Source organism: Lissotriton vulgaris, chromosome 4_1, assembly GCF_964263255.1.
Source record: "Lissotriton vulgaris chromosome 4_1, aLisVul1.2, whole genome shotgun sequence".
NCBI lineage: Eukaryota > Metazoa > Chordata > Amphibia > Caudata > Salamandridae > Lissotriton > Lissotriton vulgaris.
The window spans coordinates 775,685,059-775,829,237 of NC_141691.1; the positions used below are offsets into that span (position 1 = coordinate 775,685,059).

Below are 144,179 nucleotides of genomic sequence, written 5' to 3' on the forward strand. Positions count from 1 at the left end.
ACAAAGCACCCTGCGCAATCGGGCCCGTTTCTGATGACGACAACTCTCCCAATTTTGGGTCAATTTTAAGCAACAAGGATCGTCGACGCTCCGCTGAAAGAGCACAGTTGGCATTGCCAAGAAGGCACATAGCCCTTTGCGACCAACCAGCAATGTCATCAACCGAAAGAGGCATGCCTGACTCTTTAGAACGTTGGGCTAATTCAATTATTTTCGTCAGAGGACCAACGGCATCCAACAGTTTATCTTGACAGGCTTTCCAAGACCTATCTATACCCTTCTTAGGGTCTTTGCTATACTTGGCAAAGAAGGTGCACAATTTTGGATCAATTTCAGGGGTGCACGCCACCTTAAAGGGAAGAGAAGGGCGTGGGCACTCAGAACGCAGGCGTAAACGTACATCCTGAGGTAAAGGCTTTCAAAGCTTAGCAGCGACATAATCAGCAGTAGACTGTTCAGGAAACCATTCTGATGACCTGGGTCTAAAAATAGTAGATGGGTCAAACATATCAGGAGGCACAAGTTCACCCTCTGAACAACCAGAAACACTAGGTTTTGGGCACCAAGACCTGCTCACATCCTAAAAATCCTCTGAGGAAGCATCCTCATCCTCATCTACATAATCGTCCTCCTCATCATCTCCCTCATTGGGAAACCCTTCCTCCGGGTCAAGGTCCTGGGTGGCAAAACCACCAGTCTCTCCGGGTGAGTCATCCCCCCGGTAGGGTGCGCTTCTTACCGTGCGCGCACTCTTATGAAAGACTTCAGTTAATTTGTTGAAGCCCTCCAGATGCCCCGTGTCACGCTTCCTGGCCGTACGTGGTGGAACACAACGAACACCACTGGGCCTTGCCCCGCTGTCCCCAAATACACCCGAACCAGTCTTGAACACATGGGCTGACAGCTTATTGACACTGTCCTGCAGAGGTGCCAGAGCTTGAGCTATCGCAGAAGAGAGAAGCCTGTCCACCTCTGCAGGAGGGTGTAAAAGGGGCAGTTGTGGCTGTTCATTTGAATTCGCCACCTCAACATGGGAAGGACCGGACTGCATTTCAGCAGAAAAACTGGTACCCATAAAACAAACACCCCAGCTATATACCAGGGGAAGCCCCTCACACAGGTACCACAACAGGCTAAAACGTTACACAAAGCCTGGAAGCTTAAATGACTGACTGAAAATAAAGAAATAATTTATTTAAAATTTTTAGTCAGAAAATATTGTGTCGTCAAAAACCACAGCGTCAGTGTGAGGGACGAGGCAGAAATAAGCAGAAGCGCAATGCCTCAGCGCGTTTCTACACAAGTGCGAAGAGCGCTGAGGAGGAAAGCCGGTCAGCGTCAGAAGCCGAGACCAAGACCGCGCACACGCGTAGGAGAAACGCTCGGGCTAAAAGCCTACCGCGTTAAATAAACAACAATAAAACAGCCTACAACAAAGGCGAAGTCAAAAACTAATCATACAAAACTGAAACAAAGCTGTCTACAATCAATTTCTAAACTGCCACGACAAAGATCAAGCTGAGGAAAAAACGGTGACTTATCTTGCCGAGGCAGCAATGGAGAAAGAGGAAGGACTACCGGATGGGTATCCCTATATGCTGCTTGATGGAGTCTTATTGGTTGATGTGCTACCATGACTACCGCTGCCATGTTGGTTAGGGTAGTCCATGGTTTTAATGTTTTCCTTACTTTTAACTTGCTGTCCAATAAAATGGAGAAAGGACTAGCAAAATCCTCGCCTCCGCTTCCTGACGTAGAATCACGCTTTGGTGGTCATCTTGAATTCGCCGGATATGTCTTCGGATTAATCTCCTGTCATCGGAACGATTCAACATATTCGTTGGTCGCATTTGTGCACATTAAAACGTCTGTCTGCTTCATCCTTCATGCTTTTCCTTCCGTGATGAGCACATGACACTAATCTTTGATGCGGTGACATATATATATATATATATATATATATATATATATATATATATATATATATATATATATATATATATATATATATATATATTAATTTATTTATATTTATGTATTAATTTATTTATATTACATTCACTGCAGCTATAATAATGTTTTTTACCATTACTTGGTACATTATTTGGTGAGTTTGATTTACTATATACACTTCCATTGACAATACATGTGCTGTTAGTTTCTCAAGTCTACCTTTGCTATACTATATTTTGCATTATGTCTTCTTCGTCAAACAATGCCATGCAACCTCCTCCATTTTTGCAGAACCCAGGTAAGCCTTTAGTGCTGTGGCACAAATGGTTTAGAATTTTTGATAACTATAAGCCATAGATGCCACAGAATATTCTGCTTCAAGTAAAAAAGCACTTTTATTGAATCATTTAGGGAGTGCTGGACAAGATGTGTTTGATCATTTACCTTTGGTTACAGCACCATCTGGTGACGAAACATGGAATGTATATGCTGAGGCTCTAGCTAGACTGGGTAAAAACTATGTTGATGAACCATCTGTTATGGTGGAAAGGCATGTTTTTTTAAAAAGAAAACCAACACGGGATGAATCAATTGAAGATTACTTAGCTGTTTTGCGTGTTTTAGCAGCAAAGTGTCAATTTGGTTCATTTTTGGACACAGCGTTGCGAGATCAGTTAGTTTTCAACTGTTTCAATAAAAAAATACAAGAATATATTTTAACTTGCAAGAATCCGTCACTTGATGAGGTGATGGACATTGCTAGAAGCATCGAACGATCTGTTATTTCTTCAAAAATTCTGACTCAAGATTCTGCTGGAAAACATATCAACGCAGAAACTTCTTCAAGTATAAAAAGTAATGAACATGTTGTGAGAGTGGTTTCCACCAAGTCCGAAAATACAAATATGCATGTTTATAACAGAAATGCTTGTTACAGATGTGGTTCGAAGTACCACATGGGCAACAATTTAAGTTGTCCCACACGTCGTAAAAGATGCAATATTTGTAAGAAAATTGGGCATTTTAATACTGTATGTAGATTAGCTAAACATAAAAAGAAAGTGAATGCTCTTGATGTTGATGAGGACGAACTATGCCATGCTGTGAGTAACACTCTATCTACTATTGAAATTAACACTTTGAATGGGATGTCAAAAAATGTAAAGGTCCCTTGTGCAACATGTTAATATGAGTTATTGACATCTGTGTTATGGCTGACTCAGGGTCTCCAATCACTATTTTGGATGTTAAAACATTTGAAACATGTTGGTCCAAAATTTTACTTAAACCTACTGATGTTAATCCCAAGGCTTTTGGGGAGTTTGATATTACTATGTGTGGATACTTTTCTGATTCCATCAATTTTAAAGGGAGAGAAATTTATACTAAGAAATACGTTGCTGTGAATGGTCGTGACATCTTAGGCTAGCAAGATCAAGCACAGTTAGGAATTGTTTTAAAACCAGGTCATCCTGAACCTGTTGTTTTGGGTGATTTACCTATATTATCTGTAGCAGATGATACTATCCATATGTCTGATAATCTAGTCTTAACACATTTATTTACTAAATATGCCAATGTATTCTCTGAAAAGGTTGGCTTAGTCAATTGTTTCCAACATAACATTGTACTAAAACAAATGCAATTCCAGTGGTTCAAAAATGCAGACCGATTCCATTATCTGCCAGGGAAGATTTAAAAAAAATGCTACATGATTTATGTACTCAGGATATTATCACACCTGTTGAATCTCCTGAGTGGGTTTCTGCCAGTGTTGTCGCTTGCAAAAGCTCTGGAGAGATTCGTCTCTGTGCGGATTTGAGAGCATTGAACCGCAATATTCTCATTGACTGTCACCCCTTACCCCGAATTCAGGAAATGTTAGCTAATCTGGGTGGTAGTAGGTATTTTACAACAATAGACTTAAAATATGCCTACCACCAGATTCCACTCTCAAAAGAATACCAGCCTTTGATGACTTTTGTAACTCCTTTTGGAGTTTATATGTACAAACGCTTACCTTTTGGACTAGCTTCCGCAGCTAGCGTTTTTCAACGTCTTATGGATCAGTTATTCTCACATATTGAGGGTATTCAAGCGTTCCAAGATGATATTTTAATTCATTCAGTGACGTTGAAATCACATCACAGTCTGCTTGAAACTGTTTTGCAATAGTTAGAAAGTGTAGGGATGACTATTAATAGAAACAAATGCAAATTTATCACCAAAGTCGTAGATTATTTAGGTTACAACATTTCTGCTAGTGGCATAAAACCAAGGTTATCATTAATTAATGCTATAAAGGATGCTCCAAGACCACAAGATAAAGATGCTTTTAGAGCATTTTTAGGTCTTAGCGAGTACTACACTCGTTTTGTTCAAAGTTATGCCATAATTGTTCAACCTCTCGAAATGTATTGAAGAAAAATGCAAAATATATATGGTCTGAGGAAACACAAGCGTCGTTTGAATCAGTTAAGAAATTAATTTTGGAAGCACCAGCTATTAGAGCATTTTCTCATGGGCAACCTACTATTGTGACAGTAGATGCTAGCTCAAAAGGCTTAGGAGCTGTGTTGAGCCAAATGATCAATGGTCAAGAGTATACAATAGCCTTTGCTTCCAGAGTTCTAAGTGGTGCAGAATCTAACTATAGCACAATTAAAAGGGAGGCTTTGGCGTGCTGTTGGGCCATTGAAAAATTCTGAATGTATATTTGGGGTTCTAGGTTCCAACTTTTTACAGACCACAAACCTTTGATATACATGCTTGGGGACAGCTGCTCTAACAGAGCTTCTTCTAGGTTGGTTAGACTATTGGATAGATTCCAGGAAATTAATTTTGAAATTAAATACATACCAGGAGGGAAGAATTTCAGGGCTGACTGTTTGTTATGCATTCCATTGGATAATGCTGATTTGGATTTAGTCGTCAAGGAGAATGTTTCTGATGTGGTTTTCACCATCAGCGATTTAACACAGTGTACTGAATTATCTCAGGAAGAGTGGGTTACTTGTGAGAAGGGTGATCTCTGTCTTCAGAGAGTAAAACATTTTTTAGTGCAAGGTTGGCCTTGTGATAGGAGCTTATCTATGCAAGACAAATGCTACTCGCAGGTTGCGGCAGAATTATCCATTGTGAATAATGTGAACTATCGGTTAAGCACGTGTTAGTTCCTTTGCATAGTCCAGCTTCTGATGGGCCTGTGGAAACTGCAAACAGATTATTGAAAGAAGGTGTGAAAACAGCTGTGGGTAACAATCTTGATGTTTGTAAGTTTCTGTGTGATAAGGTCTGGAGTTACAACACAACACCCCATTCAACCACTGATGTTTCTCCTTAGATGGCTGGAATGCCAGAAACCGGTCCTCGGAAGCTTGTTTCCGGTCCAGGGAAGGCATGGCTTGGCAGTTCGGGCTGGACTGTTCCCATGAGACACAGGGTCAGACTGATTTGCATATGGCCATGTCTTAACTGGGGTGGTGTGGAGTGCAAAAAAACGATGGATTTGGGCCCAGATCTCTGTACTGGGGTGAATGTATGACATTGTTCTGCATTCTGTCCATCAACTGTGGTTTTTGCATTAAAGACTATTAAGGCAGCAGGGATTGTTGGAAGGTTGGATTATGCTAATAGTATATATATTGGCCTCCCCAAATGCGACATTGCTGGACCACAACTGATTCAGAATGCAGCGGAAAGATTGGTCTTTAAGGGCCCACGCAAAACGCACACAACACCTCCCCTAAAACAGCTTTGCTCTCTCCCTATCGAACAGCGTGTACAATTTAAAACTTGCTGCTTAGTTTTGGAAGACCTTCACGGGCTGCCTCCGAAATATATAGCCAAAAGAGTCTCAAGATAGGCCCCTGCAAGAGAACTTCATTAATATACAGCAAATCTCCTGACCGTGCAGAGATTATACAAAACATTGTAGGCCGTAGACTCTCTGTGCTGTCACCTATTAAATGGAATTCCCTTCCACCGGACATTTGGTCATTTACTCACTTAAGTACTTTCAGGAAAGCTTTTGAGTCCTGGCTATTCAATAAAGATTTTGACCATCATACCTATGCACTGTTCTCCTTGACATGATAACATTCAGGTGCACGCCCTTGCCAAGAAATTCCCAAGTGATTGTGGGCTATATAAGAACAATGAACATTAATGCTAGGCCAGTGCTGGTTTCAAACTGGCATCCAGAGACTAAAAGGACCAGTCCCACGTCAACATTTTCAGAATGATCAGAACAGTGGAATAAATTCACTAAAATCTTTTATTTTGTAGTGAAAAAGCAATGCACTAAGGCAAACAGTTTGTATGCCAATATGACAGTATTTATTGCGGAAAAGGTATCAAATGATGTGCAAGTAAAAATTAACGACATCATGTAGTACATCAACAGTGACTTGCTTTGTCCTACTAATCTACCACTACAACTTCTACCAAATTATTAAACCCATACACCGAAGCTTATTATAACCGTATGTATCATGGTTTTCTATCTCGTGTTTTTCTTGTTGCAATGCTACAATTTAATTCATGTAAATTTATACATTCAATAAATTATTTGCCACTAAATCAATTCGACCTAAAATAATGTACTGCTTCTCTATATATCCACTTCCAAAAACGGCAAAAATGTTAGTATGAACACTATTTTCCACATCACTGACAGTCCCACCTATCCTAAGAATGGTGCCAAACCTTGTAGAAATGTATGTATATGGTAATTCTATATGGCAAATCTAGCCAAGAGGCAGTGGAGGGATGTACGTGGTAAAGTTGGTGAGTAGCTGGAGAAGAAGCTGAGTTGATGCATTGCATTGTAGTGTTCTTTAAATAGATGAGTCATAAACTCTTTCCTAAATCGGGCAGCATAGGAGCGGTCATAATAGATTTAGGCATGTTGTCCTAGATCCCGGATGCATTCTTGGAAAGGGCATGTTGTCTTTGATATCCTGGAAGATCTAGATTTGCATTATATATAGGGTGTACTGTCCCTGTTTGGGCCGCGGTGCATCTTTAAATCCTACGCAGCGGGGGTAATTCCCCCGCTGTGCTTGGGGGCGGGGCGTGCACAGTGCCCCTGTGCTCATGACGAGCTCAGCTCGTCATGAGGCACAGTGCTCGTGTGCTCATGACGAGCTGAGCTCGTCACAGCCACACCCGTTTTCCTGGAACGTTCAGCACAGCAGGGGAATTATCCCCGCGTGTGAGCATTCCACGGCTCATGACGAGCTCAGCTCGTCATGAGCACACGTGCACCGTGCCTCATGACGAGATGAGCTCATCATGAGCACGGAAGGAGTTAAACGGGTGTGCTAGTTGCGGATTGGTTCAATGCTCCCTATTACAATAAAGGCACTACCCTAAGTGCCGCAGCAAACAGCAGTCGGTCCTGGGTCAGTTCATTAATGAAAGGTGGACTGACTGTTTGAAGGAGTCATTCTGCAATTTTCTGTGCAGGCAACAAGCAGGCCTTCTTCTGAAAGGGTGGCAGAGATACCTCTGCAAGCGGTTGCAGTGAGTGAATACACCTGCCTGTAGGGAGATGTTTTAGGGGTCCAGGCATCACGCTATTTCCCCTTTCAAAGGTCAGTCCCAGGGATGGCACACCGACTGCGCAACACAGTCTCTCCGCCACGTTTATAATGTGATGTGGATGCATAGGCAATGGGCTTCTTCATTTGCAAGGTGCCATGCCCTCATACAAGTAACGGGGAAAAAAACCTGAGATAGCGCCAGTAAACATGTAGCGCCAGAATGAACGGTTTAACAGAAGAAGCCAGGCAGGAGTCTATGGCCCTTTCTGTAATAGCAAACTGTTCCGAGGAGTGCAGAAAGTGGGCGTAAAGGCACAATTCACTCTGGGACAGTTAATGTAATACAGCTCCTTATGTCTGATTCTGGATGGAAGGCATCTTAGGAAGAATTGTGGACAACTGTATATTTGTACATTTAAATTATTAGGCTCAATTGTTGTCGAGAAGGAACAGGGCAAAACATTCCTAATGTGTGGAATTCTCAAGCAAATAAAATGAAACAATCACCATATAGCAGTGTAAGCTGCCATCTTGCTCATCTGTAGAGAGCAGCAGAGAACTAATAGAGCAGTACAGGTTTTGAGTTTTAGGCTACTGGACATTTTATTGTTTCTGCTGATGTACTGCTATGATGTAATTAATTATATATTTCATGGCAATCCAGTTATATGTCACCACTAGCTAAAGACTGTTGAAGAAGAATGGTGGAAACGTGGATTGCATCAGTGGGAACCCTGTTTTCTTTGTGTTTTTCTGACAGGGATACTTTAGGGTAGAAATGCCACAATGCAATTTAATACCCACTGCTGGATAATAATGATATGTTTAGTGCACTGCTATATATGAGGTCTCTTTTTGAAAATATTGGTTCACCATAAATGTCAAAAAGACCTTCTAAGGCATGACCCACGTTTTTTTTAATAAAATGTTGCTTCAATCAGAGGAGACATTTGTAATATCTTGTTCAAAAGTGTCTTATTTCCTGTATATGCGGTGTACTCCTGGCTCATCATGTAGCCATTTTAAATGATTGAAAACCATTGAATTATACTTTCTGTAGTTTATAGTCCAGACCTGGGCAATATTGTGGTTCTTCTCTTCTCAAATTCATACAATTGTGACTTATTTGGTAGTCCACTTGACAATGCAGCAAAAACAGAGACACTTGAGCATGTTTAGTAATGGACTAATATTTTATCTACGTGAGCGGAAAGAAAAAACCTGCAGTAATTGCAAGGTAATGAAGCATGCAGCTATATGAAGAAACTCAGGTGCTGTCCTGTACCAATATGCTGATAGCACCCAACTTTATCTAAAAACCCAAACAATCAACATTAACACCCTGAAACCCGGCCCCTCCCAACTGCCAACCTGAATAAACCTGTACACCGCTCCATTGCCTTTGGCTATGTTTGCACAATAGAAATACCCTATATACACACACACACACACATACACACTCACACACACATATGCATGAAAGACAGCTTTCTTCTCCTGAACCCTCAAAAAATAGACTTTGTACTTTATAATATCCAAGAGTAAACGTAATATCTCCATCCTGGATTCCTTGGAAACAGACAGAATAGAACCTACTCTCACTCCCATGGTTAATCCCAAGATCCCCGTTACCCGTTATAAACCATTCTCTGAAACCGCCGGGAAACCCTTTTTGGGTAGCTGTTGCGCCTTATAAATCAAAATTAACATTACATAACAAAGCCGCCACCTCAGTATGGAATCTGCTACTCAACATAAAACATCAACATTGCTTGTCATTTTTCAAAAACATGCCAAGACTCAGCACTTCAGACACATTCTGGACTAACCATCACCCCATAAAGGACCGTGGAAGCTACAGACACTTTCTCAGGCCCAATACCCATGCACCCCGACTAGGGTTTGATACCCCATACAATGTAACCTGCTTTCAGTTAAAGTTTTGTTCTACGGAAGGAGCCTTATTACCTACATATCCAGACACACTATTAAAATGTTTATGATAAGGTAATTCTCCAAAGAACTGATCTGTTCCAACTCCGCTATTTAGCTATCATTCCAAGTGCTTCAGAATTCCAACCAATCACAGTAAAGATTGTTGAGCCAATTGAATCACACTTTTACACTGGCTGATGTATCTTTTAACCCCTTCGAGGCTGATGACGAGCTGGGCTCGTCTTGGCGTAGCCTCCTCGCACGCTGATGACGTGCCCAGCTCGTCACGTAAAGTGCGATTTAAAAAATCTCAGCGCAGGAGCGGAATTCCGCTAGCGCGCATGAGGTTAAAAGAGCGTCACCAACAGCAAGTAAACAAGATCTATTTCAGTATGACTCCTACATTTTCTTTCCAACAACATCAAAGATGTCTTCAACTCTACCAAATATAAAACCAATCAGGTGTTAAATGATTCACACGAGTGACGTCACAAAACACTTTTAGGCACTTATGGGTTCTGCTAAAACAAATTAAAATTATTAAATAATATTTTTGGGTGTGCCAATCACACAAAGAACGCACGAAGTACTGAACTGCTCATCTGATTTATTTAAACCCTGCCACTGTGCCACTGGACAGTGCCCATTGACGATATATGAAGCTAAATACTTTAATAAAAATGCCATTGGGAGTGCAAACCTTGGAAGGCACGTGGAATGTGGAGAGGATTGGCAAAATGTGGCTCAGAGAAAAGTGTTAAAGTGCAAGTACATATAAACATTATGTTATGCTTATTCGAAAATGTCACTGGCTGAGTCAGCTGCACCGACATTTTGATGATTAAAGGTTTCATCGGCCTCCAGCACACCTAGATCATCAACGTCCTCAAAATGACTCCTCCTTTCTTCTTGCTCCAGGGCGGTCTCTAAAAAAGATATGTGTTTCTGCGCTTCCAGCTCTTCATCCATATTCAAGACGGTGGGCTGGCTTTGTGCTGAGGGTCCTTGCTCGTCCTCCGCCATTGAATCGCCTTCTCCTCTGTGTTCTGGAATTGGTCGAAGGGCAAGCGCTGTGAAAGGTCTTTCTGTTCGTAATCTTTTCTTGAGCTCCTCCTCTTTGGTCTGAAAAATAATATACCACATGAAAAATGTAAAGTACATCCTTCTGTGGTTGTCATCAGAGGAGATAACTTATGCATTTGTATTCATGCAGTAGCTACAATGAGAATTAGCCTTAAACAAAGCAACCCCTATTGGACACTGTGTTTTCATTTTTTATTTGGAATTGTTTAGTATTATCTAAAACTTCACAATTCAAACTCTTATGTTATTAAAAATGCAAAATTCAAATCTACACAACCCATAGGATCTAAAACCTTAACTTTAAAATGTCTATAGTCATGACAATGCAAATTCAGCTCGCACAAAATGTCCTACTAACAATTAATTTCTTCTAAAACTATTCTATAGTCTGTCCAGTTTTATAATATCAAGTCCGCTCAGTCCTTGAAATGTATGTGTAGTATTGAAAACAGGCTTAGTCCCTGGGGCATACCATGTCCCATGGTAGCCATGGTAATGGAGGGGGGCGTCACTCTGAAGGAGCCTGCTCAGCTAAAGATCTTTCTAGATTATTAAGTTGGCCATTCTAAGTGAGATTTTGGCCCATGCACCTGGTGAAGGAGAACCAAGGACGACAAATTACTCATTGCAAGGACTCATTCCTTGAACTGTAATCCATATTGGAAAAGCTAGTATGTTACATCAATTTAATTTTGGTGGATAATTAATGTGGTGTGCCTCAATTTTGTTTCTAAACTATTGAATTGCACCAGTCACTAAAATATTATGCATAATATCCAGGAAAAATATCAGTAAAAGGTTTGGTTCCAAAAATTGTCAGTAGAATGCTTGGGGGCTATGTTGCTGCAGTGCTCATTGGACAAGTCTGGTGGTAGCTGAGTTTGAGTGTTTCTTGCCTTTATAATAGACGGTCTACTGAAGTCATGGTCTATGTATCGGACAGAATGTGACCAGTGGAATGAGCAGAGCTTCCCCTTTTGAATGGTGAATGCTAATATATTTTTAATTGAAAAACTCTTCACCCTCGCTGAGGGCCTTATTTATGAAGGCCTGTGTCACGTTTGTGCCACTGTTGCGTCACTTTTAGTGATGCAGTGGTGGCGTAAATAATGTGCCATGTTGCGCCATATTTACGAAGTGACTCATCTAGGCAAATGCGTCTCTTCGCAAACCCCTGGCGTACATTATACCTGCGTCAGGAATAATGTATGCAGGGTGGGCGTTCCCCCAATATCAAGAGACGTAGGAGTGGCGCAGCGAAATCTAATAGACTTTGCTGCGCCACTTCTAGGACACCAATGTGTCAAAACCTTACGCTTGGCTCAGGGCAGGCATAAGGGTGACGCAGGCCCTTTCAGATGGGGCTTGCCCCATGTGAAAGGAACATTGCTGGAGTTGTGTCAGGTTTCCGACACAACTCCAGCACTGAGCCCCTTTTTGTGCAGACATATACGTCAGTAATACTAAGGTATCTGGCATTCCTTGCGACATGATGCGTCATACTGTAAATATGATGCATCATCGGTGTCGCAAGGAGGGCGCAGTGATAAGTGGAGCATCGCTGCTTTCATGCAGCAATGTCCCACTTGTCATTAATGAGGTCCTGAATGTCTCTGGGGCTGGCCCAGCACAGGAATAGGTACATTCTGGTTTGGCGTGCATCAGATTAACGCCTTAACCGTGGCGGCAATTCCGCCGCGGCGCGAGCGTTCTAATGAGTGGGCGGGGCTGCGGCGGCCGTTCGCAGCACTGGGGAGGGAGTTCTCCCGTCGGCCGTTGGCTGACAGGAGCACGGAAGGGGTTAACACCTATGACACCAATTTGATCTAAGTCATTGTAGACCTGGATTTTTCATTAAGGTACTCACAACACCTGAAGTCAGTCACTGACTGCCCTAGTCGAAGCCTGAGGTGGCCCAGACAGACCCTGTCAGCATCACCTCTTCTACAGCAACTGTGAAGTTTAGGAAAAACGCTACATTGCGAATCAGCCTAATTCACACCCCTGTTCTCAAACTAATTACATGCACCACTACTGACAAAGCCACCGACTAGCATCAAGTATGTAGGCACTGCTTGAGAGCAGGTTTGTTTTCAGCAAATATCAGCTGAAATATATTGATGCAAATGTGGGTTACCTTTCGCCTCTCCTCCGCAGCTCTTATTTTACTGTCAATGTCTTCTTTTGTTAACTCCTTCTTCTTTTTCTTTTTGGTCTTCAGTTTTTCTAATTTTGCGGGCGGTCGCTTCAATGGTTTTCGGTTCCCCTCCACCTAAGGAAGAAAGTACACAAATGTTGTATTTGCTTATGAGAGTAGATGTGCAAAATATGCAGAAAAAATTAAAGTGGCACATGACCACTTCATGACGTCTTCACCGCCTCCCTACATGTGAGAGAATGAGAGTGCCAGATGGCATGATCTCATGAGGGACACATTTGTCAGACCCTAGTGGCCCTATAAGCTAACTGGGGTGGGGTTCAGTACACAATGTGCATAGACTGTGTCTAGAGTGATTGACAACATGTTCAGGAATCTAACTGGGTATGTGAGTCTGGGAAGTCAATTCCCTTGTACCCTTAGATGAGCTGTGGGGCAGGCAGATGAGCTGCTGGGCTTTGGCAAAGTCCCTCCCAAGTGGTGCAGGAGAGCGACTCATTCAGGAGACCCCAGAATGTGATTGCCTTCCCATGCAAATGGACAGGACCACGGTAGACATAAGGGCTGAACTGGTCGGCATTGGGTTGGACTAAGCCACTGGGGCAGATTTTTCATGGATTTCTGGGATTCAGATCATCTTCGTAGTGTTGGGCGAATACTAGCAAGGAAGAGGCGATGTGTGGAGTCCATAGTGGGCGTGCCTTGGTGTTAATCGTAATAAAGGGTGGCAAAAGAAATACCAACCAGATGCCAACCAGATACTGGCACACAAAAAATCCTATTCACAGAACATAGGGTGGTGGAATGTAAGCTCCACTTCTGTGTGTCCCACGTAAAGGGTACTCCTGAGAGAGCAATGTTTTGGCCATGCTGTGGCTTTTATGCTCTGAATGAGGTGTTTAATGATAAACTGTAAAATAAAAATCTTTTTCAATTCCTTCAGAGCCTTAAACCCCTTTGCGTCAGGAAGACATCCACACATAAGAGGTATTTCTTTGGCAATGGCAATGGCTTCCAGGAGATGATAGCCTGCCAGACCAAATTTGACTTGCTGTCTCCTAGTAGATTTTTTTTTTTACTATCAATATGATGTTTCACAGCTGGGCTCTACTATTCTTTATATTTCTTGACAGATCGCTCACTCTCCTATTTCCTATCTCTTAACTTGAATACTTCCTCCTGCTAATATGTGTCTTATCACTATTCTGGTTCCCCTTTTTCCTTTCTTCAACTTTTTACTCCTCTTTCCCGTTTAAATGATGCCTGTGGTTGTACATGCACTTTCTATCATACATGGTTTTCATGAATTGGACAACAAGGGTGGCTGATATATCAAACTCAGAGATCATCCCTGCTGAGGAGACAGGAGCTCGAGGCAGTGAACAGAAGGAGGTATATTTACAAGGGGATAGCGTCACCAGAAGTCCCTTTTAGCGACCTTCTGGTGGTGCTATGCTCTTCTCCATAATTACAAAGCGGCGTTAAGCCACTTTTTTGGGCCTAACACCGCCTTGTAAATACGGCCCCTTTACACCCATCACTTTGCGTGAAAGGGGCATGCAATGGGTGTTGCTGTGGGTGTTACACTGAAACACCTATTGCTTTTTGACGCTGCCCCAGATTCACATAAATCTGAGGCTGCGCCAAAAACTAACGCCATGAATAGCAGGCATTAGAATGGCGCAACAGGCAGAAATACTTTTATTTCTCCTTATTTTTGCTTTTTCTATGTGTGCTGCAATTTGCAGCACACATAGAAAGAGCAAAACACCATTAATGATTGTTTATGTGCAGGAAGGTGTTCCTTCCTGCACACAAAGAATCATTAAAGGATCACAATTTCCTACTTCCGTGTGTAATGTATTCTGCAGCACACATAGAAGTAACAAATCGCCATTATTGATTGTTTATGTGCAGGAAGGGACAGCTTCCTGCACATAAACAATCATTCCCTGCAACACAGGCACCCTTTGCCCTATGCTACAAAGGTACCTGCGTTAGCGCTAGGCAGTTAAATGTAGTGCCAGCGCTAGGGACAACTCAGGGGGTGACCTATATTCTTGTAAATACGGAGCATCCCTGCATTTTGGAAATGTCGGAGCACGGCGCAGCCAAATCTGACGCTGCTCCGTGCTCCGACATTACAGGCAGTGAGGCTCAGCTAAGGACAGCACATTCAGATAAAGCTGATTGTTATTGGTGTCGTGGTGGATGGGGAAGCCTGATGCTTGTAACAGCTTTTCCCAGTCTCTCTGTCGATATTAACCAGTTTTTGGGCTACACTTGACGGTTGTATGTCAGTACAACGCATGCTTTTACCCCGCATGCCATTACAATGCGGGGATTACAACGCAAGTCGTTACAATGACTTGCGTTGGGGGGCGCTGGATAGTGGAATAGTTTAATTTTCTATTCCAACTCCAATCCCCGTGGATAGTAGGGAAGGTGTTGGATAGAAAATTAAACTATTCCCTATCCAACAGCACCCTCCAGCGAAAGTCGTTGTAACGACTTTCGTTGTAATCCCCGCGTTGTAATGGTAGTGCGGGCTAATAGTTGCGTCGTAAAGGATGTTCCCCCACTTGACTGTGCACCCTCCACATTCCACTTGTGGGTATACTGCAAGTGCTGACAACACAGGCGCACATTACATAAACACACACATCAGCCATAAATCACCATTTGAATCAAAGCTGATCAAGCACCTTCAAGACAATATCAACGCCTCTTCCAAAAATGTAAGACTCTGCTTTTCTGTGTAACTAATCAACCCCTGCTTAGTGCAATAAATAGCCAGGACATCAAGGGGCTGAAGGCCTTGTATGACTCTTATAATGCATTAAGTGAGCAGTTTCGTTGCCAATAGTGTGCAATGGGGTAGGGACTGTAGCGCCTCAAGTCAGTGTTAGGAACGGTAGCGGAAAAGAGAGGACTTTTCGAGTAAAATGATCTCAATAATTTTTTGGGAGTGAACGGAACCATTGCAATTTTCAAAACTTTTCTTGATGTCAAATATTTTGAGAAACAATCAAAAATAGGTAGAACCTGTTTATTGTTCTCATGAATGTTTCTGTCTTTTGTCATACATGCATGTATATTCCTCCTGGATAAAACAAACATTGGGAATGACTTAAGTAAGTGACCCTCTGAAGTTCATTATTTGGTAGCAACAGTACAGAGGACTCTGTTAGTGGAGTTGCCACAACAGACACATTTATCTAATAGAATAAAATTAAATGAAGTGGGAATGTGGTTACCCGGAGTAGCCTTAATAATGTATTTTGCCTCCTGAAACTGCATACACTATGATTGTGAGTGCTTACTTTAGCACTGAGAAAAAGGCAGCTTCTATTGACTTTGTTGTTCTTTACTTCTACTGCAAAAATCAACTTTTTTTCTGCTTCACTTACAGTCAAGCGTCTAGAGCAATGAAATGCGCAACAGCACGTACCATGACATCAAAAGCTTCGCCATTTCTCACAAATCTAGGCTGACTTTGTATTATTCCTTGCATCATGAGCTCCTCTAGGATGTCTGAGGATTTCGCTCTTTCCTGAGGAGGTCCTTGCTGATTGGTCAATCCGCCGCCAAATAATGAGCGCTCTAAAAATAAAAGAGAGACAATTGGTTAGTCTGGACACATTGGGTATGGTTGTTTAACGACTTTCAGCCAGGGTTGGGCATGCCACTTTGAAAATTGTTGGGTTATGGACCACTCTAACATAACTAAATCTCAGACACAAGCATTAAGGTGAATGTTTAAACCAGAAAGGAAAATTAATATAGAATATGGACACCATTGCTCATGTGCACTGAAGGAGCTTTCTTTATGATTCGGACCCATTTAAACTCAGTCAAACTCAGTCCTGAAATTTCAAAAGTTTCTGGGGCCACTGAAGTATGGATAGTAGGATAGTACCACAGGTGTTAGTAGGAAACAATGGTGCTAACTCTACTTTCCTTTATAGAACGTATAGTTAGAGCGCAGGAGAGCGGAATCCGCGTTATCCAACTATGTGGTTTCTTCATAAACTGTGACCCTGATTACAAGGTGTAAGGGCTGTTTCTGATCCTCGTATATAGGATGAAATTTATGAGCAGTCTGATAATTATCACAAAATTTGAAATTTTCTGCAATAGATTTTTGGCTGGTCAAACTTGATGACATTTATCTGGGGAAAATACCAGTAAAAAGGCAAAACATTCGAAATTCAGTATTTTTTATATTGATCCTAAAGGTTATGCCTCATTTCGAAATTTGAAACTCCAAATAGGAGGTATTTACCACACCGGGTAAATACGTCCTTACCCACAGGTAATCAGGAAATGGTATTTACCAGGTGTGGTAAATACCTGAAACTATTTGCACAACTCCTTATCCAGACTCATGATTACACTCCACCTTTGTACTCCACTCCAGAGGTGACATTGCCAATATCCACTAAAACGACTATCCAAGGGAGTGATCTCTTGCAACACTATGGCGACCAGGGCCTTCCATAGACAGCACAGATCAGCTCTGGATTCAGGCAGGCATTTCCAGCTAGTTTGTGAGCTCAGATTCAGAGGGCTAGAGAACCGTATCCTATGTTCAATTAGTTCTCGGTCCCAGTATTCATTCTGGCTGATGAAAATATAGATGTCTTACCTAATAATGTACTATCTCACATGATAATCTGCAAATCATACTCATCTCCCTCCATCCCTCAATTTCTTTTATTTAAAGATTTTGGTTCAGAAATAAGTCAACAGCAGAAGCTATGGGTATGAAGGTTTTCAATGCTGATCATTCATAATGTCAACTTTTAAAGTCAGTGCCACCTTGAAAATAATTACTATGTCAGTGAAAGAAAGACCTTTCTCAAACGTGTTTCACAATCAAGTATCGTCACACTTTTTTTCGGGCAGGGTCGGATTGGGAATTTGGGCATTCAGCCGGCGTCCGAAGGCCATTGCAGGAGAATGCGGTGCTTAATTTTTGCATCCGGTTGCCAATGAACCAGCACTAATTTTTGGGGCCTAAGGCTTCTTTTTCACTAATGAGATTTTGATAAGTTCAAGAGAGAGACTGGTAAAACAGGAGGAAATGAGGAAGAACAAAATATTAGATAAGCAGGGAGAAACGAGAGCTGAAAAGGACATGCTTGAGTGAGATAATAAGGCAGGGTGTGTAGGGTGGTGGATCAAGGAGGCATGAGGTGAAACCATGACTAGGGTCCCTTGTTATTGAGCTGACCTGCAGTTGGCAAAGCCGACCAAGAACTTCTAACAGAAGATTTGTGTTTGTGTGTATGTGTATTAAAGTTTTGCTTGTGTTGGTGTTCCGTATCTGACAACAATGCCAATGATGAAACCATATCTCCTCTATATTTTGTCCAAGTCCCTGGACCGTTTCTTCCATTCACTGCTCACAGTGAAAGTCTGTCTATTCTGTTCCAGAGCACATGAACTGAGTCTGTCTCCTAAACCTTTTGTCTGTGGTAAGAGTCTACATCTTTTTCATTATTAAAATCAGGTAGGTGTTTGAATCTAGAGGGTATCTAGGCATTCTTCTTCAATTCTAATTTCAGTATGGATACCTCTCATCAGTACTTATCTGCTGATGAATGAATCCTACCAATTAAATTTATGCAAATATCTATCATCCCCCCAGTTAGTGAAAGGAAGAGAAACTCTGGTATTACAGCATCTTTATTGTTCTATGTGCAAACATAACCGTGAATATTTAAGTCCGTCTCCGGTTATTTACATTTTCATAATCTAACAAAAACTTTTGGTACATTGCACAGCTATAAAATATTTGCAAAAACTAAAGTAGTGTCTGATGCATCCTTTCTCATTTACACAAATCTACTGAATAAATCCTAGTAAGGGGAGCCAAAAAAACTAAAAGAAATGTGACCATATTTTTTTACTTCATTACAATTCTAAATTCTGTCCAGTAGAAACCACTCCATTCCAGCCGCCTTTTCAACAATTATCAAATTTGTACACCAAATGTTGGCTCATCATTTGTTGCCTTCATTGGCATCTACACAGACTCCTGTTGGTAATAATAAGCATATGATTATTTGGGATTGGATGTGTTGTATATGTATTTGCCACATATTCCATCCCCAAACGGTCCAATGTGGAGAAAAGAAGGGGACGAGCCGACACTCAGTGCAGTAAACAGTGTGCTATTTAAATCTCCATCATTAAAACAGCAAACAGCCGTAAAAAGACGTGAAGTGATTCTCTTCCTTTCCTCTTTGAATAAACAGGTACTTTTGGGCGTAATGGCCAGGAGGGGACTCAGGAATATGAGGGGAGGCATGGGCAAAGGCAGAATCAGGGACCCGAAGTTGAGTGCCGCAGTGGAGTAATGACCGGGTACTCATCGGTAATATTCATTACTCCGAGTCGTAGCCCTCGCCGTCCCAGTCCTAACTACATGAGCATAGCTCCTCCCACCAGAAACTCCCAAGCAACTAAAAACCTATCCCTTCCCTCCAGGCCACACCCACATCCTAAGGCATAAAACCATGTAACCCGCCCATCCACATCCTGTACCACCAAGCACAAGAAGCCGAACAGGGAGGGAGGGATGGGAAACTGGACTGGGACGGGGAGGGCTACGACTCGGAGTCATGAATATTACTGGTGAGTAATAGGTCATTACCTCCTCGTCAGCCCTCCCCGTCCCAGTCCTAACTACATGAGCAGATACCAAAGCAAAAATCGGCCTCACCTAGTAGCAAAAAAAGACTTAATTAGCACAAGCCGAAAATCACACAACCTGGGCAGCGACAGCACCACAGCCCCAAACCCAGGAGACACAGTCCCACTCACCACCCAATGATATGGGACACAAAGAGCGAGGAAAACACCAAGCAGCTTCCATGCAGAACACGGCCAGGGAAGCCCCACGAAAGCAAACCCAGCACGCAGCCACCACAGAGTCGAGCTACCTCGAATCGAACCAGGTGCCAACACACCACAAGCCCAAACGCCGGCCCCACAGCCACAGAACGAGAGCAGCCACAGAAGGCCCTGGACCAGGAACAGCCAGCCCAAAGGAAGCAAAAAGGGAAACCACCCAATGACAAGGCACAGAAGGAAGGAAGCACACCTCCAGAGCCTGCACAACGGCCAAACAGAGCAGCCACACCGAAACCCCCGAAAGAGCATCAGGGAAGAAAACAGGCATAACCAGAAGCTCCAACAAGGAGCAAAGGAACAAAAGACTGGATTCAGGAGGAAACAACTCCACAACCACCTGGACACCAAGGAGCCCACCGGCACAAAGCCCGAATCCCGAAAGGCCCACACAGCCGCCCACAGAGCTCACAGGGAGGACACAGCCAAACCCAAGTCGAAGCCAACCTCCAAGAATCCAAGACACGCACCGGAATCCAACGCAAAACCACCCGGTGACGTACAGCAAATCAGTAAAGAAACCCCTTAACCGACATAGGACAGGAGAGTCAAAGGGCACCCGGACCAATGAATAAACTCAGCCACAGAAGGAGAACACCCCAAAGCCACGAGGAACAGCCATACCACAGCCATCCCGCAAGTGGACCAGACACCCCCGAGACAGAGGGGGAAACAAAAAGGGACCACTGGCAATCACCAGCAAGGCCCCACCCCCAACCTCAACAACAGAGGGAACCAAGGCCACCCAGACTAAACCGGAGCCACCGAAACAAATGAGGCCCGACCCAGTTAGACCCGCAGAAGAACCCGCGGATTCAGTGCAATCGGGGGAAATGCACACAGCAGGCCCCCATATATCAGAAGGACTGGACATCCACCCTCCAGACAGCGCCTGACCGAACCAGAGAACAACCGCATTCCAAGGCAAACTCTGGAGATGCAAATAGGTCCAACAACAGGACCCCAAACCAGGCCGACAGGCCACCAACCACCAGTAAAAGGCCCAACTAGGACAGGGAGGGAAACACCCCGCGCCACCACGAGACCAAAACCCCTGGCAGACGTAAAGTCCAAAGGGATCACAAGGAAGAACCGCCCTCCCTCAGAACAGCTGAGCCGTCAAGGACAGCCAACCACGCATGCCAACGGCAGATGACATAACACACCACCACCGCACAGTCCGACCGGCCCATCACGAACCTCAGGAGGACCCAAGGCTAACTGAATCGACCCAGGGAGACATAGAAGCATAGGCGAGATCCAAACCCCTGTCCAGCGTGAGCCTGTGTCACCAGAGGCACAAGACTTACCAACAAGCTATAGGTCCTTGGCTTGAATGAAAGCACTGCATGAACTATCACCACCATGGGATATAATGAAAGCATAGGCAGGATCCAAACCCTTATCCTGTGTGAGTATGTGCCATCAGAGGCACAAGACACACCATTGAGCAACAGCTCTGTGGTCATTTAACTCGCATCCATACCAAGACAGACTCAGGACAACCACTCCTGGGACACAAAAGGACGGCTCAGCAAGAGGCCTGAACCACCAGCCATCAGGACAACCCGCGGCCAATGGCCATGCGCACTAGAAACAACAGCACACAATCCAGAGATGCCGGAACCCAAAGCCCCAGTACAAGACACAAGGGTACAAGTGCCAACGGTCCCAAGGAACAAACACCATAGCAGTAGACAACAGACCCTTAACACGGAGCCGTCAGTGGAAGACTGAGCCCCCAACAACCCACGCAGTTCGCGCAACAGAGCCAGTCCGCGGGGAACTGACAGGAATACCTCTCCCACTGAGGAGCCGAAACCTCCCAATGAACAGTAGTGCCTGAGTGGTGCAAAGATAGGAAGTCTCTAAGTTTAGAATCCACCCAAACAGATGAAGGAGCCAGCCAACACCCAGTGCAAGGGCCTGAGCCGGAAGGAAAGAAGAGGAAGAATCAACCAACCGTTCAAGGAAGGGAACACCTGGATCCCTTGAGCAGGCAACAAAAACCACCAAGAGCGCTAAAACTCCAGCAAATACCTCAGGAGATGCCGATCCAAAAGGCAACAAAGAAAACCGTAATGAACAACTCCCACACTGAAAAGCAGGAATCACCGTGAAGCCGCATGTATCGGCATATGAAAGAAGGCGTCCCGGAGAACCAGAGAAGCCAGCAAAGCCCCCCCGCCCCCAACAGGAAGGGAAGAAACAATAGAAAAGACACCATCATGAAGGACTGACGAGGGAGACTCAAGTGTACAGCCGTCATAACCAGAACAGGTCGGTAGTCCCCAGATGGTCCCCGGAACAGAAACAGGATCGAGTAAACCCCCAGACCCTGCTGACTCACAGGCACCCACAACACAGCCCCATCGGAACTGAAGACCTGAGCTCAGTGCAATAGAGCCCGACACAGTGCCTGAGAGCTGGGAAAAGGGGCAGCACAGAACACAGCCAGTAGCCCAGCCCAACAAGGAGGGACAAGAAGAAGAGGAAGAACTCCGTACAAAGGGAATCAAAGGACAAATCTGCCAAGAAACGCAACTGCAGTGCCAACATGGAAAAAGAGTTGGAGAGATCCATATCCAGCAAGCATGCACAGAAAAACTGGACAGTCACATGAAGCGACTGAACCCGAAAGCCGGGGCAAGACGCAGCCCGGACTGCAAGACCAGAGGCAGCAAAAGCCCGCTTCAAGGCCCCCTATCCCGCATGACCACAGGAGAAGAAGGAACCGCAACCACGGACACCACCAGGCACAGAGATGCCACACCAGCCAGCAGGGATTCACCAGCACCACAGCCAGGCCACCCCAGCGAACCACCGTAAAGGAAACCCCACCGCCAGAAACCTAGGTAAGGCATGTCTGACAACATCCCTCCACACCCCCTCTAGCACAGTACTCACAGAGATTTAGGAAAAGGGAGGCCTACAAGCCCCAACAACAGGTGAATGGTGAAAAAGTTTACTGACTGTCCACCCACCAAGGGCCTATGGAACCCAAAAGGGTCCCGAACATGGAGCAGAACACCATAAAGGTCTGCCCCCTGGTCTCAACCGAAACCAAGACCGGATCCATGCGGCAGAGGCATCCTGCCCATGCACTAGGGAAGGAGCAGCGGAAGACCCAGCGACCACCACCTCCCCTTTACAGCAGAGCCCACTCACGCCCATACCACACATCTTCATGAGGTGAACAGAACAGAGAAGTTAGTGCCCAGACCAAGCAATGCAAGATCCACAAGGGCCAATCAGGGAATGCCAAACCCCAACAGGACAGTAGGCCAGCCCACCCGGGACCCAAACACAAAAAAGAAACAAACAAAAAGGCCCCAACAGAAAGGAGCCCAGAAGCCCCAGTCACAGCAACCAGCCCACGCAGAGCACGGACAAAAAGAAATAAATAAACACCAGGTTTTTAAGAAAGAGTGCATACACTAGTGATAGAAACACTCAATCAGTGATGCACCGGAATCTGAACCCATAAACTGTGGAGGAAGAGTCAGGGACCATAACCACAAGGCCACAGAGACACATTGTCCAGGAGGGACACATCAGAGAATTGGACTCCAAAGGCCAGAAACGCCCCCCGCCACTAGGGCGCCCCCAATCGTAAGGGCAAACGGAACGCACCTTCAAAAGAACAGGCAGCCCTAAATATGATACAAAGAGAGGGTAGATTCCACCAGCATATGAACCTGCCTCTATACTGAGGCGGGAACACAAACTCCCGGACTTTCCATCGGTAGCATACATATATTTGTAATGTAATGTAATTTGTACTTGTAAAGCGCACTACTACCCATACTGGGGTGTCCTGGTGCTGTAACGCATACCGCTGTGGAACCCTTCCTGGCTTTTCCATGTGAAATGTCCACTCCTGGGCACCCCCAAGGTGAAGCCAGGCATCCCAGCGCTGTTGGGGCCGTTGTGGAGATTAAGCAAGCTATTGCCCAGAGTTGCAGAGTGGGACCCATGATTAGAATAGGCACTGAGGCGAGAATTATCAGGTCCGAGGAAATTGAGCCCAAGACCCGAGGAGGCGGAAATTGAACCCTGGTCCCGGGCCAGACCTGTGCATCAGGGTCTGCCGCTCTAACCATTGAGCCACACTTCTCCACAGTATCTCGTGCTACCACCATGGTCCCCTGCTATAAACAAAAGCAATGCCCCTTAAAAGGGGCAGGGAGCGACCCGTGGCAGGAGAAAGAGGCCAGGGGAGAAACCAAGGCCACGCAGCCTCGGCATACAGAGTCCCGTTCTCCCAAAGCACCGGCTCCAGGCATGAGATACAAGGCGCAGCCCAACACTTTCTGAATTCCAATGAAACCACAAGACATGAAAGCAGGAAAAAATAAAAGGGAAACACGAGTCCGAGACAAGTACCGAGTCTCCAAACACACCTCAGAGGAGGAGCCAAACCGCCACGCCACTGGCAGGCAGAGAAGCCAGCCACGCCCAACACACCTCCCCTCCCTCCCCAGGTGTTCCCGCTAGGGCAGGGAACATACCCGGAAGAGGGGAGGCCGCAGCAGGAAGTCACCACCCCACATCAGGTAGTCCGGAACCCCCAACACTATGGACCCGCTAAAGCTGAGACTCAAATGTACATGAAACAACAGGTACCCAAGGAGATCAAAAATGGCTGCCAAGCAGACCGTCACACACTTACCTGTATGGAGGCCAGGACCGGAACCCCCCACGACGAAATTGCCAGGAAGACAGCACGCAGAAAAAACAAACAGGATCTGGATGGGCGGGTCACATGGTTATATGCCTTAGGGTGTGGCATGGAGGGAAGGGATGGGTTTTTAGTTTCTTGGGAGTTTCTGGTGGGAGGAGCTATGCTCATGTAGTTAGGACTGGGATGGGGAGGGCTGACGAGAAGGTAATGGAATTTTCCGTCCTGTCCTATGTTACTGACTTTACAAGCTATAAAAGGCTTTTTACACTAACATTCTTCCAAAATTATCCCCCTCATACTAACCCTGCAATGCTTCATGAAAGGTATGGATCCACAAATGCGGCGCGCTTTTTTTCTAGGTGTACAGGCCTATTTTTGGTCCCAATCCGACTCTGGTTATAGACTTGTCACTGTCATGCCTTTGACTAACTTTGACATTTACAGAGCTCAGTGATTGTAAACCCATACACAGTCTATGATGTGGTCAATCAGATCACGCTTGGCTTTTCCTTTTCAAGCAGCTATTGCCTTCTGCAAATTTGTTTTAACTGCTACCTCTTTGCTTTCCACCAATCGTCAATGGCAGAGCACATCGAGGCCATTTCCGGTATATTGGACTGAAACGAGGCTATTTTAAGCGCCTCACAATGTAGTGAAATCCAGAAGAATTTGCTGAATGATAAGCACGTATGCAAATAGTCACGAATGAAAGTCACTATATGTAAATATCTCATTCATATTCATTGTGCGCACCTCGAAACACTCACTGACTTGACTGCCCAGTCTGCATCCTTGTTCCACCCTTACTGTTTTCCAATGTTTCTACGAGCTCTAGAACTGAGATTGTTCGTCGAAAATACAGGATTTAAATGAAGACATAAACTAATTCACTTAGTGAAATAAGTCCTAAGGCAGATCAAGCGGGGAAACATTCCTTGCCTGAAAAAAAGTATTTTTTCTCAAATCCATGGAATTGCATTTCTCAAGCTGTATTCAGGTGCATCCTGGTGAAAGCTTTGTTTCCCCACAAGCTTTTTTTACACAATGGCACAGAAAAGAGAAAAAAAACTCCAACCTTTCGCATCCACTCGCAAACAAAACGTGCCTAACAAATATGAATGTGTCCTTGTGTAACACAAATGGTGCTCATGCAGAGCGCTGATACCCGATACTTTCAGGTCAAGTTCGCGCTATGTAAAACTCCGGGGGGGAAAAAAACTTACTTCTAGGCAGAGACAGACGCGTTTTCCTGCGTCTATTGTTCGTTGCAACGAGCCGACGTCACAACAGAATGATCGCCCTGTCATTTGTGTACAATTGCTAGGGCATCGCACGTGCAGGGTAATGGCACCTTCTGTTGTGACAACCGTTGAACCCTTGGCTGTAAATGGATCTTCACTGTCACAATTGGGATGTGAAGTTGTAATTAGAAAGACATTCCTTTGTCAGAGCGCAGGGGCTCTGCACGTTGCAAATAACCAAAAGCTGCTTTGTTGCCCTCCACAGGATCTATTCGTCGATCAGCGCGCAGCCTGTAATTACTGTGGTCCTCATTTATGAAAAGTGACTCATTGCTTTGAGAAAACAGCGATACATCACTTTTCATTGTGCCATTCTTACGACACCAATGATGCCGTGACGCAAGGAGTAACAGATACGTCAGTATTTCTGACGTATCTGTAGGCACAAAATGACGCTTTGCAGGAGTGTGTCACAAAAGTGATGCAACTCCAGCAATGGGTTATTACACATAGGCAATTCCCATGTGAAATGTGCCTGCGTCAGTCTTACGCCTGCCTCATTGATGTTTTTTTGTCCTAGAAGTGGAGCATGGCAATCTTATATATTTCACTTCGTCACTTCTACGACCCCTTTCTTGCGTCGGAACGCCCCCTGCATACATTATACCTGGCGCAGGTATAATGTGGCACAGCGGTTTACAAAGTCACGCATCTACCTTGATGCGTCACTTTGTAAATATGATGCAACAATGCTAATTTTTTACGCCGCTGGTGCGTCACAAAAAGTGACGTACCGGCGGCGTAAAAGGGACGCAAGGGCTCATAAATAAGCCCCATGGTCTGTAAATGGCTGCGCCACGCCAATTCCTGAGCCGTTTTCATCGATCGGACAAGTGAACTCAGGGCCTCATTTACAAAAAATTGGCGTAGGGCAGCGCAGCAAGACTTTTTGCTGCGCTGCAGTACCACAATTTGAAAGGGCAAGAATGCACCGTATTTACAAGATACAGTGTATTCCTGTAATTTCAGCCCTTGCACAATTTGGTGCCTTGTGCCAACAATGCAGGCACCATGCCACAGTTCAAGGGTGTCAATTGTTTTGTGTAGGAAGGGGCACTTTCCTACACAAAAACAATCCAGAGATACATTTTCCTCATTCTATGTGTACTGCAGAATGCAGCACATAAGAAAAGAGGGGAAAAAAGGAGAAATTAAAAATGTCTTCTTGTTATGTCTGCTCTGAGGAGGCATAAGGTTTTGGCGCTACCCCAGGTTTACGTGATTTTGTAAATCTGGGGCAGCGTAAGATAACTTAGCGCTTTGCACTGCCTTGCCTTACTCCATATCTAAGAGGCCATGTAAAGCCATGCAGGGTGGCTTTGCGACGCCTCATAGATATGATTGAGACTACCGGAGTATCAAAAAAGCAATGCTGTGGCAGCACAGACCTCTTGTGAATAAGCCCCCTAATGTTTATGAAATTACCAGAGCCTATGGGTGGGTTGGAGGTGGAGCTGAGTAGACCAACAAGCTTGGCAAGTGATAGAAGACTTTCACCTCTCAAATGCAGACCTACCAACTCATACGGTGCCACCATGTTTCACATGATAAGAGCTCCCTTCACCGGTCACCCATTTAGGAGCCAATATCACACAGAGGCAGACAGGGCTGGCTTTAGCATTGATGGTGCCCCATGCTAGAATCTTTTTGGCTCCCCGTAATGACCTCCTTCTCCACTGATTCCTTCACTACCACCCTACAATAGTGTCCCTCATCTCTCCATAGCCTCTCTTTCACATGCATTTAATTTGTTTTTTAGTGCTACTCATTAGTGTAGGGTGTCGGAGCACTTTACATCACACACACATTCTGCGGAGACAAAGAATCATAAATGTGTAAATTAGTTAATAGGAAATGTTACATGGGACAATGAAGGTTACAAGGTGTATGAATCAAATTATCCATATTAGGCAGTACATTTTAAGAGTGTTTGGTCTGGAGAAACACAACCCAGGATTTAAATAGTACGAAAACATTTATCAACATAGGATAATGAAAGAATGGGGAAAAAACATAGGGGCATATTACCAAGGGCCATTATCGCCGCCTTAGCGGGACTTTTTCCCGGTAAAGCGGCGATAATTTTATCGCCCTATTACTTAGCTGTCGCTAACACCAGTTAGCGACAGCTAGTAGGAGATAGCGATCATTTTGGGGCCTACTTTGCATGTCAGCGATAATTATCGCTAATGACATGTGATGGAGCAAGATGAAGAACAAAATTTTGTGCTGACTTGCAAAATTAACCTCTCCTAATAATGTAATATTATTAATAAGTTTGTGGAGTGATCATTAACCAACTTAGTTTAAAATGCATTCATCATGGGTTTACACACGGGATTAACATGCTTTGTGTTGCAACTGCAAAAAGAATAATAATAAAACTAACCTTGTCTATTGTTCTCGTCAGTATCAATGCGGCATTTTTATAATAATGGCATGTGCTTATTTTATGTTGCTTACATTATGTCTTTTGTGATAAAATGCTCAAAGTGTTCCAGAATCGTTAAGGAAAAGTAAATATAAAACTGACTTTTTGTGCTAAGCTAGGTAACATAACTAACCATGTTAATTAGCAAAAAGGGAGGTTAACAGAATGGGTCTCAATTCTTTAATTAATTGATGTCTTGTGTTTGTTTAATAATTAGTTTCCGAAGTGAGGCCTAAATTGGCTCTGAAAAATGGCTGACAGAGACGCAGACGAGAGAATCCTTGTCCAGAGTGGAGCCTTGCATTACACGATTGTGAAGACATTTGTTGTACAAACATTTAACAATGAATAGAATATGCTTGTGGAGAAAAGGCCCAAGGACAGGAAGAGAAAGTCTCTGCCAAGATTAGGAAGTGATGTTCTGTACTCGTACTAAGTAACATTTTGAAGGAAGCCGAATGTCACGGAAGGAAAGGACAATGGAGCTTATGAAAAAGCTTGAACGTGCTCAGGAGCCGTATGATTTAATGTGGACTGACCTGGATCAACCAATGGGATTTGAGAGTCTTGAGAAGAAAAGTTATAATTTGAAAAGATAAGCTAGTAAAAAGGTATAAAGACTGGCATTGCGTTTATGGAAAAAACTCTTGCTTTCCGATTCCTGAGACGGTGTCATGCTGTCGGACTTTTGGCACACGTAAGGACAACAGAATTATTATTCTTCCTTTAGGAGAATTTTGAGTTAGACAGGAAAATAGATAGAAGGAAATGGAAACAATCTTTTATTAATAATTCATGATTCTGAGCTTTCTTCTGGGAGACTGTTCTAATTTTATTTCTCTAATAATATGATCCTTTCCTATTTGCTTATGAAATAAAAACCTTAAATCATTCTAAATGCTTTTCTTCTATGAGAATAAAGTTAATAAAAATTAGATTTGAAGTGACAAGCTGGTCTTGTTTATTCATGGTCTAGTTACCATTAGTTGATTCATCCACCTTATGTGGCTTGATTTAAACTGCAGTGTGTAAATATAAATGTAAATATTTTGTGAATAGTTTCTTTAAATCAAACCACCTGATTCAGTCGCTCTAATTTGTCTCATTGGTGTTATGGGCCTAGATGTATGTGTTTAGAAAATTATGGTGACTATTGAGGTGACAGATGGTGTTTATGAGACAGTTTTACTATAAGAGCGCTGGATCACATGCAAAGTGGGCGTGCCAAGATGTTAGTGACTGGAAACAGTTGCTAATATCGCTATCTCCAATTATCAACAAAGCCTTACTTTTGGAAAAATTTGCGCTAAGCGCGAATATCTCCAAAAGCTAACGCCTGCCAAGAGCAGTTCTTAGCCATGTTATCCAATGGAAGGTGGATAACATGGCTAAGAGCATTGTCACGATAATGCATGAATATCGCTGATTTTTCAGCGATATTCATGCATTTCGCAGGATTTTTACTGCTTTTGAGATAAACCTTGATAATATCAAGGTATCTCAGCGGTAAAAATCGTCGGAGCGCGGCGATATAATTTTAGCCGCTAACCATGCATAGCGATATTGCTTGGTAATATGCCCCACAACTTCTTAACCTATACCATTCAGTTTGCATGCAACTCTTGGGTGACTGCTCATAAATCACTGTGTTATATTAGGATTGTAACTTCTGAACTGCACGTAACAAAATGATCTCTGTGACAAAAGCAGTAAACCACTGTGCTATCTACATAAAATACAGTTCTGTGAGTTACATATTCTTTACAGCTGGCATATTAACTCTCTGTACTACTTTATGATGAGTCAAAACTGCCACAAGACAAAACTTGATCTCTATCCAGCAGGGACTTTAATCACCAGAGTTATCTTGAAATGTCTACTGCTGGGCACACACGGAACTCTCCAGCATTTATTTTTACATACAGCACCCTCCACGGTCAGCGCCAGCTGCGACTGCACAGGTTGCACCGCCCTACAGCTGTTCCTAGTGGCAGAGAAGACAGATGGAAAGCATTGCACAGGGTGGGTTCCAGCTCGTCTTTGAGGGCTTTGAATGGCAGATGTGCATTAATGTGTGCAAGAACACTCCACAACATCAGCGACAACCCCAGCAACCATTTTCGGGGGAGGGTATGAGCAGTGCTGGAAGTGGAAACACTTTACTCTGAGAACCTATAAATTGAAGGTCCAGGTTGGCAACAAAGAGGGAGTGGAGTCACGAGTGGCAGAGTCATGAAAAGCAATCTGGCAGTCAACCTATTGTTATTTTTTAACTCATTCACAAAGCAGTTGGCACCTATGAGAAACGTGATGATAAATCTGTTCTAGCTTAATTGGTTGCAAAGGCTGCATTTTAAACTATCTCTCATAGGGAGAGCACAGTGTGCCTGGCAAATCGCAGAGAATAATAATAATGGTCAAATAACTTTGGTGGCTAAGGCACTTGCTAGCGGGATCTGAGTTTTGTTTAGTCGGTGTTGACTCATAAAATAGAAAAGAGGGTTAATGTGCCTGCTGCAAAGCTCATTGTCATGGGCAGAGCTTCAGGGGGTTGTTTGGGGTGTTACATCACCCTATTAAATGTGTTTTCTGGTAAATAGTTGGGTACAGGTACTTTCAGTCGGGTATGGTGAATCATATGCCAGTGAGATTGTTGTAAAATCTGAAGCTCACCCCCCCAATCTTATTGACCAAGCTACGCCCCTGCTCATTGTGTAACATGAAGATAACAGATTATGTTATCTAGAAAGGGGAGTGGGTCTCTACCGTAGACACAGTGATCCATATATAACTTCCATTTCAAAAACTGAAATCCTAATATGGTACACTGATTTATATACCGGCATCAAGGACGCGCATGCACTATGCAAGACAAGGGTTAAAAACCTTATTGATTTTTCTCAATCCTTTGTTATACGGTTGCGAAAAAGGGTTTCTCCGAGTAGTACTAAAGTATAACATCAAGCACTGTGTTAAGTTTTAAATCCTGACTTTGTGTTTTTCTCGGCAATTCAATCTTGGTATATAATCTCTAAACGTTTTTAATGAAATGTCACTCCTACACCTTGAAACCCTCTCTGTTTTATGTAACATCGTGAACATTAATTTACACTACACAACTGTATGATTTAATGTCAATGTATAATGTGTGTTTGTGATGTAAAGTGGTCTGACAGTGGGACGAGTAGCACTATGAAGCCTCAAACTTAACACTGATAAAACCAAGGTATTCATCTTTGAGAGCACTGCCTCCTCTTGGACCACACCTGGTGTGCCACTAAACTAGGCCCCCCACCTGAGCCCACAGACCATACAAATAATCTAGGCATTATTGTCAACAGCAATCTATCCATGAAAAAACAGATGAATGAAGTCTCCTAGGAATGTTTCCACATCCTCTGCATGCCGAAGAAAATCATCAAATGGCTCCCCACAGACACCAGAAGCACCATCACGCAGGCACTCATCACCAACCACCTGGACTGCAGCAACACCCTCTGTGAGGAGATCAACACCCAACTCCAAAACAGGCCCCAGACAATACATAACGCAGCAGCCTGGCTCGTTCTCAACCTCCCGAGACAGACCCTCATGACTTCCCACCCCACAGCACTGCACTGGCTCCCTGTCATCAAACGCTGCCATTTCAAACTCCTCACCAACATTTACAAAGCTCTCCACAACAAGGGCCCAGCCTACATCAACCAGAGTGAACTTCTACCAGCCCACAAGACAGCTTTGCTCCTCCTCCCTTTACCTCGCTCTCTCCCCTCTCAAATCATCAGAAGCAGAAGCGGCAGCTGATCAGTGGCGGCCCATGCAGGTAAGTGTGGTGGGCGGGGCAGGAGTTGGGGGGAGAAACACAACCCAGGATTGAAATAGTACGAAAACATTTATCAACATAGGATAATGAAAGACTGGGGAAAAAACATAACTTCTTAACCTATACCATACAGTTTGCATGCATCTCTTGGGTGAAAGCTCATAAATCACTGTGCTATATTAGGATTGTAACTTCTGAACTGCACTTAACAAAAGGATCTCTGTGACAAAAGCAGTAAACCACTGTGCTATCTACATAAAATACAGTTCTGTGAGTTACATATTCTTTGCAGCTGGCATATTAACCCTCTGTACTACTTTATCATGAGTCAAAACTGCCACTAGACAAAACTGGATCTCTATCCAGCAGGGACTTTAATCACCAGAGTTATCTTGGCATTTTTACTGCTGGGCACACAAGGAACTCTCCAGCATTTATTTTTACATACAGCACCCTCCGCGGTCAGCGCCAGCTGCGACTGAACAGGTTGCACCGCCCTACAGCTTTTCCTAGTGGCTGAGAAGACAGATGGAAAGCATTGCACAGGGTGGGTTCCAGCTCGTCTTTGAGGGCTTTGAACAGTAGATGTGCATTAATGTGTGCAAGAACACTCCACAACATCAGTGACAGCCTCAGCAACCATTTTTGGGGGAGCGTATGAGCAGTGATGGAATTAGAAACACTTTACTCTGAGAACCCATAAATTGAAGGTCCAGGTTGGCAACAAAGAGGGAGTGGAGTCACGAGTGGCAGAGTCATGAAAAGCAATCTGGCAGTCAACCTATTGTTATTTTTTAACTCATTCACAAAGCAGTTGGCACCTATGAGAAACGTGATGATAAATCTGTTCTAGCTTAATTGGTTGCAAAGGCTGCATTTTAAACTATCTCTCATAGGGAGAGCACAGTGTGCCTGGCAAATCGCAGAGAATAATAATAATGGTCAAATAACTTTGGTGGCTAAGGCACTTGCTAGCGGGATCTGAGTTTTGTTTAGTCAGTGTTGCCTCATAAAACAGAAAAGAGGGTTAATGTACCTGCTGCAAAGCTCATTGTCATGGGCAGAGCTTCAGGGGGTTGTTTGGGGTGTTACATCACCCTATTAAATGTGTTTTCTGGTAAATAGTTGGGTACAGGTACTTTCAGTCGGGTATGGTGAGGTGTCTATTGGATTTCACGAGTATTCGTTACATGCAACCAGACAAAAATGTACATACACTGTCTGTTTTAAAAGTGTTCATATATGTTGGTTATTTTACAACATATTGTGTTTTCTCACACTTAGTCGCCTACCAATCTGCATTTGTCTCCCTTTCCACTGTACTTCAGCCCCTCTTAAGTGCTCTGCTTGTGGCATATTGTATTTTAACATCATATGCCAGTGAGATTGTTGTAAAATCTGAAGCTCACCCCCCCAATCTTATTGACCAAGCTACGCCCCTGCTCATTGTGTAACATGAAGATAACAGATTATGTTATCTAGAAAGGGGAGTGGGTCTCTACCGTTGACACAGTGATCCATATATAACTTCCATTTCAAAAACTGAAATCCTAATATGGTACACTGATTTATATACCGGCATCAAGGACGCGCATGCACTATGCAAGACAGGGGTTAAAAACCTTATTGATTTTTCTCAATCCTTTGTTATACGGTTGCGAAAAAGGGTTTCTCCGAGTAGTACTAAAGTATAACATCAAGCACTGTGTTAAGTTTTAAATCCTGACTTTGTGTTTTTCTCGGCAATTCAATCTTGGTATATAATCTCTAAACGTTTTTAATGAAATGTCACTCCTACACCTTGAAACCCTCTCTTTTTTATGTAACATCATGAACATTAATTTACACTACACAACTGTATGATTTAATGTCAATGTATAATGTGTGTTTGTGATGTAAAGTGGTCTGACAGTGGGACGAGTAGCACTATGAAGCCTCAAACTTAACACTGATAAAACCAAGGTATTCATCTTTGAGAGCACTGCCTCCTCTTGGACCACACCTGGTGTGCCACTAAACTAGGCCCCCCACCTGAGCCCACAGACCATACAAATAATCTAGGCATTATTGTCAACAGCAATCTATCCATGAAAAAACAGATGAATGAAGTCTCCTAGGAATGTTTCCACATCCTCTGCATGCCGAAGAAAATCATCAAATGGCTCCCCACAGACACCAGAAGCACCATCACGCAGGCACTCATCACCAACCACCTGGACTGCAGCAACACCCTCTGTGAGGAGATCAACACCCAACTCCAAAACAGGCCCCAGACAATACATAACGCAGCAGCCTGGCTCGTTCTCAACCTCCCGAGACAGACCCTCATGACTTCCCACCTCACAGCACTGCACTGGCTCCCTGTCATCAAACGCTGCCATTTCAAACTCCTCACCAACATTTACAAAGCTCTCCACAACAAGGGCCCAGCCTACATCAACCAGAGTGAACTTCTACCAGCCCACAAGACAGCTTTGCTCCTCCTCCCTTTACCTCGCTCTCTCCCCTCTCAAATCATCAGAAGCAGAAGCGGCAGCTGATCAGTGGCGGCCCATGCAGGTAAGTGTGGTGGGCGGGGCAGGAGTTGGGGGGTGAAAGTGACAAACAACGCAATAGGGAAAGTAAAATAAATAAATAACACCACTTACCTTGCCTGTGCCGCATCGCAGAGCCGACGATGCAACAAGTGTAAGGTTAGTGGTTTTATTTATTTCTTTATTTCACATTCCCTATCCCATTATTTGTCACTTTCATTCCCCACCCCATCCCCGCCCACACCACAGTGCTTACCTGCATGAGTCACCACTAAAACCAATCCATCACCCACCTTTCCCTCAAACTCTTGAACGATCAGCACCAACACTACTGGAGTTCAGAAAGAAACCTGGATCATCAACGAATAGCTTGGAGCAGCAAAACATTCCCCCGCCAGTGCCTGGAGACCCTCACGGGTGATAAGTGGCGCTCTATAAATCCTATTTGAGTTGAGTAAAAAAAAGAATAGCAAGTGCTATTAACCCCTTGCACTCTGCACTAATTCTCCCGCTGTGTGGGCGAATTAGCGAGTGGGGGGCATTCGGACGGCCCCCGGCCATCCTCAGCACACGCCCACCGTCACGTGGGACGGCCAGGGGCCGTCCGCAGCACCGAAAGGGTTAACACCATTGCTGCTGATGGTATCCTTCTCCTGTGCTGGGCCCTAATGTAAATGGGTGTGGTCATGACGAGCTCAGCTAGTCATGAGCACTGGAGCACTGTGCCTCATGACGAGCTGAGCTCGTCATGAGCATCGAAGGTGTTAAATTGTTTTTCATGTAAATAGTCATAGATATTGATACATCTGACATTCTTAAAGTGTGTGCATATCTCTTACATATAGGGCTTGTACACAATAAAAAACCTGCTCCAAATGGTAGGTTTGCTTAAGTAGTTGTGAAGTTTTATCAAGCTTTGTACCTTTGTTTCCTCATTGCATTGGAATCTAGGTGTTAAGCTGCAAATAGCTCCAAGCCATGTTTGTACTAAAAAAAAGGAGGGCTGGTGGCCCTTCAAATATGCCTTAATTTTGGGCCCAGAAGAAAGAGAAAATAAAAAAGCCACTTAACTGCTTGCACGTTGCTGCTCCTAACAGACAACGAGCGAGCACTACTGAAGAATTTGTCCCGGTGTTGGCAAATTTCACCTAGACCAATTCAGCACATTCACAGGGGCCAGAGAGATCCCTGATCTGGCTGAATAGCTGCTAAAAAGGGGGATCCAGCTGGGTTCCCCTTCAATCCAGAACTGGGTATGGGGGGACGTTGGTGAGGGGAGGAGGCAGATGTGCCTCTTAGGTAGTTTTCTGCATGGGGCCTACCCCTCCAAGCACTCTTCGCCCTCCTACAATGGTAAAAATATTTTTTAAGTAGGCAGGTCTGCTATTGGCTTCAAGCCATAGAACAAGTGACATGCTGGCGCTCAGAGAATGTCAAGAGGGGCAAAAAAATCTATATAAATGTGCTGAAAGTGCTTTTCTGTCTGTTTGTGTATTTTGATAAAAGTGGTATCATCGCATTAAGAAATGCAATGAAACCACTTCAATTTTGTTCCTGTAAGCACTAGTAAAAGATTGTGTTAACTTCACACCTCTAAACATGAAAAAACTAAGGGACATATTATCAAGAGAATTATCGCCGCTTTCGGCCGAAAAGCGGCGATATTTCTATTGCATTATAAACAAAGACACGCTAGCGCGTGTATCCTTGATTTATCTCCCGTTTCTGTCACCACTCACTACGTATCGATAATGAGATGCAAAGTAGGCGTGGCTGACAGAAACAACATGGGAAAATATCTCGAAAGCAGCTTCGCGCTATAAGCAAGGAGGGGTAGCGATGATAATAATCGCGCTACCTCTGGCCTAACGCAGGAATTTACCGTCTGGTAAATTCCTGTGTTAGGCATACCTAACATGGGAGGTGGATTATGGGGTTAAGGCCACAGGGCCTTATCACCAAGTTCATCGCGTTTTTGGGAGGAATATCGCTGTTTTTTAGGCGATGTTTGGCCATTTGCCCGCTATCGCTGGAATAGTTATAGCCATAGCGCTGAGCGTTGGTAATACAGCGCTAGCTTGGCAAGATATTCCAGCGATAGCCAGCGATAAAGAAAAGCGCGCTCGGTGATAATTATTGCCAACCCTAGAAAATATGCCCCTAAATTTCTATGCAGTCTCAAGACTATGGGCTACAGTAACACAATTACTAGAATTATGTCATCACAGTGAATGAACTAAAACACTTATGGCCACATGCATCAAAGTCAATTGCATTCGCAAACGGTGCGAATTGCAATTTTCGGCCGTTTGCGAATGCAATTGACTAATTTGGAATGCATCATGCATTTCGCAATTTTAGGAATCGCAACCACGTCGCGATTTCTAAAATTGCGATTGCACTTAAGAAATCGCAATTTCAGATTTCTTAAATGCAATGCATGATCATTTTTTAATTGCGAATTCGCAATTTGGAAGTGGTAAATTAGCATGAAGTTGAACTTCATGCTAATTTACCGAAAACTTTCAAAGATGCACAAATTGCATTTTTGAAACTTTTAATTTACACACACACATGCCCTTGGGGCATGTGTGTGTGTAAATTGCATTTAAAGTTACATTTTAGGGGTGCAGGGAGGGGTTCTTTGGACCCCCCCTACACCCTTGAAATTGCATTCACATTTTGCGAATCGCAATTTGAAATTCGCAAAATGTGAATGCCTTCCCATTCATTCCTATGGGCCTTTTGGCCCATAGGAATCAATGGGAAGGGTTTTCCTTAATTGCGATTCGCAAATTGTGAATCGCAATTAAGGAAAAATACCGAATCGCAAAAATAAATGCGAATTGTTCATGCATAGCATTTTGCGATTTCTTAATTGCGATTCCTTAATTTTTGCAATTAAGAAATCGCAAAATGTAACAATGATGTATGTGGGGGTTAGTGAGAGACATGATATGAGGGTCTAAAACTATCAAGAACATTTACTGTCTCTCTCAACAGAAATATTATTGACAGTGAAAGAAGGAATTAAGGACTAATGGCTGCTATAGATCTTCTGCTCCAACATTTCGATGTTTGTATTTCTGTTTCTCCCTTTTTAATTTAGAACGTTTTATCCTTGGCGGGTGGAATGTTCTAATAGTTCTATAAATCTTCTGCCTCATGCTATTGCGGTTATTAAAGCCCCTCACCCTAGTTATCTGTACACATTGGTGCTTGAGCCGATATCTCATGTTTAGGGCATTTATCAATCATTATAGCCCTTAGTAGCAGGCCTATAATGGTATATTCATACATAGCTAAATTGCTTCAAATATCTAGGACCAGAGGATTTAGAATAGATGAGTTTTCATCTATTTTTCATGAAGGCGTGGTGTTTCCAAACCGCAGCTTGATTGGGAGATCTGTAGAAGAGCTTTTATGGAAGTCTTGTGTGGAATGTTGCTGAGTTACACTGTGGACTTTCTGTGGATGTGTTTATGGGTGAGATGAGAGCACTTGCAGGAAGCAAGTGCAGTGATTTCAGTGTTGGAAGATGTAGCACCCTTTGTGCTTCTTTCCACACTCCATCTTGATGTTTTATTCTGGAGTCCTTGAAGGTGGCGGATCAGATTGTATATATGCAGAGGTAAAGTAGAAGCAGGTTAGGTCAAGTGAGTATGGGATGCAAAGTGCCTGCTCTCCTCTGTGGTGCTTGAGGCACTAATGCTTTTGTTTCAGTTCTGTGGATTATGCAATGCAGTGGTCTTTGATCTGTGGGGTACCCCTCAAGCCCAGAAGGAGGGTGGTAGGCGGGAAATGATTGAAAGTAGCCAGTGGCCTTGCTTCTGGCCTAGAAAGCTCATTGATCCAACTTTTCACTTCTTCAATCACATTAAGGCTATTATTACAACTTGCACAGTACTGGTGGGATGGTAAATCTGCGCATGAAAAAAACATTAACATGAGGTAACACCTCACCAATACCGAGTAATTACAAGCTGAATCCCATGGAATGTGGAATTACCATGTGGAACCAGATTTACCGGTCATAAAACTATACAGAATTCTCCATTGCATGGAGTTTAACACACACATTAACAAACAGCTCCTAGCAGGTGGTAAATGTATGTGAAGCCTCTGTTCGGGTATGGGGTGAAGGAATGGAGTTATGGGAAGTAGTGGAAGGAACGGGCAGATAAGGTCTGGTGGGCAGCATTGAATGCCACACTCTCCCCAACAACAAGTGGGGGACGAGGCTCGGCTGCTTGTTCAGCCAGTGACATGCGATTTTAACCGCCTGATGAAATAGGGACCTGTTTTCCAACATCTGGGGATACCGGGTGCGGAAATTCTGGTCAACTCATGATCAGGTAGCACAGAATAAAAATACGGGTGACTGGGGGTTCCTTGGTCACGTTGCAATTGCTTTTGGAAAACGATAGCTTTTTGCCAATGCACTTACCACAATGTCTATTTAACCCGTTGCGTGCTAATGACGAGCTCAGCTCGTCATGAGGCACAGTTGAGCTGCACTCATGACGTCATGACCGTTGGAACGTTCACACGCGGGGATAATTTCCCCGCTGTGCTGAACGTTACAAAAAGGGTGTGGTCATGACAAGCTCCGCTCGTCATGAGTGCAGCTCCACTGTGCCTCATGACGAGCCAAGCTCGTCACAAGCACAGCGGCGCGACGCACGCGCCCCCCACCCCCCTGCACAGCATGTGAAAAACCACTGCAGAGAAGGGGTTAAAAGAGATACATGCGCAGAACCGCAATATTTGAAAAGTTGTATACTATTAATGAAATAAAAGATTACATTGAGCAGCAACACTTTTTTACGAGGAGATGACACCCCTGACTGAGCACGAGGCATATGAGTGGATCACAATCAAGAGAACAATCCCACAATGGAATCAAGTCGCCCTATGGCTACTGCTGTGTCAGCATCCCAGCGCCTGCCTGCCTGCCTGCTTCTTCACCTCTTTTAGCCGCATTCTGAATCCATCACACTCATTCCACCTCTATTTAAAGAGCAACGGGCACTGAGCGATGGCAGCAATGGATAAAATGTCACCCTTTACAAATGCTGTACAAAAACATCACTGTATTTCGTTGGTAACTTTATAAATAGCCATTCACTGAAACGGTGTGTTATTGAGAAACTTGATTTCCAGCCCATTACCTTCACAATGAGGATCTCAGACATTAACCACTAGGCCGCAATCTGAAATGTCCTGCAAAGGCACATGGTGGATTGAAATTTGTGAGCGTGAACAGGTTCCGTGAGGTAGGTAGAGGCATCGATAAGGCCCAGTAGGGCCACCCAAACTTTAGGCATCTCTAGTATGACCCTGCACCTGACAGCCAATAGGCACAGGGCGCTTTTGTGGGCTCCTCTGCATCCCTGAAACTTGAAAAAGCGACAGCAGTGGCCGTTGAACTTTCCTCCCCCTCCAGGAGAAAGTCTACACCGACCTGTAACTAACGTCCACCCTGGTGGCAGCTCTCTCTGGAACAAATTTCTCATTCTGATATTTTTTCGTTAGGAAATGTCGCTTTTAAGATGCACACCACTCCCCTAACAGGTTTGCTTTATTGTAAATTGCTGAATGTATTGTGCCCAATTAAAAAAAGACTAGACAATATTCTCTGGTTAATGTACTCTCTGCAAAAGCCTTTGACGAGTACAAAAGTATGCAATAATATGTGCTAGCATGCAAACACGCGCCTAGTTACGCTATATTTGGATAAGTGACAGTGAGATTATAAATACCGTTCTGCAGAGTGCGCCTTAATTAATCCCATGTGGACTCTACGCACCTGACATTACCTTAATGCAATCCAACGGTCTACAGTAGCTGAAATACTCATGGAAGCGCTAATTGCGCGCCAAGCTTGTCGACAAGTTTGAAAAAAGTCAAACAAACTTGTTCAGCAGCTTCTAGCTATTGCACTTTTTGCTTTGAGGCACATTACCAGTTCCACAGCTGCTCACATCTGCTGCTTCATTTTAAACCAGTGTGGCAGAATGGCTTTACAAATATAGATCCAGGGCAGGCTAAAGCACTATGGGTGCCTGGTGTGACAATCTTTTTTGGCACCCCCTATGCCCAATGACCCCCCTCCTCGGAATTCCCTCACAACCACCTGGCAAAAGTGCCCCTCATCCGTCCACAGCCCCTCTTTCACATACATTTAATTTGTTTTAAAGCATTGTAAATGCTGGCTTTACTAATCCACTCAGCTGTCCACATAAAATACAGATCTGTTCTTTGCAGCAGGCTTATTAACCCTCTGTGCTACTTTATGGGGAGCCAAGACTGCATCTAGACACAACTGCATCTATCACTCTAGCAGAAACATTAATCACAAGAGTCATCTTGACAGTAGCGGTCGGCAGTAGGTGTTTCTATAGGGCGGTGACGTAGGCAGGAGGAGGGGCAGGGTGGGGGGAAATAATGTATGGATTACGGAGTTTTACAGGTAAGTAAACATTTAAATACATAAAACGAATTTCGTTGCGCACACTGCATCACATTTGGTGATGCAGTGTGCGCAACGAAATTCGTTTTATGTATTTAAATGTTTACTTACCTGTAAAACTCCGTAATCCATACATTATTTCCCCCCACCCTGCCCCTCCTCCTGCCCACGTCACCGCCCTATAGAAACACCTACTGCCGACCGCTACTGCATCTTGACATTTTTATTGCTGCTTGAAAGCTGGACGCACAAGTAACTCAGCAGCAGGTGCTTATAAATGGTAGGTTATTGCCTGAGGTCAGTGCCCCCCCTTCCAGGTCAGCACCCAATGCGGCCGCACCAGTCGCACCCCGCCATCTGTGTAGATCTAAGAGGCACGTGAAACTGCCCAAAGTCGATGGTGCGATAATCTGATTCCTATATATGAGCCACTCTGTTCTCCACCTTTGTAGGCACCACATGTGCTATAAAGTAGAACTGGGCGAGCCACTGACGGCTCGAGCCAGGGGGCTCATTAGGATGGCGGACGGACCTGCATCTGTCCACCACCCCAGAGTAGGAGGGACTGTCCGCAGGGGCAGCGGCGGTCCCTCCGTGCAGATTAGGATGTGACCGCCACCCTGGCGGTCACATCCTGAATATTTAACATTGAGGCGGGTGCTGCTTGAAGCAGCACACGCCGCAATGTCAAATAAACCATGTTTTCCTTTGCGTGCACGAAGCTGCAGGCACCGCGTGGTGCCTGCCCCTTCGTGCACCCCCCACCCCCCTTCACCCCTGGGGGCCCACCACGGGCCCCCAAAGAAAAGTCTGTATGCCTTTCCACTGCAGAAATGCCGCCGTGGAAAGGCATAGGACCGCCGCAATCCTAATATGGCTGGCGGTGTCTGATAGACACCGCCAGCCATTTTAGAGCTTTTCCGCCGCGGTCGGAAGGCGACCACGGCGGAAAAGCGGCGGACGGAAAAAAGATCCCCCAGCCATCCTAATCTGGCGGGGGGTCTTTTTTCTGTCCGCAGTGGTTAATCCGCATCCTCCGGGCCGGCGGTGGCTTCCGCCGGCCCATAGGATGCGGATTACCCGCAGTCCTAATGAGCCCCCAGGTTCGAGCCAGAGCCCAGGCTCAGGCTCAGCTAGAGGTCTGCTGGACCCTGGAGCCCAAAGTAAACTGAGCCTTCATGTGTCTTCAGCCTCCAGCTGCCACATTTCTCTCATTGTGTAATCACACAGAACAGAGGCAGTGAAGAGCAATAGAGCTTATCTGCATACAACCCCCCTCCAGCAGGAGTAAATACAAATATAAAAAAATCTTTCACAGTTGGAGCTCTGCCACCACACTTCACTTGCAATGACTGGAAGAGGTGTCGTGGTGTTGGATCTCACACACTGTTTGTTTTGCTAAAAGTCTGATTGCTTTTGTTGAAGTGTAGCAGCACTCCTAAACTTGGCACCTTATTATGGCAGGAGAAGCTGCAATGTCCTGAGGAGTAACTGGCTTTACCTTAACTTCGTATCTCTATCCAGAAAGGCTACTTTTTCCAACTTGATTGAACATGAAATAAGGTACCGTTTTTTTTTTTTTTAAGTGTACTGGTTCAGCTCCTTAAAGAATTAAACATGGATCGCTAACCTTTGAAGTGATACGGGAAATGATGCCATCTATTGGTTGAATTTCACTATTTGGACCAGGAAAAGTGTGATTAATCCCAGCTTCTTCCCTTGATCAAATTCTGTGAGTGTAGTAAATTACTTGAAATCAATTTGGGGCATGCGCTGGACTAAAGTGTTGCACTATTTATAGCGCTATGCTAGGCCAAATAAACAAGCACTGGCGTTGCCAATAGGTCTCGCATTAGGAAAGTTGGAGCTATTGGTTTTGTAAATGACATTTTATATTTATGTTTTGTGACTTACAATGCCAATACTTTTAACTTTATCAAATGTGACACTTTTAGCATTTGTAATGCCACATGTTTTGTATTTGCGTGACTTAGATGTATTGATATTACAAATAACAATGGCTTTTACTTTTTTAAAATAATTAATACTTAAATAAAAGTGATTGTAATTTATAATGGCAATGGTCCGAAGTAGATAAAATAGTGGCAAAATAGAAAAACTGTGGCACAGAAAACAGGGCAGAAATTCATATCTGGCGTTTGCATAACAAACTAAATCTGAGCATAATTGTTATGGAAACTTTTACCCTAACAAATATTTTGAAGGCAGGTTAATAAAACCCACAATAAGTATTGGCGTTTTGATAGAGAACAGTGTTGAAAATCAGGGGCTGACCCCCTATATGCCTTTGCGCTTTCCCTGGAGGGACTTCCCATGGTTGGGGGGGAGGCAACCTTACTGCCCAGCAGCTGGCCGTAGCTTTGCAGACCTGATGCGAGTCACGGCCGCCAGGCCGTGAAGTGTGAAGCAGTGGGCAGGGAAGCAGATCCCTTTGAAGCTCTCGGAGGCAAGGGGAGGAGAAATGCTGCTGGTGGCAATCCTCTACAAAAGCACGAAACACTGAGGGGGTATGTAGGTGGAAGGCCAGCAGGAGGGCCCGGGTAAAAAAAAAAAAAATGGCAATGAAATGTAAACAAATCCGGGCGGCGTTCCAAACCAAAACAGTTAGGTAATCAATTTTTACATTTAATTAAAAACGCAGTTTTTAAATTCAGTTGATATAGCAGAGACTAAAATTGATAACACTTTATACATGTAAGATAATCACGATATTCAATTCCATCATCAAGGAACTAGAGCTCAAATCCAAGGGAAAAGAAATCCAACTTATTGTACCCCGCGCTCTATTAAGGTACTGCCACCCACCAGGAAGTTCGGCGTTTGTTGGCCCCGCAAGAACTATTATCTCAAAACTGTGCTTTAAATACAACGTATTTTAGCCCGTTCGGGTTGAAACAACGAATAGTGTAAGTTTAATGTCAATATGGCTTTAGATCATCTTACCTGTTGGCTCCTAGGAGATGGGTTCTGGGCTCAGCCTGGAGATGTAGCGTCGCCATTCACTCTGTTATTTATTACAGTGCAGCGCTGAGCTGGAGGGGGGGCATTCTCCCCTCCCCCACTGCCCGGACTCTACAATTACAACCCGATTGTAAACAATGTGCAGAGATCCTATGCAGCTGAACTCTTTAACCGCAGAGTCCCCACGGAAGATGAACTAAGGAAGTAATACAATGTTGCATCTCTGCTGACGCCACGCCTCCTCCTGCTTGCCAGCACGTGCATGCACAACCAAATATAACGGGTAGTATATATATGTATATTTTTCTTTGCAGCAAAGCCGTGATTTATCGATGAGAATTCACAGAAGCGGCAAATACCACCCAAATGAGGCAGTTTCGGGTGGAGCTATAAAGCACCCATCACCAGGACTTCGCAGCACTCTATGCAACGCTCTCAGTAAAGTCGAACTGTGGAAGCCTTCCTGAACATACAGTTGCTCTGGGGCACGCCTTCCACACACGGACTGGAGGGGAGGGGCACAGACTTTGTTACAACAATTGTGCAATTTCTCGCATAAATTGGTAAAAAGCGCCGAAGGGCCGGCGGCTGAGGAAGTGACATGCGCTGTGTGTGTGTGTACAGTGAGCTGATACCGGCGGCAGCCGCATTTTTGCAGCCAGCAACAAATGTGAGGGGGCATGACTTCACTGAATAAAAGCGTAAAGATAAGAAGAAAAAATACACCAGTCATATACTACTTGGACGGCAACTGAAGGAAACACCAGACTCAAGTGTCATAAAATAATGAAACAATCGCACGACCCTGAAAGTTACAGGAGGGAATTAGAGTAACATGAGGTAAATTGCACAACAACAGTTCAATTGACGGGAGAAGTAGAGAAATACATGTTTAATATAATAAACGAGGACTAAGATATCCGGAAAAGCACAAGTGTTTTACAGTGTTTCATCAGCTCAAAATGGTAGAAGACGTAGGTGCTCATGAGACGCTAGGTCGCGATGAACGCTGCGCGTCTGCACTTATAAAATAAACAATACACGGAAGACGCATTTAGGAGAGGAAAATACATTTAACCATTCACAAAAAACTGTGCAGTTTTAGTGTTAGGATCTGTAAATTTGTATGCCCAGAAATAATCTATATAACAAGTTGTGAATGAAAGAAGGGACAGAGAGGAGGAAAGGTGGCAGGGAACACGGCCTGGGGGAAGCTGGCTGGGGAGGGGGAGGAGAAATCCAAGTAAGGCTGTGTGCGGGGAGAGAGAGGGGAGGTGCTGGAGCTGGGGAACAGATGGCCGTGAAAGTTTATGGCCCAAAAGCGCGTGCCTGTGGCCACGTGAACTCGAAGAAAACCGCACCAAAAAACCCTTGGTTTGACGAGTATTTTGAGCACTTGAATTCTCTCCATTTTCCATTCCTTTGGAATGGAAAAGGCGAGACCTAAAAAGACACATGACATCTGGCTTGCCTCACATGGTTCGCTAATGGCATCGTCGTCATGGCAGAAGTTCATATTTAGAAATTCACTTCAAATAATTAGTACTTAATGCAATAATATAATGTAATCTACTAAAATGACACAATCCCATAACCTATAGCCTATGTTTACATTTTTTTAAAACATATTTTATTACGTTTTTAGATGTATGTCATATATCGATACAATACATATTTCTCATATTATTTCCGTCTCGTACCACAGTATTCCAATAACATAGATTTATGCATTCTTTACTGCAATTTTAGGTCTAAAGATCTTCGACAGTGTCAACATTATTTATGATCATACATTTCGCCTGTGTTTGGACAGTACATGAAATTAGAAGACTTCTTGATTTCTAACTATCCCCATAACTCTCCCCCACCCCCTTCTCCCCGGTCACAGTTCCTTAGCCTCAGTGTTTTTTGAACCATTGTTACTATAACATATTTTGAATTGTGTGTACCTAGGCGTACAACTTCTCTTTAGTACACAGTGGGTCGAGGTATGTGCATCACATGTTACAATTTTACATAAAACATTTAACCATCGTTATCTATATCAGTTAATTTCAGCTCTTCCAACATAGTTTCCCATTCTAGAGCTATTGGTGTCTTCGGTAGTCCTCTTATTTCTTCTCTGCGCAGTGCTGCACCCTCCGCATCGCCTATGTTTACATGATTTACATGCCAACATTTTCATCAATCAATGAATCAATCAAATAAGCATTTGTATAGCACGCTACTCACCCGGAGGGTCTCAAGGCGCTTGGGGGAGTGGGTCTGCTACTGCTCGAACAGCCAGGTCTTGAGTTGCTTCCTGAAGGAGAGGTGGTCTTGGGTCAGCGGAGGTGGATGGGGAGGGAGTTCCACGTCTTGGCAGCCAGGTAGGAGAAGGATCTTCCTCTCATTGTGGCTCTTCGGATGCGGGGGACGGCGGCGAGGGCGTGGCTGGTCGATCGTAGCTGGCGGGTGGGAGTGTAGAAGGTCATGTGGTCGTTGAGGTATCTTGGGCCTTGGTTGTGGAGAGCTTTGTATGCGTGGGTGAGGAGTCGGAACGTGATTCTCTTGCTGACGGGGAGCCAGTCCAGGTCTCTCAGGTGTTCGGAGATGTGGCTGTGTAGGGGAATGTCCAGGATGAGGCGTGCTGAGGCGTTCTGAATGCGCTGGAGTCTTTTCCTGAGTTTGGCTGTGGTTCCAGCGTAGAGGGAGTTGCCGTAGTCCAGTCGGCTGGTGACGAGGGCCTGGGTGACCTTCTTCCTGGTTTCGGTGGGGATCCACCGGAAGATCTTACGTAGCATGCGTAGGATGTTGAAGCATGACGAGGAGACGGCGTTGACTTGTCTGGTCATGGAGAGGGAGGAGTCCAGGATGAAGCCCAGGTTGCGTGAGTGGTCTGTTGGTTTGGGTGCGCTGCCCAGGGCAGGGGGCCACCAGGAGTCGTCCCAGGCGGAGGGGGAAGATCCCAGGATGAGGACCTCCATCTTATCTGAGTTCAGTTTCAGGCGGCTGTTTATCATCCACTCGGCTACGTCTTTCATCCCTTCGTGTAGGTTGGTTCTGGCGGTGGCTGGATCGTTGGTGAGGGAGAGGATCAGCTGGGTGTCGTTGGCGTAGGAGATGATGTTGAGGTTGTGTTGGCGTGCGATGGCCGCAAGGGGGCTCATGTAGATGTTGAACAGCGTGGGGCTGAGTGACGATCCTTGTGGTACGCTGCAGATGACTTCGGTGGCCTCGGATCTGAACGGGGGAGGTGGACTCTCTGTGTTCTTCCGGCGAGGAAGGAGATGATCCCCTCTAGTGCCTTCTCCTGGATTCCGATGTTGTTGAGGTGCTGCACTAGGGTGCGGTGGCAGACCGTGTCGAACGCCGCAGAGAGGTCCAGGAGGATGAGGGCTGCTGTTTCCCCGTTGTTGAGCAGGGCTGGGATGTCGTCGGTGGCTGCAATGAGGGTGGTCTCGGTGCTGTGGTTGGCCCGGAAGCCGGACTGCGAGTGGTCGAGGGATCCATTCGTCTCAAGGAAGGCGGCCAGCTGTCTGTTGACGGTCTTCTCAATGACTTTGGCAGGAAAAGGAAGGAGCTAGATGGGGCGGTAGTTTTTGAGGTCGGTGGGGTCTGCTGATGGTTTCTTCAGTAGGGCCCTGAGTTCCGCGAGCTTCCAGCTCTCTGGGAAGGTGGCGGTGTCGAAGGAGGCGTTGATGATGTCCCGTAGATGGGGTGCGATGACGGAGTCGGCCTTGTTGAAGACGTGGTGAGGGCAGGGGTCAGTTGGTGATCCGGAGTGGATGGAGTTCATCGTGCGGATGGCGTCTTCGGTGTTGACCGGGGTCCAGGCGCTGAGGGTGGTGGTGGGGGGGCGTTGGTACAGTCGTAGGGTGCGTCGGCTGTGTGCTGAAACTGTTGAGTATGTCTGCGATCTTGCTGTATAAGAACGCGGCGAGCGAGTTGCAGAGGTTTTGCGAGGGAGTGATGTCGTTGTTTCCGGCACTAGGGTTCGAGAGCTCTTTGACGATGTTGAAAAGTTCCTTGCTGTTGTGGGCGTTGTTGTCTAGTCGTTCCTTGAATGCGGTTTTCTTGGTGGTGTGGATCAGCTGGTGATGTTTTCGAGTGGCGAGCTTTAGGGTGGTCATGTTGTCTTTAGTTGGGTCTCTGCGCCAGGCTTTCTCGAGGGCCCGGCAGTTTTTCTTGGAGCTCTTGAGTTCGTCGGTAAACCAGGATGCTTTCTTGGTGCCGGGTCTGGCGTGGGGGGGTCTTCAGTGGAGCTAGGTCGTCTGCGCAGTTGCTGATCCACCTTGTGAGGTTGTTGGCGGCTTGGTTGGGGTTCACTGAGCTGGCGGGAGGGTTCTGGCTCAGGGATGTGGCGAGTTGGTCGGTTGTGGTCTTGTTCCAGCTTCTGCGGGGGACCTGTTGCAGGTGGTGGTGGTAGGTGGTCCTTCTGAAGCTGAAGTGGACGCAGCTGTGGTCTGTCCAGTGGAGTCCGGTGGCGTGGCTGAAGGAGATGTCCTTGCTGGAGGAGAAGACGGGGTCAAGCGTGTGGCCGGCGTAGTGGGTGGGGGTGGTCACCAGTTGCTTGAGTCCGAGGTTGGCGAGGTTGTCCAGCAGGGTGGTGGTGTTGCGGTCGTTGTTGTTCTCCAGGTGGAAGTTGAGGTCCCCGAGGAGGATGTAGTCAGCGGAGGGGAGGGCGTGCGGGCTGATGAAGTCGGCGATGTCTTCGCTGAATTGTGTGCGTGGTCCCGGGGGTCTGTAGATGAGGGTGCCTCTGAGGGTGGTCTTGGGATCTGTGTGTATCTGGAAGTGCAGGTGTTCGGCGGCTGTGAGGGTGTCGTCGGAGTTGGTCGTGATGCGGATGGTGTTCTTGTGGACGATGGCGATTCCTCCTCCAGTCTGGTTGACGTGATCCCTCCGGGTGATATTGTATCCGTCTGGGATGGCGATGGCGATGTCGGGTGCTGAGGAGGCGTTCATCCAGGTTTCCGTGAGGAAGGCGATGTCTGGAGATGTGGTGTCGAGCAGGTTCCGGAGTTCCACGGCGTGTCTGTGGACGGAGCGGGTGTTGAGCAGGATGCACTTGAGGTGGTTGCTGTTGGTGCTCGGCGTGGCGGGTGCGGTGCGGGTCCGGATGCAGGAGAACTTGCAGGATTGGCAGGCAGCTCGTGAACAAGCACAATACATCAAAGTCATCTACATCGGTGACACTCAAATCATCCTCTTCCTGACACACAAGACAAACACCACCAGAACCAACTTCACCAACTGCATCACAATGGTAGCAGACTGGATGTGAACCAACTGCCTGAAGCTCCACTCCGACAAGATGGAAGTACTGGTCTTCAGCAACAAGACCTCTCCTTAGGATTCAACCTTTAGAGCTAGGACCAACACCCACACCCACAGACCACGCAAGAAATCTAGGGCTAATCCTAGATCAGTGGTTCCCAAATTTCTGACTCCTGAGGACCTCCATTGAGTCATTACTAAAATCTGGGAAACCCCAAGCAATTTGTATTATTTAAATGTCAAACATTAAAACAGTAGTTCAAAGAAAATACACAAACAAGTGCACACCAAACAAGTACTCGAATTACTAAAGATTTTATCATTTTATATTGAAAAATTGCATAAATCAAAGCATTTTAATGGTAGGGTTGGTGCTCCATCTCAGCGACTTTTTAATGTTTGGTTTTTTTTCACGGTATGAGGCTCCTGCCAGGGCCAGTCTGGAAACCCAAAGCAGCTCTGACAAATGTTTTCAGACCAGTCCCAGTACGGTGCAAACCAAGTGCAGCAAGTGAGGCTGACCACTACAAAGGGTGCTTTAGGGGACTCTCCCCCAAGAAAGTTTGGGGAAATGGTGCATTCTATAACACAAGTCAATATATATTGAATTGTGTTAGCTTTTAAAGCATAGTAAATGATGATCTTACTGTGCACCTCCAATGATTCCCTCACTATTACCCTCCAACAGTGCCTCTTATCTCTCCATAGCCCTTCTGTCACATGTATTTCATTTGTTTTAGAGCACCTCTCATACCAGTGAGGGGTGTCAGATCGGATGTATGACTTTACAACGCATACTTTCACAACGCATACCATTACAACAAAACTTTTACAACGCAGGATCCATTACAACGCATGCCATTACAACGCATGCCATTACAATGCAGATGCTATTTCAACGCATGCCATTACAACGTAAGTATGGGTAAGTATTTTATTTTTATTTTAATTAATGGGAATGTAATAGTAGTGTAAATGTTGGATAGTGTAGGGGTTAACATTACTATTCTAACTCCAGGGGGGTGTAATAGTAGGGTAAGTGTTGGATAGTGTAGGGGTTAAAATTACTATTCTAACTCCAGGGGGATTAATAGTAGGGTAAGTGTTGGATAGTGTAGGGGTTAAAATGTAATTAAATACTTTCCCATACTTACGTTGTAATGGCATGCGTTGTAATAGCATCTGCGTTGTAATGGCATGTGTTGTAATGGCATGCATTGTAATGGATCCTGCATTGTAAAAGTTTAGTTGTAATGGTAGTGCGTTGTAAAAGTTGCGTGGGAATTGCTGTTTCCCTGTCAGATCACTTCACATCACACACATACAGAGACAATGAATCATAGGTGTGTCAATCAGTCTATAGAAAATGTTACATAGGGCAAAGGGGACAACAGGGTGTAGGATTTACGTTATCCATACTGGTAGGCATTTTTTGCTTGGTCTGGAGAAGCACAAACCCATGATTCAGAACATAACACATTGGTTAGTGTTGAATTTACTATTAAAATGTATTTCTATGTAAACAAATCTATTTTAGCAGCATCTGAATAGTGAAACACTGGGGGAAAAACATAACTTACTAACCTGTACCATGCAGTTCTTTGATGGCAGTTCAAGGTTAATAGCTGACTGTGATAGATTACTATTGTAATTTATGAACTTCACAGTAACAACAGAATCTCTGTGACAAAAGCAGTAACCCACTGCGTTATGCACATAAAATATTATCCTCGGTAGCCTTGATGAGTGCTGTTTCCGTGCTATGTTCTTTGCAAAATCCGAACTGGGAATGATCAAGCACGTTGTTTTCACAAATGAATTGAGATAGTTGAATATTCCTAATTGTATCCACTATTTTAGCCGGTTTTGGCAATCTGGCTATAGTTCGATAATTATTTGGAACGGTTCATCTAGGGTATTCTTTTTAACAATGGAAGGATGGACGTCTCTTTCAAACTAATGGGAAAGATACCAGAGTTAAATGCAGTGTTAAAAATATCTGCAAGCCCGGGGCTCACCAGATCTACTATTTCTTTGAGAAGTACTAGTGGGCATGGGTCCAAAGGGGATCCTGACCTAGCTTCATTTATGTGTTTTTCTACTGCTTCAGAAGAAATGGGGGAGAATTTGAGCACAGTACAGTTCAAAGGCAGCAGGAACGTTACAGGAATTTTACAAAAATGTATTGAAGGGCTGACCTCTCTGGGAAAATGTCCTTATGAAGGATTTGCATCCCAAACCGCTTCGGGACAATTTGGGAAATTCATTCCAATAATTAAGAAATGCTGAAATTGGTTGTAAGAAACAATAGGAAATGAGTTTGGGTATTGAGTCAATGCGGAATGAATATGGAATGTAGTACCCAGATTGAGTGCTTCACTGATTCGATTCGGCAAACCAACAAATAATTACTTCCCATTCTTAAGTTGGCTATTTATCTAGGGACAACTTTGCTAGGTACACAAGTAAGCTTTTGTGATACTTCTCTAAAATCATAGGGTATGTAATAATTTGTCATGTATCATTTAAGCTTGATGAAATCACAGACAGTGGCATGATACAAACTTTGACTAAGACAAGTCATTGTAGTTATTTTAAGCAATCGTTTGAAATATTGGGGCTGCAGCTTGTTGATAAGTGGTACACGATAATGTAAAATAGAATAGACGATGTAGGTGTCAGAGGCTTGCAGAAGGCTTTGGAGAACACAGCTTGGTAGCCCCGAGCTCCCTACAAGACTTCCTTAAGAAATGTGTTCCATAAACCACTACCTTTACAGGTAGCTGGGTTCATTAGCTTGAGGAACAGTTCTGCAAGGCAGTGTAGTTACTGAAAGAACAGTGACAAGTTTGTTCACTTATGTTGCCCAGACAGGTCAACAGGACAACAAGGACGTTTAACAGTGTTGCTAGGGGAAGAGGGATTGTCACCTGAGGTGGAAGGGACAGCACCTCACCCTCCTGCATAGCAACAGATAAACAAATACACCTTTGTCCACAGGTTGCCACCTTTTGAATGCAGTTGTGTTGACCCCTGTGGACAGCTTCCGGGAACGAGTGTGTTCATAGTTTAAAAAAATTATTTAGGTCTTAATATGCAAGGCCATGCAAAGTGGTATAACAATGTAGCGTCTCATGACGAACCCTCAGGAATTGTGATTCGCACACAGACAGTAGTTTATATCCAAATCGGTACTCAAGACGCACAGACATCGAATTTTAAAGCACAATTCTTACCAGGAAAAACATGGAACAAATTGCAAAAATATTACATTTTCACACCTTGGTAAAGGAGACTCTCTGTCATCCCCCACTAAATGGTGCAGGATTCCTTACGCTAAAGTAATGCTGCTTCTGGCAAATATTGCTGGTGGAATTAGGATGTACAAAGTGCAGTATTACTGCCCGTGTAGTATTACTGCTCCACAAGCCTGCAGGATTTGTAGAGACCATTAATAAAACTTTGAAAATATCAATTTTTTGGTTTACCAAGTAAGATGGGTCTTCATCCTATTTTGAAGCACGGTTAAAGTAGCCAGATAAGTTCCAGATCTGTGGCATGATTTGCTCAGGATGACTTAAGTGGGTTAACTACGGACACCACGATTAACAAGTAATGTCTGAGTTACAGAGAAGTGCTCAAATAAAAAGTAGTTGTTTAACTTCGGTGCTATAGTAGACACAAGTAGTGTGATAACGCCTCATCAAATGCATGAGTGCACGATTCAAGGTTGGACAGGAGGAGGAGTTGTGGTCTAATTTCCTTACTTAGTTTGGTTCTGCCTTGATTCTTCCACGAAAGACTAAACTAAGGATGTTTGAACTTCTACTGAAGAAAGCCTTTTCTAACACAGACATATGTTCTTTCCAGCTGGATTCCATGCAAGGTGTTACACCCATCTTTCTTACTTGTTAAAGACATGGGCACTACAAGTCATATTTTCAGCTGTTAAATAAATTATTATCTTTGCTGACTTTCTTCACGCGACCAATGTTTCCACATTTATGTAAGCACATGTGAAATTTGAAAACGAAAGTTAACCAAACTGCGACTCCCAAGAGTCTAGGATTAGTGGAATTTTATATGATTTGTGACTGAAGTTCTGCAGTGGTCCCTTAGTTACTCTCACTGTACTCCCATAGTTGCAAAAAAGACAGTCCTCAGTACAAACAGAGGAGAGGTATTGGTAAAGCGAGAAAGATGAAATAAGTAAATAACTAAGCTGATTTGGTTCTAGAATTAAGACTCCTCTGGCGACAGTGTAAAAAACATATATGCAATGCTAAGCGTTTGCAAAAGGATCAACAATGGCTACATCTATACAAGAACCCCAAGGACCTTTGGATCCATGTCAACAAAACATCAGATATAAATATAATTCCTTGGGGCAATAGCATCACAGTCCCTCTATGGATCAGGTTTGTTAGTTCTCTTTTTGTTCAAGGATATTGAAGCTACAGTCATCAATTCAACAGTTTGGCCACCCAAGCTAAATGGATGTCTAGTGCATATAATACAATTTGCGGGTGATACAGTTCTTTTAGATCACACTCAAATGGGTCTTCAGCACGTGCTATAAAATTTTCATTACTACTATGCACAAACTCTATTCATGATCAACTACAAAAAACAAGGTTTTTAGGATTTGGTAAAAAATAACGAGGGAATAAATTGCACTATAGCGGAGCAGAGGATGAAAACTTGAAACACCTTCACCCACCTTGATGTTACCCCTCATAAAAAAATAGAGACATATTTAAGATTTGCACTACGAAAATTATCCAAACCATAGAGAGACCAGCTTTGTCACCACCTTTACAGGTCCTAAAAGCCCTGACTTATTACAATTTCAAAATATTTAAAAGAGCTAGGAATGTCTAAGCTATAGGAGCAAACACTTTCCTATTGTAACTTCTGTAGAAACATGTTTTCTTATTGTACCGCAACAAAGGTCTTCAAAATTTCACCAACCAACCAGTTCATTATAAGCAACAAATCACTTTTTTTTTTACATATCAGGCAGATTAAATAGCATGGACACTCCGGATTAAATATAATTGATTATGTTTTGGGTTCTTTGAACTAAGAGAAGTAAAGCGACCATGGAAACAGAAATAGGCAGTCAGGCCTGCAGGATCTGTGAATACCACAAAGAAACATTATCTCATGTTACATGTTGCAACCAACATTTGCTACACGAAGTAGTCTGCCCCTAATAACAACTCTTAAGATATTAGGCCTACGCACCTTCAAAGAAGCAGTCTTCTTCTGTATGAAGTATAAAGATGGCTTCTTTTTTAACATCATACAATTTATGAACCTGGTTCAAAGGACGTTGGATAGCCAATAAGTACATTATAACCCATTGCCGACAAAGAGAAACAACTAGATAACTCATGATTCTATATAATGGTAGTATAACTGACCATTGAACGACAACCCTCATTGTATAGGTTCAATTAGTCAACAATAACTATGATAGACTGTGAGGGGGTCGACCCTAGATTGGCCAACTATTGTTCATATAAGCACTTTTGCACAGCATTTGCTTCTAGCCCTCGAACTGAGTTTTTTCCAGTTTCTGTACAGTTGTTTACTGAATTTTTACAGATTTGACCAAAACATAATATTTATTCTTGATGTAATCGTTTAATTAACTGGACAATATATGTGAAAAGTTGCAGCACTCTGTCCATCATCTCCTTGTGTTTGCTTTCTTCGCCCTAAGTTGGCAGGGTATGCCCAGACGTGGTTCCCTTGCTCACTTTGCTACTGGATTTAAGATAGCCTGGCTGATGAGGGCTGTTATCCCGAAACCGGTCCCATGATGCTTGTTTCCGCTCCAGGGAAGACATGGCAGTTCGAGCTGGACTGTTCCCATGAGGTACATGGTCATGACTGATTTGCACAATGCTGTTTCTGGACTGGGGGGTGAAGTGAGCTAGAGAACGATGATGGATTCAACACAGATCTGTGACTGGGGGTGAGTGTCCAAAAAGTTTCAGCACTCTGTCCATCATGCCCTTGTGTTTGCACTGCTAAACAATACACATTCAAAATATAGGGCAATCCTGTATCCCAAAGGGAACCTTGTTTAATGCACAATTCTTGATATATATGTACCACCTGGAAAGCTATTCTTTAAATAATATAAATTAGGTCCATGCAAAGCTTACTGAACCTCGAGATCAATTACTTTTTATGAAAGGAGGAAAAGGGCAGAAACAGGCTGGAGGAAGTGAAAATTGCAAAAAGGACAAAAAAAATGAATGTGGGAGTGCAATAAATAATTCATTACAATGCTTATTCATAAATTCTGATAACAAGTACGAAGAAACATAAGGTTCATAGATAACACAATATATTTAGACCTATATGATGATACTAAAACTGCCAACACTAACACATGGAAAATGAGAAGGACGTGTTGAAAACCATTGAATAAAGCGTTTTCGCCCCACATGGCGAAATGTACCAGAATGCGAAGACCATGGACCTATGTATCTCCTCCAGCTTTGTGCATAATGAGTGGTGCCTTGCGCCATGTCAAAGTTAGGTCCAACACAAGAACTGAGGTGGAACTTGATCACTGCCTCAGATAACATATGCAGTCTAGTGTTTTAGTGAGCACCTTACAACTATGACAGATAGGTGGTACTATGGCTCATAGACGGTGTATTGCTCCATGACATTATGACACAAAAATGGTAAGGGAAGAATACTTCTTTGAGTTCCTCTAAAGAGATGTGTTGGCCTGTGAGATAATTGAAGCTTTAATTGTATTTGTATAGTGCTTCATTTCCTTGATGGGATGCTGAAGATGACTGTAAGAAGAGAGAGTGGCATGCAACACTGTGGAGGATTGCTTCATTGGAAGCTGTAGTTGCAATGTGGGAAGCATTTTGTTGTTGTCAACGGGTGACCAGAGTGCTACAGATATCCAGTCTTGGGTTGCGGCTTGGAAAGTGTAGTGGTCGGAAAAGAGTGAGAGATAGAGAGTGGGCAGTTAACACTAATTAACTGCTGTGAACTACTCTTCACGTCCCCTAGGAGTTTCTTTTGAGTGACTTTCGAACCATCTACCTACTTAGTGAGTATGTTGCCACCATTACAGGTAAATGGTGTGGCGGACTAGTGAGAGATATCTCCCGGGATGATCAGCATTAACCCCTTCGTCGCGGGGCTAATTCCCCAACAGTGCGGGGGGAGGGGGGACCGCGTGTGGCGCCGCAGTGCTCGTGACGAGCTTGGCTCATCACACACTCGGCTCGTCACACAGCACGGTGGCGCTGTGCTCATGATGAGCTGAGCACATCAAGACCACACCCGTTTCTTTAGAACGCTCAGCACAGCAGGGGAATTATCCCTGTGTGGGAGCACCGCGGTGGTCATGACGAGCTCAGCTCGTCATGAGCACAGCGCCACTGTGCCTCATGAGGAGCTGAGCTCGTCATGAGCATCGAAGGTGTTAAAGGCCGCCCGATGCAAGTTGTTGTTGTGCCATTAGATTTTAAAGTAATGGTGGGTACTTTCACAGTGATGCTTTGGATTTTGGTGTGAGCGATCTCAGCATTGCACAGCCTGGGATTCAGGAGTCCATTGTTGTGCAAGGTGGCTGCGCATAGTAAGGTGAAAACTCCTACCACATTTGGTATGAAAGGGGCAGACAATGGCTTTCCATATCACTGTGCACAATTCTAAATAATGAGCAGGAGCCAAACATACAACAGCATAACTCTATTCCAGCATTCGAATTTGCAATGTGTTGGCACTTCGACCTCTCTCCGCTGGTGCCACAATACCACAAAGTGCAACATTGGGAAATGGACATCATGGAGTGCACACAGGAGTCCAGTTGACTACTGTCTGCTCCTTCGATGCCCCCAACCTGTACATGCAGAGTGCGAGTTTCAGAAATTGACATCTTACACTCTGCAAATGACTACCACTTGCCCTTGGTCTTCTGAAACCATCCCATGGTTGAAGACCTCAGGGCATTGGTCGTGGCAGGGCCCAAAAAGGCCCCAACTCCCTGGGTCTATTGCCATGAATGAGAGAAGCTAGAACCTGCAGCTTCATCTAAAGCATGCCGAGAGCATTCGTTTTATGCGTTGTTCCCCATTCCTGAGGCTCACAGTGTGGTAGGAATTAATGGCTGGTGTAACCTGCCTTTTGCAGCATTCATTTGTTTAATGATACCCTATGTTTAATGGTGCTTGCTGAGAGCACGTCTTCTATCGGACTATAGCCTGGATATGTTCAAGATGCCCCATGCAATCATCTGAAATGGACCCCCTCTTTATCTCCAACCGGTCGGGCCACACGAGTGGTTAACAAAGTGTTTGCACATTCTTTTGGAAGTTGCAAGAGAGAGGTAACACCGAATAGCCACCTCTTAACCTTTGAACTCAAATTCTTCACATTGCGATTTTCGAAGGCAAATTGAAAGGCCCTTTTGTACATTGCGAAGGGAGAGCGCTCTATTTACTTTAGTATCAAGGCCGTTTTAGGCCATTTATTCTAATTCACCAACCGGTGGCCATTTCTGCAGCCACCCTTAGACTGCTACCTACAATTGCCTTATTGTGGCATCGCCCGCTTTGCAAATGTAATATTTTTATGAACGTGGCGCTTCCTGAGCGATTACTCCGACTGTCAACAAACCTGTGTTATGAAAATAAATTATGGAATATTTACTCCGACACTCACTTTGCAATTACATTATATGCAGATGTTTTTTACATTATTTGGGCCTATGTGAATGAGGTCTTAAAGCTTTGGATGTACACTAATTGCAAAACACATAAAGGATAATAATCTGTCTGGTGTGATATTCCATTGTTACTTCGAAAGTGCACGACGCACACCCAGAGAGGCGAGGTGCCAGCATGCTTTGATCAATTTACATGTCTCAACAACGTAACAAGGTGGTATGTGACCAGCACCATTGTACAACCTCCCCTGCACGCACCTACCCGCTGTCACTGTCTCATCTGACTGCAACAAGCTTCGTCACCTGCCACTCCCTTGCCGCTAAAAAGCCAGCAGTCAAGTGGGCTAAAGAACGGTGATGGATTAAACCCAGATCTTTTGACTGGGTGTGAGTGTTTGATTGATTCAGATGCTCCGTCCATCACCACCCCCTTTTGTACCGCTTTTGGCCGCCATAAGTGTGGGAGGGTATGCTCAGACGTGAGTCCCTTGCTCACTTTGCCACTGGATTCAAGCAAGCCTGGCTGAAGACAGCTGGAATGCCAGACACCGGTCCTCGGAAGCTTGTTTCCAGTACCAGGGAAGACATGGCTTGGCAGTTCGGGCTGGACTGTTCCCATGAGGCACAGGGTCAGACTGATTTCCATATAGCCATGTCTAAACTGGGGTGGCAGAGTGGGCTACAGAATGGTGATGGATTAAACCCAGATCTTTTGACTGGGTGTGAGTGTTTGATTGATTCAGATGCTCCGTCCATCATCACCCCCTTTTGTACCGCTTTTGGCCGCTATAAGTGTGGGAGGGTATGCTCAGACGTGAGTCCCTTGCTCACTTTGCCACTGGATTCAAGCAAGCCGGGCTGAAGACGGCTGGAATGCCAGAAACCGGTCCTCGGAAGCTTGTTTCCGGTCCAGGGAAGACATGGCTTGGCAGTTCGGGCTGGACTGTTCCCATGAGGCACAGGGTCAGACTGATTTGCATATAGCCATGTCTAAACTGGGGTGGCAGAGTGGGCTAAAGAACGGTGATGGATTAAACCCAGATCTTTTGACTGGGTGTGAGTGTTTGATTGATTCAGATGCTCTGTCCATCACCACCCCCTTTTGTACCGCTTTTGGCCGCTATAAGTGTGGGAGGGTATGCTCAGACGTGAGTCCCTTGCTCACTTTTCCACTGGATTCAAGCAAGCCGGGCTGAAGACGGCTGGAATGCCAGAAACCGGTCCTCGGAAGCTTGTTTCCGGTCCAGGGAAGACATGGCTTGGCAGTTCGGGCTGGGCTGTTCCCATGAGGCACAGGGTCAGACTGATTTGCATATAGCCATGTCTAAACTGGGGTGGCAGAGTGGGCTAAAGAACGGTGATGGATTAAACCCAGATCTTTTGACTGGCTGTGAGTGTTTGATTGATTCAGATGCTCCGTCCATCACCACCCCCTTTTGTACCGCAAATCCATTATGTAACATTTTCTTTGAAAGCAGAAAAATAGACGTCTCAACCAGGTTCTGGGCTTTGCTTATTCCAGACAACATAAAGTTTTGCCCCAAAAGAAAGCAAAAGTGGTCCGTGAGTTTACACTTCTTCCATTTAATTAGCTAAAAAAATGAAGCAAATTCATTTTCCTCCAGTATGCAAATGTGAATATTGGGACAGAGAGTTAGGTATAGTTGGTTTCTGCACATCCTTTTTATGCACTAAACAGAAAGCTAGACCATTTTAGTCCAATTTAGGTCTGGTGCAAAATATTTATGTAATACAGCATATCCACAAACCTATTTCCTTTTATGCATTTGAAAGCCTCAATAATGGTGCAAAATGCATTTGCACCTTTTTTTCTGACCTGGTGCAAAGGTCACATAATAGTGTTCTCGTTTCTGACAACCATTCTACCGCAAAAAAGTTGATGCAGCATAAACACTAAAACTTGGGCAACTGTGTGTGTGTAACACGACGCCCCTGTGCTGTATCATTTGGGAAGCGATGCTTTCTTCGCCACCTGAAGTATCCAGAGTATCGAGTCTGCATATAAATGGCTGCATTACCCAGCAGACTGTGACTTCAGACGAGAAACAAGAAGGTAAGACGCGGCCCGCTTTAATGCTGGGCCATTTTCTTTCCTCCACTGAACTTTTATGACAAAGGAGAAAAAAAAGTCGGACTAGTGACCTTCTGTAATGCTTCGGTGATGCGGCAGGGAATACTGAAGAGAACTATAAACATCCTCCGATGACTTCAGTGGATAAATACGAATGTCTGTTTATTACTTGTGCTCGGGCGATCCAGCTAGTACTTGTGCTAAGCTACATATGATGTCCAGGGTCACTGCGAGCAGTGATTTAAATGGTACTGGGTAAGGGCACTTCTGAACTTTCCACTCCTCGAATCCGGGGCCTCATTTACGAAAAGTGACGCATCGCTGCGTGAAAACAGCGATGCGTCACTTTTCATTGCGCCCTCCTTGCAACACCAATGATGCGTCATATTTACAGTATGACGCATCATGTCGCAAGGAGTTACAGATACGTCAGTATTTCTGACGTATCTGTATGGCGCAAAGGTGACGCATTGCTGGAGTGTGTCACAAAAGTGACGCAACTCCAGCAATGTGTCCTTTCACATGGGGCAAGCCCCATGTGAAATGGCCTGCGTCGGTCTTACGCCTGCTGTGAGGCAGGCTTAAGAAATTGACGCATTCACATCCTAGAAGTGGCGCAGTGAAATCTTATGGATTTCACTGCGTCACTTCTATGACCTTTTCCTGCATCAGAACGCCCCCCTGCATACATTATACCTGGCGCAGGTATAATGTAGCGCAGGGGTTTACAAAGTAACGCATCTACCTAGATGCGTCACTTTGTAAATATGGTACAACAAGGCACATTTTTTACGCTGCTGGTGCGTCACAAAAAGTGACGCACCGGCGGCGTAAAAGTGACGCACGGCCTCATAAATGAGGCCCCAAAACTTCTCTTTAGCCAGGGAGAGTTCTGGGGCTGTGATGGACAGCATGGCGGGCTCAGGTTAGGTGTGTCTACCAGAGCAGGAAAGGCGCCGCTCTGCTGCTCATGAGCGGGTAAGCACATCAGCCCGCTGTGCAACCATATGTGGAGTTGCTGCTGAAGACTCCAGCAGCTTGAAATTTCCCAGAATGCCAGAGGTTGGAACGGGCCTGCATCACTCTGTATTTAACAGTGCTGGGTGTAATTAGGCCTTACACAGTCAATCACCATATGTGTCTCACAAGGGAGCAGCCAGAAAAATAAAATACCTCCATTTTGAGCCATACCACAAATGGCACTGAGTGAGCTAGTGAGCCCAATAGTCTTTCAGGGGATTGACCACCTGAGGGAAATATTACATTTCCTCTCTTGCCTCCGTCCTTCTTTCAATCTTGTTTCCTTCATTTCGTTTCTCATTCCTTAATTCTGGGTTTTTCCCTCACTCTTTCCTTCATTCTCTTCATCGTTCTTTTTGTCCATTAGTCAGTCCGTCAATCTTTCCATCCATCCATCCATCCATCCATCCATCCATCCATCCATCCATCCATCCATCCATCCATCCATCCATCCATCCATCCATCCCTTCTTGTTTCCATCCATATATTCATTCTTCCATGCTTCTCTCCATCAATCCATTCATCCATCTATCTTTCCTTCTTTAAATTTAGCCATCCACCCGTAACTTTGGCAATGTATCTATCAATCCATTTTCCACCCATGAAGCCATCTCTCTCTCTCTCTCTCTCTCTCTCTCTCTCTCTCTCTCTCTCTCTCTCTCTCTCTCTCTCTCTCTCTCTCTCTCTCTCTCTCTCTCTCTCTCTCTCTCTCTCTCTCTCTCTCTCTCTCTCTCTCTCTCTCTCTCTCTCTCTCTCCAGAGCACCATCAAACTATCATCTCGCAGCGGTATTTAGAGCTTCTGTTCGGAGACCATTGTGTGTGATCAAAGTCAAAGGAGCTGTAAACAAAAATGTAAATGTGTTATATTAATCAGAAGTTCTCAGTGGCACCCACCCCGCTTCACACTGCTAAAGTGGTGGGTTCATGGCGCCCCTGGCATCTCGTGCCGAGCAGTGTATCCTGATGAATTGTGGGTGTGCCTTGCCTTGGCCAGGCTGAGTTGGGAAGACTATGCTCGAATACAGTGGTGGAAGCAGGTGTGAATCGAAGAGGCACAATTGAATGCTCTCCACCCGCTGAAATGCAATTTTTGTAACATAAAAACATATCACCTGCCAGCAAGAACATTTTTGTTCGTAAAATATGAACATATCAAATGCATAGAATGTTGTGCGTCAGTGGCAAGTGCCGATATTATGTGTGCTTGCAGGAGCATACATGAAGTAAATGAGTGTCCAGTGCCCACCACTAGCAAAATGGTGCCAGCACCCCCATACGGCTTGCAAGCCCACCTGTGTAAGCCCTGCACCAGCACTCTGCAGGCAATGCCCTATTAAGCATGGACGCCATTTGGGGTAGGCGGGGTTCATAGCGGTGACCTCTAGTTTGCTCCCTGCCGCTCCTGGCACGTCTTTTGCGAGCTTGCCGTCAGAGGGGCAATTTTGCCCCCACTGAGCCTCTCTTTGCCAAGCCCGCACAAGCCCATCAATGCTCATTTAAATGTTAGAATTTAGCCCCACCCACATTTCTTGGCTCATTTGGGCGAACACCTGCACTTATTGTTTTCCATTTAAAACACAGAAAAAGAGCAACCGACTCACTGGCTTACTACACCCACACATTCTCTTAATGGTCGGTGGGACAATTTGTGGGACATTGGAATGTTGGCGTTGGAAGGTTGGGGAGGGGCATAATTCATGTACTTTGCAGGGGGACACCCTCAAGTTTCACTATGCCGCTGCCTGACGCACGTCTAGGCACAGCATCCAGTGTTCCGTGCCATGAAGTGAGTGTACATTCTCCAAGCACACTGGTACCTCATGAGCACATGCTTCAGCGCCCCACGTGGTAGTAATAAGCACCAGGGGCGGCTGGTGACATTTGAAAGTGGTGTGGCGTAAACTAATTTGCATATTGCACCGCAGCGATCGAGCGCAGTGAGCGAGCCCGAACCACCTTGCATCCATCCATACATCATTCATGCATCCACCGATCCATCCACCCACCCACCCTGCATACATCATTCATTCATGCATCCACCCATCCATCCATCATTCATCCGCCCATCATGCATGCATGCATCCATACATCATTCATGCATCCACCCATCCATCCACCCAACCATCCTGCATCCATACATCATTCATGCACCCACCCATCCATCCACCCACCCATCCATCCATCATGCATTAATCCATCATGCATGCATCCATCCATACATCATTCATGCATCCACCCATCCATCCACCCACCCATCCTGCATCCATACATCAGTCATGCACCCACCCACCCATCCACCCATCCATCCATCATGCATCCATACATCATTCATGCATCCATCCATTCACCCACCCATCCAACCATCATTCATGCATCCACCCATCCATCATGCATCCACCCATCATGCATGCATCCATCCATACATCATTCATGCATCCACCCATCCATCCATCCACCCAACCATCCTGCATCCATACATCATTCATTCATGCACCCATCCATCCACCCATCCATCCATCATGCATCCACCCATCATGCATGCATCCATCCATACATCATTCATGCATCCACCCATCCATCCACCCACCCATCCTGCATCCATACATCATTAATTCATGCACCCACCCATCCATCCATCCATCCATCCACCCATCCATCCATCCATCATGCATCCACCCATCATGCATGCATCCATGCATCATTCATGCATCCATCCATCCATCCACCCATCCATCTATCATGCATCCACCCATCATGCATGCATCCACCCATTCATCCACCCATCCATCCTGCATCCATACATCATTCATTCATGCATCCACCCATCCACCTACCCATCCATCCTGCATCCATCATTCATGCATCCATCCACCCATCATGCATGCATCCATCCATGCACCCATCCACCCACCCATCCACCGAACAATCATTAATGCACCCACCCTGCATCCATCCATCATTCATGTATTTACACATTTCTGCAGCAGATGCTTTAACACACTGAACTATCGCAAGTCATTTGTGCAAGCTAAACACCGAAAAACACACTCTTACCTTGCTGCCGGTCCCGCACACGTCACAGGCTCACAGCGCCCCTGGCCAATCCTGGCGCCAGGGGCACAGGTACCCTCTCGCCCGCAGCACGCCCATTAGGGCTCCTGATGGGCATGCGCAACGCCGCCAAAACACAAGTGCGCATGCGTGGGCACGGGTAAAAATTCACCCTCCGTCCCCACACATGCGTACTTGTGTTGCCGTCTGTACAATCATGTCAATGAATCAACATGACGCCCGCCCGGCGGTCTGACGTCATGTTGATTCATTGACATGATTGTCATGAGGGAGCTGCGGGCGGCGTTGGGCAGGGGGGGCTATGCCCCCACGCCCCAATGGACGAACCGCGCCTGATAAGCACTATATAAATGATGAAATGCAATACAATTCAAAGGGAAGGAGAAGTTGGCAGGCTCAGCCATATGCGCCACACCATGTTCCTTGATGTACTTGGTGACAAACTGGTGCAAAGGGTCACTCTAGTTTAAATATTAGACAGACACAGTTAATGCCTAACATGCGATGTGTTACAGTGATTACATGCAGGTTGCAACAAGTATTATGGGGCCAGGAAATTATTTTGAAAGATATGCTTTTAAAGGGAAAATAATAAGATTTTTTTTTTTTTAAGTAGATGATGAGTCTTGCGTTCATTTTACATGTGCATTGTGATCATTTGAAAGTGTGGCCTTATACGTTTATGTGCTTCTTTCTCCTATATTATTACTGACAGGAATGCATGTCCGATAAAGGTCCTACAAGAAAACCCCCACAATTAGCACGATGAGTGTACCACAACTCCCATCACCACGGGGCACTATTAAAACGGCTACCGCTCAGGCCTCGATTTATTAACTCTGGTGTAAAGGGCGGTATTAGTGCATATTGGAGTGGAGAGGTGTGGTGCAGTGGCCAGGCCAGCTGACTTCGGAGCACAGAGTTCACGGTTCAATCTCCGGCTCTGGCCTCAGCTCAGTACCATGTGACTCTGGGCAATAGCTCACTTAATTTCCACGACGGCCCCCAGTGCCTTGAGACCCGTAAGGGTGAGTAGTTTGCGCTTTACAAATACATATTTATCACCTCATTTATTTTATGTAGTTATTTATTTTATTTGAGTTTTATGTTGTGTGAGCAAGATCCGAAGGGTGTCAGAGTGCTTTACATGAAATAGATATACTAAATTAGTATTCAATTTTTATACAGTGCATTGTTCTTTTATTCTATTAGCATCATCATCATTATTATTCTAAGATGGAGTTGCAGGTTCCAATGAGGCAGACTATTTTTCAATTGGGCTGATTCGAGTTTTATTATATATGCCAACATTCCATATCCTTGGTCTCACAGACAGGTAAGACGGACAGGCAGGCCGCATTAGTCTCTGAAAAGCTCAGTTTTGAGAAGCTTTCTGAAGTGAAGGTGGTCTGTGCACTTCCATAGGTGGGAGGGTAATTGATCCCAATATAGGGGGGCCAAATAAGAGAAGGCTCTACCCCCCAGCAGTGTGTTTTCCTAAAACAGGGTATAGTGAGAAGAGATTTCTCGCTGGATCACACAGATCTGCTGGGCAGGTACGGCATGAGTTTCTCTCTTTGGTGCTGATGTTGCAGGACGAAAGCGGGAGGAAGCCGGGGGTCAGCTGTATTGTCTGCACTTTTGCTAGGCTTTGCTCTTTTGTGCAGGAATGAGCTCAGTGAAACCAACACTGCTGACCCAATTCTGGCCGGCCGTTTAATTGCAATATGTGTTCTAACTCCTGTCACTGCATATATCGCAGTTTTGAATTGTGTGATAAGCACCCCCTGCAATTTTTCCCGGCAAATAACAGGTCATGCAGGTTTTGGCTCAGTAAGCACTAAGGGGAATATTAGCAAGGGATGGCGATATAATCACCGCTTTAGCGTCCGTTTTTGGGCGAAAAGCGGCAATAATTATATCGCAATATCATCAAGGACACGCTAGCGCGTATTTCCTTGATGTAAAGCCCGTTTTTTCACAGCCTCGCCTCGCTAATGAGATGCAAAGAAGACGTGGCTTTGAAAACAACACATGTCAATAACGTGAAGGCAGCTTCACGATATTAATAAAGAGGTGTAGCGATAAAAAAAAATTGGACTACCTCAGCCTTAATAGACGTTAAATTCCCGACTAAGGCATACTTTTAATGGCAGATGGATTATGCTGATACGACCACCGGGTCATATAAGCAATGTTATTGCTGTTTTCAATGGAACATCGCTGGAAAACCAGCAATGTTCCATTGAAAACACAGCTATCGCTGAAATATTATCGCCATAGCGATATGCGTTGTAAATATAGCGGTATCATGGCGATAATATTCAGAGATAGCCAGCGATAATATTTCTATCGCTATGTACGGCCAGCGATAGATATCGCTGGCCGTTGATAATATGCCACGAAAATCTGCATGTACTGCTCCGTTTTTATGGCGATAATCTTAATTGGGTGCTAAATTGTGCAGCATCACAATATATTTGATACCCTCTTCCTGGCCGACAGCAATAAGTGCCTAAGTGTGAGTACTGCATGACCTGCATGCTCTTATATTGGAACTTGGAAGATCTGTGGCCCTGGCTGGGATAGGGTGGGCGTGAGGGGATGGAAGTGACCACCAAGGTTAGCAGTAGGCATTGAGACTGGTGATACTGCTGTGGTCATGGACTGCTGCAGTAAAACTTGCCTTCTGCCATCACACTTTTTTTTTTTAAACAGATGTTTTTGCTTTTTAAGAAACAGTGTTATGCATCTCACAATACAGCCTGTGAATACAATTGGATACCACATTTACAGGAATGTAGGGGCATATTATCAAGAACGGCGATAAAATTATCCTAGCCCAGGTTCTGGTGTTAACCTGGGCTGCTATGGGAATTCACAAGGGCATATTATCAAGCCCATTATCGCCGCTTTAGCGGCAGTTTCCTGCCGCTAAAGCGGCGATAATTTTATCGCAGTTCTTGATAATATGCCCCGCAGTTCTCCGGCATATCATTCTCCAGTTACTACTCAACAGATAACCCCCCCCACCTTCTGCCATCACACATGGCCAGTTTACCACCTATGGTGGCAGAGGTGGTTTACTTCTGAAATCTTTGGCATCGTGCATGAATGGCCCAGAGGTGTGACCTACTGCTTGATGATGGATGCCTGCGTGCTTTTTTTTGCTTTGATGAAGGTGGCTTGAAAAAACAATTTTGCCCTACCCCGAAAAAAAGTTCCGTAAATATATCTTAAATTAACAGATAAATAACTAATGCTGACTCGCACTAATTTAAAGGATATGTAATATATTTGAAAAGACTGATAGTGAATGGACAAAGTGCTATAAACGTATAAACGTATGAAGTCGAGCACAGCAGAAATACACCCTTCAAACATGGCCCAGTTAAGGAATGGCAAAATACAGCAAAGATCAGACTGGTTAATATGCCTGAATGTCTAAATCTAGTACCTGGGCTTGTCATTTTCCTTCTGGAATACATTTACCCTGTCACTTCCGGGACATTTTGATTGGGATCACTGAGCTGTCAAACTTGCAGATGAAAAGTTACAAAGATATTAACATGTGTTCTGCCAAACTATATTTATCGTTGATGAATACAAGTAATGTCTGTTTAATGCAGCATGCCGGTGTTTCCGTGTAGTGAATTATTACGAATTACAACATTCTTCAATGCATTTGTGATCAAGTTTGTCTTCTTATCCAAAGATCAGCTCATTCCCGTTTCATGGCATCTCAGTGGCACGTTGGCGTGTGCTGAATTCTATTATGCATTCAGAACATTTATTGGCACTTAGAACAGGTATTTGTCCATTATAATAAATACAGTGTACAACTTGTAACAGGGCGCACATTACCTCAGTTTTAGAAGTGTAAAACAGACCCTTGATGCACTGCAGCGCAAGGGCCCCCACCCTTCAGGGGACCCATATTCAGTCTAAAGCCTATGGATATTTATGAGGTAAGGGAGTATCAAAGTCTGCAAAGGGGACTTTTTTTACGTAATGCCACTGATCAGTAGCTTAAGACAAAATGATGCTCCTCCCCCTCTGCAGAATATAGTGAGGCGGCCCTCAGACTTTAATATCTTTCAGATATTCAAAGACCTTGAGATGATGGCCACCCCCCACCGCCCCCCCCCCCCCCCGAAAGGTCATTCCTAGATTGAAACTAGGGTGAATCATCAGATTTGCACATTCTCTGTTCTGTAAGTGTACAGTTAAACATATAAAGTGAAGCAAAATAGGAGGTCGAGGTTCTATTGACCGTACCATGCCCAGTTGATAGGTCACTGGAGACAAGGGCAGGTGATAGAGCCTGGGTTCAAAGGGTCCCTCCTGGATTCTGTTTTTTGGTTGGCATGACGTCTCTTTTTCAGTGGCAGATGGCTCATTTCCATGGAGTGCTTGTTGGACCAGCCTAATATCTGGGAAACCGGGGCTTGATTTAGAGTTTGGCGGGCGGGTATTCTGTTACAAATGTGATGGCTGTCTTGTACGCCTTATTACAAGTGCATTAGACCCTTAGGGGCCCATTAGGATGTCGGGCGGATTGCCCCCGCCGGGCTGGCGGTGGCTACCGCCAGCCTAGCGGGGGCAATCCGCCCGACATCCGCATTCGAATTCCCCCGCCATATTAGTATGGCAGAGGGGCCTTGCGGCCGGGGCAGAAAAGGAATAATATGTTGGCAGTGTCTATCAGACACCGCCAGCCATATTAGGATGGGCAATTGTGGATGCCTTTCCGTGGTGGTAATGCCGCCACGGAAAGGCATGCGGAGAATCCCTGCGGGGGCCTGTTGCGGGCCCCTAGGCACTCCGGGGGGTGGGGTGCACATGGGGGGTACCATAGGTACCCCCAGCAGTTCCATGCACAGCATGGCAGGCACCGCACGGTGCCTGCCATGCTGTGCATGGAAGTGCACAGCATGCTTTCCTGCCATTGCGGTAGGCGGTGCTGAGTGCACCGCCCGCAACAATGGTAGGAATGCGGGATGCGCCTGCCATAGTGGCTGGCGCATCCTAATGCTGGCAACGGGACCCCCGCCCTCATGGCGGGCGGTCCCTATAACCATGAGGATGATGGGCGGGCAAAGTCCGCCTGCCATCCTAACGAGGCCCTTACTGTCTTGAATGATGCATTATTCTGGATGGTGGTTGTGTGCAGTAATTTCCTAGCTCCTGTAAATAAACTGGCAGTGACTTGGATATGTTGGCCAGGATACTGCAGCAACAAGCTGGACTCTTAAAGCACATTCCTGGCTTACGTATGCGCGTGTTGTTGGAGACCAGTTCCTTCAAATGGACTGACGGGGTTTTGTCGATTCGTCTTCTGAAACACCAGGTAGGAATGCGGTGCCAGGGGGTGATATACCTGGGCTGGTTGGCAAGGACATTCTACTAATAGTTGTATTCTTTACCTTATAGATCAAACCTTATCAGGGCTTTTGGAACGGGCCGTACTTCTGCCAGAATGTTTTAGGGTTAACATGAAAGCTCATGAAGAGTCGTAGGCAGACTGTGCCATACGCGACGAAACACGTGTCGGCTGGTTTTTCCGTGTCTGAACAATAAAAGACACCACATCAACGCTGGATCAATCGTGTTACATACTGTTTATTGGTGTTTTTTACTAGATTTTGTCTCTACAAACACTGTCAACAGCGACTACGATATTTATGTTTATTATCCGAGTGTGCATGGGCATCGTGTCTGTAACCATTAAACATGTGAACTTACTATCTTTTAGTTACGAGCCATTCTGGGCTCCACAGTAGAAGGACCTCCACGTGATTTACCTGTTTACCTACAGCTTTGCACTCTACCATCGAATATAATACATTGCGAGATCATTCGCTAATACAGGTTTGTGGAACTGTTTTTAGACATGAATACAGTTAAAACAAACTGTAATTTCGTAAATAACTGCAGTTGTGAGTCATTCTCCTCCTCTTGCCTAGGTATTGGAGCGCGCTAACACCAGTTGGTGAGAAAGGTGTCGCTATCACTTTATAAATTCCATGCGGGTCAGTATTTACTTAAACTAGCTTATGGGGGCTGTAGGGACTACATGCCAAAAATGGTGATTCTTTTTATGTTATGTCAGTTACAGACACACTATGTATCTCTCTTCATAATGTAGATACAGACATAACTTTGGTGCAGGCTTCCATATACTGTTGAAATTTGGAATCTTCAGGCTGTGAGGCCTTATACAGGTCGGCCCTATAACATGTCTTACATGGAGGATTGTCCATTAATTTAACCACTGATATTGTAATGTTATGGGCCGTATTTTTATAGAAATTTAGCTTAATTGCTTAGGTACAGGAACTCGTGGGAACAAAGGATGGTCGCACAAATCACGATCCATAGGACCTTAATGCTATAGCGCCTCCCCCCCAACACCTTGAGACCCTCGTGGGTATGTAGTGCGCTTTACAAATGATTGATTAATTGAATGCTGCACACTTTGACTCTGGAATCATTGAAAACCTAGAGGACGAAGCTGTCTTTACTTGATCTGGGCTTTCTCGGAGGATCAGGTCATCTCCCATTAAACTGCCATATTGATTTTGGCTGTCTACTGTGTTGGTGTTGGCCGCATGTTCACCTTTTCAAATGTTCTTCCATCTGTTGATTGTATTTCTCGCAGACTTTGTGGGTCCTTCCATACGTCCGGTACACTGTTCTACGGTGATGCCGGGTAAATATACTAGTGTATCTTAGGTAAGAATGGATCCAGACATGGTTCTTTTTCATTTAGCATGCCTATTCCTGCTAAAACACTTAGAATAGATCTGAGACACACTATCTTTTGGGACGTAGGATTTTCTTTCCTAAATTATTATTCATCTTCCACACTTTTCTCATCTTTGTACTTGACAATGTTCACAGGAGCATGACGATGGTGTTTTCTTCTCTTTGGGGATCTATTTGGTTAATAAAAACTACATCACGGAATGTCTTTCTTGCACGTATGGCACTTGCATTGGAATCATTAGCTGCTATGGATCTTACCCGAGATGGCATTGCATTAATGATATATTTTTTAATTGTACTTTCTATTGTACATTGAAAGATTTTAATTGTATCTAAATGATTTGCAGCCTTGAAAAAGTCTTACTGGAAGAAGCACATGTCGGCTGCCAGTGTGTTTTTGTATTTGTACATTTGAGAACAAGAAGGAAAGAAAATAAATATCTGATGGACTCACTCTGACTACTATAAAGGCTACTATCTAGTCTATGCTTTTTTGGGACTGATTCTGTGTGCCTCGGCATTTGCGTATGTTGTTTGTGAGCTCGACAGGGTCATTTTTCCCATACAGTTTGTTTTTGCCTTCGAGGGTGGAGGGAGACTTGCTTGTTTGGAGAGCACCACACTGTACTTTACAGGAATGTTAATTCTTGCCCTACTCACTACTAAGATGTGCATTCACAATTAGGCATTGCCACCTTTGTGGTAATGTGAAATGACTTGAATGCAATTGGGGTTTATGTCAAGTATATTCAACAGATCTTTAGAAAGGAAGGTTATATTATACACTGGAGTCGACTTGACTATGCCAATAGGACTGAACAAGGGGATTTAATGTTAACACCATTCCATGCGTTCTTCGGGTTTTCTGGGACAGTTCTTTTGAAGAAAGGGTTAATTTTAGGAAGATAATGGAGGAGAGATGGGTGAGGTGGTCCTTGATGAGTTTCAGTTGAATGTCTTGCCCTTCACAGAAGGATTTAATCAGGAAAATAAATGTAATTTGTTCATGTGAAAGTGGTGGAAGATAAGGGGGTTGTGCAGAGTCTGGTGGAGGATTTGGGATAGCATGATTTAATGTGTTGAAGGAATCCTGATCAATTAGAACTTGGACTAAAAAGACCTCTGGATGTGCACCTTATATTGGTTGCTCTGCTTGGGAGGTTGTATGATGTTACAACGCATGCCATTACCCCGCATGCTGTTACAATGCATACCTTTACCCCGACTTGTTGTCGGGGTGCGCTGGAAGTTGAAATAGTATAATTTAGTTATTCCATCTCCCGTGTTTGCAACAGCAGGGAAGGTGTTGGAGGTAAATCCAACACCTTCTACCCCCTGCAACAAGCCTTTCCTATTGTAACAACATACAGGGTAATGGCATGCATTGTAACGCATCCGTTGTAAAGGCTGTTTCCCGCTTGAGAGCACAATGTTATATTTTGAGGGTTCTCAATATTTTTAACAGTGAACTTTGGTTAATGTTAGTGGTGGTGACAAGCTTGAGAAACATGAGGTTTTGTCTTCTATTCTGATATTTACAGGAAGGGACGAGGAGGGTGTTTCTTCAATCAGTGTATCTCCCCCGCTTTGTGGGGCCCTTTGCTCAGGAGTGCTGGCGTACACAGAAGGATTATTGCTGTGTAGGACAGTTCAACCATGCAGTCTGCTAACAGAAAGAAGCGTGCATAGCGTAGTAAAATTAGAAACACTGTTTGGAGGATGGGTACTAGGTTTTGTGGTAACACCATGAACTGTCCTCAGGATATAAGAGGGATGTATTGAAAATATGTATCCTAATTTGGGCGTTGATGATAACATGATAAATCAATTTGAAATACCTGCTGCGAGAAGAGTTCACCTTGGCAGGCAGGGAGAAGGCATGATCACTCTTGTGGAGTTAAGTGAAGGCTAGAGTGTAAGGAAGTGGAGCATCACCTCCAGCAAGACAATTACTGTGTAGAATCACCACAATTGAGGAATTCAACATTCTTTTCATTTTACCTGTGAGGAGTCCATCATGTCTGTCTCGAGAAGATGGCAATCTGTCTACTACTGTTTCTGGCACAGTCCCCGGTATTGGCTCATCCTCAAACCCAACTCCACTGTCCAGGGTGCCTTTGGATATGGCTGATCCATCTCTTGGGGTGGGAGCAACATTTTTCTCAGATTTGTCAATTTTACCCTGAAAAGAAGAAAAAAAATGGATATAAGTGTTTAATTATTAGCACAAAGTAGAAACAACTGAAATAAATGTTTCCCCTTCGTAGCTAAGGGTGACAACTATGCCATTTTACAGCCTTTCCCAGGGTCTACATACAATTCTTCACTTTCCCGAACATCATCCTTGTTGTGATTATTGTTATTGCCCCAATTCCCTCTTTTTACTGTGGCTTAAATTCCAGTGGCGCCGGCACAGGTAAGGAGGGTGGCGTGTTCTCCTACGGTGGAATTGAGGAATGAGATGCGAACACTATTGGACAAATTGGGCGAGACTATGGTGACCTCCACACCAGGCAGCCAATAATGAGATGCTATTGCAAACGAACCAGTTGCTTGTTTTCTCATATTTTTGACCCTGCAATACTGTTGTAACTATGGAGGAAGGGACAACCTCTGGAGTTAACAGAGTTATGTATTCCTGATCCTGAATATGTTGTGAAGCACTGTGGAGATATTGGTTTGCCTTGCCAAAGATGACTGTATAATGCTTGGTACAGATGCATTTTGTTACCAATAAAAACTGTTAAAAAAAGAAGGGTGATGTGGGGGGTGGGGAAGTCAACATGCCACAGGATAAGTTAAATGGAATAAAAAATAAAAAAAGACACTCACCTTGCGCTTGCCGTATTGCTGGAGCTCGCCGCATTGCTGGTAATACGGCGACCGCAAGCTAAGTGGTTTTGTGTTTTTTAATATAATTTGACTTATTCCGTCGTAGGACAACTTTCCTGCCCCATCGCTCTTACCAGTGCCAGCTGCCACAGTTAAATTCCCAAGAGAAGATTTGTCAATTTGATACAATGCCACAGCTATGTATTTGAATATGCAATGTTTGTATTGCACACCCATTCCAAGAACAAAGCATCAGAAGGCTTGGTCCAAGATGTAAGACGAGGAAAGCGGGAGGTGGAAGATTAATAGTTAGCAATCGCTATGGTTGCATCGGGTGGTTTCCAAGTAAACCTGGTAGTTAGGAAAAAGATGTGCTGCCTTTCTGGGTCTGAGGCACATTTGTTATCTTGCATAGTCTGGTATGAGCAGTAGGTCTCATAGAGTGTCCGGGGTAATCATTTGTAATTTGGACGCTGTAGTATCTTGTGAGGAAGAGATGATGGGACACTTTTGGTCCTAATGGACTCCGTAGACCAGTAACGTGAGTGCTTGGGTGATAGAATTCATAATGTAGAATGTTCAGTTTATGGTTACACGCTGAGGAATAAAGACTTGTAATACCCAGGCGACAACGTTTTGATGCACTGAGGTTGAGGATGACGCTACAACTGGTGACAAGATAGGGAATACGCAACCTGAAGAATTGGCAGTGCTCTCCCAGAGAGTATGCGATGGTCCAGCAAACTGATCCTGCATGCCACATGCGCCTCAGTCAAACTGAAGGTCAACTCCGGGCAGTGCAAAGCTTTCAAAGAAGACAAAGACCTTACAGAGAAATTTGTGTTTTATCGTCCAGGAACCCACTGGTGAGTCTGTGAAAGAGGCACTGCACCACAATGCAACACAGAGCTGCAAGCCATACGGAATGATAACGCTAAAGGCAATGACATCCACGTACAAAGAAGCGCCAAAGGCAGCAATAGCCAGTTGCAAGGAAGCGCTAGAAGAGAAATAGCTAGATACAGAGAAACGCTTAAGGCAGTGGAAACCAGTTACAATGCAGAAGATAAAAATTGGTGACAAACATATGCAAGAGGCAAAACAAGTACTTACCGTATAAGAGAAAGAAGGCACTGTATGCCCAGTTAGTGGGCCATATGACCCGAGATCAGGTACTGAGCTAGTATCTCCAGGAGGTACAGAATTTTGTGCTCATCAAGTGTTGTAGGAACTACACATACTCTCAACATCAGTAATTTCGACAACTCGTTATAACACTGCAGTTTTCCTGAAACCATTGCTTCCATTTGATACCATCAAAAAGTAGAACATTGATGCCAAATGGACTGCTTGGATTGAAACTTTTGATGATTTCATCAATGCATTGGAAGAAGCAGATAACAAAAAGAACATCAAATAGCTCAAGAAGCTTGCAGGTGAAAAAGTAAAGGAAGTAATAAAGAAAATACCACATGCTGATAAAGTCTCATAAAGTCAAATCAAAGAGGTATTAAATATCAAGTTTAATCCAATGCCAAATGTTTATTACGAAAGGGAAATTTTTAACCAATAAAGGCAGAAAGCTGGTGAAACGATCGACGAGTTTGTCAAAAGACTTCATACGCTCATCAACATTGTAAGTTCAATGAATAAAATGATAAACAAGGCATACGTCTCAGAGTCATAGATGGTTGCCTTTCCGATTCATTCAGACTATGAATGCTGAGAGAAACGTTCAGTCCAGAGTGAGTACTCATGGTTGCAAGAGCCGAAGAACATGCAGACAAACAAGCTGCTCACATGGAGGCCGGAGGAGCCCCGAGTGAGCCAGCGATGAACATGAAAAGTAAGCAGAGACACAAGGTTGATGGCCACAAAGTGATATCTCCGAAGAAAAAGGAACTGTGCTTCAGATGCAGATTTTCTGTTCCACATAAAGGTAAATGTCATGCAATTGGACAAATATGCAAGGGTTGTGGGAAAGCGAACCCTTTTGTGATAGTTTGCAAAGTGAAGGTAAAACAAGGTACAGCACGTTGAGAAAACAAATAGACGCCTGAACATTCCAGAAGCGACGTTCTACTCACGCCCACAAGGCCAAGCGTCTACATCAGTTGAGGCAAATGGAAACTAAACAAAGTCTATTGTCATCTAAATCTTCATCCAAATATTCTTTAATGACATTGTCAAGTGACAGTGAAGAAGATGGATTTTCGATGTTGATGCCAACTAAAGAGAAACATGTGCATGTCGGATTGACCGCATGCAAGGAAGAATGCAAGTCAAAGAACGATCGACAGGTGAAGTCACAAAATTCATTTAGACACTGTCTAAAATCACACTAAAGGTGAATGGTTGTGCCATACCTTTTATCATAGACAGTGTTGGGTCGATAAACATCATGCCTTAGGAGAAGTACAATGAGCTGTCCAGTGCCCCGTCACACATCATCAAAGAACAAAGTGTATAGATGGGCTGCCTCATTGCCATTAAAAAGTCAAGGTTCATTTGTAGCAACCAGTGCCCTGTCTTACACCGTCCAAGAGCAATGTGTATACATGGGCTTCCTCAATGGCATTAAGAGTCAAAGTTCATTTGTAGCAACCATGAAGCACAAAAAGACGAAAGTTCAAGTACCAATTCCTGTACTTCAAGGCACGTCAAATGCAAAAACCACAGGTGATGGACAGAATGCGGAACGATGTCATACATTCACCCCAGTACAGAGATCTGGGCCTAAATCCATCGATTTTTTGCACTCCACACCACCCCAGTTCAGACATGGCCATATGCAAATCAGTCTGACCCAGTGCCTCATGGGAACAGTCCAGCCCGAACTGCCAAGCCATGCCTTCCCTGGACCGGAAACAAGCTTCCGAGGACCAGTTTCAGTATTGCTGCTGAAATGGGACTGATATTTGTAAATTACAACATAAATGCTAATCATGAAATAGTGCACCAGTTTCCATCATTGGTTCAAGGATTAGGAGAACCTAAGACAATGAAGTACAACTGCATATTAATGAGGACGTTTGTCCTGTTGCTCAGCAAAATGGTCGAATTGCATTTCATTTACAGGAAGCTGTTAAAAAGTACTTGAGATATTACTAAAGCATGATATAATTTAGCGATCTACTGGTCCAACACCATGGGTTTCACCCATAGTGGTATTGCCTTAAAAGGACAGTAAAAGAGCTTTATGCATTTGTGTTGATATCCGTCAAACTAACAAGGCAAATAAAAGAGAACAACATCCAAGTCCACACATTGCCGATATCATCACACAGCTGAATGGTACCAAAGTCTTCTTTTGCCTTGATCTGAACAAGGGATATCATCAATTGGAAGTAGAGGAAAATTGCAGTTATATTACTACCTTTTCTACCCATATTGGTTTGTTCAGATATAAAACATTACATTTTATGTGTCATCAGACCTGTTTCAAGATGAAATTTGCTCACATCCCCATCACAACTGGCTCACATCCCCATTACGAAATAGTCACTGTTTTTAAAACATTGTGTGAAATGAAATGGGTTTTAACATTTTAATACAGGAGTGTTACCCACTTATCATAAAGGAAGCTGAATCTCCACGTCAAAAAGCAGAGACGTTTCAAGGCATGAGCCCAGTTCGCAATTGCCCTGGGCCCTCACCAACTTAGGGCACTCCCAGGAAAGTGAACTTTCTCTTTATCTAGCTTGTCTCTGTCTATTACCATATCACAGCCACTGTCCTCTTCTGCCTACGTCTACCTCTGAGTTTCTCTCACTCTGCCCAGTAGTATCATAAGGACGTTAGGGGGTCCTGGAAAGACATTGTTCAAGAATATTTGTGCGATTCCCATTTCTAAGAGTTTGTTTGTCACTAGGTGGTCTTCAAATAGCAGAAAATGGTGAGCAAAACTGCAAACAGTGGGTTCGTGCTCGTGGCTTCAAAAATTCTTAAGAGGACAGTGTGAAAAAAAGGTGTGTGCTGAAAAAGACGAAGATCTGTTTTTGCTATCTATGATTTTTAATGTCCATTGTAAAAATGTACATGCATTTTAAACTGTTCCTTCTTTGTACCTATTCTGAAACGCACTCTACAGCGTAGGGCTATAAATCAAGTGGTAAAAGCACAATAATAAAATGAAACAATGAAATATATACAAATATAATTCCGTAGCTGATGAGGGGATCAGAAGCTGAAAACAACAACATGGGATAAATCGATAACATGCTAAAAGTTGATTTAAACTCATCATCTTCCTTTCAGAGCTACTAAAGTAACTAAGGTGGAGTAGGAAGGTCTATCTAAAACATGCTTGACGTCCTTAGTAGTTCTTGCTCTTCACTGGTAGAAGGGGCAATTGCATGATTGACTAATTTCTGGTAAGGATATAGGCTGTGTTATCTTGCTGAGCTGCCGGATTTTGGAGACTTGTTTTGGAGCGTTGGAATGTAACTTAAATATTTAAATTTAAATATTTACAGTTTAATTTAAATATTGCAAACACCTGGGTAGGAAATTTATTTAATCATTTTGTGAGCTTCCCAAAGTTTTTGAGGGTTTTCAAAAATGCAGAAGAAAAATCTGCAAAATTTTGTTTTGGAGAGTAAAATGATTTTAGAGGAAGAATTCTGCTGCGATAACAATATTTTGCAGGTAATTTTGCCTGTCCGGGAAATGTAAAACTCTAGTTACTGAATTTAAATTTCTTGTTGCCCTAGTTTGTTATGCTGTATTAGTTGCTCTTTTATCAAGCACATCAGATGTCATTATAATGGTTCATTTGGGCTGAAGGACTAAAGTACAAGAATATTAATGGCTGCAGCAGAGTTTATGATTACACTAAAGAAAAGAGAACTCTGTGCCAACCCTCTTCCCTTTCCATCTCCTTCCGTCACGAAGATCGAGCGCTTTGCTCTCTTCAGTTTTCCTGTGCACACGCTATACGGCTAATCCCTCGGGTACGGCTAATCCCTCGTGTACGGCGTTGCCTTCACCACTAAGCAGTGAGACCAAGGCAGACTGCGCTTACTCCCAGGTACACGCCTGTTCTCCACACTTACCCTCCCCACTCAGCAACATCTTTTGGGTAGCCCCTTCTAACCCTATCTAATCTTTATAGGCATTTTCCTGGCCAGCGCCCTATCCGTGCTCATTGTAGCACTTCAGTGGCACGATCTTTCTACTATCCGGGCAAGTTCCGTGTTGTTGCCACATACGATTGTAAAATTCCTCGTATCATTCAGCTACTTACAGTGGTAAGTACTCAACCTTGGGCTCGCCTATACAGCATGTTGCCATTGTTTACTATCTGTGACCACACCCCTTTTCATTTTGTTCCCTTTTCGCCACAGTACCCGGCTGGGTTCATTGTGAGCACCTTTATCATAACCCCTTTTTTACGCATGGTTGGCACCTACTCCTTCAGCCCTTGATTGTATCCTTACAGGTACCAGGCACTTCACATACAGTCCTTTTTATAAGTTCACTTCCTTATACACGGAGCTCACTCCCTTTTCTCACCCCCACAGATGTCCCACACCGCCCCTGTCCTGACGAGACCCTCCATCCATTAAAGGGTCGAAATGCCGTCGACGCTCATTGGGAACGAACCTACTAATCAATGTCTATGAATTAAATAGTCATTGTATATATTATTGAATATTGCTTGTATGGTCATTTTCCCATTCCCTTGTAAATATACCCCTGTTGAAACCGTGTACATAACTGTCACTTGTTGTCACCTTAACGTGTGCTTAAACCACTCTTTCGGTTCACACTTTACACTTGGGACACCCTTTCATAAGTCTCCACACTGTTATATGTGAATTGCAATATGTATATAATTGAATATTCTTTCTCGTAAAAAAATCAAATGATGGTACTCAATTGGTGTTATGAGTTTTGTTTTTCCTTCCTACATCCTCGGTAACCTTCATACCATTATTAGACATTGTTGTGTATTCATCGAGTATACTTTTATTGTTCCACTGGAACCACTGTTACCCCACCCCACATCAGCGCCCGGCAGCACTCCCACCACAGGCCGCTACTGTAACTATTAGAGAGGTAGTGGTAAACAAAAAGTCAGCACAGGTGCAGTGGTTCAGATGTATTATACTGTAATGCAACATTTATATAGCACCTACTACCCCTCTGAGGGGCACTTTAGTGCTTCACTACATGGGTAGTGTGCTACACCATGTAGGGTGTGTGTTTGAAAAGTGTGTTGTCTTTGTTTTTGTCAAATGTGGAAAGTGTTTAAATGTTGTGGGTGATGATTATTGAGGTGCAGTTTTCGTGTCATGAGAAACATCACTTAGCAATGTTATGGATGTGAGAGAATCATGCAGTTTATGGTTTTAGGTGAGCTGGCAGCTTTGAACAGTTCTGCAGATCCCTTAATGGTATTCCTTATGATCATACTCCACTTACCTCATTATTGCACTGGGATGTACATTCTGAAATATTTTATTTAACGTTTACGGTCATGAACTGTCATAAGATGAAGTAAGACATGGTGGAGATACCTGCTGGGTTAGACTTTTATAATATCATCCCATATTTGACTGTGATTGTGATTTAGTGGTTATTGTTGATTATTGAGATTTGTGTTCTGCTCCTAAGGAAACATTTCATACATTTACTTCAGTTTCTAAGTGGAATATTACATTAATAGAGGCCAGGTGTGAACTTTAGAGGGAGGGAGTATGTGAATTCATGCAAATAGCTTGTGGTATTAACAGACTAGCTACAGGAGATTAGATATGTTGTTAGATTGTAGGGGTATGACTTTTAAAGGAAAAGATCTCTGAGATGGGGTGTGGGCAATTTTCAAAAATACAATAATTGCGAATAAGGCAAATATGCATGTGGCTTCGCGTAGGCTGTATTCAGAGAGAGGAGGAATGTAGAGGATGGAAGTATGGGGAAGTTCATTTAAATGACAAAAAGAGAGGCAGCAATCGGAAATTTAAAGTCGAAGTCAATTGCCATGGGATTACAGAGGAGGCTTTTTGATATTGAATGCAATCTTAGTGTAACAAAATTTATCAAGGAACACATTATTTTCATGTGCGATAGTGCTATATTAGGTACTTTTGATAAACACTAGAATCAGGTTAACAGTGTACCCCCTGAAACGTTGCTGCTAAACCACTATTTCAGCTAAAACAGCACATCAGCTAGAGAGTTAGAACAATATAGTAATGACTGGACAGATCTGAGCTAATTAAGTCAATGTAGTTAGGGATAAGGGATGACTGACCGTTTTGTATTTTGCTACCATTGATTACCTCTACACTCAAGCGCTGCAAAGATAAGATGGTTAAAGAGTTCCAGTAAAATCCAAACATTTTTAAAAATATGAAAGCACACGCTTTATTTCCTAGGCTCCCATGGGTCAAATGTAGTCATTTATGTGCCATAAAACAAGCATCTTATCACCTCAAACCATTAAGCACTTTGTAGGAGTGGGGTTGTTTTCCAGAACATATTTAGAGATGCAGATTGACACCCTTTCCACAGCATTGATATCATAAGAGAATGTAGGGTTACTGTAATAAATGACTTCTAGATTTTTTACTTTATGAGAAATGCTAGGTGCAGGTCCTAAGCTGGGGGCTAGAATGGTAAAGGCTGAGTCCTATCCTTGCATTAGGATTTCAGATTTGGCTCTGTTCAAGAATAGACCCCTTCCTCTCATCCAGTGATAGCCATTATCTGGTGGTGTTAGCTTGGTCGTCACTGTAGTTCTTTGTGGAATTGTGTGTTAATTTACATTGTAAGAAGCACCAGATCTTGTGCAAGAACCAGAGGGTGTATGAGTATGCATATTCATATTTCAAAGAGCTCAAGCAGGATTAAGGCATTTTGCATTCCTCAATGGCCATGAGCTTCTCCGCTCTCATGATAGGGGATAGAAGGCGCATGTGACATTTAACAGATCTTCTACATATATAAATTAACAGGGCTGAATTTACCCAGATTGGATCCAAATCTCACTCTACATGTAAACAAGCTGTTAAAAACCATAATAAAGAATACATTGATTGTCAATGATTGAGAAGATGTTGTATTTTGTTCTAGATTTTATTGTTTTTCTTTTATATCAAATTATATTGTATGTGTGTAATAACAGTATGATTGTTGGCTTTGAAATCCTGCCCACATTTCAATCGATCCAAATATATGGACTGCAATAATCACAAGGAACTCTGCAGTGTTGTGGGCACACAACTCAATCAGCGTTCTTACTGTATGTGCGCAATATTTTCTATAGAGACGCATGCTACTCTATAGGAAGCCTTGCCACATAGTATTTCCTGTAAAGGTATAGGGGTACATTATATCTGGCTAGCCAATGAGATGTTGATGGCATGGTTTATATTTCACAGAGGAGTACAGCTGGTTGAAAGTTGAGTGAAAACACCTTGTCATTTTTGGATATTAATATTATCCATCCCTGCCTGCCTCAATTCACTTTGTTTTCCTTCCAATTAATCGGGTGCTAATATCTGCTGCGGAAAGAGCTAGTCGGAAAGAGTGATATGGGATTCAATGGGTGGTTTTTGCAAAAGGAAACCATAGGTGATCACAAGGGGCAAGACCCCTCCACCTGCATCAGTGAAATGTCTAAACAAACTAGTAAGCTTTTCAAGAACTATTGCAAGATCATCAACCCAGATCTTAAATACAATATACCAGATCAGGGCACCTAAAACCAACAGCATACAACCATTATCATACTTGCTCCTATCTCCCCTCTCCTTCTCCAACACACTTTTTCCTTCGAGCTGCTGGGCATAGACTAAATCTTGAAGACAGCAGTTACGCCCAAGGCATTTATCATCCCATCATAATCCTGCACAGCAACTGACCATAGATAGGTCTTCAAAACCATGGGCCCGATTCACAGAATGAATTTAGGACTCAATCCTAAATTTACTACTATTTTGGTATTCACAGAATGCACTTACTACTTTTGGCATTCACAGAATGCACTTACTACTTTTGGCATTCACAGAATGAACTTGCTACTTTTGGTATTCACAGAAGTTAGGATTTTGTCTTAAGTTTGTCTTAAGACAGACTTAAGACAGACTTAAGACAAACTTAAGACAGACTTAAGACAAAATCCTAACTTCTGTGAATACCAAAAGTAGTAAGTTCATTCTGTGAATACCAAAAGTAGTAAGTGCATTCTGTGAATGCCAAAAGTAGTAAGTGCATTCTGTGAATACCAAAATAGTAGTAAGTTTAGGATTGAGTCTTAAGTTCATTCTGTGAATCGGGCCCCATGGTCCTTGACTTGACTAAGCTTTGAAGTGTGTTCCTCAGACACAGTTACAAAACCTAAAGTCTTAAACCATTGGTAATTACCTCTTCCTGCAAAACAACTCTAACCAAAATACATTTCAGATTAAAGGCCAATCTAAAACCGTAGCAAAATCCGAGTTTTGGAGTTGCAAAACAGCTCCAAAAACATAGAGATACGACTCTTTTATCTGACTGTTACTTCTGGATTAAGCTTACTTTTGTAGTAAGCGTGAGGTAGCACTGGTGAACATTAAAGAGGGCTTCATGTCAACAGTTAATTAGGGATCATCAGAAGGCTTGATATTTGTGTGTTGTTAGCAGCATATGAGAAGGTTGATTTTGCAATGCTGCTGAACTGTGGGTGTGCATAGGGATATCAGGCGTAGTCTTGCAATTGATTCTCTCATTTATCTTTTTTTAGTTGTCTTTTTTCAAAAACATACAATCAAACTCGACACCGCTTCATATGGCTGTAAACATGCAACTATCACATCAAAAAAGGGGGAGAGTAGAGGTAGGAGAAATGGGACTCGTCCTCCACAAGTCTATCAAATAACCAAAACAGAGTCCCTTCTCTTCAAAGCGAGCAAGTCAGGGTTTCAGGAAGGGAGTAGCCCTGACGAAGGTTTGACTACAGGTGTCCCTTGCGCTCCTCGAAGGATTCATGAGGCCCAGTGATGCTCTTATCAGGATTTTTTTACATTTGACAAGACTAATCAGGTGCTGTATAAACTTTAATTTCTGTATCTTTTTGTTTATCATTATATTTTATTTAGTTGAATAGAACTTTAGGAGAGGGAGCATTCTTTCTCTTTTGAGGTCCTGAAGAAAAGCCTTGGGGTAGGGCTTGAAACTAGTCGACCAACCAGGGAAACAGCAGGTATTTCGCCTCGAGCATTTTCCACTTGTCTCCAGATTTTAGCATATCAACTAGGAGTAAAAAAAAGTGTGTTTTGTCCCACTATCTTGATAATTTTAATGTTTTCTCCCATAGCTTAACCCACTCCATTTCAAGGAATCACATAGGTGTGTAGGTGTACAGGACCACCCCTTTTTCCATAAAGTGCTCCCTCGTCTTCCTAGGTAGCAGCACACTGTCCGTAGAGGGCAGGGATGAACCCTATGATGAAGCATGCCACCAAGGGGCAACCCGGGGTGGGTGAGGGTTATCTGAAAGAAATTTTTTTTTCTTTCTTTTCAGTCCTCCTAAGAGGTTCGCTTTTCCTTCTTTGACAGAAGGGACTCTCTTTTGGTTAATTGTAAACATGCACACAGACAATAAATGAATGCACGGTACTACAAGATAAGAAGTCAGGGCCGCTAGTCCCATCGCAAGTATTGTATCATCATCAGAGTTAGAAGGAGCATGAAAATGCCATAAATAGACAAGCTACACAGGCATATTTAGAGTCACAGGAGTACAATAAAAAATGTTAACGATGGATGGATAAATCCCTTCTGGCATTCATATCATAGTCCACAATCACATGCTGGGCAAAGTGACGGAAGGGACAGGTCCACTACATCCATCACCCTTTGCCCCCAATGGCGTGAGCCTCTTCGCTCAAATCTACGGCATCAACACCAGCCAGATAAGCTTGATGTGGTCCCCAGTTGTCTTTAGGCTGGCTCTAGGGCAGTAGGTTTTTGCTATATGTTTAAGATTGCATGTTACAGTATGTCATATCAACATGCCAATCCTTAAAAGTCAGTAGAGATCTACAAGCCAAGTGCATAGTCACGGGTCTTCTCGCTAACAGTCCTATGGCCACCAATCGCTCAACTTCACCCATAACATCTCTTTCACACCCCAGCATCACTAGCAGAGGAGCAAACACTAGGGTCTCATCAATAACCATCTCTAGTTCATGGAACACAGCTCGCCAGAACTCCTGTACCCTGGGACAGGACCAAGAGTGGTGTGAGAATCCGCCCTTCGTTTCCCCTCTCCTCTGACAATCTGCATTATCCTGGAGCCCATATCTATAAAGCCAGTCCTGAGTGTAGTGTACCCTGTTAGTGTACTTGAAGTGCAGAAGCCTGTGTCTACTGTTCAGTAATATAGTCTGGATTACGGAGCAGCAATATTGAAAGAGTTTGTCACTAATGACTATTCCCAAGACTCTCTGCCAGTCAAGCCTGACCTTAGTCATACCAGGTCTATCTGCCTCCGCGCAAATTCATAAAGCCTCGCCACTAATTGGTTAGGCCCTCTTCCAGGTCCCACCTGGAGGAGGGAAGACAATGCCGACATCCCTGGGGTTTCTAGAATGTCATCCCCTAATTGCTCCCGCTATGTGTGTCTTGCTGTGTAACAATGAAATTGAAGGAGAGCAGTGGACGTAGTACTTCTTTCCCAGACCTGCTCCCACGTGTACATTGTGCCATCTTGAAAGAAGTTCCCCCCATGCTAATACCAATCTCATTTAGTGCAATTGTACTCTCCCCTCACAATCCATTGGAAACCATGAACACCAATCCAGAGGTATATGTGGTGAATACAGTAGGAATCCAGCCTGTCTCTCCAAGAGATAATGCCACGAGTGAACCATGGTGATCAACGAGTCGAAAACACTGTGCCGCGACGTCGGATTACTAAATAGCATTTGTGGTAATGTGTGTGGGTCTGCAGCATGTCGCTCAAGGTGTAAGTGCAGAAAGTCATTAGGGCCATGGATCCAGTAATGCACAAACACACTCTGTGTCGCACTATAATAGGTCTCGAGATCTGGGGCATTAGGTCCTCTAATGTCTTAAGACAGAGTAAGAGTCTCCCAGAGCGCCCTCGGATACCAGTCTGATCATAAGGGTCCAGTGATTATCAAACACTACACGAGGCAGTAGCATTCTGAAATATAAACCGAAACCAAGGTAGTACCACCATCTTCATTATGGCTATACCAACGGTGAGCGAGAGTAGCAATTTAATCCAGCATTTCAACAGCTTCCAAGAGTCTCTGTATCGTCCTACCAAAAGTATCAAGCAAACTAAAGCTGGGTCTGTATGTATCTGTATTCTTAGGTTTAAAAAATGAGTCAGTTGACCACTACAAGGGAAAGTCCAGTGGGATGGGCGTCATGGCTGACATAAGGGGAAAGGTAATGGACTAATCCCAATTCACCAAGAGGCTGGAATATCCTCTAAACTGCACAACCTAGTGCAGTATTGGGGCCAGGTTGCACTCTCGCTGGTGGACATAAAGCAGTGTGCCATCGGCGTATGCCGATATGACCAAATTATAGTACAAGCCCCGGTGTCCTGTTATTCCTGAAGTACACAGGCTAGTGGCTCAGCTACCAGGGCATATAACAGGGATATAGGGGGCAACCCTGCCTGGTTCCCACTGTGACAGTGATTGGAGCGGATGCTATGCCATAGACATGCACCTGAGTGGTTGGTGACATGTATAGGACTGACACTATTCACAGGAATATCTCCCTGATCCCTATTCGTCTCATGATTGCATGCATGGATCCCCACTCGACAGAGTTGAACGCTTTTTCTCCGTTGAGAAACTCAGTTGCCACACGTGTCTCCAGGTCAATGTCCTGTATGGCACCAGACAGCATTCATAAATTGAATATCAGACTCTGTCCCTGTACAAAGCCAGGCTGCTCCCATCTCACCACTCCAAGAAGGAGAGGGGTCAGACGATTAGCCAAGACATTTGTTTATAGTTTAGTGTCGAAATTTAGTAGCGACAACAGTCTATAGGATGAGCAGCAATCTGCCCAGCTTGCCCGTCTGCAGAAGGGTTACTAATAGGTCTTCGCGCTTAGAGGCAGGCATAGTTTCAGCTTTGAGCATTTCCATGTAGAGTGTAACCAAATGCGGGATAAGTTATTGCTGGTAGGCCTTATAGCATGCCACGGTGAGCCCTTCAAAGCATGGCGCTTTACCGGAAGGCATGTATTTGAGCGCTACACACATCTCCCCAGGGCGTAATGTTGCCATGTGGTGTTCCCTATGCTCATTAGTGAGCCAAGTCATGGCTATGTGTGCTAAGTAGTCCATTGCATCACCGTTGGTAGGGGTGTGCTGATACCTGTATAGATCAGCGTAATATCTACAGTAGCAGTCAGATACTTGTTCGGGATCACTCAGTACCAGACCCTGTTCGTCCTGTACCGCCACTATTACAGCTGCCTCTCGGCGGGGGTGTAACAGTGCTGCAAGGGTTGCAGCAGGGCGTTCTCTCTCCCTGTAAGTGAGCGCTTTAGCATATTTCCCTGGGTGATGCACCTCACTCTGAGCAGTTTTGTGGAATTCATCAATCTTAATTCCACTTGGGATACAGTTGTCAGCAGACTCCTGATGCTGCAGCTCTAATTGAGTGATCTCAGTCTCTAATCGGGTCAATTGTCCATGCAGTGACCAAAGGACCCCTGCATGTCCGGTAACGTGACCGCACATATGTAAACCTTGAACTCCTCCTAAACTGAGACAAATTTGTCGACTGACCCAACATTAATGTGGAAGAACTTCTCTATCGCCAATACCAGTTCTTCACTAACTACTGTATCTACCAGAGAGAATGGGGGAAAGCGCCAGGAGAATGAAGTCAATTTCGGTTTTCACAGTGTAAGTTCCAGCAATACTGGTGAGTGATCAGAGAAAGTCCTCGGTAACAGTTCACAATGGTGGATCCCGGATGCCAACCCCACGACATAAGCCATTAGTCTATGCGTGTATGAATATTGTGTACTGTAGAATAGTGATTATATCCCCATCCCGTGGGGTACCTATGATGCTATATGTCTTTTAAGCCATCTTGGATAGATACGTCTAGAAGAGGCCAAGTAGCCACTGAGGGTCTCCTGGGGGGGCCCATGGAGCAATCACAGGCTGGGTCTAATCCGCAATTAAAATCACCATCCCAAAACTGTAGTAGATTTCCCCATTGCAAGAGAGGTGCATGTAGTGAATGATAGTATTGCATGTCCTCGTATTTTTGTCCATACAACCTGACCAACAGGACCACCAATTCAGCCTTATAATATTTTGCCATCACAAAACTGTCACTTGGGTCTATGCATGTCTCCAGTAAGCAGACTCCTGACCCCCCTACACACCCAGATTAGAACACCACGAACATGTGTGGTAAATCCTGCCGCATAACAAGCGCCCTGCGCTCTACATTGCGTCAATACTCCGGTGCTTGGAGTTAAGTCAGTTTCTTGCAGTATTGCAACATCTAAATTATGTCTTTTGAGATAAGCCACCACCTTCTGTATCTTCCTGCAGTCACTCAGGCCCCTGGCATTCGAGGTAAGGAAGTGGAGCAGCGGTCGTCCCGTTGGACCTATCACTGCGTAACTTGCGTATCGGCCATCAAATACCCAGTGTTTCGCAGCCACTCATAGCCAGTCGTGCAGCATGTAACACTGGTAGCCATTGCCAGCAACTACTGAACATAGACATCAAACATAACCCACCCCCCACCAATGCTATCAAGACCTACAACTTACGTAGCAATGCATCATCCCACCCTACCCCTCTATAACCCTACTCAATGTAATCCAAACATAAACAGGTGGTATACACATAGGGATAGATGTTGCCCAGCCTCTCGCCCAAAGCAGCATAATGCCGCACGGGCCGTACAACAAATATAGCGGGTGCCTAAAGCATCAGGGCAATAACTTCCCTAGCATATCAGTCTCAGCTTAACTCAGTCGTTTATCTTTAACCACACCCACACATATTTACGAGCTTTCCAAACTAAACAACAAGGGAGATAGCCTGTAGAATCTCATGGAAGTAGAGTTTTCAACACTTGTCTTCAACCCCTTGGCCTCACGAATTTTCTTTCACTACCTTCTGTACAAAATGTACACATATGACATCAAGATCATCCTCCAGCTAAGGACCATCTGTGGATGTAAATGTAAAAAAATGTAAAAGTATATTGATACTTGTATAGCGCACTACTCACCCGCAAGGGTCTCAAGGCGCTTGTACGAATACCACTGTGGAACCCATCCCGGCTTTCTCTGTGAGGCGTCCACTCCTGGGAACCCTCAAGGTGGAGGCCAGGCATCCTTAGAGTTGTGGAGATTAAGCACGCTATTGCCCAGAGTTGCAGAGTGGGACTCCATGATTGGAATAGGCACCGAGGCAAGAATTATCAGGTCCGTGGCATTTTGAGCCCAAGACCCGCCGAGGCGGGGAATTAAACCCTGGTCCCGGGCTAGACCTCTGCATCAGCCTCTAATCATTGAGCCACACTTCTCCACCTTTCAGGGCAACAATGCAGTCACATCATCTATTGAAATGACAGGGAGTTTATTCTGCCCAAATGGATCACAAATAGAGGTTTAGATGCGGAGTGAATCAAAAAGAAACAGTATGGTTAAAGTCCTTGGCGTGGTCTTGACAATGGTCAACTTATTAACAAAGGCAGATGAGTTTGATTCTGATACTTTGTTTGGCTCACTCGTAGACAGCCTAAGTAGAAGTGTGTCTTTCCAAATCAATGTACCCTGGAAAAAAAGCCAAGCTACCTCTAAAAGTGAGCACTGTTACTCTACACCACAAAGAAACTTGCAATTTAAACATTCACCAGAAAATATGTATGCCCAAAAATAGGGGCAAAGACATTAGGCTTGAAGGTATCATTTATAGGACACACTCAACATCAGGTTGGAATCCTACAAAACTTAATGTTGTTCCCAAAAACCTGAAATCCACACCATTCAGTCAAACCTCTGTGTCACAATTTGAATAATCAGGATATTCTCACCCAACAAGGTACATACCCTTTATCCAAAAGGCACAACACAATCTCAGACCTGTTCTCAATCCTATTGCAGAGCCTTGCACGCTATACAGACTTCTCTAAATCAAAACTGGCATCATCTTTATATCATCTATTTTTTTATCATAGTGTCAGTCAGGATAGGGAAAGAGATTCACTAATATCTATCAAATCTTTTTTTCACAATCCAATATCAATTTTAAGCAATAATTTTTCATTCCGAATCAGAGAATTTGAAAAATCCAAAAGTTCATTACATAGCACATCTATAGAGAAACTGTTTCACATAACTATATAAAAACATTCAAAAACGATCTAAGCTTGGTTACCACTCATACCCTAGTTATCAGACTTGCAGAGGGGAAATCTCTAAAGATAATATATTCTCTTATTTGATCATCAATTATGCTTTTATGTATGCAAGTCACCAAACTCCTCTTCATTCAGCCAATGGTCTCTTGGGGAGTAATTAACTATGTACACATAGTTTCGGCTCTTTAGCAATAGCCTTCATCAGGATACGGCAAATTAGTTTGCTTTTATATGTTCTTCACAAACTTTTCCTTGTGATTTAATACCCCTGCTGACCAAATTCAGTGATACTCTGAAAATCAGTTTATTTCACTATGCCTCATTCTAATTGAGCATCAAATTTCTTAGACCACCTTGAAGAAAATCATCTAAGAATATCTGCTGGATAAAACCTAGTTCCACACACTACAATAATAACAGTTAGAAATGTATGCATCTTAAAGACATGGCTTGTGATCTCAGGGGAGGGGTTTTGGGGGCTTAAATCGTGGAACTGTAAGAGCAATGCACGGTGACACAGCACAAGTTTAATTAAAAAAATATTACATTGGTCCAAACCTTTAAGGAACTGGAAAAGGAGAGGCAAAGCTTAACAGAAAAGATTAGCAAAGCCTTGAAAATTAAGTTTAACATTTCTAGCTACAATCAACAGTTCTCTCCTCCGGTGGTTTTGTTTATGAGAGTCTGGAATGTTCGGGAGTATACTCGTGGTATAAAACGTTGGTTTGTTTCTAAATATCGAAGTGCTTATGCTTATGAATTTCACAATAGCTGGGGTGTCATAAAACATTCGTATGCAGTTCATCCCTTGGGCAGTATATATAATCTATAGATCCTTCCACGCTGATAAAATCTTCACTGCTTGGGAAATACAGCTTCTCTTCACACCATGCTTCGATGTACGGCGACCGAAGGGAGGCCTTCCCCACCCGGGGAAATTTGGGGGCCGGGGGAAAGGGGGGGGAAAGGGGGTAGAAATGGCGCCGCCCGGGCACAGCTCCAGGTTTAGTAGCTTTTGGGCTGGGGGTGGGGCTTGGTGGGGCTTCCTCTGGGCTGGGCGGTGGTTTCCGCCCGGCCCGCGGCAGAGACACCATTTTAAGGTGAGGTGTCTCGGCCGCCGGGCGGGGGGTGGCGTTTGGGACAATTTTTTCATGGCAGGGAGTTTTGGACATATCGGTTGGACTACTTTTGGCACAATTTTCGGATCTACATGGTTGCTGGCGGCACGAGCGGATGGCCTGCGGAGGAATGGACTTTCCGAGGGTGTGTGTACGATGGACATTGCAGGCTTTACGATGGGGCATGTCAGGCTTGAAACAAAGACGTCACCGGCGCGGGACACATCGCTGGACGTGGGAGGAGCTCGGGAGAGCAGCATGCGGCTCCACCGACCGAGCGGATGGGCCTGTTCTGGCTAGTGCGGGCGGTCAGGCTCCCACGTGGGACTAGGTGAGTCCCTTCTGCCCCTACCCGAAGGGTCCATACGGCCCCCGGGGTGCTACTTTGGGGCAGGGGGGTGTAAGGACCCTTATGAGTGATTTGTTGGCGGTTGCACAAGGGGATTACTGTTATTCAACATTTGTTTGCAGTTTGTAATTATTGTTTATTGTTATCCGGACGTGCTTGCTGGGGGTCTTCTTGGGGGGTGAAAAGGTTTGGGAGGGTAGGCTGGGGGTATGGACTTCATAGTGGTTTCGAGGTGGAGGAATGGGCGTTACGGTACTGTGACATGTCTCAGTGCGGTGTGTGGCGGGTTTCGGAGGGGCCTGCCTGCCCCTCACTATGGTGGAGCGGTGGTTGGTGGCTTCAGCGGCTCCAGGAGCGGGAACGGGGATCGGCGGGGGCGCGGTTTGCCACTGGCTTAATTGGCGACAAAATTTTGGCTTCTGCGTAGATTTTGGGGTTGCACATTGTTTTAGAATGGCTTGTTTCTTTGCACAGGGGTGGTCTGGGTCCGTGCTGGTGACTTAATTTGACCTGCTTGTTATCCTTTTCTTTCGTAAACGGACATGCAGCCCTTTGTGCTGTGCGTCTACCCAAAGGATAACTTCCTGAGGCACACTCGATCTGAGGGCAAATGAGCGGCGCTCCGCTGACACGGGCACAGTTCGCGCCTTTTTCCTCAAGGGCTCGGCCTGGCGTGCGCCACTGTCCGGCGGGACCGCCCACATTCATGGCGTTTCAGTGCCTGTGAGGCAGTTGGGGCGTATGGGGGAGCTGAATAAAGTAGTATGATCAATTATTTGAAGTGGAGGGTGTCTCTTTTAAGGATAGCAGCAGTACAAGGTCAACGGAGGTCACTCAACATGAGAGTAAAATGAACGCTCTGAGCGAAGTGCCACTGGATAAAGTGTGTCACCTTACACCACACATTTATCCCATACCAGGTGAAAGGTAGAGGCCTGGATGACCATAAGGGAGTATTTTTAGATGCACTTATGACGCATGGTTTGTGTTCACGGGTTCTACTGAAATTGCTTTCTTTGTATGCATAATGCGAGTTTATATCGCGTTTCATTTCCGTATTTGACCTTTAGATCACAGCAGACAACAGGGGCGAAAGTGTAAGTCAGTAACCATCTGGTCAACACCTAGGGTAGGTATGCTCGTGATCTCCTCAGTTTTATACATGATTTTAAAGGTTAGATGGTCACGGGCGAGTGATAGACATTTTACAACTGTGTTGGATGTCGCAGATAGCACAACTGCAGGTTTATCTGGCCTTTGAGTGCAGAACTCACAGCACACACTAGTTTCAATCATCATTCTCGAGTCACAAAATGAGCAAGGTTCTGCCTCTGCCCTCAGATATGTATCTAGTCCACCTCAAGTGCGTTTGGGTTGGAACCTGGAACATCCCATTCCAGGCCGAGCGTTCCTTTTCAGGTCACCAGACGTTCATTGTAACTGTAAAGTTCAGAGGTATAAAATGTGCCGTCGGTCTGTCTGAACAGGGACTGCAGTGACGCATAGCAAATTGAAGGGGATACGTGTCATCAGCGGACCTTCAGCTGGCAATCGGGTGCATGTAGTGGAAATTCGAGTCTCTGCAGTGATCTCGGTCTCAATTGTCTTCCCATCGCCCTGTTAATTGACCAAAGTTAAATCCTGTCTGGTCGTTCATTTGTACAATGGTGAGCAGGTCTTTGACGCGTCATACTTGAGAATAATGTTTCCGATGAGTTTGGTTGCAGATTGTTGCCCAAGAGTAGCATTTTGGGCCTGCATTGACCTGTTTTGATTCGGCTTTTAAGGTTTGGCTGCGAGGTGGGGAGCAGGAGGTAGCCGGTCGAAATGTCTTCACGCAAATAGCTGTTAGTTTTGTTCAATCCCGCTAAATGGTTCACAGTGGGTAGCAACGAGCCGTCGGCATTTACGCAGCGATCCTTGCCTCTTCATTACATGCATACGACATCTTGCAAGAAAAGGTGCTATTTAAATGGCTTTGCATGTCATTGCCTCAGTGAAGTGCTGTTCGGAGGTGTTGGTTCAATTGAATCCATTTGTCAAATTCAAGACAAACCAGGCCGGAGTATGGGTAGCTTGCTACTCCGGAACCTATACGGGTTTCGTATAGTGACATAGGAGAGTATTTTGCGGGGGACCAGTCTGTTTTAGCACGAGGGCCAGCGAAGACCTGATTGAAAGGCGACTCGTGGTACATTTGGTGCTACACGGTTTTCTATGGAGCAATGCGGAGTTGCGCTTTGCGCCTCCGTTTCCGTGAAATATATTCAATCTGGGGCCCAGGTTACTGTTCTTGCATTCTGTGTTAGACTCCCAAGCTCAAAAAAATCTATGCATGCTTTTATTTACAGTTGACATATTGCTGATCGTTTCTATACAAAGGGGCATGGCGGAGAGAATACAAAGCTGCCATCATCTTAGCTAAATCTGACCACTTTTCCAACAGACTCTGGTCAGCGGTCAATAAATCCAAGGAAGTCTTTAAGGTCATGAATGAACTCACCACGGATGACAGAACCCTCCCAGCCCAGACCCCTTCCCAAGTGACATGCGACGCTCTAAACCACTTTTTTGTTGAAAAGATTATAAAAATAAAAAACTCCATTCCTTCCTGTCCTCAGTCATACATTTCGGAACCTTCTTCCGATAATCCCCTGACCTTCACGACCTTTCCCGCTCTTGATTTTACTTCCTTAGCGGGTCTTGCTAACCGGGTTCAGTCGGGTTCCCCCAACGACTGTTGTCCGCCATCAGTATTGCGGGATATCTGCCTTAAATTACCGGACGACATTCTATCCCTACTGAATGGCTCTCTGGGGAGCGGCATTGTTCCTAACTCCTTTAAAAATGCCATTTTAGTGCCCCTTCTCAAGAAACCCGGAGCTGATCCCGGCGATCTCTCAAATTTTCGCCCTATTTCTCTCCTTCCCTACTTTTCTAAACTAACAGAAGCATATGTCACCCGTTGTCTCTCTAATTTCATTGAGACTTCTGGCTACCTGGAGCCCAACCAGGCCGGTTTTAGACCCGCCCATTCAACTGAGGCTGTTATCCTCGCGGTCTTGGATACACTGAGGAGAAACGCGGATGCGGGCATCCCTCAAGTCCTTGTACTCCTGGATTTGTCTGCCGCATTCGACACGGTGGACCACAACATCCTTCTCCACCGTGTTGGTCAGGCAGGCATACAGGGTACTGCCCTTAAATGGATTGCGTCATTTCTAACTGGACGTACTCAGGCTGTGCGTCTGGGCCCGTACACCGCAGCAAAAACCTCCACGTCTTGTGGAGTACCCCAAGGCTCTTCCATCTCGCCATTATTATTCAATCTTTACCTCCGCCCACTTATCCACTCACTCAAGAACTGGGACATCACGGTATATAATTATGCCGATGATTTGCAGATAATTTTTCCCCTCAACTCTTCCAATGCTGTTAACATCTTTCGCACTGCAATGATTCACATCCTACATTGGATGAATGAGAATCAATTAAAGTTGAATCCAGGAAAAACCGAGCTGCTCCTTCCCGGCTCCAGTTCTGCTCACTGGGGTCCACAGTTCTGGCCCTCAGAATTTGGCCCCCTTCCACCATCGGTCAAATCAGTGAAAAGTCTGGGCGTGATCATTGATGCAGAGCTTTCCTTGAAAGCCCAAGTGGGCGCTGTCATCTCGTCCTGTATGTATCAGCTGAGAAAGATCCGTAAAGTTAGCCATCTTTTACCACCTTCTGCTCTAACTCAGGTTGTCATCTCTTTGGTTCTCTCCCGCCTGGACTTTTCCAATTCCATCTACCATGGCCTCCCTCAGTCTCTGCTGCATCGTCTCCAGGTGGTTCAGAACCAGGCGGCCCGGCTCATCTATAAAATCCCTAAATGGCAATCGGCAAAACCTCTGCTGCATCGACTTCATTGGTTGCCGATGGGACTAAGGTCAGCCTTTAAGGTAGCCTGCCTCACTTACAAAGCCCAGCACTGCACTAGTCCTGCATTCTTGCAATCTTTAATTACCTCACATCGCCCGTCACGCAACCTCCGTTCTGCTCACCTTCACATGCTTGTTGCTCCCAAAGTCAAAACCAAGAAGTACGGCGGCCGCCGCTTCTCTCATCTGGCCCCTAGCCTTTGGAATTCCCTCCCTCTCTTCATCAAGTCAAGCACTTCCCTTTCCATTTTTAGAAAACTGCTTAAGACATTTCTCTTCCCCTCCCTAGGCTAATCTGGTCAGTGTCAACTCCTCATTTTCCACCCTGTTATAAAGAGCGCCAGGAAACCTTTGGTGACAGTGCGCGTTACAAGAGTCATTTAACATAACATAACCACGCTGATGTCTTCTGTAGCACCTTTTTTATTAGTATGAAACAAGGAGGCGAGCGCGTGGAGTTTATAAATGTGACATTTGGTGGGCGACAGGTACGTTCTTCCATTTTATTAGTATGAAACAAGGAGACCAGTTCAAAACACTTTACAAATGTGACAATTTTTCCGGTTGAGGTCCTAGAGCGGGAAACCTTACTAAATATCTGCATATGCACTTGTAAACACGGCGAACAAGGTTACCGTTTCAATGGGCCGCGGGCGTTTCCAGTCGCGCGTGGGTGAGGGGTGCGTTCTTTGCAGTGGGCTTCTTCCTGGCGGACAGGCTCTGGGGGTGCCGCACTGTGTGGAGGACTTCTTTCTGGGCGCCAGAGAGGAAGCACGGTCCCAGTCAGTGTGGTCATTCTCCGTAGTGAGCTCGACTCCGGGGCCAGGGAGCACGCCCGCCGGAGGACAGGGGGGGTCGCAACGCGCAGTGGGGTCTGACGCTGAACGGTGCCACTGCCATGTCGGGGGCTGCGGGGTATGGTGGATGACGGGGGGGAGGTTGGGGGGGCACTGCGGCAGGGGTTTCTTCCTGGCGGACGGGCGCAGGTGTGGGGCACGCATCCGGAGGGCTTCTCTCTGGTGGGACGGCCGGCTTCGGCAGACCGCCTGCAGGCGCGGAGCGGCTTCTCAGGCCTGGCGTGGACCGGGGGGCCCTGGGCGCCAGAGAGGGGGCACGGCCCCGTTTTAGTGCGGCATACCTGTTGGGAGCTCGAATCCGTGGCCAGGAAGCGCGCCCCGGGGGGGTGACGTCGACTGAGGGCACGGCCCTGTACAGTTAGTGACGGGGGCATGGCCCTATACATTGGTGACGGAGGGCATGGCCCTATACATTGGTGACGGAGGGCATGGCCCTATACGTGGGTGATGGAGGGCATGGCCCTATACATTGGTGACGGAGGGCATGGCCCTATACATTGGTGACGGATGGCATGGCCCGGTACATTGGTGACGAGGGGCATGGCCCTATACATTGGTGACGGGGGGCATGGCCCTATACATGGGTGCAGAGGGCATGGCCCTATGCATTGGCGTCGGAGGGCATGGCCCTATAGTGTGGTGGCGGAGGGCATGGCCCTATACGTTGGGGACGGAGGGCATGGCCCTATACATTGGTGACTAAGGGCATGGCCCTATACATTGGTGACGGAGGGCATGGCCCTATACATTGGTGTCGGAGGGCATGGCCCTACACATTGGGGACGGAGGGCAGGGCCCTATACGTGGTGACGAGGAACATGACCCTCTGCAGTTGGACGGAGGGCATGGCCCTGTGGGGAGGGGGAGGACCTGCCGGCGGGTCGGAGGCATGGACCGGACGGCACGAGGCTTGAAGGGGGTCCGCGGCACTCCAGTTCGTTAGGGGGTGGTTCTGCCCACGGGGTCATACGGCACGTACCGGTTTAGGGGGGGGGTCCTAGGGGGGGGGTCGAGGACCGTTAGCACGTCCCTCGAGTGGCGGTTCTTTCTAATATATGGGGGAAGAGCAGGAGAACTGTTTGGATTATCGGGGGTAGGTCAAGCACAATAAAGTATTTAGCCAGGTAGAGAGGCAAATTGACGTTATGCAAATTGTTACTGTTGTGGATTGTGGTAAGCAGTTAGGGGAGGGGGTGGGGGTGAGGCAGGAAATTACATATTCATGAGGTGTAGATTGTGCGGCGCAGGCCAAGGATGTTATTGTGTAGAATGCACCTGCTTCCAATAAAGCGGCCTTTATCACACTTACATTGAGCCTCGGGTCGGTGCTTTCTTCCCCCCCCCCCCATTTCGCCAATGGGCCACAATGGGTCCTGGGGGGGGGGGGGGCGACCGAAGGGAGGCCTTCCCCGCCCGGGGAAATTTGGGGGCCGGGGGAAAGGGGGGGGGAAAGGGGGTAGAAATGGCGCCGCCCGGGCACAGCTCCAGGTTTAGTAGCTTTTGGGCTGGGGGGCGGGGCTTGGTGGGGCTTCCTCTGGGCTGGGCGGTGGTTTCCGCCCGGCCCGCGGCAGAGACACCATTTTAAGGTGAGGTGTCTCGGCCGCCGGGCGGGGGGTGGCGTTTGGGACAATTTTTTCCCTCCCACCCTCCCTGGGCATGATCCGGGGGGGGGGGGCAAGGTCTGGCATCTCTTCTTACGGGGGAGCCCCCTTTGCAGGGGATTTTGGGGGTGACGGGGAATTTTGGCCGTGCGTTTTGTTGGAGGCTGGTGCATACAGGGGGTTTTTTGGATTGGGTGGGGGGGGGGTTTCGCATGTCGCTGGAGCAGGTGTGGGGGTGCATTCTGTATGTAGGGGCGGTTCTTTCTAATATATGGGGGAAGAGCAGGAGAACTGTTTGGATTATCGGGGGTAGGTCAAGCACAATAAAGTATTTAGCCAGGTAGAGAGGCAAATTGACGTTATGCAAATTGTTACTGTTGTGGATAGTGGTAAGCAGTTAGGGGAGGGGGTGGGGGTGAGGCAGGAAATTACATATTCATGAGGTGTAGATTGTGCGGCGCAGGCCAAGGATGTTATTGTGTAGAATGCACCTGCTTCCAATAAAGCGGCCTTTATCACACTTACATTGAGCCTCGGGTCGGTGCTTTCTTCCCCCCCCCCCTTTCGCCAATGGGCCCCAAATAGAGTTAATGGCGAAAACAACTGTAAACAAGATGGCTTTCCGCGAGACATATCAAATTCCACTCAGTTTGTCATCGCCTGAAGCATGAAAGGCTAAGCGGCCTTGCCAGGACTGAATCCAGACTTTTTTTAAAACTGTACACCAACTCCCCTGAAGGGGTCTTATTAACACACTGAGCTATCCTACACGTAGTGCAATGTGTGATATGTGGGCGTCTGAGGGGTTTCCGCAGCAGGCACTCGACCCACTGAACTGCCTTGCTGAGTGGCCTGTAGCGTCCAGCAGCATAGACAGAGATCTGTACAGTAGGCAGTAGCACGCTATAACACTCTGCCGGAAGTACTGAAACACGTGATGCGCAGGTGATACGCTGATCTCATCGGCTGGCTCCTAGACCGGGATTGGAGCAGAAAATTAGACACAGAAATCGGAAGCAGGAGCCTAACCCACGGAACTATAGCACCAATTGACCGTGAACTCGGGGTACAGTTTGAATTGTTATTTTCATCCTATTTTAAAGGAATTGCATCGGTGATCCAGTCTGACTGGTCGGAGAGCTCTAGTGTTAGATGCCAGAATTATAATAGTTCTGAAATGGATATGGAACTAAATCCCACAACAATGTCAGCGAGCCTATGACAGGGAGTTGGCCTACATTATTAAAAGCGCCCATTGAGGCCATATATGACCCGTGTCACGGCCTTTAAAAGAGCATAAGGGAGGGGCAGGTTACAGACATGGATAGATCTCCTAGAAACGGAGGCTAGAAGACAGAGTCCGTCTTTCCGCGCCTACAGTGCTACAGGTTATCCTTGAACCGGTGCGGGGAGGGGGCTGGGGGGTCAGAGGCTTAACTTACCCGCAGCCAGGAAACATAGCATATCCCACGGATCTGTCCACACACAGAAATAGTGTTAGTTCCCACTCCACCTACCACCCTGTCTGTCCTCCCCATCGCACCCGGGGAGGTGTGAAGACAAACAGCACAGGGGAGAGAGGACCGCTGCTTCGGCTCCCGGGCCGTGTCCCCCCCTCTCCCCTCTCCCCCGCTGCGCTTCTTCTGGCCTCCCTCTGGTTTTGCCCTCCTCATCCTGAATTAATCTCCTGTCGACTGGGAGAGGTCGTGAGGCAGCGAGGGGCGTGGCCGCGTGGCTCACCTGTGTGTGACACAATGACGGGGCATTGGAGCAGGAATCATTTTCGAGGCGGAGGTGTGTGGGGTGGGCGAGGAAGGGGTGAAGATAGGTGGGTCCTAAACCCATGATTCGGAACGACAAACTGAAAACTAGAAGTCAGCTCTTAAGCAACTTCAGCGCGCGTTTCCGCTTCTGGGAACATGGGTACAGTAGCTTGGGCAGGGCTAACCCCAGTACATCCTCGAACGCTATACTTTCTAATGACTGTCAGTCCGGTGCGGATACCAGCTTAATTTGCACCATATTTGTAACCTAAATACTAAGAAATGAAGCAAAATGGCTCAAAACACTGGAAATGATTGCACCAATCTTACACCAGCGCAAAACATGGAGATAACTGGTATTTTCTTCTGGATTCACATGGAGCAAAGCAAACACATTTTGCTCCACTTTTCAAATGCGTTGAACAACTCTCACAAAGTTGCCAAATTCAGCTTGCTTTGTGAGTACTCGATAATCACAGAGTAGAAGATGCAACACACACTGTATTTTCTCTATGTGTGCCCTGATGCAAACCCCATAATTGAATACGCCGATGGGCAGAACTTCAGAAGTAAAACAAAAGGGATCAAACCCGATTTGCAGCACACAGGCGTTACATAAGGCGGCCCAGCGCTGCTTATGCACACAAAGGTATCCATGTTTGCCTGTCATTTGATTTTGTTCGTGCTGAAACTGACCAGTGGCTCTCAGTCTGCCTCTGTCTTATAGTTTGTTGCTTTCAATTTAGGGGATCCATTGATCACAAGTTGAAACCATGAAAAGGCCAACTGCGCTTTTCATCCTTCAGTGGTCGATAAACTGAGTACTTTTCAATTGGGCAAACGCCAATTTACATCGCTTAGAATCAGAAGCAACTGCGGTGTTATGCAATATCTAACCCAGTTCTTTTAATAGCTTGTTTTCATATAGTGCTTCTTCTCACACGTGTATCTTTATATACAACTGTTTAATTTAGGTTTGTGTTTCATAAATGCCCTTTTTGATTATAACCATGGCTTTGAGTGGGATAATAAAATTGGGAGTGTGGAGGGTTGTCTAAAAGAGATGTGACTTATGCAATTAAGGATGTGGTTTAAGCATATAAAGTACATTTTCTGTGCTCTCCGTATTGTGCCACCAGACTGGTATTTCAGGACTTTTCTTAGATTTCTGTTATTGCAGCCAGATATATAACACAACTGACATACACCTAAAACCAGCCAAAGTTGCAGGTAAGAGCAGAGGGGCCAGGTTGGGGCGGGGGGGGGGGGGAGTATTTTGACGAGGGAATATTAATTATTTATTTAATTTTCCCTCGTCGTGGTAATTCGAAAACACCCCTGTCAATATTTTGACAACTATATATCTCCTTCACACCCATTTGCACACAATCACAACTGAAACTGGAGTACATGACCAATGCTGTGTGTGCTCTGCAGAGAGGCCCAGGGTTGGATGAACATGTATCCTGAACACGATAGGCACTGTGAGAAACTCACACTTTCTTCGTCCTGAACTGTAGGGCACTCAATAGTGGCCCGTTATGAAAACCTGGAGGTGACTCAGTTCAAAGTATACACTTTACAGTAGAAAATACACAACACTCTGGAAAGAGACGAAAATATGAGTGAATGCAAGATTAAGTAAAACACATCAAATATAAACGGGAACTAAATCTCTGCCATGAATTACCTTAACGTTTTTTACATTCATAGTTCAGAAATCGATCAGTAAGTTTGCCTGTAAAGTTAGGGACATGAATATAGAGCCCGAGAGAGACCCGTATCACTATCAATTTTTAATTACTATCAGGTCCGACAAACTCAGAGGGACCCGACCCACTTGAATCACTGATTTATAACTAGGGCTCCCAGTTTTATGGCATTTATGTTTTTTACATTTCCGTCTATATTAATTCATATTTATTTTTTGCTAATTTCATCTCTTTTTATCCATATTTATTTTGGGTTATGTAACAAAAGAAGCTGAGAATAGTATATTTCCACATTTATTTAAATAGTGAATGTGTTCTCATGCCTGTACAGGTTTCAATTATATGAACACCCACAGATCAATGAATGCACTTATATGAAAAATGCAAATGTTAGTACAAACCTTGTGCATATCTTGCCTTTTACTAAACTTGGTATCTTTTTAGATCTCGCAGATCTAGCGCTGGAGCGCGCATTCTGTCCTCGCTCTGCGAGGCTTATTGTGATTGTCAAGATTTCAGAAGGGGACTTGAAGCCCCGCCAATCATTCCCATTGGCTGGCGTCATCGTTTATGCTGAACGCTGGCATCTGATTGAAAACGAGGCTTTTTTGTTACCGCCCTGTCTCCTTCTCGGCTGGCCCATTCGGACTCGATCGTTTGCTTGCGTTGCAGTGTTATCCTGTCTCCTTCATTAAGTCGGTAAGCACTTTTTTTCTTTAATTCGCGCAATGGCGACAGCTTGTTTAGACCGTCCCTGGCTTTGCAACGCTAGTTAAAGGAAGCTGCTGCTATCAAGCAGGAACATATCTAAATGTTTATCTGCCTCTGCAAGCACTGCTCTGTAGAGTGCCTGGCGTGCCGGCCTAGTATGAAAGGGCGCTACAAACTCTTGCTTTTTTAGAATCATAGATTGCCCCATTACCAACTAAGCTCAGAGCCGTAGTGCCACGGCATACACCACTCAGGTGCTTGCGTCATCATTCCCCCACCCTCCTTCAATATATCCCTGGCTGACTAACAATATCTGTCCTCAAAATAAATGTGTTTTGCGCATGTTCGTCAGAGGCGCCCTCTTCTGTGGGGGTTTAGTTTAGTTTAGTTTTTAATCTCTGCACAAATCCCCAGTTCCCCAGCGCTGTGCAGGGTTGCCCAACACTCCCATACTATTGCATTATTTTGAAAGCTAAACGCATGGCAAATGTCACAAGAGATAGCGGACTTTTTAGGTCTCGGCCTGATCCAGCGCATGCGCTGGTCTCAGCCGAGATATTTAGTAGCTCTGAGAAATGCTACTTTGCCGACGATCAGCTTGCTAGAATGTGCACGCGAGCGCGCATGCGCGTCATAGCAAGCTGATCGCTGGCAAGGTAGCACTTGCGGTGATGCGCATGCACACCACTCACGTCACCACTCACATTTTTCTTAAATTTAATTTTGTGGCAGCGCTCAGAGAGTCTTGTAAACGCGGGTCACAGCTGCAGCAGGACGACTCTGCTTGTTTGATTAGGAAGACATGACGCGTCGGCATCCCTATTTCTTCTTCGAATTGTCAATGCGTGTTCTTAGAGGTGAGCACGCCGCTGCAAGGTCGAGCCTGATACTTAGCTGTGGCTGAGCTCGAAGTCCCCTTTGAACTTCGCGCCCATAACAAACAGAACTTTCATATGGTGTCGGCCTGCTACCAACGACGAGGGCCGGAGCTGGCGACTTTGGTGAGGCATGGGATCTTGGGTTCGAGTCAGGTGTGCGCTCCACATCCTGTGATTCTGGACAAATACAACCTTCTTTATGCAGTTGACGTGAAGAGCTCAATTACCTTTTTTTTTTTTTTCAGTGTATCTTATATAGCGCACAGCTACCCCAACGGGGTGTCCCGGCGCTTGCATTGGGAACCCGTCCTGGCTTTTCCCTGTGAGATAACCCGTACTGTGCATCCCCAAGGTGAAAGCCAGGCATCCCGCCGCGGGGGGCCGTAGTGGAGATTAAGCAAGCTATTGCCCAGAGTTGCAGAGTGTGAACCCGTGATTCGAGTAGGCACCAAAGTGAGAATTATCGAGTCCGTGGACACTTGGGCTCAGACCCTGCCGCGTCGGGAATTGAACCCTGGTCCATGGTCTGACCTCAGCTTCCGGGTATGCCTCCTCTAACCATTGAGCCACACTTCTCCACCTTTGGAACGAGTTTGTGCTATAGAAAAATGCACACTCATGTAATACTTAATGAAAAATTAATGTGTTTCACTGGCATTGAAACACAGGAACACTAATTGTTCTGTTCTTTGAAAACCCTCTCTGTCTCTCTGAGTAAATTAGTTAGTGCACACCAAAGGTGCGCTCTGCATCAGCTGAGTTTGTTCCCTGTTTACACATATGAGGGCAAGAGCGTCCAACATAGGTATGCAGGAAAACAGGTCCACACAGTTTGACTGGTGATGTGGTTGGGTGCTAATATCTTCTAGAAGTTGTCAAATTCTTCACTTGGCCCATAATTCCATCATGGAATTGATTAATAGTCATTCATTGATTCTGATAAAAAGGGTACCTTTGCAAGGTTGAAAATTCTGACACACAACCACACACACACACAAAACCACACACGCAGACACACACAGCCACACACACAACCACAACCACACATACAACTACACACACACAGCCACACACACACAACCACACACACAACCACAAATACAACCACAACCACACACACAACCACACACACACCACACCGTCAGTGCACACTTTCATCAGGCACCGGCACCATCAGTCGTCAGTGCACGCTTTCACCGGGCACAAACACCACCAGCCGTCAGTGCACGCTTTCACCAGGCACAAACACCACCAGCTGTCAGTGCACGCTTCCACCAAGCACACACCACCAGATGTCAGTGCACGCTTTAACCAGGTACACACACACCACCAGCCGTCAGTGCACGCTTTCACCAGGCACACACACACCACCAGCCTTCAGTGCACGCTTTCACCAGGCACACACATACCACCAGCTGTCAGTGCACACTTTCACCAGGTACACACCACCAGCCGTCAGTGCACGTTTTCACCAGGCACACACACACACACCACCAGCCGTCAGTGCACGCTTCCACCAGGCACAAACACCACCAGCTGGCAGTGCACACTTCCACCATGCACACACACCACCAGCCATCAGGTGCATAATTTCTACAGGCACACACACCACCAGCCATCAGTGCACACATCAACAATTAACTATTGTAGCAATCGCAGCATGGCACACTTTACTTTTAAACATTTTTATCTAAAGCGCAGCATGTCACAATTGCTACAAAAATAAATTCACATTTTTTGGCCTACAATTTATAGACTTTTGTTGCAATTGGTGTTGCAATATTTAACAATGCCATTAGCTCAAACTTAATTAATGCGAGACCTATTGCATTGCAAATGCTTGTTGTACAAAGTGGCTGCTGTTCTTTCGGCCCATTCTCTTCCTCTAAAGTATCTTTTTTTTACGAAACACAACATTTTTAAAAGTGTGAATAAAAGCCATGGCTGGCGCGTTTTTTGAGTGGACTGGTCTGGTTGAGTGAAATATGAGACGTGATTTTTACTCTAGCATATCAAAAACAAGGCATACACACACATACTAAGCACATACCTTCTGGTACTCTCCCTATTGGGAGTCCCTGCCACTGTACAAAGTGACTATAAGTAAGGGTCTAGGTAGTCCCTCTTTTGAATATAAAGTACATGGAATGGTGATTTGCCCAGGGTCACACAGTTTAAGTGTAGAAGCAGAGATTAAGGGCATTCGAGTGCAGCGCCGGAAAGAAGAAGCCCCAGTGTTGGGACATAACGACATCCGAGATGGTGCTTAGGCCAGGGCCATACGGTTTCAGTGTGGAATTAGTGCGTAGAGTCCAGAGGCCATATTACGTACTTTTTGCAACAAAATTCACATTAACTGACACACACAACAGGTCACCAAAATACAATCACTGGGCAGCAAGATAACCAGCCCAGGAAGAAAAAGATTTTCGTGTCAACATAGTTTACCCGGTTATCCTATATATTCTTATCTCAAAGTGGCCACGCCTGGACTGCCCTTTACTGACGCGGTGCCATGTCTATAGTTATGTACTGCAGTGACAAGTTTAGGAAATGGTGTGAAAGTGCGAGTGAGAGATACACAAATGTTGTAATCCCGACCGTCTCACATTCATAATAGGAGAGTGGTACTTAAATTTAACAACATTCAGATTTTGTTTTACATTACATAGATTCACAACGCCAGAATTCCGGAGTTCCGGTCAAGGGCTAAAATCAGGATTAAAATCCAAGTTGCAAATTCGGCTAACCGGGTACCTAGCCGCCTTCTTTCATTTCGATATGATTTAATGCGGCAACAAACATAAAAGTAAAAAAAAAAAACCAGCACCTTGAGCAGAAAGGACTACCCGCAGTAATGAATCTCACTGGTAAGTGTAGCGCTGGCTAGCATACACACATGTTAACAAGGCGCTAAGTTATTAACCAGGGATTTAACTCTGTATAAACTCCTCGAGCTGAACTGGGTACTGAGCTCGCTTCTAGGGGGCAGTCACATATCTATGTGGAGACCCTATAGCGAACGCACCTGTACAGAACTCCCCGTGAGTTTGCATTGTGGTCACGTCAAAACATAGACATATTACACTGGGAATATGTACCTATTAAAGTCCCGTGTGTTTACGTGATTTCGTTCAGTGCCAGCTCGCGCCCAGCGCCAACCACAGAGTAATAGTGCTGTCCAACCCCAGCTCCCGCCCTGCCTTGTTCAGTCACGTCTCAAGCCTTAAACATCTCAGGCCCACGGTACGTGTGTAGCTCACTGGTCATATCAGTGACAGACTGACAGACCACAGGCCATGCCCACCCACAGCGCATGCCCAATCGTAACCCTTAGTAGCTCATGTTCAGGAGCGTACCACTTGGTGCAGCGGGTGCAGTGGCACCGTGACCAAGAGGCCTGAGCTATCATCTAAAACCTGATTATTGATGTTATGTCAACTTCACACAGCACCCAGAGGGGCCATTTCCTTCTTAGCACTATGCCCACGATACACTGCCAATGCTCATGTTCGCATGGAGGTAAAATGCGGGATTTTCTTTTGCGGAATGGAAAGATATATTCATATTCTCGCATGGAATGTCCATTGACAACCATATATCAATATTTGGAGCCAGCAGGGTTTATTTTCAGCTCCCTTCTGCCATGTACAAATGCTTAGTGCACATTTTATTTCAAATGCTGTGAGGAGAGCGTTTCGGTTTCAATGTGTTATCTTGAGCACACTGTGTATCTGTATATTCATATATGTGTTTCATACTTTCAATATGCTGTCAGAGTGTCTGAATATCAACACATTCCTTTACTTTGAAATGTTTTCCCAGGGTCATCCACGCAAGCCAAACCCCACCTCGTGTCTGTCACATTCCCAGTCACAGTGACAGACCATGCGGTCTTGGGACATAACTCCCTCCCAGCGCCCCTCCAGCCAGAAAAGTTAATGAGCAGCCCGTCTCGACTCATTCCGGGCACCAGTTGGCACTCAGTCTCAGGGCATGCCCAGCCTCCCGTGCTCCCCCGCGTGGGGCAGCCTCAACCCGCGTTACCTTGCTCTTCGCGCCCTCTTCTACCCAGCCGCTCTGCCGGGTGTCTTTGGGCTGCGCCACCTCCTGCACCTTGGTACTGAGGCAGCCCATGGCTGTGCGGGGTCTGTGCGTGGGAGTTTGCGGGCAGCAGCGCTCCTCCTCCCCCGGCTGGAACTGGCCGCCCACACTCCTTAACACTCTTATACTGGGAGGGAGGGACAAGGCGTCTCTAGGGACTCGGCGTTGCCAGGGGCCGTTGCTACAATAAAAGACTTACCCCACACGGCGTGATGGTCACCGGAAGTACATGGGATGCTAAAGCACAGCACGCAGCAGGAAGGGCACACTGGCCTCTGATAACTAGCAAACAGCCCCAAACTGCTAAATCTCGAAGAGCAGTGTGACCCATCTAACGGGTTCCGGGGCTCCCCAGCCCCCTGGTACGGGGGCCCTGTTTGGAGGGAGGTGAGAAAGGACAATCGGAGAGCAGAACACTCTGATGTCGGGAGTGCGTGCGGTGCAAGTAGTATTCGAGCAAACTAGTCTGTTCTGCCAATTACGTCTTTTTTTCGAGTACACCAGGTTGTTATAAATTCCAAAGGTGCAAGCATGTTTTAAAATTAAATTACATCACCGGCATCTAGGCCGAACTTATTCTATTTATCTCTGTAGGAAGCAACTCCAGGGCGAGCGAAGTGGCTAAGCAATAATAAGTGGCTATGTCATATCTCTTCTCTGTTTCTTCTGTCCGTGCAATTTTTCCCTGGATGTTTTTTGGGGGCTGTGGTTTCTAGTGCCCCATAACTCAAGGGAGCCATAACACTGCAGACTTGGTGCTTCTCAGAGGGAGTTGCATGTTATCCTCCTGATGAAATGAGGTCCAGAGGACTGGGGCAGACGTGGGCCCTTTGTGTACTGTAATCCTTTGCGAACACAACTGGCGCACCTGTCACTAGGGTTACCCAGAGCAAATCACAAATGTTTCCATAAGATTTGAAAGTGAAAGACTGGGGTAGAATGCTGCTCGCATAGGACAGTGCCATCCAGTGCTTTACATCAATCAATCATTCAACCAACTAACCAATCAATCGATCAATCAATCAATCAATCAATCAATCAATCAATCAATCAATCAACCAATCAATCAATCAATCAATCAGGGAATTGTAAGTGAGCTACTCATCCATGAGAGTCTCAAGGTGCTGGGAGGGGGGGGTTCGCAGAACTGTTTAGCCGAAAAGCCAGGTCTTGAGGGTCTTCCTGAAGGGGTTCAGGGAGGGGGTGTGTCTTATATCTGCGGGCAGCTCGTTCCAGGTCTTGGCTGCAATGTGGGAGAAGGATCTTCCGCCTGCTCTGGCTCTGTAGATAAATGGGGTCTCAGCCAGTGCGAGGCTGGTAGATCGGAGATTTCTTTTGGGTACGTGGAAGTTGATTCTGTCGTTGAGGTATTTGGGTCTTTTTGTTGTGTGGGCATTTGTAGGCGTGAGTGAGGACCTTGAAGGTGACTCTTTTCTCCACGGGGAGCCAGTGGAGTCTGCGTAGGTGTTGGCTGATGTGTTCGCGCCAGAGGATGCCGAGGACGAGTCTGGCAGCAGTGTTCTGTATTGTCTGGAGTTTGTGGAGCAGGGACTTGTTGATGCCGGCGTAGAAGGAGTTTCCATAGTCCAGTCTACTGGTGATGAGTGTGTGGGCGACTGTTTTCTTTGACTCCGGGGGGATACATTTGAAGGTTTTGTGGAGGATGTAGAGAGTGTTGAAGCAGCTAGAGGTGACTGCGTTGACCTGTCGGTTCTTGGTGAGTGATGAGTTGAGAACAATGCAGAGGTTTTTGGAGTGGTCTGAGGGGGTAGGTGTGCTTCCGAGGGCAGTCAGTTACCAGGTGTTGTCCCAAGCTGAGGGGGTTGTTCCGAGGATGTGGACTTCTGTCTTCTCAGCGTTGAGCTTTAGGCAGCTGTTGGTCATCCAGACTGTGAGGTCTTGAATTCCCTTCTGGAAGTTAAGCTTGGTGATGGTGGGGTCTTTGGTGAGGGAGAGGATGAGCTGGGTGTCATTGGCGTAAGCTACGATGTTGAGGCCGTGTTGTCGTACGATGAATGCAAGGGGGGCCATGTAGATGTTGAAGAGGGTCGGACTCAGTGATGATCCCTGTGGGACTCCGTAGGTGATCATCGTGGGGGTGGAGCGGAAGGGTGGTAGTCTGATTCTTTGGCTTCTTCCGGTGAGGAATGAGCAGATCCAATCCAGGGCTGTTCCGTGTATGCCGGTGTCGTGTAGTCTGGCGACTAGTGTGAGATGGGAGATGGTGTCGAAGGCCGCTGATAGATCGAGTAGGATGTCGGCTGCGGAGTGGCCTTGGTCCAGGAGGGCACGTATGTCGTCTGTGGAGGCGAGTAGAGCGGTCTCGGTGCTGTGGTTGCTTCAGAAACCAGATTGGGACAGGTCAAGGACGGCGTTTTCTTTGATGCGCAGGTACTGTCCCGTACGGAGTACCTGCACTTCTTTAATTTGGAAGGGTTAGTACCTGCACTTCTCAGCACTGCTCCAATACATTTAATGACAGAGTGACCTCTCAGCAGAAAACAGGCACTCTAGTTAGTGAGTACCTGCATTTCTACATTTCCATTTAAAGCACTTGTGCCATCTCTTTACACCCTTTTCCCGTTCTCTGTTCTTTTTTCCTTGGCCTCACGGACTTTGCAAATGCGAGTTGCAGCTGCAGTGCAGCTCATGAACATCATCAGAATTCAGGCCTGCATTGACTCCGTTGCTGAAGGCGCTTTCCAGAGTGTTGAGTTGTGTGCTCCTTGTAATGAGTCAGTGGTCTAGCTGAACTCGGCCGGCCACGCCGGATACTGTAACACCCACGCGCTCACACCGGAAGAACGGATTAAGCCAATAAATGGGTGGATAAGACCGCACAGGGTCAGTCCACACCAACTGCAAATGCGTGTGGTGTGTTTTTTCTGCCATGCTATCCAGCAGCTTTGCGACGCAGCCAGTGAGCCCCAGGGGCTCCCCTGGCTGATGCAACTCTGGCGACGAGGAGGGGAAACAGATCCAAGCTTCTGTTTCCCCCACAACCAGGGGAACGACTGTACCAACCAGGGGGGTTCAACTGACTGCACGAGTGCCGAGTGACACCCCACCCAGCATGCATCACCGGCATTGAGGCCTAAGCGGCCCATGCCAGGACGACACAGCAGCTGCAATCTGCATGCTGCCACACCCCTGACACAAACGGTGAGTCGGCAGGGCGCAATCAGAGAGTTTAGCCCCTCCACAGCGCAGGACACGCACCAACAGCCTACGCAGCCACCTAAGGAGAAGCCCACGTGGGCAGCAGAGCAGAGCCACGCCCGAGCAGGCACGTGTTTTCCAGCCACCGCGTGCCTGCATTACTCAGCAGAGTGGCACCACAACCGTGGAAGGCTCACAGCCCCAGACCTGATTACTCAGAAGTGTGGCTCACTGGTTAGAGCAGCAGACTCTGAAGCAGAGATCAGGCCCAGGACCAGGGTTCAAGTCCCGACGCGGCAGGGTCTTGGGCTCAATGTCTGTGGACTTCGCCTCGGGGCCTACTCTAATCATGGGTCCCACGCTGCAACTCTGGGCAATAGCTTGCTTAATCTCCACAACGGCCCCTACAACACTGGGATGCCTGGCTTCACCTTGGGGGTGCCCCGTTGGGGCATTTCACAGGGAGAGCCAGGAAGGGTTCCACAGCGTTTTACAGCGCAGGTACGCCCCGTTGGGGCAGCTGTGCGCTTTACAAAATACACAACATTTACATTTACATCACTCAGGACCAGCACAGGCTAAAGCACAACCAAACAGCACAAAGCCTGTGTAAACAGCATTTGTCCAGGCACAGACAGCATCAGTAAGGCGCATGGGGGATAATGCGGAGGAGAACCAGGCCCCAGCCCAAGTGATGGCACAACACCCTCCCACTGGAGTCCTACCCCCGTTCAGTAAGGCAGCTGACCCCACCACAGCATCCCCCAGGTGGAAGACATAGCTGGGCCGTCTTGAAAATTATTTCATCGCTACCAGGGAGACGGAATGGGCCGTCAAATGATCACTCTTGCTCCACTATGCTGGAGAAGAGTTGTACTTGCTCTTCAAGCACCTTTCTAACATCAGAGCCCCAACTGACTATAACGCAGCGGTAACTGCGCTCAATGCGCATTACGACCCCCAATTGAACCCTGACTTCGTGTGGTTCAGGCTGTGACAAGCCAAACAAAGGGAAGGGAAGTCCATTGATACGTTCCATGCACGGCTGAGGGAACTTGCCAGCACGCACCTAGTGGATGAAAGGGTGGCGGAAGAAATCAGAGCACAGCTCATCCAAGGAATACGCAGCAAAGTTATTCAAGGGCTCATACTGCGACAGCTGAATGTACCGATGAATGACATACTGGTCATGGCAAGGTCCCACGACCTGTCAGCCGCTCGGGCTGATGAGATGGATCTCGCACTGACATGCAATACCGAGAAGAGCGCCACCGTAAAAGTGGAACGAGCTGCCGCCGCCAGGACAAGCGACAGAAGCAACAAACCAAAGGACCGCCCACCACAAGCTCTGAAAGGTCAGTGCAGATACTGTGGGCATGAAGAACAGCCGCCCCAATCATGCCCAGCCCAAGGTAAGACGTGCACCAACTGCGGCATCCCGAACCATTTTGCCTCGGTACACAGGAGGAAAGCACAGAGGAAGGACAGGAGACAAACAAAGCCGGCAAGCTAGTGCGACAGCTGTCAAGCTTTTCCCTTGCATCCTCCTAGGGGGGGGGGGGGAAAGAATGAGCGGCGCACCTACCAAGCTGACAACACCTCTTCAGAAGATGATGAACGAGAGACGTACCAAGTCTCTTTCATGCAGGCGCTCAAAAGACGAAGGAGGCCTCAGCCCACATGTATGGTGCACATTGCCAGATCGGAAGTAAGCGTGGTAATCAACACCGGCGCGTCAGTTAACATCATGGGGATTCAGCAGTACAACCGGTTGAAACCCAAACCAGAACTCAGACCCTCCAAGACAAAGATCTTCACATATGGGAGTGACTCACCCTTGCCACTGCGAGGCAAGATGACTGTGCCCATACAGTCTGAAGATTACGAGATCACCACAGACATCTACGTAATAAACCAGGAGGCAAATACCCTGCTAAGCAGCCACGCTGCGTAAGATCTAGGATTTGTAACATTTGCAAGGAGTGTGCAGGCAGACCAAATGAAGGAACTGCTGAGCCAATTCGGGAACCTACTCGATGGACTAGGACGAATAGAAAAGGCTCCCATCAAACTGCACATCAACCCATCTGTCAGGCCAACGGCGCTGCAACATAGGAGAATCCCTTTTCACCTCAGACCCCTTGTAGAACAGGAACCGCAAAAACGGGAAGACCAAGGGGTCATTTAGAAAGTGTCTGGGCCTGCACCATGGGTATCCCCTATGGTGACCGTGGAAAAACCTCGTCAGCCAGGAAAAATCAGACTGTGCATAGACATGCGCCTCCCGAATAAAGCCATCCGACGCGAACGCCACATCACGCCGACAATGGACGACATAGTGGCCAATCTCAACGGGTCCCGATCGTTTTTGAAACTGGATTTGAACGCGGGCTACCACCAGCTGGTATTGGCAAAGGATAGATGTTAAATTACCACGTTCAGTGCCCACCTGGGACTCCGAAGATACAAACGCCTCAATTTTGGGATATCGTCGGCATCCGAAGTATTCCAAGACGCAGTGAAGGAGATCCTGATCGGGCTGCTGGGTGTACTGAACGTAATTGATGACAATCTCATTCACTCCAGGACTGCTAAAGAGCATTACAAACACCTAAGAGCCACACTAAAGAGACTCCAGGACCATGGTGTCACTCTCCACAGAGAGAAGTGCCTGTTCTTCCAGAAGCAAATAGAATTCTTTGGCTACACCTTCAACCAAGAAGGGATCCAGGTCAAGCCACGGAAGCCCCAGGTGATCAAAAATGCCTCAGCCCCACTGACGGTGGCAGAAGTACGAAGCTTCCTAGGGATGGCCTTATACTGTGGCCAATTCATCCCCGGTCGGGCTACCATTGCGGAGCCACTCTGGAACCTCACGCTCGCTGATGCCATGTGGCAATGGGGAACAGCAGAAAAAACAGAATTCCAAGCCATCAAGAATGCCCTCCTTCACCACACCACACTAGTGTACTTTGACCCTGCCAAGCAAACCGAGATGCTAGTGGATGCCAGCCCTGTGGGCCTCGGGCCGTCCAACGAGGGCCCGGGGGCATCGTCAAGGCCCAAGGGACCCGGATCCTCCCCCAGCACCAGAGGTGGAAACCCTAGATATGCACTGAGAGAAAATCCTCGGCCAAGCACCCGCCTAAGAGACTTTGCGTGCTGAGTGGATACCTGGCAGAGCCGCAGAAGAAAAGTTAAGGACTGAGTTGGGATGAGATATAATGAGTCAGTGGTCTAGCTGAACTCGGCCGGCCCACGCCGGATACTGTACCACCCACTCGCTCACGCAGGAAAGGCGGAGCGCACCAATAAATGGGTGAGCGTGACCGCACTGGGTCAGTCCACACCAAGTGCAAATGCTTGTGGTGTGTTTTTCCTGCAGCACTATCCAGCAGCTTTGGGACACAGCTAGCGATGCCCAGGGGCCCGGCCGATGCAACACTCCTCTTCACCGTTGTTAGAACAAAGCCTGAATACCCTGCTGAAGTTCTGCGGGTTGCCATACTGCTGCTTCTTTAATTGTGTGTAGGTAGGCTTGGAGGACAGGGTTTGATTGGGAAGGCAGGCATTCGGCTGGTGCCCGAGGCCCAGACCTTGAGGCGTGATGTGGACCGCTTTTTCCTCATCAAGGTTCGGGCCTGGTCTGCTGCTCTGAACTTGAGAGGCTGCAGCAGTCCCTTCCCAACCCAGCACAGATTATCACGGACCACTGTCATATATAGAATGACAATGGGCCAGCCCCGGCAGACACAGCATGTGGTGTGTGCTCCCGCCCTGGCTTTGGGGTATGATGTTGAGGCCTCACCATGGGAGATGCTGCTTTTGAGCAGCAGATTATTCACTCCCCTCGGAAGGGGAAGTGATGGAGACAATAAGTGGGGTTCTGCTTTTGTTCTCGCAGTGGATTGCCACACTCCCATTTATAGTGGTCAAGCAAGGCATCCTTGCTGCTCTACCAACCTCCCATCTCAAACCCAGAATTAGGCATGAGCGGATTTTGCGGATTGGCAATCCGCGAATTTGCGGATTTACGAATTTGCGGATTGCGAAAATCCGCAAAATCTGCAAAATCCGCGAATCCGCGCAGATTTTTTTTTTATGTTCGCACGGGTTTCTGCAAGTTCGCGAGGGTTTTGTACAATTTCGCAAATTGCAAAATTGTACAAAACGCGTGCGAACTTGCAGAAACCCGTGCGAACACAATGTGCCCAGTAGGGTATGTGCCTCTTGTGTGAATAAAAGGTCAGAGAAAGATCAGTTCAGCAGATGAAGAGAAAGAAGCTCCTGGTCACAGGAACAGCACGGGTATTGCGCTCGTGAAAGTCAAGGATGTAAAGCCTATCCAGCATCACAGCTGATTTTCCACGGTAGATTTGGGAAGAAGGCACACCTGTCCAGCCTCGACGACGCTCACGATTGTTTTTGGGCTAATGAATGAGTCACTGAATTTGAGCATCAACTAGTTCGAGCGACCATGTGTGTGTTACTATGCAATCGCCCCGAAGGGCGCAGGGGTCCCTTGAGTGAGCTGCAGACCTGTGCCCAGCCATGCAACTATTTTACAATGGCGCCAGCAAGCTGCCAGCGCCGTTGTAAAATAGTTACAAAGTTAGCTTGCACAGGAAGCACTTAGATAAAATAAAGCATGCTTCGTTTTATCTAGTGGTTCCTGTGCAAGCTAACTTTGTAACTATTTTACAAGGGCGCTGGCAGCTTGCTGGCACCATTGTAAAATAGTTGCATGAGTGGGGGTTCAACTTTTGAACCCGTTACGTTCGCGGATTTTTTTTTGCGGATTTTGCGGGAAATCCGCAAAATTCATGGATTGCGGATTTCCCAAAAATCCACAAAATCCGCGAGCGTAACGGATTTCCCGCTCACCCCTACCCAGAATGTAACCAGAAAGCAACCCCCTGCCTTACCTGTCTCACCTGCAGATTTAGCACTGAATTGAGAGGCTTTCTCAGCAGATGCCCTTGGCAGTGAGTTTCCAAAGCCTCAGTGCCTCCGCAGTGCAGCTTTTAAATAACCATAGCAGTGCAGCTTTTAAATTACCAAAGGTCAGCCCCACAGAAAGGGTTACTATTTTGCACAGAGATAAAATGTTTGATCATGTATTCCTTCCTTGAACAAAAAAATATATAAAGCTCTTTCAAACAAAGTCAGTGAAACTGAAAGTGTTTACTCCTGTAGTTGAATACTTAAAACAGCAGCCATTTACGTACTGTCTGCTGGGGTATACAGATTTAACCAGAGCCACTAGAATTATGCAGTAGTGGAGGGCCAAATTATGCAGAAGGGTTGAGAAAAATTGTGCGGCAAGAAAAGGAAAATTATGTGGCGTAATGCAGCAAATTAATAATAGTATTACTTCATTATTTTGACTTTTTGCACTTGTTAACAGTGTCTGCATTGGCTGCACACAGTGCTTAATTTGTAAAAAAACCCAGAAATGCCAGGGCCCTCTTTAGGAAGCCCCTGCAGCTTGCACCACACATTGCACCTTCCAGCACTGCCAATGGCAGTACCAGTACGATTACTAATCATCACACGCTTAAAAGTGCGACAATTCAGCCTACTTTAGGCCCCAAAGCTATTAGAAATGCTTGGGTGGCAGTCAATAGTAATTTTGAACAGCGCCCTCATGTGGCAGACTGGTACAAGCCCTGGTGTTGACAAGTAGGTGCTGTACTGAACACCAGAAACCACTGGATCAAATTAGGCACTGGCTGCACCTCATTAGTACCCGTTTAACACTCAAAAAGAGAAAAAGCAACTGAAAGGTGAGCAGTCAAGCATTGCAAAGGGCCTTCTACTGCAAGGCAACAGGTGTCACTGCATTTTAGGTAACTTTTGAACCCTTTGAACTAGAAACAGGTTTTTGTTGTTAAAATTTGCGAATTATGCAGGAGATAATGGATTATGGGCCAGATGTATCAACATTCCCTTATGCGATTTCTAAATAGCGATTTTTAAGGAATCGCTATTTAGAAATGGCAAAATGGTATGTATGTAGAAATTCGCTTTTTTTTAGAGATTTCTTAAAATTCCTTAATTGCAATTAGCAAATTGCTAATCGCAATTAAGGAATAATTTCCCATTCATTTCTATGGGCCAGGAGGCCCATAGGAATGAATGTGAAATTATTCTCAATTTGCGATTCGCAATTTGTTAATCGCAAATTGAGAATAATTTCAAGGGTGCAGGGGTGTCTCAAGAACACCCTGCTGCACCCCTGAAAATGACATGTGTGCGCATATGGCGCACATACATGCCCTAAGGGCATGTATGAGCGTCACATGGCACCTTTACAAATTGCATAAAGTGCATTTGTAAAAGAAATCGCAAATTACCACCAACTACAAGTTGGTGGTAATTTGCGATTCCTTAAGGGCATTTTGGATTTATATTTGTGCTTAATACATTGCATTTAAGGAATCACAAAATTTGCCATTCCTTAAATGCAATCGCAAAATAAGGAATGGCAAATTTTGCGATTCCTTATTTTGCACCCAAATTCTTTCATACACACCATTTTGCGAAAATGGGTTCGCAAACGCCGAAATTCTGCGAATTTCAGCGTTTGCGAACCCATTTGGCCTTGAAACATATGGCCCTAAGTGGCAAATGTGACAAATCTATCTGCAAAAAATGCAGTAGCAGCAAAGTCGTATATTACCAGTGGCTATGGATATAACTTACAGGCTTCATTCTGGACAGTACCAACCCAATTACTCCTCTTTCTGAGGAAAGTGGATCATTGTACTAAAAACACCCGTTAGGTACAGTGCTACTAAATGGCAGAACATTCAGTGTAATGCACTATAGAACAACTCAAAATGAATGCACCTTTCCTTTCTTTGTATGCCTCTTTCAGCAATGCTCTGATTTTTGACGCTGTTGAAACAATGTCTGGAGATCACTTTATTTTGTCCTCAGTAAACACATCACCATTCTTTTATAACAGCATTCAGGACTTAATTTGTGCTGATAGTTGGTAGTGGTTGGCACACGCACTAATTTTTTTACACCAAGGCTTACCTCTTAACATGGGATTTTGACCAGTGCAAGCCAGAAGAAGTCAGAAAACTAGGGGAACAGAGTCATAGGAAAGCACTGACCAAGGGAGAAACCAGGGAGGAAAATGAACTGGCAATGGTGAAATAATGAGACAGGAAGAGTAGGATGGTGGAAGAAAGCGGAATAGGGTGAAACCAAGTGTTTGTTGCCTCGGTGCTGAGCAGCCCTGTGTTTAACAACTCTGACCAAGATCTACTTAAAGACAATCTGAGCTCCACACACATATAACATGTGTGTGTGTAAATCAACACATTTTGTTTGTGTTGGTGGGTTGCCTCCCCACTACAGAGCTCATGGTGGGGGTCTACTTCAAGCCTTTTGTCCATGCGGGGAATCTGTCTCTTCCACAGAGGATTCACTATGAGCATCTCTCTCGCATTGCAGAGGCCATGAGCAGAGTTTGCCATTTCTATCTTTTTGTACATTTTAAGAGTTTGTATTAGGTCTCGCCTGTCGATGCGCATGCGCATCGAGCTTGCAAGACTATGGGGGCTTAACCACTCTTTAACTAACTTGCAAGGAATCGTGGCGATTCCTTGCAGTGCCCGTGACTTTTAAGCTCAATGCGCATGCGCATCGACCTTAAAAGCGCTTGCACATGCCCCCAGCCGCCTGCCTTGCCCACTCTCTCTCTCACTTCCTCCCCCAGCTCCGCCCCCTCACTTCTTGGTTGCACGGCCGCTAGGCCGTGCCTCCCCTACTCTCCTCCCCCCTCCTCCTCCTACTCTCCTCCCCCCTCCTCCTCCTACTCTCCTCCCCTGCCTGCCGTGTCGCACCTCTCCCCGCTCCGCCCCCTCCCCTGCAGAACAGTCCAGAGACACCAAACAGATTTTTCCATCAGACTTTTAAATTAAATCACAGCAGCAATTTACTATTAAAACAAAACAATTTCGGAGCCTGCATTTCCTGATTTTTAGCAGCAATTTACTATTAAAACAATCTTAGAGCCTGCATTTCTGACTTCTTTTGGGCGCGATGAAAGGCTGCATTTTCAGTTATTGCGAACATCACATTCAGAATGATGTTTAACTTATGCAGCGCTCTGACACCCTCGAGGTGCTAGCCTTTACACATGCATGCATACACACAGCCCTCACACATACAAGCATACACGTGCCCCTCCCCGCCACACATACGAGTACACAGAACACACATCTTATGGTGCACACACTAGCACAGAACTGAAGGCGCTAGCCTTCACGTGCGCATGCATATACACCGCCTCAAGCATTCAGGCATACAGGCGCCCCTCCCCTTCGCACATACGAACGCACATAACACAGTTCCTACGTCTCAGATACTAGTGCATAAAGATACAAACATCCGCCTTCCCTTCAAGCCATACTAACCTCATCAGTGGAACTTAAAACTGCAGGTGACACCGCAGGGCTCCCCCTTCAGCATAGAAACGCCGCGCCATTGCTGCTCCTTTAGCCCGGCACTCCGTGGGCGCTTGCTTCCATTAGAAAATGGAAGTCCCGCCCTACTAGTTTCCGGCAAAAGCACGCGCACGTCTTGATATAAAACTGGTTTCTATGCTTTTTTTCGAGACTTGCAATTCCCAAAACACTTTTACAGCAGCATTACTCATCAAGTGTTTGGCACAGCATCAGTGCAGCTTATACTGTATGCCTCTAACATTCATGACCAGGCAAACGCGTTTGAAGAAAAAGCTTTTATAAATGCTCCTTGCACATCTATGCTCCTGCCTGCCACATTTGCATTGAATAATGATGAGATGTTATGCATAAACTAATCATCTATAAAACTTGTCTGCTGGCATAACTTCAGTAGCGATAGTTCTGCCAGTATGTTAATTAACTATACAAATGCCAGTAATAATCGTGAACAGCCTTTAGACCGCAGCTTTCGTGCTGGATGTAACGGTAACATGCCAAATTCACTACCAGAAATTAGCAGCAAAAAAGTGGGTTAGCTAAGTAGAAGCTGCTTACCATCATTTGCTATCCCAAACAAAACAAACTTGTTTTAATTGCCAGCCTAATTACCAGCATATATTCATCATGCTTCTTTAGTTGATGAAAAAACATGTAGAACGGTTAATTATGCAGACTCCACAGTATGAGTCTATATCACAAACACTTATTCAGCTTTCAACACTTTTACAGCAGCCTTACTCATTTAGTGTTTGCCAAAGTGTCACTGCAACTACTATTTTGTGCTTTTTACATTTATAAGCATGCATATGTATTTCAACATTAAGCTTTTACCTACCACACTTTCATTGAATAATGACAAAATGTCACATAAACAGACTAACCATCTATACAGAGGTTAGATAAAATTGTCTTTTTAATGACCATGCTGTTTTAAAGCATTACAAGTATTAGTAGCTTGTGCATCCTCTTCATATATTCGCTCAAAAAATGTCTTTTTTATGACAATGCTGATTTAAAGCATTATAAGTTGTAGTCATTTGTGCATCCTCTTCATATATTCGATCACTATCACATCTTTCTACCCTCACCCCTGTCACATTCTCACCTCCGTAAAAAAAGTGTCACCGTACCTTACACAATCCCAACAGTAACAGCTCATACTCTCGCAATACATGAACTCACCCTCATTCCTTCACTCTCCCTTACAAACACACCCTTTACTTTCACACCTCTCTTCCACATACAGCTTCACACGTCTGTCATCACACACCCTTACATATTCATAGAATGATTTTTAATGTAGAAGCTCCCAACCCACGACACATATCTCCCAATATGCACAGAACTAGCGCTTTGCGAATGCACACAATAGGGCTGAGAATGCTAGTCTGCAATTTTTAGACCACCCTTAACTTATGAATACCACACACATACATAACACCACACACATAAGACCACACACCACACACATAAACCACGCACACATAAACCACGCACACATACACCACGCAAACATACACTACGCACATACCACACGCATATACACCACGCACATACACCACGCACATACCACACGCACATACACCACGCACATACACCACGCACATACACCACGCACACACACCATGCACATACACCATGCACATACACCACGCACATACACCACGCACATACACCACGCACATACACCACGCACATACACCACGCACATACACCACCACATCCACCACCACATCCCCCACATCATCCACCACCTCATCCACCACCACCTCATCCACCACCACCTCATCCACCACCACCACATCCACCACCTCATCCACCACCGCATCCACCACACCCACCACCATCACTTCCACCACCACATCCACCACCGCCACCACATCCACCACCACCACATACACCCCCTCATTCACCACCACCACATCCACCATCACCACCACCACCACACCCACCACCACCATATCCCCCAGATCCACCACTACCACATCTATATGTGTGTGTGTGTGTGGCTCTGTGTGTGTGTAGGTGCAAATGCAATGTTCTTGGATTTTTGTCACAATAAAATACACTGAACATAATCTTCACAAAAGTTATTTACAAAAGTTTAAGCTATTGCCATTATAAATTACAATAACTTTTACTTAAGTATTAATTATTTACAAAATTAAAAGCCATTGTTATGTGTAATATCAAGACATCCAAGTCACGTAAATACAACACACATTGCATTACAAATGCTATAGGTGTCACATTTGCAAAAGTTAACACTATTGACATTGTAACTGACAAAGCTATTAATTTTGCTACTTTCAAAACCAACACATAAATAAAAAGTGTCATTTACAATACCAATAGCTCAAACTTTCCTAATGCGAGACCTATTGCATTTCCAATGCTTGTTATTATTACAATTGGGTTAGTCTTTGCCTCTAGACAGTATATTGCCACTCTTCATCAAATCTAATTTCAATATTGATACCACTCTGTCATTACTTCTCAACGGATGCTTACATCCTCACAATTTCAACCACATAGATGTCTATCATCCATTATTAACAGGAAGAGAATCACTGATATCATCTCATCTTTGTTGTTCTATATACAAATACAATCTGTACAAATTTAAAACAGTCATCAGTCATTTACATTTTCATCATTGTTTTCTATCAAATAACATTTAATACATGGCATAACTTTGAAAATATTCTAAAAAGTAAAATACTATTCCATGCACTCCTTCTCATTCACACATATCTACTAAGTAAGTCCTGGTAACGGGAAACAAAAACAATATGAATTTCATCCAGTAGTTCCCTCCAGATACTTTTTCAACAATCATCAGATTTATTACACAACTTTTTAGCTCATCATTTGTTGTTTTCTTCAGGATATATATGGATTGTGGCCTAAAAGACAGGAGTGGGGACTCAGAGATATGAAGTGGAGCATAGGATGATGGAAACTCATGGACTTCAAGATGAGCATCAGGAGAAGAGTGGGTGAGTTTCAATGGAATAATGACATTTTCAGTCCTGACCAATGTAAGTGGCCTAATAAGCAATACAATGCGTTCTTCACTAAATCGTTCTCCTAAAATTATCCTCCTCTTACAAAAAAAATGATGCTTCACAAAAGGTTGCAGTATGGAAATTTGGGCCCCCTTTTTTTTTAGGTGCCTGGGTCAATTTTTGGTCCAAATCCAACCCTATTGGAGGACTGGTTGAGAGGTAATTTAATTTACATGGTTGACATCAATCAATCAGTACTTGTAGAGCTCAACTTATCACCCTGCAGAGGATCCAGATATTGTGCTGCTTGTCTCAGTCAAAGAGCCAGGTCTTGAGCACCTTCTTGAAGTGGCTCGGGGAGGGGCTGTGTGTAGGTGGAGGAAGAGGGCATTCCAGGCTGTGGCGGTGAGGTGAGAGGAGCATCCTCCTCTCACTGGCACTGACCCCACACATCGGCTGCAGCAGATGTGTGGGGTCAGTGCCAGTGAGAGGTGTATGGAGCGGAGGTTTCTGGTTGGATGTTGGAAGGTTAGGCGGTGGTTAAGTTACTGTGTCCTTGGTTGTGGGGCACTTTGTATGCATGGGTCAGGAGTTTGAACCGGCATCTCTTCGTGACGGGAGCCACTGGAGATTTTCGGGTGTTGGGTGATGTCTGTCCTCTTGAGCAAGCTGAGAATTCGCTTAGCTGCTTCATTCTGGATTGTCTGGAGACTCTGCAAAAAGTTTGGGGGTTGTGCCGGTGTAGAGTGCATTGCCGTAGTCGATCCAGGGGTGATAAGGGCCTGTGTCACTGTTTTCTTGGTGCTGATGGGGAGCCACCTGAACATTTTGTGGAGCATGGGGATGGTGTGAAAATATGAGGAGGCGATGGTGTTTACCTGAAGTTTCACGGAGAGCTTGCTGTCTAGCACTATGCCGAGGTTGCTGGTGTGGTCTTTCTGAGTGAGGGTGGTTCCTAGCTCCATGGGCAACCAGGATTTATTCCAGAAGGTGGTGTTTCTGCCTAAAATCAGTACTTCAGTCTTGTCTGTGTTAATTTTGAGGAATCTGTCACTCATCCATGTTGCGACATTCTTCATGCAGTTGCGGAAGTTGGTCTTTGTTTGGGTGGGGTTTGTGGATAGAGAGAGGACTAGTTGAGTATAGTCAGCGCAGGAGATGATTTTAATGTTGTGTGATCCGACAATGCCTGCAAGAGGGGCCATGTAGATGTTGAAGAGACCTGATCTTGGAAGGTTAAAATATTACTATGTGTAAGAGAGTAGGATATGTTTCCTATGGTTACCCCCACTTTTTTTTGTGTTTCACTGTTTTTTTTTACTTTAGTCTGGCAGTGGCCCTGCTAATCAGGGCTGCAGCCTAGCTGTTCTCTCTCTAAATGGATTCCATGTACATTAGGTACACACCATATTGGTTACTGAGTTACCATGTGAGCCCCTAGTATATGGTACCTTAGGTACCAAGGGCATAGGTACCCCAGAGGCCTAACAGGGGCTGAAGCATGTATTATGCCACCCCTGGGAAGCCTTCCAAAATGGCACCACAGGTCTACACTTGCAGCCTGGGTAAGGTGGTGTAAACACCCCTTACTGGGATATAGTATACCTATATCCACCATTCAAAACAGACACATATTAACCTATAAGTCACTCCTATGGCAGGCCTTGACAAACCTGAAGGCAGAGTGCTTGGTCTTGTGTGAGAGCGTGCCCTAGCATGAGCTGAGCCCCTCTGTAGCTTTCGGAATCCCTTCCTCATAGCTGTTCTGTGATATGGCCATACCATATACTCTTAAGTGCATTATAATCATCGCGTTTAATGCTAACTTTGGTTTGGCTTTATCAAAACATGTCGTGTTTGGTGTCAAACACTGTGGAATACTACTGCCCAGCAGTTCTGGTGGGGGGGGGGGGTAGCATTCCACCCTTCTAGAGGAAGAAGACATGTACACACTGGTGTACCTGGTAATGGTTTTAAAGAGCCTCAGCATCACAAAATGGATGCTGCTGCCACAGACACCAGTCTGACCTCCTACTGCTGGACAAAACTCCGGCATGAGAGGCCTAGACAATGGATTTCCTGTCCAGGGAGGTGCCAGCACCTCCCCAGACAGACTTTAGTGAATTGGGGCAGGGTGGGTTGCATTCAGTGAATGCTTTTGAGACACTGCCTGGGGCACACAAGGTGTTCCATGCCTTTCCCAGTTCAAACCGGTTGCTGGGGCACTCAGCCCCAGCTCTAGCATTAAACTGGACAAAGGTGAAGGGGTGTAACCACCCCCTCCCAGGTCCTCCCATAGGTGGGACCCTAGAGTTAGTCCAACCCCTAAACTTAGTATAAGTATAGGAACCCAGCCACTAGATTTGTAGATTACCCTGGACGAAACTCTGAAGAGGAAATCCTAAGCCTTCAACATTCCATATCGACTGGAAGATGGAAGAAATCTTCCTTGGGGTCAAGGAGTGACCACCCTGTTCAAACAGGCACCAAAAAGCATCTTGCCAGTCTGCATTTTCGAGGCTCCCACCAGATCCCAAAGAATCTGCGACACTGGACATGAACTTTCAGATATCTTCGAGGCCGACACGAGATCCCAGCAAAGCTGAGACCATCAGCTGACAAGAGAGACGTGGGACCAGAACTTCTGGACATCCTGCAATTTTGCAACTGCACCTACTTCCCGAAGTTTCCTGAAGTTGTGCATTGGGCTATGTGTTGCCCTTGCCCCGAGCACCTTTTGCACTGAAGCTGAGAGGCCTACACTCCACGAGTGTTCCGTGGGCCCGTTTTTTTCACCCCAGCTTGAGGCTCCTTTGCGATCTCTAGTCCGTTGGCTAGTGGGTCCCCACGAAGGACAAACCTTTGTTTCTTGAGCTTTCCTGATTGCTCCAGAAGTGCTCTGACTCCCCCTCCAAAGGGTGAGTCCCTCAGACCTTGCTGGTTAGCACCGAAGCCAACCTTTCATCTTGCATGGATTGCTGTTGCCAAGGTTTGTTGAATCCAATCCGAATACCGACGCTGCAGCACTCGACATCCTTTGTAGGACAGCTTGAATCCAGCTCCAGGTCATCGTCGACACCTCCTTGTCCTCATGGCTGAAGAGTCAAGCTTCACCTACTTCACCTTAAAGCACCCGACATCGGCTGGCATCTTCTTGTCGCCATCCTGGTCACTGGCTAGTGACCCAGACTCTGTCCCCTTTGCTTTCAGGTTCTTCTGATCTCCGATCCACCTTTGGATCCATCCCGACACTTTGCTCCTGGTCGCCTGCAGCACTTCTTTGCAGCTCTCCATAGGAATCGACTCCGAAAGCAGACACAAAAAGAAACCTATGCACCCGGCTTCCCTAGGTGAGGTAACACAAGTACTTCGGTGCTCCCGCGGGTCTTGGCTCTCGAAGTGTCCAGTACTGAAGGGGTTCCCTCGCATTCCACTCCTAAGTGTCCTAAATCTTTAACTTTGTAACTTAAACTTTCCTCCTAGAAGTCTATGGTGATTTGCGGCTGTGTTTAGACACTGCACACGTCCCCCGTGGGTCTCCTGCCTCCCTACCTTTGGTGGTTCCTGATTGCCCCAGCGGTTCTACAGGCCCTAGGCCTCACTTCTATCCCTCACGTGGTTCTTATACCACTATTTTGCCCCTAGTGCAAAACATATGCTGTGATATTTACTGCGTGCTATTTAAAATTCTTGTGTTGTACTTTGGCATATAGCCTCATAAAGAGACTAGAGGGGTTGTGTTTAGAATAAATACATATATTTTATATATACCTTTTGTGGTGTACTTTCATTTGATTATTCAAGAGATTATAGACTGGTAAAACAAGCAGCTTTACATTCCTTCAAGACTTATCCTCTCAGGTCGGAATCTCTTCATCTGGCGATTAAGACCAGGTTCAGACTGAGTAGGATGGGAGGTCGTTCCTTTCGAGTTCTGGCGGCAGGATTGTGGAACTCTCTTCCTGCCCATATTCGTGCCCTGAACAGCCTGACTCTCTTCAGACGCGCCATAGAAACTCATCTGTTCGTTAATGCTGACTGATCCCCTCTCTTTTCAGCATCGATTTGTTGTGTTGTGGCACTTGATCAGGCGCCAGGACGCCCCTTCGCTGGGGCAGCTGTGCGCCTAATAAAAGTTATTAACATAACATAACATAACATCCTGAAGGCTGCTCTCCACAGCTACAACTAGGATAGCTTTCTATAAAGGGTTTCGTAAACCTACCATCAATAAGGGTCGTTGGGACTGGTGCAAGGTGCCCATTAGATTAGTGGACATCATATGCCAGGCCAACTTCTCAGACTATATTGCTCAGTTTCTCAGGCCTGGGATACGTCACATGTCTCATGACCATGGGAGTACCTGAGGACACACAGACAAAAGAAAGGGAATCCCTTACTTGAACATGGTGTTTGGACACAGCATTTCATATACTGTAGCATTAGTGAGACTCTCTCAAACAATTGAATGTACACACAGTGCCTCATTTAAAAGTTTTTCCCACAGGGCAGCATTGGAAGTTACCTGGCGGAATGCACGGCACATAGAAATTGGACATGAGAAAGAGATATGTAATTATGTATCCTCATTTAACTTCCCCCTGGGAGGCACACTGTTAGCAAACAGTCCAATGGAAATGTTTGAGATCTTCATTGGTGTTGCATGGGAAAAGCCACCACCAGGCACATGGAACACATCCTTTGCTCTGACTTGTTTACTGCAGATCTATGAGGCCAAGCAAGGGCATGCAGGCTGACTTTGCATTGCCTTATTGATATAAGTTCAAGACCTGCTCGACTAGAGCATCATGAACAGTGATGCTCTAGCAGCACAGTTCACTTGTCCACGTGGCCCACAGTGGCGTAGACAGTCTCAACATGTGTGACTTGTAGGGATGTTTTGCGCATATGCCATGCAGTATGGCACAAGTATGCTGGCCAACACATTCTATGCATGCACTGTCTGATTCAGCCCAACAATAATATGGCATCGTTCTTCCAACATAATTGACTGTCACATGGTCTGTCATGTGTTTCAAAAGTACTTACCAAGCAGTAGGTCACTCCCATACGCCCCATTCTGGAAGCGTTCAGTGATGGCGGAATGAAGGAAGATGAAAGAATCATGAGCACTGCCAGGGTACTTTTCAAGTAAATTGATGAAGAGGCCTAGATGGTCCCCAATTGCCTGCACATTCATGGAACGCGTGTGCTTCCTCTGCAGTGCAGGCGTGGTATAGCCATTAGAGGCACAAGTTGCAAATGTGTGCAGTCCATTGCCCCCAACACATCTGGAAATCCTGCAATTGCATAAATGCCTTGTTTGTTTTCCTGCTGTTTCTGCATTGCGTTGAGGATGATGAGGTACTGGGGTGTGAGGCTTATGATGGCATCCAGGATGGAGGGGAGGAATGCTGAGAAGGATGGCTGGGATACTCCTGCCAATTTGGCTGTGGTGGGTTGCAAAGTTCCAGACTCCAGCATTTCTAGGACAACCAGCATCTTGGCACACACAGGGATGTTGTTGCACTGCTGCGATGTTGGCTGAAGCCTTGGTGCAAAGCCCTGGACTGGATCACCTCCTTCCTCACTGACAGAACCCAGAGAGTCCGCCTTCCTCCATTCCGATCCAAAGCCATCAAGATCACCTGCGGCGTACCCCAAGGATCATCCCTCAGCCCGACCCTTTTCAACATCTACATGACACCACTCGCCAACATCGTCCAATCACATGACCTCAACATCATCTCATATGCCGACGACACCCAGCTGATCCTCTTTCTCACCAAGGACCCCTCCACCGCCAAGACCAACTTCCACGAAGGAATGAAGACCATCGCCGAATGGATGAAGAATAGCCTCCTGAAGCTGAACTCGGACAAGACGGAGGTCCTCATCTTCAGCTGCACCCCTTCTGCCAGGGATGACTCCTGGTGGGCGGCCTCGCTAGGAGCTGCACCAACACCCACCGACCACGCACACAACCTGGGGTTCATCCTGGGCTCATCACTGTCAATGACCCAGCAAGTCAACACCATCTCCTCCTCCTGCTTCAACACTCTCCTCATGCTCCGCAAGAACCACAGATGGATCACCACCGAAACTAGAAAGACGGTCACCCAGGCCCTCGCCACCAGCAGTTTAGACTACGGCAACACCCTCTATGGGGGAATCAAAGCCAAACTCCAGAGAAGACTTCAACGCATACAGAACCCCACCGTGCGGCTCGTCCTTGACATCCCCTGCCACAGCCACATCCCTGCCCACCTGAGAAACCTGCACTGTCTCCCCGTCAACAAGAGGATCCCCTTCAAACTCCTCACCCATGCTCACAAAGCACTCCACAACGCTGGACCAACATACCTCAGCAAACGACTCACCTTCTACACTCCCAACCGCCAGCTTCGCTCCGCTGACCTCTACCTCACCACCGTCTCAGGCATCCCCCGAACGACCATCAGTGGCAGATCCTTCTCCCACCTTGCAGCCAAAGACATGGAACACCCTCCCCATCCACCTGCGAAAGACCCAGGACCTGCTGACCTTCAGGAGACTTCTCAAAACCTGGCTGTTCGAGCAGTAGCAGTTTCCCCTCCTTTAGCGCCTTGAGACCCTCGCGGGTGAGTAGTGCGCTCTACAAATGCTTGATTGATTGATTGGTGCAGGAGGTGGACAACAGACTCCCTCCCGAGCATGTAATGGTCAATAACAACCTCCTCACTGAGGTCAATGTGGGTAATCCTCTGGCGGTATGTCCCCTCCCTTCTCACTGGTGACGGTGGTGGTCTTCTTAATGATCCGAGTTGAATCCATGGTGTCGTTGAGCTTGCCATAGGGATTTGTGTATGTTCTACTTTTATACCAGTAGACATGCATCATTTTTACGCCTGGTTTGCCGTAGCAGTACATTTTTGCCGCTATTGGATCTCTGCATGTCTTTTGCCAAAGTAGCGTCAGTTTCCTGATTCATTGTAAATAAAGCAGTGTCCGTTTTGTGTGGCTTTTTAAGGAGGAACGCCTACCTTGCATATCATTATTGCTATTTGCCACAACCAGATCTGGGGCTGTGAAAAATAGGCGCAGGAGTAGTAAACATGATGCTAAAGACTTCTACCGTCACTTTGAAAATATGGCGCAAATAAAGTACTGTCGCAGCGTAAAAAAATGCACCTGCAGCAGCACTAGCTCCTTGAAAATCTGCCCCAGTGTATTTTATAAATAGATTTGTAAAGTAAGTTTAGGTATTTTGTTTTTGTATTAAGTTTAGAGTGGTTAAGAAATTTAGTGGGCAGAGCATGAATTTGTTGTGTGTAAAAAATATAAAAAACAGCAAATATTAAACAAAATCTTTGAAAAAGAATAAAACATATATTTGTATAGGTTTATATGTATAGGTGACATTGTTTAGTGTTGGATTTGGGGGTCTCTAGTTGGCAGAGGAAGGTACCTTTGACCAAGTAGGGGCCCTTACGTCTTGTCAGGGTAAAGGGGTACACTCCTAAAATAACCCCTGCTCACCCCCTTGGTAGCTTGGCACGAGCAGGCAGGCTTATCTCAGAGGCAGTATGTAAAGCATTTGTGAACACATACAGTAACCCAGTGAAAACACTACAGATGGACACCACACAAGTTGTAGTATAAAAATAAGTATTCTTTATAGATTTAACACAAGACCACAAACATCAAAAATCCACAATACTGTACTTAAAAATAGCAGAATTAGCTTAGTTCTCTTAAGATGTAAAATGTGACACTTTGAGTTCAATGTACCTTAGGATGCGTAACGCTATACAACAAAAGTGTTGCAGGGAAGGTGATGCATCGGTTCCTTACAGGCAAGAACGGTGATGTATAGGGTCCCTACTGATGCATAGGGGATGCATTAGTTCTTCTCTGCGAGGGGAGGTGATGCGTCGGTTTCTTAGTGCGCTTCCGTGGCGATGCGACCAGCAGCGCCGTGATGTGATGAAGATCCGGTGCAATGAACAAAAATGGGGTCTTCTCTTGGATGTGACAAGATGCGTGCACGCCCAAAGGGCGTACGGCGACTCAACTATTCTTCTGAGCAGCGACAGGCCCTGCGAAACGCGTCCTGGTGATGCGGCAGCGTCTGGTGCAACATCGATTCTCTTCTATGGCGATGAGATGACAGCGGCTGTGGCGGCGACACGCTTCTTCTTCATGAGTCGTGCTTCCAGCTCCTTGCAACACGCAGTCCTTCAGAAAGCCCAGCACAACTGCAGGCACTTCTAAAGAACTCTTGGGGAGCTGGTGGTTGAAGTCTGTTGTCCCTGCGACTTCAGCAGGGGGCAAGCTCTATCTCAAGCCCTTGGAGATCCTTCACAAGTTGAAGGAAAGTAGCACAAAAGTCCTTTCTCCTCTCTTTGGCAGTCAGGCAACCACTGCAGGCCAGTCCCTCACGCCTAGGGATAGTATCTTCTCAGTCTCTCTGGTTCCTCTCCTCAGCAAAGGTTTCTTCTTGTTTCCAAAAAGTGATCTAGTTCTCTGGGGCCTGGGTCCCCCTTTTTATACACAGTTTCTCTTTGTTCTCTGAAGGAAGAGAGGTCTTTGCCTGATCCAAACCAGTTCTGGGCAGTCCTGGAGCACTTTGTTGACAAGACTCCTTCTTCCCTTTCACAGTGCAGGGCAGGGACATCAGACGCACACCAGGAGATGGAGCCAGCATTGTGGAGGGAAGGCACAGCCTTTTTCAGGTCCTAGGTGCAACTCCTCTCACCCATCTACATGTAGATCTCTCTATTCAGCCATGTGCTGACTCACCCTGTCTCCTGGAATACCCTAGCCCCTGTCACTCAAACACCAGACAAGTAACACACAGCGTAGCAGAGGTAGGCTTGGATAGCTAGGCAAGAAAATACCTACTTTATAAAAGTGGTATTTTCAAACACAGAATGTTAAAACCAACTTCACCAAAAGATGCATTTTATCAATCTGAGTTCAGACATACTAAACTCGAATTTCTACCTAGTCCCCAGAGTCAGTTAAGATTATAAGATGTAATAATCTAACTGTCCATTCTGGCCTCTGGGGAACAGGTAGCCTTGCAATAGTGAAAAACGGAAATGGATGTAATTCACTATTAGTACATGCCACACACACCAGGGCATGTTATATCTTATACTTACAATGCACCCTGCCCTTGGGCCTACCATAGGGGTGTCTGATATGAAGAAAAGGGAAGGTTTAGGGACTGCCAAGTGGGGGCACTTGCCCAGTCAAGCATGGCAGTACCAGACTGCACAGAGGCTCTGCAATGGCAAGCCTTAGTCACACTTTTACAGGCTGATTCTGTGGGTGGCACAACCAGTGCTGCAAGCCCACTAGCAGCATTTGGATTTACCAGCCCTGGGCACCCCTCGTGCACTGTACTAGGGTCTGTCAGGTAAACCAAACCAGCCAATCATGGAGTCACTAATCCGTACATCAATTTACCATAGAGAGCACTTGCACTGTGGCACTGGACAGAAGTGGTACAGTGCCCAAAGCATCTAACACCAGCAAAAACACATGAGGCAACACCAAAAAAAATGGAAGGAAGACCCACACCAAGGTGCCAGGTCTAACATTTAGGAGATAGTTTATGTTTGTATTTTATTAAATTATGTGTATTAAGTAGGGTGGGTGTCAATATTTATCTTGTCATGTGATAATTAATGTTAAGATACTTTAAGTGTTAGATAAGTTAAGATAGGATTGTTTTAGTAAGAGGTAATGTAGCTTAGCTAGTGCTAGGTAGTGTTTTTATATTTGATGTATTTTCATTAAATAAATGTAATGGAGTTCATAAAGTGATTGTGGTTTGGCTTAGGAGAGCACATAATGTTCAAATGGGATAATGTACTAAAATGTATTAGCATCAGACTCCACAACTGTATATCATCCCCACATTTCAGATATGAATGCACACATAGTCATACTTTTAACTCTGATAAAGGGGCATATTTTCGGATTAATACGCATTGCAACACAGCAAGTCACCTTGCTACGGTATGCTATATAAAGGGAAGAGGGTAGGGATGAGCCATATTTTTGACATGAGACAGCACATTCCTGCTCTCTGCCTGTGCTGGCTCTCAAACTGCTGACTCACGGTAATACAGACACCCTTGCACAGTGGTGGAAGGGTGCCTGTGTTGCAGGCAGGATTGGTTTTGTGTAGGAAGTGACACCTTATACAATTCAGGGTATTGTGTTGCCCTTTTCGCCCTTGTGTGGCGCAAGGGACATGCAAACCTAAGATAAATATGGGCCTTACTATTTTGCTAGCATGGTTTCAACTATTTCAGTTCATATATTTATGACAAACCTTTGTAGCAGCTGTGAGGTATACAACTTATGTATTTATGTAAAGGTAAGTACTTACCAGCATATATATGGTTCAGTGAAACAGTGTGTTGTGTTCACATACCTCACACATCCTTTTTGGAACTTGTAAGTCATTGTGTAATTTTGATTTATCTCTCTATATGTCCATCAAGATGAAGTTGCTTCTTAGTTTACTCTGACATTCCTTAAAGGTACTACACGCTGCTCAGTCTTCCATAGAAATGGAGATTTTTGTAGTAATTGCACAAACACAGACTGCATGTAATATTTAGTGTAACCACCTCTGATTTTGGTTTATAATTATTTGATTATGTTTTAGTAAGGTATGTATGAAGACTTTTGAGATTACAAAAAACACAGTTGAGGGACAGAATGCAGAACAATGTCTTACATTCACCCCAGTACAAAGATCTGGGCCTAAATCCATCGTTTTTTTGAACTCCACACCACCCTAGGTCAGACACTGGCTATATGCAAATCAGCCTTGACCCTGTGCCTCATGGGAATAGTCCAGCCCTAACTACTAAGCCATGTCTTTCCTAGACCGGAATCAAGCATCCAAGGACCGGTTTCTGGCTATCAGCCTTCTTCAGCCTGGATAGCTTGACTCCAGTGATGTGGAGAGCCTGGGACTCACGTCTGAGCATACCCAGCCCACTCGGGGTGAAAATTGCAAAAAACCCAGTTGATGGACAGAATGCAGAACAATGTCTTACATTCACCCCAGTACAAAGATCTGGGCCTAAATCCATCATTTGTTTGCACTCCACACCACCCTAGGTCAGACACTGGCTATATGCAAATCAGCCTTGACCCTGTGCCTCATGGGAACAGTCCAGCCCGAACTACCAAGCCATGTCTTTCCTAGACCGGAATCAAGCATTCAAGGACCGGTTTCTGGCTATCAGCCTTCTTCAGCCTGGATAGTTTGACTCCAGTGACTTTTGAGATTACAGCATACAAATCTGGTCCTGGGATTGAAATTGTTTTTTATTATAAACCTGCTTAAGATTCACACATTACATGATGTGATAAGTCCACTTACATCAATTCCTCACACAGTAGCAAGTACCAATGTGTAGTGATTCACAATACATGTAGCTCGAACATGTACTTCTCATTTACATGCTTTATATATGAAAAGTGCTTTAAAACAAATTGCCATTATCAAATATGGATGCTATATGATGGGAACAGTAGGACAAAATCACCTGCTACACAAAAATTGAGCAATGTAGTAGTTTGCAAAGAAGATGGCAGGATTTCCTACACAGGACTGATTGTAAAACTGGCCAGGAGGCTTTCACAAATGCTTGAAAGGAATTTCTGATTCTGAAACATCTTCCTCCTCTAATGAGTGTCCTGCTTCCAATGGATGTTGTGGTGTCGGAATAGGAGGCTGAGGAAGGATGCTAATAGCCTCAGTAACACAAACATCAGAGACAGTAGATGTTATTCCCAATGTATGTCCCAGTACATTTGTGAATGCCAGTTAGTTAGCATGGTAGTCCCTGGCTAGGGGTTGCTGGTTGTACAACACAGCCATTATGTTGCTATTGAGGGAACTTGTTGATGCCATGAAGGAATATTTATTGGCCTCCAAATGATTACCTGAATCCTCCATTCCTTTTTCCAAGGATTGGATGGAGATATTGATGGCTCCCCGAAGGATAACAACATTGCTTGTGTTAGATGTTTAAGGCTGGTGTTAGTGGACCTTCTGCATCATAACACCAGTGATATCACCAAAGGAGACATCAATCTCATAGAGCCAAGAGTAGATGTCTAAATTAGCCTTTGAAAACCCCTTATTGGGGCTGAGACACCTACTGACTCCTTCAGGAGTGCCCACGATAATCTCCATCCCCAACCTGACTCCATCCACCATTCACTGCTGGACGCCTACCACTCATTGTTTAAATGTGACTTTGGGTTCCTCAGAGTCCTCACTTGCAATATGACACATAGACGGTCCATGTACAGTTTGGTTTTGTTCATATAGAGACCCAACATCATCTTCCTATGCGAGGAGGAGATGTTTCTATAGTGTTCCTGAGTTGTTGCAAGATGTGCAAGAGTATTCAGAGCAATCCTTTATATATGGCAATGTGTTATTCAAAAGTCAATTAAAATTTAGTTCTTTTTCTTTACATTTTATTCCTTCATCTTCACATATATTCATATGTCTTCAGCAAAGATTTATAGCCAACATATCTTTTGTCATTCGGTGTATGAACCACTGGCTTCATCAGAGCTACAAAAGTAAATCGTAAACTCATAATTCATAAAATTTAATTATACTCTTAATTTAAAATAAAGTTCTGTAAGCACCACCCACATTTGTGTACTTTCCAAAGAGTTCCAATTAACACACCTCCGGTGCTACTCAAACCCTAATCTCGTTAGTCAATCTAGGTGCACATATCCATCATAGTGTTATGTATCCTCATGCAATTGAGCCAATGACATACTGGTAGTTACTACAACACCATTGTGCCACCTCAATCCCTATGTGTCTTTTTAAACAAAGTGAACTCTTCAGCTCACCTCTATGTAATACTGCACAATGTCATATAGGGCCATATGTAGGTAATCATGAAATACAGATTCGTTAATACCGAATTTTATCGATTCGGTATTAAGGAATCGGTATATCTGATGTACGTAAACATTCGGTAAAATCTACTGATTCGGTAAAAATCGGTAAAAAATACCGATTCGGAAGGAATCGGTAAAAAAGAAATACCGAAACACCAATACTGAATCAGCATTACCGAATCCATTATCGAATCTGCAAATACCGATTCGGTAATTCAAACATTCGGTTTTTGATGAATCAGCCAATCCTGTGCCTCCCGATTACCTCCCAAACAGGAAGTGAGCACACCCAGGCAGCTGCACTGAACCTGGAGCTGACTCTGAGGCAGGCAGGTGAGTTGAGGATCCAGGAGCAACAGAGTCTCACATCCCAAAAAACAAACCTTGGAAATGGCAAGCCAGGAGAGAGAGAAGGAGGGAACAGAAAGGAAAAGGAAGCTGAAGTTCAGCCAGAAGGAGTTGGAAGTACTAATACAAGATGTGAGCCAGGACCATGACAAGATTTTTGGAAAGCAGTCCCTCCATGTGCCTGAGTCTCAGAAGAGACAGATCTGGACTGGGATCCAGAGTAAAATTAATGCAATTGGTGTCACCCAGCATTCCATAGAGGACATCAAGAAAAGGTGGTACGACCTCAGGAACACCGCGAAGGCAAGGATGGCTGAGAGGCAGAGGCAGGCCGGCAAAACTGGTGGAGTGAAGAACACAGCACCTGCACCAACATCACTGGAACTGATGGTAGAGTCCACCCTCCAGCCGGAGAGTGTGAGTGGCGTGGGAGACGCAGACGGCTCTGCCAGAGCTGCCAGGAAACAAGGTAAGATGCATGCCCAGCATTCTGTGCTACCCCCTCCCCAACCCCAATCCCATAGAGGCACAGGGGCTCCCACTCCACTCCATGTCTTACTCATTACCGGCTATGCATTGTGGGAGATGTAGTCCTAGGGTACAGATGTATAGGATAGTCAGCCTAGCAAACCCAATAGCATGTGAAAGAAATTAGCAAGCTGAGGACAGTCAGTGTGATCTGTAGGCATGATGTTTAAAGCAATGCAAATACTGCCAAAGAAGTGAGTATATCTACATTCTGTCATTACAGGCGAGCCATCTCGCAGTGCTGCAGAGGGGAGCAGATCAAAGGCAGCCAGGCCAGAGGGGAGGCAAAAGGAGGAAGAGAGTTTGCCTGCAGGGCACACAACCTCCGCACAACCACCATCAACAACTTCTCGTTCCCCAACATCACCACAGCTCCAGGGAACGCCGCCATCTCCAAAAACTCAATCCCCACTGCCACAATCACCAACACCACCACCACCACAGTCAGGCAGGAGGCATGCCATGGCCACCCTCCAGCAGATGGAGGAGTCGGAGGAGGAAGGCACAGGGGGCCAACAGTCTCCAGTCCATGAGGAGGGCAACATGGTGAGGGCTGGGACTCCATCTGAGCGTGCCCACACATCATCAAGATGCCGCAGGGCAAGGCCAGACAGCCCTCAAGGCACAGAACATGATGAAAGTTTCTTTGCTGGATTGGAAGGCAACATGCTTAAGGTCCAGTGCCTGTAATGGAGAGAGATGCGATCATTGTATAGAGAGGTGGCTCACATTAACAAGCACATGTACAGGATTGAAAAGGGCATAAGTGCAATGGGCGACAACATGTCTGAGGGCATGAGAGACATTGCTACGTCTGTGGACAACCTCTGCAGCCAGTTGGAGCAGGACCGTCTTTGTAGGCGCAAGGAGAGGCAGAGACTCCAGGCCTATACCAAGGCAGTGAACTGGCTGGCCACTGCTACCTCCCTAATGTGTAGAATGTCAATCGCCATGCAGGAGGAGATGGCACATTGTAGCAGGGACGTGGCCAGGGGTATGGTGTCAATGACCTCTGCACTGGAACTGCTGCAGAATGTGAAGGCGGCCACTATGGAAGCGGGGGGGGGGCAGTGAGGAGGCTACCAGCCGTGGTAGCATTACGCCCTCTCCCACTGAGGGCAGGAGGCGCAGCAAAAGCCACAGCGCTGCCCAGGAACATACCGACAGTACACACAGTGTGGCCAGGGAACTTGGAAATGCAGCGGGTGGGTGCAAGAAATAGATACTACTGGTATTTGGGACTCATTTGATGGGTGATGTAACCCATGTCTGTATGGACACGGCTTTAGATCCTGGTGGTGTGCTGATTAAACACCATTACACAAATACAGTAACTGGCTCTGTCTCGTTACTCACTCAGAAATAGTTGCACGTTATCTCAGCCCCTCTGTGTCTCCCATCCTGTTCTTCTGCAACACCAGCTATGCAGGGCTCTGGCTGGGGATTGTCCTCGCCCTCGTCCTCAGAGTCAGTTAGTTCCACTGCTGTTCCTTTTTTTGTGGCTAGATTATGTAGCATTGCACATGTTGCAATTATTTTGCAACATTTCATGGGGCTGTACTGACGTGCACCTCCACTTTTGTGGAGGCAACTGAATCTGCTTTTAAACAGTCGAAAGGTGCGCTCCACCACGTTGCGTGTGCTCTTATGTGCCACATTGTATCTCCTCTCCCTTGGTGTGGATGGCTTGAGATATGGTGTCGGTAGGTAAGACCGGAAGGCATATGCGCTGCCACCTAAATGCAAAAGAAAGTGCCATTAATTTGTGTCACCAATAGGTTGAGCCAAGGTATACATCAGGGTGTGTCACATTGATTTACCTAGCAAGTATCCTTCTCCGAATTCACCAGCAGCCAGACGTGTATGGATACCACTGTTCCTGAATAAGTACGAGTCGTGGGTACTCCCTGGGAATTTTGCCGCAATGTCAGTTATGATGAACTTTGCTTCACATATCACCTGCACATTTATGGAGTGAGTGGATTTGCGGTTGCGGTAAATGTATTCTGTTGCTGCAGGTGGGCAGATTGGTATGTGGGTCCCATCGACGCATCCTATTACTTGTGGGAACTGTGCCATTTGGTAGAAATCCAGCTTGGTCTTCTGCAGCTCCGCCTGTGTACTGGGGAAGGTTTTGTAATGATGCATTCGGTCCATCATGGCATCCAGGAAGGTGTTGAAAAATATGGATAGGCAGCTCTGTGACACACCACGTACTGCGGCTATCACACCCTGGTAACTTCCTGAGGCCAGGAGGTGCAGGCAATAGAGCACCTGTACATGGCTGTATATTGCGTGCGCCCTTGGTGTCTGATGCTCAAGATATGGTTTCAGGTCCCGTATGAGGTCAAGGATGGTATGTGGGTGCAGCCTGTACCTCTCATGGATTTCTGGTTCAGTCAATTGGAACAATGTGACATGCAGTCTGTACACCCGCTCTTCCCGTCTCCAAATCGTCACTCCTGCTGCTCTCAAACGTAGCCGCCTTGCTATGAGGTAGAGGCCCGCCATTGTGTTCACACTGTTGCATTTTGGAGATGTTTTTATGCACTGCACCTGATTACCACCTGCTCAGGATCAGTGGTAAATACTGATTCGTTAATACCAATTTTGGTAAAATTCGGTATTACCAAATTTTGCTACATCGCATTTCGGGATTATCACCGATTCGTTATTTACTGATTCAGTATTGTTTGTTTCGGTGTTCACTGATCGGTAAATAAGGAATCGGTATCGATTTACTGATTCGTTATTACCGATGGTTATTACCGTTATTACCGTTGGCATTCGGTAATACATACATCGCACAGGGCTAAATACTGGTCGGTAAAGCCGAAATTTACCGAATTTTGGCTTTACTGACCGGTATTTGCCCACCTACATATGGTCCATAGTCTTGTGTCAGTATGATTTATCTTGTTATCAATGGACCTATAAAACATATAAACTGCATTCATAAATGCCATTCCTCGCTAATATACGTTTACAGATTAAAGTGGATATTCCTTAACTCTCACAATTATGCATGTTATATTGCCAGTATTTCACCTCACTCGTTTTAGCAGTCCTCAAAAATCCCAAAATCTGTTCTGCAATTCAAGCTTACAACATTATTCTAATGTCTACCTCATGGCTAAACTAAAAACCCCATATAACGTCCTAGTGTTCTCTGGGTGTAATTACAACACACCACATCTCATATATTCAATACCGTAACAGGCAAGACACCCCCCTATATTTCAAAGCCATTCACATACAATCTCACCCATAATCCGTCCAGAATTGGGGTGAGAGTACTCCACCATGCGCTCGGCAAGTGTGCTGCTCCGGCACCATCTTATGTAGGTTATTTATACCTCATATTGTCCCAGGAGTTATTACTAAAATTAAAAATTAACTGTGTTTGCATTAAAAAATCACACTATGCAGTGTAGGTGTAAATCCCCATCCATCCTCATTAAATACAAAGCCATCAGTTATAAAGTGAACTATTTCTAAATCTCGTGTAGTACTTAACCCATATGGAAACCATTTCTTCACAAAATATCATTAGTGTCAAACGTCTATGGTCAGCAGTCATACTAAACCCAAAATAAATCTGAATAACACATATAATCACGCTTGGTACCATTCACACGTTCCATTTCAATACATAACGTTTAAACATATAGTTACCTCCATCACCATATTTTTCGTTTACTTGCTCCCAGTATTTGTGTCTTAAATGTACCTCTTACTACTAGATAACAGTGTATAATCACCAAAGTAAAATAAGAATCTGTCTCCTTTTCCTCAGTAATTCAAACATCTTCAATAAGGATTCATAGCCATCCAATGTAATAACATACACAGGATGTCCCCATAAAACACACCAATATTGTGTCTTTTTTTTTACTATGAATCAAAACGAGGTCAGCTGTTTATTAGTCTTCTGTCAGTTCAATATATAAGGTCATTATATCCAAACCAACACTTGTCCACTAGAACAGGATATTAAAATATTCTTAGCTGTCTCTCCTGCCCCCTGCTCCCACTATAAGTTTGCTATAGTTGGTAATCTAACCAAGGAAAGGAAACTGTGAACTGTGAACTTTGGAAAAGTGGGAAGGTCAGATCTTTCAGATCTTAAATATCCATGTAGAGAGAATCCCTGGGATTTACACGTTTTGGATGACCTAAACTGTGAGCTTGATGTCCCAACTGCTTCCGGACACCCCCACGGGATATATCAGCTGTTAGACCAGCTAGCTCTACAGTGCCACTACCCCCCCATGTATCTTACAGTGGTGTAGGTAGTTTCTGGCAACCACTGAACATGACAACCCTGATTCCTCGGGGATCGTGGACAACAGTACAGTGCTTTTCGCTCAGTCACTTGTGCTCACTTATTCTCAGAAAATACACAGGATGACGATTAGGACATTTTAATAAGTATTTATTGGTTCAGTGTCAGTCTTGTGTAAAACATAATTGCTACAACAATCAGGAGACAGAAGCATACGAAAGAGTTTCCAAGTACCAGTATAGTAAATAGTAGATACATTTCTACCACAGTGCTAATAAGATAAACATAAGCAGTTCAGATAAAAACAGTAGTACTTGCATATTCCTAAAATGCGCTCCCTAAATAATTTGCCTAAATGTACCTAGTCTAGATCTGTATATGTAGTATGTATATACGTATCTCTAGCCAATAATCCTCTAGGGAAGAACCACCCTCTCACCTAATGGTAAAGAATGAAGGACCTTGTCTCTTCTTCAAGGATGACAACCCGCAAGGGATGTCAGACTGCTGTGTGTCAAAGATTCAGCATGTAGGACGCCATGTCACCTTGGAAGGAAGTCTCCTCTAATTTGTAGGGGGAATATGGGTCTTATATACTAGATCGGTCACTCTAGGCTTTCTTCTAGAAGCAATATGTTTTGATACCAATCATTAATGTTTTGAAAACAATCATAAATGTTTTCCAAACAAATGCAATCATACACAGCTGGCTGTTGGCCAAGGAAGAAAAAAGTGGTGACTTATACAGAATAACTATACCATGCCTTAGGTCATGTTTATGTATGTCAGGTACAGGGATTATGATTGCATACTAGGAGCCTGGTGTTGAGGACACAGGAGCAAGCTATTGGTAAAAGGTCACCTGTTCAGAACCGTTATTGTCATGTGGATGGGACAATGTATGTAAATAGGGGTATACATGACAGGACTAGCCTAAAGCACATGGCACCCACTCCTCATCAAACGAGCAACAGGGTCAGCTAGATTATGATAAAGCCAAGACCATTAAAAAGCATAATAATCATTTACAATAAAAATACTAAAAGCACTTTAAAAAGTCTGAAAAAATGTCCATTAAAGAAAAGTAATTTTTTCCTAAAACGTTCAAAAGGTCCTCTAAACTTGTATGTGTGGTTATTATTACACTGAGCACCTTAATAGCCATTACGCTCAATTAGAGCAGAGAAGGAGAATAATAAAACAAAGTCAGATACGACCTTCAATTTTGTAAATGTTTAAAACATTCTGAATAATTCCCAGCACAGGAAAGGCCAGATTGTGAATGAATCCTGTGCAATGACTCAACATCGCTGAACATTGCATCTGCAGATTGAAATCCCTCCAGTACTTCCAATATAATGTCGAGTGGGCAAAGATTGTCATCTTGGGTTCCCACAGCAACCACCAGGAAAGAATTAGATGCCTGCGCCCCTGGAACCATTACCTCTACCTCTGGAGCAGAGCCAATTTCCCTTCCAACAGGAGCTGAAGCATCCAATGGAGTCTCTAGAAATGTCATCAATATGGGAATACGCTGTGGACAACTGTACACGTTGGCTAGTAAGGGCTCCAGGAGCACGTCTATGTCCGGCGGCACAACCGATGGATGTGTCAGAAACAGATCCAATGCGCATTCAGATCCGCAGAAGAGGTGGCTCTCGAAGCTGAGGTGTAGTCAGGTAGAACACCATCTGCTCACAACAATGTAATTCCTGCAGTGTTCTCTCCATGTCTTGAGGGATTGAGACATCCAATGTGAATCAATAGGATTAACATCAGGATGCCCGCTGCTGATAGCAGGACCAAAGGAAGCCCTCTAAAAATTAAAAATGTTTCCAAGTAAGGAGTGTATGAAAGCTGGATTTACTCCAGAGGTGGTCTGTAAGGTGGTTAAGCGACCTCATCCAAGACTCTAAAATAAGTATACAATCCCACTCGTATCAGACATTTTAAAGATATGAAGAACCATTTCTCCAAAATGGATCAGGAAGTTCGTACGGACCAGAACCTGTATCTTTGCTGAAGACCTTGCAACCTGGAGATCAAAAGTCTCCCGGGCTGAAGTTAAGGCCACATTTTGTTGAAACAACATGGCTTTCTGTCTGCTCAGCGAGTCAAAACTTATACTGGAAACATTCAAAGAAGGCCACAGTGGTGCCTCCCTAACTAGGCAAGCTGGGGAAAATAACACTTGCTTATGACAAATAACCCTGGAGTTTATTGTGACAAGCTACGCGATGCATGGTGCCATCCCGCAACAGCCTTGATCATTCAGCATTAAATAACTCCCATTTGAGAGTAATTCAAAAACTGGATGAATCACTGCAGCTGGGGAACCTTTCAAGTACCAAGATAAGTTCGTTATTGAAACATTACATGTTCCGTGAAGCAAGATCTCCTTAACCACTACAGACTAAACTCAGGCCAGTAACTCCACCCCGCCAGTGGAGTTTTGCCTACTCCACATTCCGTTGCGAACACGGAGTTTAGGCAAAACTCTGACTATCGCGGAGCAGAGTTAGCCAGCTCCTCCACCCTCCCAAAGTAATTATAATGTAAAAAAAAAGACACTTAACCTGTCTTGGCTGCCTCCTCCTCGCCATGGCTGCTCTCCTTTCTCTTCTTCGCCGTCCTTCTTCTTTGATAACCCCTACGTTGTATGTCTTACGTGTGCGCACGCAGGTCAGTGCCTTTTTTTAACATTACAATTATTTTGGGAGGGGGAGGGAGCGGAGTGGAGCTCCACTGAGGTTTTTTTCCAATTCCCTGGAACTCCCAATAGAGGCACTACACCTGCTCCACCCGGGGTTACTAAAGACCCACTTAAAGCCTCCTCACAGTGTGTACCACTTAAGAAAACTTCAGTGTCCTTATTTCTACACCTATATCTGTACAGTAACTCCCAGGTTTTCTGTATATACCCTTCACCCAAAGCTTCATACCTGGAGGTATTTCAGGCAGTATTGGAAATGGAATGTCATGATTGGCAGTGTAATGTAGCCATTCATTAACCATTCCGTAGATTGTGACTCTGCAACTGTGAAAGGTAACTTCTCTAATTTTTCAATGAGCAGCATGCTGTAGTTTGCATCTTTGTTCGCCATAGTCAGTTGTTTGTCGGTCAGATTATAAGCCGAAAACTGATTGTGCCGTTAATTGTGGAAGCAATACATGCTGTCGAAGTCAGGTGTATCTCCATATAATTCCCTCTAAGAAAATGCAGCAGATTTTTCTAGATTTGAGAGCATAGTGTTTACAGTCTCAATGTCCCAATCATCAGAGAGTGTACTTGGGGTGATGAAATCATTCAATTAAATTTTAAATATATGTGGAATTTTCAACTGTTTAATAGGACCAAATACATCATATGAAACCCTGTCCCAAACTATACCATCCGATACTGGAACTTCTGCAATGTTCACTAGGGATAGGTATCTTTGTTCACATTGTGATGACGTTTGAGGTTTCATGACCAAGTTCACAGCTTGCACTGCAGAGCATTGTGGGATGTCCATTCAATTGTACGAAAAAGACAGTTACTATACCAATCCAAATTAACATCCCTAATGCAAACCAAAGATGCAACCAAGGGGACACAAAGTAAGTATTTTTCAGCCAGAAACAGAATTGGCGAAATTTCTGTTTTTTGGAAAAGAGTGGCGTTTGCTCAGGTTTACTTGGATCTGAAGAAAAGTCATTGAAGTTGATGAAGTACCCAGATGCAGTTCGATTTATCTTTAGGAGCTCAGCAGTGTTTGTAGAACTGGAAGTTGTTTCTTGTGAAGGCACATTGATGTAAATTTCATTATTGGGACGAATTGCAATTGATTTCCAGTTGTATTTGGATGTTGTTCAGTTTCAACTGTTATAATTCATATTCCGTTATTTGCTACTCCGGCATCTTGCATAGAGGAGTTTTGAAACGTTATTAGCCTTTCCATCTGAACTTCCTGTATAGTAGCGAGAGGAGATCTGCGGCTTCTCAGGACTCCACGTGGTCTACTGTTGAGAATTGGCCGCATAGTGTGGTTTGATCAGATCATTGTAGACAAATCTTCCTTCTTTTTTGCTGGCAAGAGGCAGAAGAAGTACTGTTCTTGTTCCTTGAACCACAAGGTGTTCTGTAGGCTAGCCCAAACTCCTTCTTGCCCATGGTCTTTTCTCTGACCAGATTCCCAATCTTTAGGACCCAGACAGGTCTTGCCGGTACCGGTTTCACTTCCCCAGTGGCGGTGCGTTTTACTTGGACGCTGCTTTGTAATGCCCGGAATTCATTGAGTTCCTGTAAAAACAGCCAAACGATCATTCAATTCCAATAGTTTTACATCCACCACTGTGCTGGCACAATCGAGGTCAGGTACCACATTCTTGTCCTAAACAGGATCTCATAGGGGGGCCGTCCTCCTAAGGATTTTCTTGGCATATTGTTTAGTGCCCCCTGGATCCCATAT

At 45.2% G+C, this 144,179-nt stretch overlaps 1 protein-coding gene across 1 annotated transcript; it reads right to left on the reverse strand.

Moving 5' to 3' along the window:
- Positions 1-10,024: 10,024 nt before the first annotated feature.
- Positions 10,025-107,074, reverse strand: STMND1 (stathmin domain containing 1). The gene is made up of 5 exons (XM_086965118.1): positions 106,916-107,074; positions 72,747-72,927; positions 16,127-16,278; positions 12,655-12,789; positions 10,025-10,556 (listed from the first exon to the last, which is right to left on the reverse strand). The coding sequence occupies exons 1-5, from the start codon at positions 107,003-107,005 to the stop codon at positions 10,227-10,229; spliced, it is 888 nt and encodes a 295-aa protein (XP_086821244.1). The 5' UTR covers positions 107,006-107,074; the 3' UTR covers positions 10,025-10,226.
- Positions 107,075-144,179: the final 37,105 nt, after the last annotated feature.

What these genes read in the sequence shown, in the direction of transcription:
- STMND1 (XM_086965118.1), bottom strand. Translation starts at nt 107,005, where the DNA reads ATGGGCTGCCTCAGTACCAAGGTGCAGGAGGTGGCGCAGCCCAAAGAC. An exon ending in AAGAGGGCGCGAAGAGCAAG is followed by an intron (nt 72,928 to 106,915) that starts GTAACGCGGGTT and finishes TCTTCTTTTCAG; the next exon opens with GGTAAAATTGACAAATCTGA. An exon ending in GCGAAGCTTTTGATGTCATG is followed by an intron (nt 12,790 to 16,126) that starts GTACGTGCTGTT and finishes TTTCTTCCTTAG; the next exon opens with GTGGAGGGGAACCGAAAACC.